Below are 144179 nucleotides of genomic sequence, written 5' to 3' on the forward strand. Positions count from 1 at the left end.
ATTGATTGAGTTATAGTTATTATGCCATAATTCAACACCATAAAATCCAACCCATGCAAGAATATCTTCCAGAAAAAATATTCAGGCTTTGGCTTTGGCAAATATGCAGGGGGGGGGGGAGGTAGGTTGGGCTATGTGAAAGCCTCTCGATGTGCCCTGACAGCACAAACTTAACAGAGAGATGGCGTAATCTAGGGCAGGAAGGGTAGGCCTGTGCCCCTTCAGATGTTGCACTTCAAGTCCCATCATCCCAAGCCAGCAAGGTCCATGAGAAGGGATGGTGGCAATTGTAGTCCAATAACTTCTGTAGGGCCACAGGTGACCCACCCCGATCTAGAGACCTCACTTATCACACTGAATCACAAGAGCTTAAACCCCCAAAGTCCACAAATTCCCGCACTCTCTTCACTCTTGCACTTGTCTCCTCTCTTTTCCACATTGTTCAGGAGGAGGCCCCAAGCCTCTTGAGAGCCTTTCTGGATTCATAGCAGGAGGCAGGAGAAAGTTATGTCTAGGTAACTCTTCTCCTTTGGACTTCCATTAAGTTAGTTCATTTTAGGATCCAAGTCTTTTGTAAATTCAACATCATAAGACACTCCCTTTTCTAAACAAAATTAAAAAATTCCTTCCAACTAAATTCCTTCCAAAAAAATTCCTTGGAGACCAACTAAGTTTGTTATTGGTATGAGCTTTCGTGTGCATGCACACTTCTTCAGATACACTGAAAAAGAAGCCACCAGACCCTTATATATAGTGAGAGAGTGGGGAGGGGTATTACTCAGAAGGGTGGTGGGAATGGGTGATTGGCTGATCGGTGTGGTAAACCTGTTGATGATTGTTAATGACTGCAATTTGTCTTACAGGAAAATGCAAGGGGTGAGATGTCTAAAAATAGTTATACAGTGGTGCCCCGCAAGACGAATGCCTCGCAAGACGAAAAACCCACTAGACGAAAGGGTTTTCCGTTTTTCGATGCGCTTCGCAAGACAAATTTCCCTATGGGCTTGCTTCACAAGACGAAAACGTCTTGCGAGTCTTGCGATTTTTTTCACTTCCCCCTTTTTTCTAAGCCGCTAAGCCGCTAATAGCCTTTTAGCCGCTAAGCCGCTAAGCCTTTAATAGCCGCTAAACCGCTAATAGCGCTAATCCACTAATAGGGTTGCTTCGCAAGACGGAAAAACCGCTAGACGAAGAGACTCGCGGAACGGATTATTTTCGTCTTGCGAGGCACCCACTGTATCATGTATAATGAGATAAGAATCCAATGTCTCTGTTCAGACCAGGTCTCTCCATGGTTTTAAGTTTGGTAATAAGTTGCAATTCAGCAACTTCTCTTTCCAGTCTATTTCTGAAATTCTTTTGTAATAAGACAGCTACTTTGAGATCTTGTATAGAATATCCTGGGAGATTGAAGTGTTCTCCTACTGGTTTCTCTGTCTAGTGATTCCTGATATCAGATTTATGTCCATTTATCCTTTGGCGTAGGGTTTGGCCTGTTTCTGAAAACATGGAATCTTTCCTCAAGTCAGGCCCTTGCTTCAGCATTATTTTGGACATCTGATCTCTGGAGTCCCTCATAGATTTTTAGATAAGGGTTGATAACTCTTGGAAGAAGAAATCTGGCTCCAGGTGATGGGAGAGACAATATCAAGACAAGTCCAGTGACGAAAATAAGGGACAGAGTGAAATAACTCATGGGGAACCCAGTAGAGGGGGTCGAAATCAATTTTTTCCTTTACCTAAAATCTACTGCTTTGGAAATTCATTTGCTACTCACCACATCCGAACAAGCAAACAAACATATGAAGTAAGACAACTCTGAACCCACCCAAGCCTGTCCCCCCCCCCCCGATATGTTGGCAACCACAGCCTGCATTTGTGGCCCCAATTTTCTTTAAATGGAGTAGAAAGAGAAAGAGTCTGCCTACACAGCTCCTAATAGCCTAACCTTCCTTTATCACAGCCACTAGGCTTGCTAATGATATCTATCTAGCTGTCCATTATTTCAGTAAGGCTTTTTAATGCTCTGTTGCATTTCAAGTTCCGTCCCACTGAATAGTTGTATTTCAGTTTATTTTGCCTGAGCTACATTTGCTTGCATTTTTAAAGGATGAGCGATTCTCAATTTGTTACTTCCAGTACATATTTAAATTATGGTCCATTTAGTTCTCGTTGCGCATATATATATATATATATATATATATATATATATATATATATATATTCAGTGCCGCACAAATGGTTCTGTACCTTTTGAGAACATTCTTAATTGTTTCTTTCTCCCCGACTAATTATAATTTTAACAGAGGCACTCTGCATCATTGATCCTCCGCAAATGTCACTGCTCACTTCGCGGGCTCTGAATTAGGACGACAGACTTCTAAGATGCCCTAAATCAGTTCCTTCTTCCAGATCCAGCTCAGGGGTATTACAGGAGTCTGTGCATCTAAGAAGATGACAAGTGCAGAAAGTTTATGTGAGCTCGTGAACTTGATTCCACCATCTCCTTGCACATCACCTTTCGGCTCTCTAAGCAGAGAGCCAGTATGCCCTGCCGCCACTTAGTCACTGTGTTAAAGTGATGAAATATGCAGCTAGCTTGGGAATCACAGGTGAAGCCTCTTTCCTGCATGGAACAACTCCACAGCAGGCTAATAATAATAATAATAATAATAATAATAATAATAATAATTTATTTATACCTCACCCTTCTGGCTGGGTTTCCCCCGCCACTCTGGGCGGCTCCCAACAGAATATTTAAAGCACAACTAAACATCAAACATCAAAAACTTCCCTCAACAGGGCTGCCTTCAGGTGTCTTCTGAAAGTCAGATAATTTATTTCCTTGACATCTGGTGGGAGGGTGTTCCACAGGGCAGCACTGGTGGAGGAAGAGGGGGTGCGGGGAGCGCACCACCCCTGGCACCACAATCCTGGTAGGGTGCCATCGCAGCTGCCCCCCACGCTGGGCACCACACCCCCTAGGACATGTGCCACCCCACCCCCAGGACACGTGTCAGCCATGCCCCCGCCTGCTCTCTGCCCCCGGAGAGGGCTGCCTCCAGATTTCTTCCAAAAGTCAGATAGTTGTTTGTTTCCTTGACATCTGATGGGAGGACGTTCCACAGGGCGGGTGCCACTACCGAGAAGGCCCTCTGCCTGGTTCCCTGTAACCTTACTTCTTGCAGCGAGGGAACCACCCGAAGGCCCTCAGAGCTGGACCTCAATGTCCGGGCTGAATGATGGGGGTGGAGACAATGCAGCTTCATGACCTTGTGGAAGATTAATTTTAGATGATGATGATGATGATTTAAAGGTATTATAAGATTGCTCTGGAAGTCCTTACTCAACTCCCTTACCGCTTTTCACCTGAAGCTTAGAGTAATTGTTCAATCACTATACTTGGGACATTAAAGTTGATGGTTTATATCCAAGACACAGGCACACAGCTTCACCCAAGCCCATAAACATTTATTACCTCCCAAAATAGGACAGTGATGGTGATAACTAAAAAAAGAGGCCTGCTGGATTAGCTCAATAGCCCATCTAATCCAACTTTCTGTTCTCACAATGGCCTATGGGAAACCAGCGAGACGGATCTGAGTTAAAGCCAACAAGGCTGGTAGCCAACATTGCTTCCTGTTGGAGAACATTCCATAGACTAACTGTGGGATTCATGAAAAAGTACTCCCTCCCCCGTCCTCAGTCTTGCAATATTCAGCTTCACTGGATGTTCATGAATTCTAGTGTTATGAGAGGAGAAGAACTTTTCTCTACCCACTTCCACCAGTCAGACCCTAGATCCAAATACGAAAACTGGGGCACAAGACTGTGAGAACAGTCTTGGCCTACTGTGGGAACAGTGAACGCTTTCTGTTCTTATGCCTTAATACTGGTTTTTAATTTTAATTTTAAGAGTTTGAGGACCCCCGCTGACAGTTGCAGCTTGGCACCAGCATACAGGTAGCTTCTCTCTCTTATTTATTGTTCAAATTCACTCAGACCCCCATTGAAGTTCCTGAACGAAAAAGAATATCGTAGTCTCTAACTGACGACTTCATTTTCTGCTTTAGAATATTTCATCTGTCTGGAGCCAAAGGCACCTCATAAGTGCGTGCAATTTCAACTGTTTTTAACCTCAGCGCTCAAAAATCTTCCTTTTTGTCAGGCCCATAACCAAATCTCAAAGACAGCCTCTTTTTGATTTAATATTGTATCAGAAGTCCTTCCACTTATGCGGCGCAAGTATTCCTAAATGGGCCTATCTGAAAAGCACATTTTGACAATAGATTGATCCCAATTGCATTTTAAATTGTCGGGGTAGGTGATGTAGGCTTAAAAATTATAAAGACTCTCATTGCACGCTCACCAAATAGAGTCAGTGCTTCAGGCATTTTAGCTTGCGTGAAAATGGTATCTGTTTGCTGAATGCTTTTCATAATAGAATGCTGAGTCGTGGTAACACAAAAGAAAAGGAAACATATGGAGAACAATAAAAAAGAAGCTCATAATAAGATCAAAGCATTTTTTGCAAAAAAACTTCCACCTCACAGAAGGGAAATATTATGTAAAGCCTGACCTCTTTTTCATTCCGTGCATATTTTGTTTTGTTTCGTGTGGCAGTTTATTAGCAGCTTTTTAATTTTTAGACAATTTGCTGGGAAACTTTTGAAACAATTACCATGCCATCAAATCGAAGTGTGCTGTTATCTCTTTTCTCTCTTTCCTTGTGTTTAATTTCTTTTCTTGGCTGGACAAATTATCCGCTGGTCCCCTGAAGCCAACTATAATAATTTTCACTGACTGTCGTAATGGGGCCAAAACTGATTAAATGGAGGCTACCCTCTTTCTCAACTCAGCCAAAAAGCTGCCTTTCAGAGGCCTCCCCCCCCCCACCCCCACCTTTCAGTAAATGAGAATTTTGTGATCTGAGCTTTGTCTTCCTGTCAAAAGCTATACGGGCAGAATAATTATCTTCAGAGCTGCTAATGGATGCTTGGGTCAAGACACCGACTTGAAACAAGCTACAGCGGAAAGTGTGTCTGAGGAGAAAGAATCTTTGTATCTATTTAATCTTGTTTGGAAGGTTAGCTGCTTAGTACGATAAAGGATTGCAGTGTGTACAAAGCAGATATGTTAAGGACCAAGACCTTCTGCATAAATGGGGCTTCTGAGAAAGGGAAAAAAAATGGGAAAAGATGCAGTGCAACCCTACACAGGTCTATCAAGAAATAAATCCCATTGAGTTAAGGACTGCAGCCTTCAGCTCATTGTGTGTTAGGAAGACATTTTGGTGCCTAGTTCTTTATTTATTTTAGGTTGAATCAATATAGTTGAGTTCAGCGGGTCTACTCTAAATGCGATGAAGTCTGGATCCAACCTTTTATGTATTTATTTACATATTATTTCCCATCACATATCTGGAGCTCAGAGCTATAATGAGAGCTGTTGCTTCAGCAAGGAGAGACTGAGCAGTTCCATCCCTTCCTGTCTCTCAATCAGGCCCTGATCCACATCAGTGTTGACATTTCCATTCCACCTTAAGGAGCAGACGTGTGGAATTGTTGCGTGTCACTTGTCTGTTTACATTCCAGCACAGCTTGCTGGGAACTTCTGTTGTGTATAGCTTTTGTTTTTCCTGTTCTCTCTGAGATGATGAGAGAGAGAGAGACGACATGTCCTTTGTCCTGATTTATGATTAATAAATCTGTAGTTGTAGTATGCTTTCACAAGCCTCACGCCTATTCTGTGTGCACAGTTCGATCTGCTGATAGTGTGCCCTGGCTTTGAAGCCCAGGTCGCTGATTTACATTGGAGCAGAGATGATGGTCTTCACAGTGGGACGGCTAGAAGGGAACAGGCCAGCATGGGCTAGCCAGCTGGCCTCCCGGTCCTCTGCTTGTCAACAGTAAGTGTTTCCAGGAACTCCCCACCCCCACCCCATCCATGAGTAGCCTCACTAACAGCTAGGCAGGCACTTCAATGGTGGCTCTGAAGTTCCTACCTGGGTCACCATCTCCTCTAGTCCTGTGGTTTTGGAGGAGATGAATGGTGGTGATCTCAGAGCTGTGTGGGAAGCCAGGTCACTGGTATGGGGACCTCTAGTCCTGGGGAAGAAATGTCCAGATTTGATCCTCATGATCATTGGCCGATGGAGAACTGCCAATTTCCCACACAGGCATCTGGTTGGCCACTGTGAAAAGAGGATGCTCACTAAATGGGCCATTGGCCTCATCCGGCAGTCTCTTATGTTTTGTTTTTGTTGTTGTGAATCCAGCTCCCCTTGTCCCCATGTACAAAAACTTGACAAATGTTTTTGGTATAGTTCTGAAAATTCCTCGGGGTGAAATCACTTTTTTGCTGAACTTCTCACTCCTCTCAATATTATAATAATAGAATAATAATTTATTATTTGTAACCCGCCCATCTGGCTGGGTTTCCCCAGCCACTCTGGGCGTCTTCCAACAAAGATTAAAAATACATTAAAATGTCACACATTAAAAACTTCCCTGAACAGGGCTGCCTTCAGATGTCTTCTAAATGTCAGGTAGTTGTTTATCTCTTTGACATCCACAAGGCGGGCACCACTACCGAGAAGGCCCTCTGCCTGGTTCCCTGTAGCTTTGCTTCTCGCAATGAGGGAACTGCCAGAAGGCCCTCAGCGCTGGATCTCAGTGTCCGGGCAGAACGATGGGGGTGGAGACGCTCCTTCAGGTATACTGAAGATATATTCTGGGATGGATATGCATCCCCTTGTCTCCAAAAACAAAAACTTGACGTGTTTTTGGTATAGTTCTGAAAACTCCTCAGGGTGAAATCTCCTTATTGCTGAACTTCCCACTCCTCTCAATATTCTGGGATGGATCTGCATTGTTTTTAGCGATGCAGAGTATTTTGAATCATGTCTCTGGCAGCATCCCTTGAAATTCCTAATTTCACCGGAAGAGAAATCTCCCCACCCCACAATTCACTTTGGTTGCGGGTGGTGGGTCTTTCATATAAACAGGGACTGAAGACACCTCTGCTGTTAAGTCACAGGGTCCTGGCAGAGAAGCAATTTTTTTGAAAGCAGTATGCGTGCTTCTGAAGCTTAGCTGGTGTGGGATCAAACTTTGCAGGATGTGTGTGGGCATTCTGCTGGGAACATGTCTTGCTTCAGGGTGTATAGTATATACTCCCTCTATTCACTGTCAAACCACTGCTGGCCATATCTCAAGAATGCTGACGGATGAATACAAGTCAGCATCCATAACGATCAGTGTTATTTTACTTCTTTTTAAAGTAGTATGTGCGATTTCTGCTCCTGCTGGGCTCAGGGTGTCACTTGAGTTTAGACACATATTAAATATGGGTGTTTGTTTTTTAAAAAACAACTCCGTGATGCAGAAATACATTTTGTACTACCAGCTTGCAAAAAGCTTTCCTGGCTCCCTATGTAGCAGAAGTAGGCAACATAATCCATTATTTTATTTCCACCACCAGGGTGAGAGTGGAGGAGTCACACATGAGCTAAGGAAAGGTGAATACGCCTAAATAAATATAGCAGGTGAAGCCTCTCAAAAACAAAGAGGGAAAGAGAGAGAGGCTTAGAATTTGGTGTTGTTGATTTTTTTAAAAAAGGACAGACCATATGGCCTGTTTGTAGAGACGTACAAGGTCTCGCTGTGTTTTGCTTACAGCAAATAGTAACTGTTGTGTTTTGTGCAATGCCAGATGTCTAGTTAATCAGATAGCCTAATTTTTCTTAATAGGGCCAGACTAAAAATGGACAAATCCATGAAATATGACATCCTTTACAGAATAAGCGACCTAGGCCTTCCTATTGTGCCAGCTAAATATATTGTATTTCATTTGTATTTCATGCAAACACACATACAGTGGTGCCTCGCAAGACGAAATTAATTCGTTCCGCGAGTCTTTTCGTCTAGCGAATTTTTTGTCTTGCGAAGCACGGTGTCGGAAAAGTTTTGGAAAAGCTTCAAAAATCACCAAAAACCTCAAAAAAGGCTACCACACCGTGTTCTATGAGTTGCTCAGCGAAGTCAAGTCGCAACTGTATTAATGGTGTTAAGAAAAAGGAAACAAACTTGCAAGACGTTTTCGTCTTGCGAAGCAAGCCCATAGGGAAATTCGTCTTGGGAAGCAGCTCAAAAACCGCAAAACCCTTTCGTCTAGCGAGGCATTTGTCTTGCGGGGCACCACTGTAATTGACTACCTCATATTCTTTACCTGTGCAAAAAAGTCAAGGTGGCATAGCAGTTAGTGTGTTAGACTAGGACTTTGGAGAACAGGGCTCAAATCTCCAGCTGGCCATGAAGCTCACTGGGTGACCGTTGGCAGGGCATTAAATCTCAGCCTAATCTACCTCACATAAATTTGAAAGTGTTACTTGAAGCTTACCTTCAGTCCTGCTTCTGGATTTTCAGCAAAGGAACAACCATGTATGTTCCCAGTTTAGCTCTCCAATGTTCCTCTAAAGCCGCTACTTACCTGCTGCACACCTGATGTCATGTACGCCCAGTTTGGTCCGTGGTCCACAGGTTCCTCACCCCTTGTGTATCCAGACTGTACACTCATTGACCTTTGCATGCCAAGAATTGTATGAGGGAGTAATATTTATTTATTTATTTATTTATTTATTTATTTATGTCCCGCCCATCTGGCTGGGTTTCCCCAGCCATTCTGGGCGGCTTCCAAGCAAAATATAAAAATACAATAATTCATCAAATATTAAAAGCTTCCCTAAACAGGGCTGCCTTCAGATGTCTTCTAAAAGTCAGAGAGTTGTTTATTTCTTTGACATCTGGTGGGAGGGTGTTCCACAGGGCGGGTGCCAGTACCGAGAAGGCCCTCTGCCTGATTCCCTGTAACTTGGTTTCTCACAGCGAGAGAACCCCCAGAAGGCCCTCGGCGCTGGACCTCAGTGTCTGGGCTGAATGATGGGGGCAGATAAGCTCCTTCAGGTAATACGGATACACAAATGTACTGAGTGTACACTTGTTGAATGTAATGTATGAACATCCCTAAGCAAAAATCTACACATGCGGAAACTGGGTCCAATATTTGGGGCTGTAAACTTGAAGAAAACATAATGTACCTTACTAAAAACTAGGGTTGTCATACGTCTGGAATTTCCCAGACATACATGGAATACTGCAGTCGAAAGCAGCATCCGGATGGAAATCGGTTAAATGTCCTGGAAAATCTGGACATATGGCAACCCATGTCGGCAGTGTCATTTTTGCCAATTTCCCTCAGAAATAGCAACAAAAGAGGGTCCAAATTCATTGTTATTTTGCAAAAAATAAAATAAAAAAGCTCAAGAACTTTGGCGAAAAGAAAAAAGAAACATTTCAAGATAAACTTACTGTGATTTACAATAGCCTAGCCCATAAATCAAAAATCTCCAGCAGCATTGGGACATTACACACACACACACACACGAATGACATGACAAAGATTAAGTTCTGTTTCTAAAAAAAAAAATAACAATCCTGTATTTTTCTTTATAATATAAATTAAATGTACTTGTGATGTGTGGCCTCCTGCAGCTTTTTTAAAGAGATAGAATAATATGTAGATGCATACATGCATATAGTGGTGCTGTCATTTGTACAGAGTATGATGCTTGAATGAAAAATGCAAGTTATACAGCTGTGGATGCTCAATTTGTAGCCTGCCTCCAAGTAAATAAATCTCTTAAGCAACACCTTTCCATACCCCAGGCTGGAATCAGATAGAAATAAAGAATCTATTGGTGCTATCTGAGGCACACTCTTTTTACTAGTCATTTTAAATATTCCTTTTTTAAAAAATATAATTTTTATTAATTTTCCAATAAAAAATTATACAAAAAAAAACCCCCAAAACAAAAAAAACATCACCAACATCCTCTTTTTGGACTTCCATCAGCATGTCTGATAATTCTCCGCTTTGCTCACTTCTTCCACATTTCTCAATTTAATATTGCACTACATATTGCAGTACTCCAAATGTCATAGACCAAATGGAGCAAACAGCATGCAGACCTAGTGGTGGGAGGAAAAAATCCTTAAATAAGAGTCACAGGGGAATGATTAATGGACTTCAATGTCTGTACACTAATGCGCAAAGCATGGGAAATAAACAAGATGAGCTTGAGCTCTTGGTACAGCAAACTAAATATGACATAATAGGCATCACTGAAACCTGGTGGGGTAAGTCCCACGATTGGAATGTAATAATGGAGGGATACAATCTATTTCAGAGAAACAGACCAGACAAGAAAGGAGGAGGAGTGGCGTTATATGTCAGGGATGTGTATACCTGTGAAGAGAGCCAAGATTTAGAACCTCAAAGCCAAAGTGAGAGCATTTGGGTCAAAATTAAGGGAGAGAAGAATAACAGTGACCTCATTGTGGGAGTTTACTATAGATCCCCAAGCCAAACGGAGGACATAGATGATGCCTTCCTGGAACAGATGGCCAAGCATGCAAAAGGAAGGGAGATAGTAGTAATGGGGGACTTCAATTACCCGGATATTTGTTGGATGTCAAACTCAGCCAAGAGCATAAGGTCAAACAGATTCCTCACTGGCCTTGCAGACAACTTCATTGTCCAGAAAGTGGGAGAAGCAACAAGAGGAACAGCCATTTTAGATCTGGTCCTAACCAATGTTGATGAGCTGGTTAGTGGGGTAGAAGTGGAAGGATCATTAGGCGCGAGTGATCATGCTCTTCTGAAGTTTACTATACAGCGGAAAGGAGCAGCCAAGCATACTAGGACTCAATTTCTTGACTTTAAGAAAGCCGACTTCATAAAACTTAGGGAAGTGCTGGGTGAGATCCCATGGACAGTAATACTAAAAGGAAAGGGAGTTCATGATGGCTGGGAGTTTGTTAAGAGGGAGATAGTAAAAGCACAATGTCAGGCAATACCAATGAGACGGAAACATGGAAGGTGCCTAAAGAAGCCAGGGTGGCTATCTAAAGAACTTTTAACTGAGCTAAGCTTAAAAAAGGATGTGTACAAAAAATGGGAAAGGGGGGAAACCACCAAAGAGGAATTCAAAAAAATAGCCAGCACGTGTAGACACAAAGTCAGAAAAGCTAAAGCACAGAATGAACTCAGGCTTGCTAGAGAGGTTAAAAGCAACAAAAAAGGCTTTTATGGGTATGTTCATAGCAAAAGGAAGAACAAAGAAACATTGGGGTCACTCAGAGGAGAAGATGGTGAAATGCAAACAGGGGACACAGAAAGGGCTGAACTCCTCAATGCCTTCTTTGCCTCAGTCTTCTCCGATAAAGAAAACAATGCCCGACCTGAAGAATTTGGAGCAAATGATTCAGCAAAGGAAACACAGCCCAGAATAACTAAGGACATAGTACAAGAATACTTGGCTAGTTTAGATGTATTCAAGTCTCCAGCGCCAGATGAACTGCATCCAAGAGTATTAAAAGAACTGGCAGATGTGATCTCAGAACCACTGGCAGTCATCTTTGAGAATTCCTGGAGAACAGGCGAAGTCCCGGCAGACTGGAGGAGGAGGAGGAGGAGGAGGAGTTTGGATTTGATATCCCGCCTTTCACTCCCCTTCAGGAGTCTCAAAGCGGCTAACATTCTCCTTTCCCTTCCTCCCCCACAACAAACACTCTGTGAGGTGAGTGGGGCTGAGAGACTTCAAAGAAGTGTGACTAGCCCAAGATCACCCAACAGCTGCATGTGGAGGAGCGGAGACGCGAACCCGGTTTTCCCAGATTACGAGACTACCGCTCTTGAGGGCAAATGTTGTCCCTATTTTCAAAAAGGGGAAAAGAGAGGACCCAAATAATTACCGCCCAGTCAGTCTGACATCAATACCAGGGAAGATTCTGGAGCAGATCATTAAGCAAACAGTCTGTGAGCACCTAGAAAGGAATGCTGTGATCACCAATAGTCAGCATGGATTTCTGAAAAATAAGTCATGTCAGACTAACCTGATCTCGTTTTTTGACAGAATTACAAGCCTGGTAGATGAAGGGAACGCAGTGGATCTTGCCTACCTTGATTTCAGCAAGGCATTTGACAAGGTGCCCCATGATATTCTTGTAAAGAAGCTGGTAAAATGCGGTCTTGACTATGCTACCACTCAGTGGATTTGTAACTGGCTGACTGACCAAACCCAAAGGGTGCTCATCAATGGTTCCTCTTCATCCTGGAGAAGAGTGACTAGTGGGGTGCCACAGGGTTCTGTCTTAGGCCCGGTCTTATTCAACATCTTTATCAACGGCTTGGATGATGGACTCAAGGGCATCCTGATCAAATTTGCAGATGACACCAAATTGGGAGGGGTGGCTAACACCCCAGAGGACAGGATCACACTTCAAAACGACCTTGACAGATTAGAGAACTGGGCAAAATAAACAAGATGAATTTTAACAGGGAGAAATGTAAAGTATTGCACTTGGGCAAAATAAAAAAAATTAAAAAAAATGAGAGGCACAAATACAAGATGGGTGACACCTGGCTTGAGAGCAGTACATGTGAAAAGGATCTAGGAGTCTTGGTTGACCACAAACTTGACATGAGCCAACAGTGTGACGTGGCAGCTAAAAAAGCCAATGCAATTCTGGGCTGCATCAATAGGAGTATAGCATCTAGATCAAGGGAAGTAATAGTGCCACTGTATTCTGCTCTGGTCAGACCTCACCTGGAGTACTGTGTCCAGTTCTGGGCACCACAGTTCACGAAGGACACTGACAAACTGGAACGTGTCCAGGGAGGGCAACCAAAATGGTCAAAGGCCTGGAAACGATGCCTTATGAGGAACGGCTAAGGGACCTGGGCATGTTTAGCCTGGAGAAGAGGAGGTTAAGGGGTGATATGATAGCCATGTTCAAATATATAAAAGGATGTCACATAGAGGAGGGAGAAAGGTTGTTTTCTGCTGCTCCAGAGAAGCGGACACAGAGCAATGGATCCAAACTACAAGAAAGAAGATTGCGTGTTGAGTTCCGCAGTGCCACCCCCCCAAAAAATTCACACAGCACACGTTAATTTTTTGTTTAAGGTTTTTGGCATAATTTTGGCCACAACTTTATTTAAATACAGAAAATGTGAGTGGTTGCTTAGGCATTGGTTATGACTATGTCCTTGCCCCCCCAAGGACAGCGCTGGCACTTCCGGACACCACCGGAAGCCAGCGTGGGAAACAAGTATTGGGGAGAAATGAGGCTGGGTAAATGCAGTCCAACACCTCTCACCCTCATGTTCCGGTGGGGTCTTGCCCGGCCCAAGTCCGGCTCCACGGACAAGGACGAAAGGATGGCAAGCCCCTGGATTCCTTTAACGGAATTCCCATTCGCATCATTTGGAGGGATAGGCACCTTACCCCTCCAAGCACCAATTTAACCAATGCCTAACCGCCAACCTTACAAGTTGTGACGATTTGCTACGCAGTAGGCAAAAACCAAGTGGCAAGAGCCAATCAGCCAAATGGCAAAATTCCTACCAGGCCCCCGCTCAAAGGCGAACGACCCCATGACAGGCATAGCAAGGTCAAATGAACCCAAGAACCACCCTATAAAAGGGAGGGGGGCGGGTGATCCGATGCAAAACGGCCAAGAGGAAGTCCCCTAGTCTAGCTCCTCAATTTATAGACTCTAAACCCCTCCTCCAATTTTGCAACACCCAAATTTCCCCAGCGACCCAATTAACCCTTTCATCTTGGGTTCCCAAAATTGCCTAGTCATGATGGTGGCCTGCTCCCCAACCGCAACACGTGCTCTCTGCTAGTGAGAACACGCTTTGCGTGTTGAGTTCCGCAGTGCCACCCCCCAAAAAAATTCACACAGCAATCGTTAATTTTTTGTTTAAGGTTTTTGGCATAATTTTGGCCACAACTTTATTTAAATACAGAAAATGTGAGTGGTTGCTTAGGCATTGGTTATGACTATGTCCTTGCCCCCCCAAGGACAGCGCTGGCACTTCCGGACACCACCGGAAGCCAGCGTGGGAAACAAGTATTGGGGAGAAATGAGGCTGGGTAAATGCAGTCCAACACCTCTCACCCTCATGTTCCGGTGGGGTCTTGCCCGGCCCAAGTCCGGCTCCACGGACAAGGACGAAAGGATGGCAAGCCCCTGGATTCCTTTAACGGAATTCCCATTCGCATCATTTGGAGGGATAGGCACCTTACCCCTCCAAGCACCAATTTAACCAATGCCTAACCGCCATGGAGCCCACGGCTCCCCGCCAAACCACTCACAGCCCCAGCCAAGACCTCAGCTTGGCCACCACCGCACCTAGCCAAGCTTCATTACCCGAAGCAGAAAGGTGCACGCCATCATCTCGGAATAAATCTGGCCTCTGAGAAGAAATCTCAGGATGAAAAATCACATCGCCGCCGAACTCCAAGACCTTTCTCGTCACTGCGGAGTTGATGCGGCCCCTGGCTCTCTCAATGGCGGCTGGGCAACGACTGCCCCTCCAAGCGCGCCGTTGTAGCAGCCTTGACCCAAAAATTTTCGCTACTGGCATCAGAGCCCGCAGCGTCTCCAAGTCCGCTAAAATTGCAGCACGCAGGGAAAAACAGTCCGTAGAAACCAGGTCGTTCTCACCCAGCTGCACCACAATGGCCGATGGGGGTCCTTCCCTTAGCAACTGTCTCCGGATCCGAGGCAGGAGCTCCGGCCAGCGCATTCCCCGTCTGGACAGCCAAGACAACTGAATATGTGGAGGAAGGCCAAGACCTGTACCCTTTTCCGACTGTCGTGCTGCTACACCAGCCCAGTGGATGATGCTGAGCGCCACCATCCAGATGCGGACAGCTGCTAAACCTGAGATAAATAATAATAATAATAATAAAAAAACAATGTAAGAAACCATGATAGCGAACATAACCTCTGAACGCACCCGATTTCCAGCGGCCCAAATCCTTTATTTTGGCGGCTGACAAGCCCCAGTGAGCTGCCGTCGAGGCAGCCCCAATCCTAAATGAATGGGGAGCAAAATCACCAGCTGTGCCGCCACAAGCCAGAATCGCCTTCCGCATCACCTTCGAAATTGGTGCCTGCTAGGCATTGGTTCCTGACTAGCTGCACCCGACCTCAGCAGGGCAGCACTGACGACTGGGCCCCACCATATCGTCAGTACCAGCAAACATTGTGGGGGAGCAATGAATCCCAAGGCAATCGCATCCCGCCAGGTGTTGTTCCCCATAGGGGAAAGATGCACCCCATCTGCCCTAAAGGGGGCAACTGCCTTGAAGAAAAATAGCAGGGTGCAATATTACAGAACCCACCTAAAGCAAGGACCTATTTTATTTTATTTGTTATTTTATTTACTTTATTTATTTTATTCTATTGTCCACCGCCTTATTAACATGCTTTCTGGCCTGCTCGGTGGTAGTTTGTCTAGGCATTGGTTCCTGACTAGCTGCACCTGACCTCGGCAGGGCAGCACTGACAACTGGGCCCCACCATATTGTCAGTACAAATAAACAGCGTGGGGGAGCAATGAACCAGGATCAGACTCAAGCTCACCCCCAAATGCTCCCAGGAACTCTTGCGTGGCCCTAGCCCTCGAAAGGGGGTGACAAAAGCATGGCGAATCCTTGGATTCCCTTGAATGGAATATCTTTGCACATTGGAGGGGACAGGTGCTCCAACCCCCCCTCCAGACCACCTTGAACCAATGCATTAAATTATTTTGAGTCCAGGGAGAGCTGCCATCAACTCAATCCAAGCCCTCTTGCATGCAGGAATGCAAACTTATGCTGGAGGAAGACAGCAAACATTCTCGCCCAGCTGTACCACCAGCACTGCGGGAGGACCTGCACAGGTCACACCCGACCACACCAAAGGAAGGATCTCCTCCCAAGCATTCCCCATCTGGACATCCGGTATATGTTCACTTGGGCAGGAAGACTGAGATGGCGCCCCAGTCCAAACTCGTCAACATGCTTGCCAGCCTAGTGTACAATGCTGTGGCCCAAATGTGCACAGCTGCTCCTATGAAAAGAGGAAATAACAGACAAGCATCAGCACAGACATCATTGTGACACTTCCTGATATAACCCTTGTCAGCGTCAGACTTCCAATGACCCGTATTCACAATCCTGTCTACTGCCAGGCCCCCAGTGTGCAGCCTTTGCAGCAGCACCTAATCGTAAGGAATGAGGCGTGTTCAGCGGTAAGCAAGCCGCAGGCCGTAATAACTGGTGCACAACGTGAGCACATTGATGCCTGGCTAACAGGAACCCATTTTCATGCACTAGGAGCGGGCCAGCCCCCCAGGGAATAAAAAGCCAAATATTCTGTTATCCATAACCGGGCAAGGGCCCTCCTCACCTGTGGCGGGAAGCCTGATTGTGGCACTCCTGCCCACTAAGTCTGTTTTTGGAGTTCCCAACTCTAATGACAAGCTCCAAAGGATGAGGAAAAGTCCTGAAGCAATAAGCCTCCAGACTCTCAGCCCCGTACTGGCTCCAACAACCATTTCCCAAACCCTCAGTGCGAAAATGCAATGGACTACTGAAAGGAGTCTTGCATTGATCTTAACCAGCAGACAAGTTTTAACTTGTTGCAGATACTGCATAGGTAAAATTGACCGACTTCCTGCCCACTGTCCTATGAGGTTGGAGCCTATTCCAACCTTCCAAGGCCCTGCGCACTACAAACTTTATGCAAGGGTCTCTGAAAATTAAAGCTTCAGTGTAACAGACATTGCAGCGGACTGAATTCTTATAGTTATAACAGCACGCCCAATCTGCAGCAGGTGGACCAAATACTGCAGGATCTGCTCAGAGGATGGGGGCCAATTCATCTGAATGGCCGAGGACTGCCAGCTTAAGGCTAAGAAATCCATCCTTCCCATAAGAGGTAAAAGCAGAAGGGGAAATGGAAGCTGCCGCTCTCTGTAATTACTAATTGTTGTCAAAATGCCACAGGTGGTCTGGAAAAGTCTGGCAATAGCTGAGTCTGGAGCCCAGGATCTGAAGCGCTTCATCTGAAAGTGGGATAGAGTCTCAGCGACATTGTTAGAGGATCCCGTAATTTGGAGAGTAGAAAGCACAATATTAAACCTTAAGCGGCGCAGCTCGAAAGTATGAGCAGGGCGGCAGAGACTGTGCTAGAGCGTGAGGACTGTTTTGCCAAGATGCTCACCACTACCTGGTTATCAAACCAAAAGCCGATCCGATGGTCACTGAACTCCTCGGGCCACATGTGAACTGCTACTACAATGGGGAAAACTCAAGAAAAGTTATGTCACATGATTGCCTCACCACACCGGGCTTGAGGCCCTAGCTTTGCACACCAGCAACCCTTGAATTAAAACCAAAGGGCAAAGATCCAGCAGCACCAGCATGAAAATCCCTGTGCGGGTTCAAGGTATCCTGCCATGGCGAACTACTATTGCATACATGCAGGAATTGCTACCATCGCCTGAATATCTGCCTTCACCACACTTGGTAGGCGTACACAAAGGTAAGGGGACCTCAGGCAGCCTGGCCTAGTGGGAAGATTAATTAAGTGACCCAGCAAGATCGGATCTGATGAAGCATCACTTGCTACAGAGGAAGGATTACAAAATAACTTCCTTCAAGGCAGACAGCTTCTCCATAGGCAAGTGGTATGTTGTAGCAACGATATCCAACTGGATCCCTAAATAAAATGGGAATATTGGGCAAAAAGTATTGAGCTATTGCTTGCCAGCTTCCAGCCCCCGCTTGGGCAGGGGGCATCTTGTGCTGCCATCATGATATGTAAATTTACAGGGCCGACGCTGGCCAGAACCCCTAAAGAAGTCCCGACAAAGCTGCCACCGAGCCAGCTTCCTTTTCAGACACACACTCTGTGCAATGCAAAACAAAACAAAAAGAAAACAAAAACAAAACACACACTCCGTGCAGTGCACACACTCTCCATGCAATGCAACTACACACTCCGTGCAATGCAACTACACACTCCGTGCAATGCAAAAAACATGCTCTGTGCAATGCAACTACACACTCCGTGCAATGCACGCACAAACCCTCCGTGCAATGCAACTACACACTCCGTTCAATGCAACTACACACTCCGTGCAATACAAAACACACTCCCTGCAATGCACATACTCCATGCAATGCAACTACATTCCATGCAATGCAACTACACACTCCGTGCACTGCACACACCCTCCGTTCAATGCAACTATGTACCCCGTGCAATGCACACACACTCTGTGCAATGCAAAAAACACTCTCTGCAATGCAACTACACCCTCCATGCAATGCACACACCCTCCGTGCAATGCACACACCTTCCGTGCAATGCAACAACCCACTTCGTGCAATGCAGCAACCCACTTCGTACAATGCAACAACACACTTCGTGCAATACAACACACTTTGTGCAATGCAACTACACACTCCGTGCAATGCACACACACCCTCCGTGCAATGCACACACCCTCCGTGCAATGCAACTGCAAATCTCTCACGCAATGCAATGCAATTGCAGCCCATGCAGCGCCGTGCTCTGCAACGCACAGAGCAAACTGCAATGCAGGCACACAAAGGTGCTTTCTCCCAGTTGCATGTTGCAAACGTGGCGCCCGTTACATCCCTCGCAGTGAGGTAACCACCAAAAGGACCTAAGTGTCCAGGTAGAGCAATGGGGGAGCATGCAGCTGTCCCATACAGGGACCAATCCTGAAACCTAGGCATTACCGGCACTATGCGCTGACCCAGTGAAACCAAAGCTTCATGGACCACATGGGGACACTATTCAGGCTGGAAACGCTTCCAGGCCATCGAATTCTAGGGCAAACCCCTAGGATCACCTGCTAGGCCAGGCATAAATGTTTCCAGTGAAATAGCAGAGTTGAGGTAGCCCACAGCTTGTCCAGGTACCCCTGCTTGCCCTTTTAGAGGGAAGCGCCCCTTCAAGAAACCCAAAGTTCTTCTATCACAAATGGGCCAAACTACCCAGCAACAGAATAGCCCAAAAGGAGCAGTTTGTTTGTTTTGTTATGACAATGGCTAAGAGGGGGATATGAACCCTGTCTCCCGGGTCCTAGTCCTACACTTTAGCCACTAAGCCACAATGGCTCATCTCTAAAATGGCAGTCGCCACTATCAGGGCAAAACAAACTTAAAGAAAATAAACTCATTCAGAAACAGCATAGTTCAAGAGCATATACAGAGTGCTCATAGTCCTTGGAGGCACAGGGAGCCTCTGGGGCCCTCTGTCTGCCTCAGATATAGATTAGCAGCAACTGGGCCTGCAAGCAGATACATTCCTATAGCGAGCAATGTCATAACAATATTAAAGGAACTCAAATTAGTGCTCCCACCCAAGGCTAGCTTAAAATTTGGCCAACAGCGCTGCACACACTCAAAATAAAGCCAATCTCCGGGGATACTATAAACGAAAGTGATACCAGCTAATCTGGGAACAGCCCTGACTAGCCCCACAATTTCAACAAGAGAAATGGGGGAAACCTTTTTGCGAAAGAAAGCCCCTAACGGGGGCTCTCTCTCCCTATTGGGAAAGGCAAGCCACAGATACAGGGAGAATCTTCCCACAGGGCAGGGTAAGGGGTGGGGTGGGGTGGGAAATCAAACAGGAAAAGGGGGGAATTAAATTATTTAAGGGACTAGAGAGGATTAAAAAGAAAGGGGAAATAAAGAAATAAAGAAATGTAACCAGACAATGAGAAGATTGTCCAAGTGCTCCATGTGATCCGATGCAAAACGGCCAAGAGGAAGTCCCCTAGTCTAGCTCCTCAATTTATAGACTCTAAACCCCTCCTCCAATTTTGCAACACCCAAATTTCCCCAGCGACCCAATTAACCCTTTCATCTTGGGTTCCCAAAATTGCCTAGTCATGATGGTGGCCTGCTCCCCAACCGCAACACGTGCTCTCTGCTAGTGAGAACACGCTTTCCACCTAAACATTAGGAAGAACTTCCTGACAGTAAGAGCTGTTTGACAGTGGAATTTGCTGCCAAGGAGTGTGGTGGAGTCTCCTACTTTGGAGGTCTTTAAGCAGAGGCTTGACAACCATATGTCAGGAGTGCTCTGATGGTGTTTCCTGCTTGGCAGGGGGTTGGACTTGATGGCCCTTGTGGTCTCTTCCAACTCTATGATTCTATGATTCTATGATTCTACATTAATATCTTATTTTGCCTTATTTTTTAAACAATATTTCTACTATACATTCTCACAGAACTTCCTGAAAACTTACAAACGTTATCTGATCATCACATATACTTTTCATATAATCTGTAAATTTGTTCCAGTCTTCAGTGAATTTCTAGTCTCGTCGGTTCCGGATCCTCCCTGTTAATTTATCAAGCTCTGCATAGTCCATTAATTTCACTCTCCATTCTTCAATCATAGGCAATTCTTCTTGTTTCCATTTTTGGGCCAACAAGATTCTTGCTGCTGTTAAAGATTCCAGTTACTATTGGGAAAACATGTAGTTTAGCAGCACAGCCTGCACCTTGCGAGCAGAAAGTTCAATCTCAAGTGTCTCTAGGCAGGAAAGGCTGAAAATGGGAGCTGAACAGGAAGAGCAAACAGAAGAAGAAGAAGAGTTTGGATTTGATATGCATTGTGGATTTTGGAGGGGTTTTTACTGATAACTTTTGCAGATGCCATAGGAGGTTCTGGTGTGCATATTGGATGCCTGAAAGTTTTACATTCCCAACGCCTACCTTAGAATCACGAAAACCTTAAGTAGGAATACGCCAGGCGGAAACAGTGTCCGGGCAACACCTTTTTGAAACATGGCGACCCTACCTTAAAGGAACAAAGATTCGAAATGGGACTCTCAAGGTGGCATCCATCTTCTGAAAATTACATTGCAAGAAAATAAATTCCAGGTTCAATTCTAAGCAATGATTAGTTCCTCTTTTCTGAGACCTTAAAAGGTAAAGGACCCTTGACAGTTAAGTCCAGTCACAGACAACTCTGGGGTTGTGGCGCGCATCTCGCTTTACAGGCCGAGGGAGCCGGCGTTTGTCTGCTTCCGCCGACAGTATTTCCGGGTCATGTGGCCAGCAAACCAGAGCAGTGCATGGAAGCGCCATTTACCTTCCTGCCGGAGTGGTACCTATTTATCTACTTGCACTTTTTTTGTGTGCTTTTGGCAGGAGCTGGGACCGAACAACGGGAGTTCACCCCATCGCAGGGATTCAAACCACCGACCTTCTGATCAGGAAGCCCAAGAGGCTCAGTGGTTTATACCACAGCATCCCCTCTGAGACCTTACTACTGCTAAAAAAAGATGATTAAAATATATTTACAGGAGTGGGGAAGTGGCTACTGTTCCTTTGCTGATGGTGTGCATTTCTCAAGGAGATGATGCAAAAATATTTGACATGTTGACAAACCTACCCCCTTTCATGAATACCACCCATACTGTGTCCCAGCTAGGCTGGGCATTACAATGTTTTTTTTTTTTTTTTAATTGTCAAATAATTCTGTGTACATTGCGGCAGCCTTTGGCTATGCACAATAAAGCTGACTGAGACTGAGACAATGTAAGGCAATATGGCCGAGCAATTTGAAATTACATATTTCAAATGCAGAACAGAAATGTCACCTTGATTTTGTAAAACTCCCCTCTCCACTTAACAAAGCAGGGAATGTTTGAGTGGTTAGATTTGCACCTGCAGTAATGCTATATCTTACAATTTCTTGAAAGTTTTTGAAAGCCTATGAGAGACGCTTTCATTTGGGGCTTGTCTTGTCATTGCATGTTGGCACAAAGATCTGGAAAAGCCACACAAGAGGAGGGTACCTTAGGACATCTTCCCCGGGTTTTAATTGAAGCTTGGGCACCCAGGAAGACTGATAACCTTTGGGCTGGATCTACACAGAAGGGGAAAAAAAACGCTATAAACTAGTCCTAAATTAAATCGTTATAACAGGAAAAAACACACTATGTAAAATCTCATGGGAAGGTTTTGTGCTCTACAGTGCCATCTGGTGTAGCTTGTTTATAATGCATTCAAAACACTGTTTCTTTAATAATGTTGTTGAGTCCTAGAATGCATTTTTTAAACTCGTTGATTGATAGAGAATGGATGAGGGAAATGCAAAAGAAACTTTCAACACAGTCCTAATCTGCATACTTATATAAACATTGTGTGTGTATGTGTGTGTGTTATTATATATATATGGGTCCAAATGCAGAGAACATTTAATATTTTCTTAGAAGGAGTAGGAAATAAATATCATAATTTAAACTGTCACTTTTCCTGTGCAGGAATGATCCAGAAAATTCTTTATTTCCTACACCCTTCTAATATTTTTACAGCAGAGCATGCAAAACATGCATAACAAATGCATTGCATGGTGCAATCCTTCCTGTTTCCTACCCTTATATTTTCTCACAACAGCTTTCTTTCGACACCTGCAACCCCAACGGCACTTAAATAATGTGTGTGAAACTAGAAGAAATCCCAAGTTCTGACAACGTTAAATGGAGAATTGATTAATCTTTATGATTCCCACATAATATGCATAAAGTTATACAAGCGGAACGCAGTACATGACTTTGCATAAAGTTAGCAGTAAATTTAACTTCCTCTTTTTCTTTCCTTTTTTAAACTTTTGAAGTAATATCTCGCCCTTTTTTTCACCCTCCTGAAACATTGCCAAAGAAATCCAAGCAACTAACTGCTTTTGGGGCATTTACCATACAGCGATGCAGCTCTCATATGGGAACGCAGAGCTGACAGGAATGGGGCAGTAAATTTAACTTCCTCTTTTTCTTTCCTTTTTTAAACTTTTGAAGTAATATCTCGCCCTTTTTTTTCACCCTCCTGAAACGTTGCCAAAGAAATCCAAGCAACTAACTGCTTTTGGGGCATTTACCATACAGCGATGCAGCTCTCATATGGGAATGCAGAGCTGACAGGAATGGGGCAGCGGAGAGATTTGGTCTTTGAGATATACTGAGAGGGAAGAATTGGATTTGCAATCAGTCACACAACCAGTTAAATCAATTACAGCAGCACCAATAATACGTAGCCTGTGCTATCTTTTTGAACTCTCATTAGGAAATTTTAATTGTACTTCCAAATGCCCTGTTTTGATTCATCACGGTGGAAGACTCCTAACAGCCATCTTCTCCAATCCTTGCAAGAAAACAAATTCTGCCATGGATGCATCTTACATCTGTTGTTGTTGTTGTTGTTGTTGTTGTTGTTGTTGTTGTTGTTGTTGTTGTTGTTGTTGTTGTTGTTATGTAACATTCCATGGAGGAACTCAGGTTATTATATGTGAGAAATGCCATGTTGCATTCGATTCCTGATTGCAGTGACTCAATGGGGCACTTTGAAACAAGGCATTATGAAAGCTTATACTACAATAACATCTTGCTTCTCTCCCAGTTTTTTTATACCAATATAATCTTTCTTAGGGAAGTCAATAAGGATCTCACACACACACACAAATAACACACACACACACACACACACACACAGAGAGAGAGAGAGAGAGAGAGAGAGAGAGAGAGAGAGAGAGAGAGAGTACAGTGGTACCTTGGTTCTCAAACGCCTTGGTTCTCAAATGCAGAAAACCTGAAAGTAAGTGTTCCAGTTTTTGAACATATTTTTGGAACCCAAATGTACGATGTGGCTGTTAGCTATTGTTTCCGGGGTGCCTGCACCGATCAGAAGCTGCTCCTTGGTTTCTGAACATTTCAGAAGTAAAATGGACTTCTGGAACGGATTAAGTTTGGCGCTTTTGTTTTTGCTATTTATTTTGCGTTTTTGTTTTTGAGACTTTTTTGGTTAATTTGTTTTTGTGACTGTGTGGAACCCAGTTCAGAATGATTGCATGACTGTGGACATGGATAAATCGATGACTATCATCAGTGAGGGCAAGAAAAAATAATAATTTTAATTTTTATATTCTACAATACTGTCTTATTTATTTTATAGTACAGTACATTGATTATTGCTTTCATTTTATGGATCAGTAGTCTCAATAGATAGTAAAATTCATGTTAAACTGCTGTTTTTAAAAGTCTGAACAGATTAATCCATTTTGCATTACTTTCTATGGGAAAGCGAGCCTTGGTATTGGAACACTTTGATTTTGGAACAGACTTCCGGAAGGGATTAAGTTTGAGAACCATGCTACCACTGTACTCAAAGTGCAAGTTTTGGCTGCTCACAGTTCTCAGTTTATTGTGGGACAAGCCTGTTCTACTCCGAAATACTCACTAATTATGAGGTGTTTTGAGTTAACATCCCATTTTGGAGCCCACGTAGCACTTGTTGGTGTGTATGCTCAGAACAGATTTCTTCCTTTGACCACTTACTCAACTTCACAGAAACCACATTTCGTTCTTTTTTTTAAATGATCTGGCTCCTCCCCTTGCCACAGACCCCCCCAAAGTCACGTAGGCCTGAATGGTAGGACAGCTCTTACTGTCAGAAAGTTATTCCTGATGTTTAGTCAGAATCTCCTTTCTTTGCACCTTGTACCTTGAACCCATTGGTTCCTCCAGAGCAGCAGCAGAAGAAGAGTTTGGATTTGATATCCCGCTTTATCACTACCCGAAGGAGTCTCAAAGCGGCTAACATTCTCCTTTCCCTTCCTCCCCCACAACAAACACTCTGTGAGGTGAGTGAGGATGAGAGACTTCAGAGAAGTGTGACTAGCCCAAGGTCACCCAGCAGCTGCATGTGGAGGAGCGGGGAATCCAACCCAGTTCACCAGATTAGGAGTCCACCACTCTTAACCACTACACCACACTGGCAGGAGAAAACAAGCTTGCTCCATCTTCCATGTGACATCCCTTCGAATATTTGAATATGGCTATCGTATTTCCTCTCATTCTACTCTTTTCCAGGCTATACATCCCCAGCTCCTTCAACCATTCCTCATAAAGCTTGGTTTCTAGATCATCTTTGTTGCCTTCCTCTGCACACATTCCAGCTTGTCAGCATCCTTCTTAAACTGTGCTTCCCACAGTTACCATAGATCTTACTACAGATCTCCATATGATGCTATAAAGATGATCACCCATACCTGTATGAAAGAAGAACCACACTGCAAAGTCATACCTTCCATTTCATTGCCCCAGGCCAAAATTCCAAAAATTTATTTCTTTCTCTGAATTAAAATTGTGACGCCCAGAACTGGCATGTGTCTGCGTTGGGGAAAATGGAAGGCCTTTATAAAAGGAAATGAAGCAAACAAAGATAGTTGGGAAGTGAATAAAGGGCTTATGTAGGAGTTCGATACACTTACAGTATTGTGTGGACACAGGGGTATGTTAGCTAAATCGAGCCATTCTGTAAGTGCAAGTCCCATTCAACCTGATATGCTTTGTATGGCATAAACATGCAAAATGGGCATATATGTAAACTTCTGGGATTTGGCACACCCAGTTCCAAAAGAATCTCAGAGAAGAGTAGAAGTGATTGCTCTTGTGTTTGGATGGATGTGCTTGGGGCTACCTTTGAAGGTGACTAATCCAGAATGCAGCAGCTGGGAGCGGTCACCAATACCGTATAACACAAGTCCAGAAAGACCTACATTGGTTCCCAGTACATTTCCGAACACAATTCAAAGTGTTGGTGCTGACCTTTAAAGCCCTAAACTGCCTCAGCCCAGCATACGTGAAGGAGTGTCTCCACCCCCATTGTTCAGCCCAGACACTGAGGTCCAGCTCTGAGGGCCTTCTGGTGGTTCTCTCCCTGCAAGAAGTGAGGTTATAGGGAACCAGGCAGAGGGCCTTCTCGGTAGTGGCACCCGCCCTGTGGAACACCCTCCCATCAGATGTCAAGGAAATAAACAACTATTTGACTTTTAGAAGACATCTGAAAGCAGCCCTGTTTAGGGAAGTTTTTAATGTTTGCTCTTTTATTGCATTTTTAGTATTCAGTTGGGAGCTGCCCAGAGTGGCTGGGGAAACCCAGCCAGATGGGTGGGGTATAAATAATATATTATTATTATTATAATTCTTGTTGTTGTTGTTGTTGTTGTTGTTGTTGTTGTTGTTGTTAAACACAGCATACCTACATTTGATTAATATTCAAATCAGTCTTAAATTATGCGTGTAGTTCATATACAGTGGTACCTTGGGTTAAGAACTTAATTTGTTCTGAAGGTCTGTTCTTACCCTGAAACTGTTCTTAACCTGAGGTACCACTTTCGCTAATGGGGCCTCCCGCTACCGCCGCACCACGGGAGCACAATTTCTGTTCTCATCCTGAAGCAAAGTTCTTAACCCGAGGTACTATTTCTGGGTTGGCGGAGTCTGTAACCTGAAGCGTCTGTAACCCGAGGTACCACTATATTATGGAGTACAGGAGTCAGGAAGGCAAGGGAGCCATCACCTTTCCTGTGTTTCAGATCTCAAGTCATTATTCTCTGGAAGCATCTATTTCCCTTGTCGGGTTGGAGATCTCTGGGTTTTAAAATGCATTCCCCAGTGGTGCACTTCACTGAAGATTATTTTCAGTCTGCATATATGCTATTGCTTACATTGTCACAAAGTAGTAGAGTTGCAATATTAAGACTAAAGAGCGAGTCAAGTAAAATAATGCCAAGAGATAGAAAATAAAATGCATGGAAAAAGAGGGCTTGTCAAAGATGATATAGGGTCTAAGTCAACAGCCCAGAGAAAAGAATGGGAGGCACTTTTATGCTGAAGAACCTTAGGGAGGAATCAATCAAGGTCGCTTGGATGCTAGAGGACAGTGCAGCAGATCTGATAATAGGGATGACTGAGGAATGTGCCAAATGGTGAGAATGCTCTTTCTAATCGACCAGCACTTAAGAGTGTAGGAGCAGCTCTTATTGCTGATACTAGTATTACTAAACCTGGTTTTGAATTGTACAAGCATCAGGTTACTAAAATTTTTTTGCAAAGCCTTCTGGAATGGGCGATGTCACTCTACTTCAGAACAGGAGAATAGTCTTATAGATATGAATCAGTGTCCAAAACCAACAGAGCAAAACAAGTGCTGGGTGCCTGGAATGCAATCATAACTTGTTCAGTATTCAAAAAGGTGAGAAGTTAGAAAGAAAGTAGCTATAGATGCATCTTGAGGCCATGTAGCAACAGTGGCGTAGCGTGGGTTGTCAGCACCCGGGGCAAGGCAAGTAATTTGCGCCCCCTAACCTGTGGATTTGCGCCCCCTAACCCTAACCCCCAGATGTTGCGCCCGGTGCGGCCGGCCCCCCCTGCACCCCCCACGCTACACCACTGTATAGCAAAGTTTAAATCTGGCTTCATTCCTCATTCTGTTCCTATAGGGCTGCCATGTTTCAATAAGTAAAAATCAGGAAATAACAGTTGTTGAAAAAGTTGTTTAGCTTTTTTCGGGGAAAAGAACCTCAAAGTTCACACTTCCTGGTTCTGTTGTTGGCAAAAACCCAGACATTTGGCCATTTTTTCAAAATTTCCCCTGACGCTAATTTTGCCGTTTGAACCCCGGAAATGTCCAGGAAAATCCAGATGTATGGGACAGTTTTCCTTATCTTTAAAGATTGGAATACATCTCAGCAGATTTCATTTATTGTTGGCCATTGAGACTGTGTTATTTTTTCCTTAATAGAGTACATTTATTGTTGAAAACTAAAACACAATAATTCTCTTAAGAATTAAGGTTGCAACTCACTTACCTGGGCATAAGCCCTGTTGAATTTAATTTGACTTAGTTGTGAGTATTCATGGTTAGGATTGTGTTTGATGGCAGGAGAAGGACAAATCATTACATGGAATGAGAGAGGGGGATGTGGGAGGGCATGCGAATCCTGCACACCCAGCTTTCTTAACCATTTCCTACCCATTTTATAGGGTCACTGTGAACATCTTCACTTGTCAAGTGAGGAGCAGAAATAAATGTGCGGCAAGAAGAATACTGGTCTGGCTACACAGTAAATATCAAGATTACCCACAAATAATATAATACAATGCAAACTTTTCCAGCTTAATAATACTTGGAGAAATTACTCAGAGATTGAACTACCTGTGGTAGCTATTCTAATATACATTTGGATGATTATATGAGTACATATTTGCCATGTGGGGAGATGAAGCAATATATCCAGTCTTTTGGTTATGGCTCAGCTTTTTCATCAGCTGAAATAGAGAATCAAAGAAAGGGAGAAAATGAAACATAAAAGCGAGTCCACTTCTCTTTGAATCATTAAGTGCAGATGCAGAGCTCGTATACAGCAACAGATGGCCAACCTCTACAAACAAATTAGCCTGTAGACAACCATTTTCAAATTCAATTAAATGTGAATCAAAATATTAATTAGGGTTTAAAAGCAGAAGCTTAAACACAATAAATAACATAGCATTGGAGCGCTGTGAAATCCAATTGCCGAGCTCCAGTCGCTTTGCAATGGGTGAGTTTTCCAAAGTCTTCTTGGCTTCAGCTCAGAAATGATCTGAGTTCTTCTCATTAAACATGCTAAGAATCAGGATCATTTCCATCAGCCAATTGGGGGTTTCAGAAAAATGCTCCTGCCCAACCCTACCAGCTGCCAAAGCCTTCTCTGCAAACCCTAGCTCCCCAAAGGTCATTTCCCCATTCCTTTTGTTGTTTACCTGTCAAGTGACAGCAGAAACAACATTTCAAAAGGAATAGAGAGATTGCAGGGGCAGTGGTGTAGCGTGGGTTGTCAGCACCCGGGGCAAGGCAAGTAATTTGCGCCCCCTAACCCGTGGATTTGCGCCCCCTAACCTGTGGATTTGCGCCCCCTAACCCTAACCCCCAGATGTTGCGCCCGGTGCGGCCGGCCCCCCCTGCACCCCCCACGCTACGCCACTGTGCAGGGGTAGATACAAAGGTAACATTAGAGCTTGCTCCAGTTGAACTCCCCTCCACAAGGCCAATTGACACCATTTGCCCTGTGAGAAGGAAGAAGAGCGCAAGGAGATGGGCAAAGACAACATCTGGGCCTACCCCAGTCAGACTGACCCCATCCCATCGCAGGGCCAAAGGACACCATCTGCTGTGCAGGAAGGAACATCTGACACCAGCTCATGCTTCATTGGGACTGGTTGTTTTGTGAGCGTGTGGCTCTTAGTGTACCTGTTGTGTCTCATAAATGTTGTTAATTAGCACTTTTGGGGACTCTTGCTGACAAGCAGGATCTAAATCTACTAAATAAATTTCCAAGGAATTAGGAGACTAGGGGTGGGGGGCAGCCCCAAAAGTACAGGGATGTTGCGCTGTTCTCTTCCTCATGTTTGTCAACGTAACAGGGCAAATAGCAGCACACTGGACACAAATCCCGGAAGGCCATAGGACAGGTAGCCAGTGGAATAGTGGGGGGGGGGCACAGGGGCGGTTGCCCCAGCTGCAAAATTGTTAGGGGCACAAAATTTCAACACACAATGCTGCATGCTTCCATTGCTGGGCTCTGTTGAAAACGGGCTCTCCATACAAACCAGGAAGTGACCTCTCCAGACAATGGAATGACTCTTCTTTTCTTATCTCTGTGGCTGGGTGATGTAGACGCCATTAGGCAGTTGAATGTGCATGAGTACTCCATTCATTTCCCTCCCACCCACCCACGCCTCCATGTGGCCCCGGGCACTGGCAACCCATGCTATGTCACTGGATTTAGCTGTTTCAGTGGCTGCTGCAATGGTTTAACAAAACTGAATTTTAATCTCGTCAGGAGAACTTTGCTGGCATCGCTACAATCACATGCTTATTGACAGAATTGCATTAAAGGTGAACTGCCCTGTGTGAACTGATTTGTATGAAGAATGAAGTGAACTTCAGCCATTGGCTGGAGGTCAGCTTCTCAACTGGACCAAAAGCAGCCAAAGGCAAGAGGCAGGGAACATTGTCATAGCAGACCAAGTCTGCCTTACTACTCAAGCGAAGCCTTGCTCAAATCAAAGAGCTAGCTTGGAAGGAAAGTTTTCGAATGGCCTCCTGTGTTTCCAGTGGCTTGTGAGATAAGCACACCATCTTCAAGCTGTGGGGGGGGGGGTCACCTGATAGCACTCAGATGAGAGCACTGGTGTCTCAGGAAGTATGGAGCTAGCTTCTGGAAGTCCTGCTTTGAACAACTCCAGAGGCTATGCACAAATATGTTCTTCTCTACATGGTAAGAATTCCATCTCAAACAAATAAGTAGCAGGGGCTTTATAGGGCCCATAACTGCTGAGAGCCACATTGTAACTGTTAATCTTGGTGCTTATCTCTGCTTGTCCAGATCAGGAGATTAGCCAAGCTGCATTAGAGGTACAGCACATACTAGGGATTATTCTGGGATTGTTACATGTGGTTTTACCTTCCCCTGTCCTTTTCCAGGCACTTCTTCAGGTTAGCCACTTTAGTGCTACACCACATAACTAGTTGGCACCTACATAGAGCCACATTATACAAAAGTTTTAATGTATTCCCAACTAAATGAAGGCAGTGATTTCTCTTTGTTCAGGGTGCTCCAGCAGAATCTAATAAATGCTTCCTGAATACTATATTTTAGTCAAGAACAAATCAGACGTGTTTCCCAAGACTAATGGTTCATTAAGCACTACATTAATTTGCAGAAGGGTAAATGGCAGTTTCCTCTGGAGTAGAGGCACAAACTATGATGTCTTGGCCACATTCCCAAGTGGTAATTACAGCCTTCCTAACTTCATTCTCTGTACTGATTACATGGCTGTGCGAGAGTGCGTGTGTATTATGGTTTTGCACCGACCATGCAATTTGGCTTGGGCTTCAATTTGACGATTTTTATGAAAGCTCACTGGCTCAGAGCCCTTCAGCATCTGCCCAATTCGTCTCGGAGAGGTCTGAGTTTTGCTTGGTCACCTCAACCCTTGATCATATGGAAGGGGGAAAACTGCTCAATATCTTTCACCCCTTCTGACAGAAGTAACCCCACCAGAATAAATAATACCTGTATAAATCACAGAGATTTCATAGATTTCATAGAATGGTAGAGTTGGAAGGGACCACGAAGGTCCATCTACCCACCCAATAAATGGCCAAGAAAGGAAGTTTAGTTTTAACACCGATGCGGGGACTTCCTTTATAATTTCATTTTATTGGTTATTTTTCAAATCAACCTAAATGTAAATTTGAGGTCTGGATATATGTTGTAATGAATGCTGGCCTGGACGTATCTTTTATCAGGCAAATTGCTTGTAAAAAGGAAAGGGGGGGGGCTGTAGCTTGAAAGATAGATTCAGAGGCAGAGAGAAAGAGCTTATGGCTGGAAGGCATCCCGGGGTGATGGAATTTCTCTTTGAAGATTTGTAATGGGGCAGTAGATTTGCTATGCTGTGTTTACTGTGCTGTGTTTACTTCTATACGTATTTGCAAATCAAATCAAATATTACAGAAACAGCATACATCTCCAGCAATCTGGAAGAAGGGCTATAGCTCAAGAGCGAAGCATCTGCTATGCCTGCAGAAGATTCTCCCCAGCATCTCTACATAGGCCTACATAGCACTCAGTATAGATCAGAGGTAACAAATGTGTGGCTCTCCAAGTATTTGGCAGCATGGCCAAAAGTCAGAGATGATGGCAGATGATAGGATATGGAATCCAATGACTTCTGGAGGACCACAAGTTCAGACCTTCAAAGTGTCCCCATTTTCCAAGAACAGTCCCAGATTTTCAGAAGCCATCTTGGTTTCTGATTTTATTCCAGGATGTTCCGTTTTTCCTTAAAGGTAAAGGGACCCCTGACCATTAGGTCCAGTCGTGAATGACTCTGGAGTTGCGGCACTTATCTCGCTTTATTGGCCAAGGGAGCCGGCGTACAGCTTCAGGGTCATGCGGCCAGCATGACTAAGCCACTTCTGGCAAACCAGAGCAGCGCACGGAAACGCCGTTTACCTTCCCGCCAGAGTAGTACCTATTTATCTACTTGCACTTTGATGTGCTTTCGAACTGCTAGGTTGGCAGGAGCAGGGACCGAGCAACGGGAACTCACCCCGTAGTGGGGATTCGAACCGCCGACCTTCTGATCAGCAAACCCTAGGCTCTGTGGTTCCGCTTTTCCTTAGGGCATCCCTATTTTCATCGGAGAAATGTTGGAGGTTATGCAAGTTAGCTAATTGTCTGGCTCATGTAGCTTTCTCTATTCCTACAATCTCTCCTTCTAGAGAAATCACACCTGAGTAAGCACTTCCCCTGGAAGCTCTCATCATTTGGGGAAATGGAGAGCATGTAACAAGATTATATAGTGCAATAAATGCCACATTATAGTGTAATGAGGTTGGGGAAGAGCTTTAACTTAGTGCCAAGGTGTCTGCTTTGCATACACTCAGGTTCAATCCCTGGTATCTCCGTGTAAGGGCAAGAAATATCTCCTGTCTGAAGCCCTGTAGAACTGCTGCCTATCATTGTGTAGGCCAATGATCTGACTCAATAGAAGACATCTTTCCATGTTCCAATGGAGTACATATGAGGCATAGAGTAGATCTTGCAAATAGAAATGTTAATTCCAGGCAGAGGGCCTTCTCAGTTGTGGCGCCCGCCCTGTGGAACACCCTCCCACCAGATGTCAAGGAAATAAACAGCTATCTGACTTTTGGAAGACATCTGAAGGCAGCCCTGTTTAGGGAAGTTTTGAATGTTTTTATGGATTTTTAATATTTTGTTGGAAGCCACCCAGAGTGGCTGGGGAAACCCAGCCAGATGGTGGGAAGTAAATAATAAATTGTTGTTGTTGTTGTTGATTCTACCATATTTTCATGCTGAAATATACTGGTTCACCTCAGCTCTAAATTGTGCCATGATCTGAAATGTTAAGCACAGGTTTTGCACTGCACCTTGACTGAAAGTGATATTTTTAGAACAATGTTTTACATATCTCTAGATGAAGGAGTTGTTGTTGTTTAAAACATCATTCCACTGATGCTTTGCTTCTCTCTTCAGTTAAATTGAACCACATTTTCTTGAGTGCAACGGTTAAACTGTACAATTATTCAAACTGGGTTTTGTGATAATCAGGTAGAAAATCTGTAATTGATTTGTATTTGGTTTACAGACTCCAAATAAACCCACTGCATTCTCTCGGTGTCTTTCTGCCTCACATTTTGTGTGTGCATTTTCTCCAGCCATTAAATAGCCTATTGCACTTAAGTGGAAAATCAATAGGAAGCCAGAGGAAGAAACACAAACCAGGTGGAAGACAGAGCTGTGGAATCAATTTATGCAGCAATCTTTTCCCCTTCTTGTAGAGATGCAGGGATAGGAATGTCAGAGCGCGTTGGAAAGATCTTCAGAGATGCCTATACTTCCTTTTAATCCAACTAGCAAATGAAGGCACAGCATAGTCCTCTGTGTGTTTTACTCAGAATTAAGCTCCCACAATTAAATAGGGCTTGCTTCTAGGCAGAGGTGTGTGTTTGTGTGTGTATTTCAAGGACTGTAGCTGGGACTTAGCTAGATTGGTGAAGAGAAAGCATTTTGTATGCGTTGTATATGCGATATAACACTGTGATGCCAGATGGCGCTGTGGAGTCCCCACTTTCCCTACTGGATTTCCCTGTATGAGTTTGCAACGTGCTTAATCCACTCCACTTCCCAGTGGGGAGGGGTTGTGGTGGACCACGTGGCCACCCATTCCCCCCGGTTCCCAGCCATGTCATTCGCCTGCCAGCCAATCCGCTGGCCTGGGGGGCGTGGCCGGGCCCCATTTAAACTGAGGCGCAAGCCAGGGAGCTTCCTCTTGGCTCACTTCCTCGTTCTCCCGTCCTCCCTCCCTATTTTCAGGTTTCGAATTTGGCATTGCTATGGACCTCGGTTGGTCGCCGTTGAGGGGCCTGGTAGGAATTTTTCCACTTGGCAAATTGACATGGGCCATTTGGTTTTCGCCTACCTCATAGCAATCATCACAGCCTTGTAAGGTTTGGCAGCTTGGCATTGGTTGATCTTATGGTGGGGGAGGTGAGGTGTGGCTATCACCTGCCCTCCAAGCCTAAGGGTGTTCCGTTAAAGGAATCCGGAGGTATGGATCTTGTCCGGGGCTGGGCTAGGGCCATGCCATGACCCCATTGGGAAACCTGGGAGAGCTCAAGTTGGTTTGCATCGATGGGGCTCACCCTACCAGTGGTTGACCCTTACTGGACTCCCTGAATGACAGGCAGGAGTCAGATATGTCACCTCCCTTGTAATGTGTAGGTTTGTCCTTGGTACAATCCTTACTAAAGAAGTTTGCCAGGAGTCAGCAAAAGTTTTCAGCAGGGGGCCGGTCCAGTGTCCCTCACACCTTGTGGGGGGCCAGACTATATTTTGAAGGGGAAAAAATGAATGAATTCCTATGCCCCACAAATAACCCAGAGATGCATTTTAAATAAAATGACACATTCTACTCATGTAAAAACACCAGGCAGGCCCCACATATAACCCAGAGATGCATTTTAAATAAAATGACACATTCTACTCATGTAAAAACACCAGGCAGGCCCCACATATAACCCAGAGATGCATTTTAAATAAAATGACACATTCTACTCATGTAAAAACATGCTGATTCCCGGACTGTCCGCGGGCCAGATTTAGAAGGCGATTGGGCCAGATCCAGCCCCCGGGCCTTAGTTTGCCTACCCATGGTTTGAACTCACAATTCTTTAATTTGGGGTGATGAAATTCAGTGCTGCCATTCCATTCAGGGAACAGCTTTTGATTCAATGGAGGCATCACATAATGTAGAAAGAGAGGAGGTGATTTTCCCCAGTCCTCCTTTACTACAACTCCACTGTTCATCCTGAAAATCAGTTACAGAGGATTGAGGGACCCTCCAAAACAGTATAAAAGGGGTTCTGGGGTCTGCAGAGGGAAGGGAAGATAGGTAGTCTCATCTCCTCTTATGTTAGCTAGAGATGGGGGAGAAATTCAATTTTCTTTTTTATTTTAATAACGAATGATTGTATTTGTGCTTCTCGAACCAATATGGTAGCCAAAACACAATTATTTTTATATATGTACACTTCTCCAATTTTTGCAAGGTAGTTCTCCAAACAACCGAAGTCTGCAAAAATGCATACATGAAAGTAAAGTGGGGATGAAAATGCATACATTAGTAAAAATAACATATAAATATGCATTACATTAAGTAAAATTGCTTGTGATTACTGTCAAAAGTGCATACAAAAATTTGTGTAAGGAGAAATGTAAACACTAAAACCCCCAATTTTCATGAGGGTTTAGAAAAACAAACACGGTTTTCAAATCACTGTAGAAATGTGGAGAAATGGATTTAAGATGGGGAAATAAGAAACTGAGATCAGCAGACTTGTCTACCCCTAATGTCAGCATAAATACCTTTACTGGATCAGAAACCATTCCACAAATGGGATGGCAGCATTTGATTTCACAGGTTGAGCCAATTTCATTCAGCTAGGTTGAAAAATGTGTCAGACATTATGGATGAAGTTGTGGGATCTGCATGACGCAAAATATATGTGCAGGAAGCTTTCAGAATTGTATTTGATTTGGAATTCTACCTGACTATTTCTGGGGAAAGAGTCCTCCGTGTGGAATTTCTTCCATGTAATCACAGGTTTGTAGGTTATGACTGAGGAAAGTTTGCTATAAGAAAGGCTATTTCCCCGGTCCCTTTCAAGCTAAGCGAAATTGTCTAGAGAAAAGTTTTGCCTGCTTCTTTGAAAATTGTTCTAATTTTCATTTCTATCTCTCGAATGTAAGAAATTGCATAAGCGGTCAGGAGCAAATGACACACAGAAGTGGCCTGAGTGAAAAAGCTTTATTATTTTAATGGCAGCTATACTGATGTGGGCATCCACACCAAAAAAGCGTTATTCAGTGATCGCTTACATGGCAGTAATCTCTCGAAAGTCAACTGAAGTAAAAGTAATCTAGCTAGACAAGCATAAATACTGATTTGAAGTGGCCCTTAAGAATGTTGTGTATGCAATAGGGTTATTAGACATACTTCAATCCTCCATGATTTTTCTTCTAGAGATTATGCCCTCCACAGAAATAAATGGGCACAGGGGCAAGATCCAATATTTTGTTGAAAGGTAGGTCACCCAGGGCTGTACCAGTGCATTCGTCAACAAGCAATAATGAAAGATCGTATTCCTGTCTGCATCACCATGAGGAATGTGGGAAGTGTTTCTTTTATTGCAGTTACTGGAAAATTTAGGTTTCAGGTCATAGCACAGCTGATCTTAAGACTTAGGGGTAATTCACATTTTGCTTCCTGTGAGACCTAACTGCAAAATAATGCACAGTGTATCATTTGTGAACGACGCGTGCACATTGAAATTGTAGCTTTCCTCTGCAATAAATATGCAGAGAGGAGGCCGAGTCTTTTTGTATTCATTATACTGCAGGGGAAAGTGGTCATTTAAAAGTTACATTTGATGCTCAGCATGTGGACTTTTTATTCAGACATCCATATGTGAATACATGAACTGAAGTCTGAATCAGCTCAAAGATTCAAGGTGGTGACTCTCAATATTTTGGATTCCACCTTTCTTCTGTACGTTTCTCCTGCTTCCCCCCATAAATGCTGGACAACGTGCACAAATGTGTTATGTATTTATCAGCACACAATTTGCTTTGTTTTTCTTACTAGTTCCCAGAATTGCTCTTCTTAATATCTTACAGCCCATTGTATAATTGTGAGCGGTTTTTGCATACTCTGAATTTTTTTATACATAACTTGGGAAGACAGGCGAATTAATGCCAGTGTACTGGAAGAAGCAAAGATCACCAATGTCAAAGCAATGATTCTTCAACACCAACTTTGTTGGACTGGTCATGTTGTGTGGATGCCTGTTTATCATCTTCCAAAGCAACTACTCTATTCCGAACTTAAAAATGGAAAGCGTAATGCTGGTGGTCAACAAAAGAGGTCCAAAGACTCTCTCAAGGCAAATCTTTAAAAATATAATATAAACACTGACAACTGGGAAACACTGGCCTGCGAACGCTCCAACTGGAGAACAGCCTTTACCAAAGGTGTCATGGGTTTTGAAGACACTCAAACTCAGGACAAAAGGGAGAAATGTGCTAAGAGGAAGGCAAGTTTAGCAAACCCTCATCGTGATCACCTCCCTCCCAGAAGCCTATGTCCCCACTGTGGAAGTACGTGTGGATCCAGAATTGGCCTCCACAGTCACTTACGGACTCACTGTTTATGGAAGAGAATCTTACTCGGCTACAAGTGATCACCAAAGAATAATAATAATTGTGAGTGGTCTTTACATACTGCACAATGAGCATTATTGAATGTGCAGTGGTATCTTGGGTTACAGATGCTTCAGGTTACAGACGCTTCAGGTTACAGACTCCGCTAACCCAGAAATAGTATCTCGGGTTAAGAACTTTGCTTCAGGATGAGAACAGAAATCCCGCGGTGGCAGCGGGAGGCCCCATTAGCTAAAGTGGTGCTTCAGGTTAAGAACAGTTTCAGGTTAAGAACGGATCTCCGGAACGAATTAAGTTCTTAACCAGAGGTACCACTGTATATTCATAATTTGTGCATTGCTTCCCCACTCCTCTCTCTGCTCTGGCATTTGGTTGTTAGCAGTATCGAGTCTGAATCATTCTATTCTACAACAAACACTCCCCTGGCTTTGATCTTAGGCCAGAGATGGGGAATTAGTGACCCTCGACATGCTGGTCAACAAGTCTCTTTATCACTGACCATTAGCCATGTCACTTGGGTCTGATGTGATTTACAGTCCAACAGCATCTCTGGAGGGCTATAAGTCTCCTGCTGCTGTCTTTGGCACTTTAGTTTGGGCCCTAGAATTTCTTCCTCCCTTAACAAGGTAGCCATCATCTATCATGGAATCCTTGTTGTTTATCCCCAAGAGTTGCCTGCAGATGCCAGTGATATTCACCTTCCTAGGTTCTCCTCTCAATTATTACAGCAGATATTTCAGGCTGTGCTTCTTCATGTGTCATGATGATGCTTAATGTACTGTCTGTGCAATGCTTATGTGCGTGTCAACTTGTGTGTTTGTGTGTGTCATGCTTGTGTCCTATTCAACAACACCACCCCACAGCAGAAACAGAACCAAAAAAATTTACGTGTGCACATTTCACATATACATGATTCTGGCCATCATGAAATACTTTTTTATGCCATTCTGATTTTAAAATAAATACTGATTTTTAAAAATATTGCCTGTACATCACATTTGGGAAAGGTCTCTGCGTTCAAAAAGAATATTCTTATTGTAACAGAGGTAAATGGTAAAATGTACAGTCTTGATATACTGTTATGGTGATGGGGTCAATGTTGAAGTTGATTGTGTGTTTCTATTTAATAACCTCAGCTAAATCCCAAGAAAAGTCCAATATATGTAGAACCAGAGAGATTTGGATACTTTGCTGCTTTTCTAAATTGCGACAGCTTTCCCTATATCAGCCAAAAGCAAGCTGCAGTGAACTTTGGCTCCAGGATAATTGCTTTTGTTAAGCTTTAAGATGTCTACAAACTTGAAAATATTTTTTTAAAAAATGTTTTCTTTCACATGGAAAAACATAAAGTGATATCAGTCAGTTTAGTCCAATTTATTTTGATAAGTATGATGTGTTTCAGACTACAGTACATAAAATACTACAGAATTTGGAACAGACCTGTCTGAAGCTCAAAGGAATTCTGTTTTGAAATCTGCTTTGCCCCAAATAGTTTTCTATAAAAAATTACCCAGCTGCCCCTTTATATTCCAGCCAGTTGGGTGGGTGTAGTCATTTATTCAGTGTTATAAATTGTTTGCCTTAAGTAATGCGCTCAAGATGTATGGAAGTGAGAGCTGAACCATAAAGAAGGCTGCCCGCTGAAGAATTGATGCTTTTGAATTATGGTGCTGGAGGAAACTCTTGAGAGTCCCATGGACTGCAAGAAGATCAAATCTATCCATTCTGAAGGAAATCAGCCCTGAGTGCTCACTGGAAGGACAGATCCTGAAGCTGAGGCTCCAATATTTTGGCCATGAGAAGAGAAGACTCTCTGGAAAAGACCCTGATGTTGGGAAAGATGGAGGGCACAAGGAGAAGGGGACGACAGAGGATGAGATGGTTGGACAGTGTTCTCGAAGCTACCAGCATGAGTTTGACCAAACTGTGGGAGGCAGTGGAAGACAGGAGTGCCTGGCGTGCTCTGGTCCATGGGGTCATGAAGAGTCGGACATGACTAAACAACTAAACAACAACAATGGGCTCAAAGCCTTTGGGCATCAGCCTCACTGCAAAAAGTGTTCTGTAGTTGTCTCAGACTGTACCAATATGACTGTATCTGTGCATGCCTTTGGATGACCAAAAGTAGCTTGTTGACTCCCAAATATGACATTTATAATGTCTTTAAAAGGATCAGTAACAGCACTGATGCTGAATGAGGTAGGGACCTCATACATGCATTTTTGGAGGATGCAAACCATAAGCACACATTTCTGAGTCGTATTGTCCCAGAGGACACCCAGCTCAAAAATCTCAACCCAAACTTCAATTTTCAAAGTGAACTACTGTTTGTCAGAGCTGTCCTGGGACATTTCCATGCAAGCTGTTTACTGAGCATTCATTCAAGTTTGCACAAAAATTTGCATGATGCTTATGCAACAGCGGCTGTTGGTTGAGCATTCATCTTGAATGTGCACTCCATTGACTCCCGACACAGACAAATGCAACATATTGATTGCTTTGTGTGGAGGTTATGCAGCTTCCCATTAACTGATTGGAAGCAACCATGCTTATGAACACCAGTTGCTGGAAACCACAGTGGATTTCCCACTGGCATCTGGTTGGCCAATGTGAGGACAGGATGTTGAACTAGATGGACCATTGAAGTGATTCATCAGGCTCCTCTGATGTTCTGATGATTGCTATCCCTCCTTTGAGTGCATTTTCTTACTGCAAAAGACTACCAGGAGGGATGGGGAAGGGCAAGGCAGCAGTGAGGTTGGTGTGGTGCAAACACACTGGCGGAGCTAATCTGGCACTCCAGCTGGTGTGCTTGCACTGCACCAACCTAATCATGTCCTCTGCTCTCGGTAGACTATAGCAATGCTGGTGACCTGCCCTGCCCTGGCAACTGCTACTGCTTTGTTGGACGTCCATGTTTTCCGGCTAATGTAGCCTATGTGAAGGGATGTAGAGAAACCAAAGGAGAGAAGACATCAAGAAGAGGAAAAAAGAAGGGATGAAATCTGGAAAATGCACAACAGTCATAATAATAATAATAATAATAATAATAATAATAATAATAATAATAATAATTATTTTGTTATTTATACTCCACCCATCTGGCTGGGTTTCCCCAGCCACTCTGGGCAGCTCTCAACAGAATAATAAAAACACAAGAAAACATCAAACATTAAAAACTTCTCTAAACAGGGCTGCCTTCAGAAGTCTTCTAAAAGTCAGATAGTTGTTTATTTCCTTGACATCTGATGAGAAGGTGTTCCACAGGGTGGGTGCCACTACCGAGAAGGCCTTCTGCCTGGTTCCCTTTAACCTCACTTCTTGCAGTGAGGGAACCACCAGAAGGCCCTCGGAGATGGACGTCAGCTGGGCGATGGGGGTGGAGACGCTCCATCAGGTATACTGGGCTGAGGCTGTGTAGGGCTTTAAAGGTCAGCACCAACACTTTGAATTGTGTTTGGAAATGTACTGGGAGTTAATGAAGGTCTTTCAGGACCAGTGTTATATGGTTTCAGCGGCCACTCCCAGTCACCAGTCTAGCTGCCAACTGGCCAACAATCTAGATGTTGTGGTTCCCCAATAAAAGGTTCTGGTAGATGGTGTACATGATTCTAAAATGTAGTATATCATTTTATTCCACACTTGTTAAGATGACAGACTTTCCTCCTGAACTGAAGAGCAGTTTGTGCTCTCCCTTACTTTTTTTTGTTTAAAAAATCTTCCTGGCAGCTCAGAGAAAAAGCTTCCCTTGACATGTGGCTAATGAACGAACATAAATGTTATTCCTGCTGAAAAGAAAAGGGATTGGAGGGAATCTAAAATATTAGAGCAATAAGAGCCAAATCAAATATTTAAAGTAATATGACAGTTTCCCAAGGAGTTGTAAAGTTGCCCACGTTTTAAACAATTCTTGGGGTGCGTGATTCATGTTAAATAGACAAGCAGGAAAGGAATCACAGCACCGTTAAAACAAACCCCAACTTTTAAGAAATAAATTCATCTTGAACTTTTGCTCAAACTCTATTCCTGTCAAGGATGGGCCATAGATATATTCAAACTGTCTTACCTTATTAAAGCAAAGCCTAATTTGTCCTGTATTATATTTCCATCAGAAGCCTGTTAGATGCCACACATTGCTTGAAACATTTTTTTTTATTAAGTTTTGGAAAAATCTGTGTCAACCTTGAGAAAATGTTTGGGGAGGGGGGCAGTTCACACACACATGTACATAGGAACACAGGAAGCTGTCTTACACCAAGTTAGGCCATTGATCCATCTAGTTCAGTATTGCCAGCACTGACTGGCAGAGGTCTCCAGGGTTTCAGACAAAGGTCTCTCTCAGCCTCACCTAGAGATTGATCCTGGAACTTTTTCACATGCAAAGCATAGAATCATAGAGTTGGAAGGAACCATAAGGTTTATCCAGTGCAGGAATCTTTCACCCAACATGGGTCTTGAACCCACAGCCCTGAGATTAAGAGTCTCTACCAATTTAGCTATCCCTCTATGCTACGGAGCTACAGCCGTTCCTCATAGCCACTTCCTTGCTCAACACTTCATGACTTGCAGGTGAAATGAAAACATTCATTACATTCCCACAGGAGCCCATGACAGGGGCAGTGAGTGGCAGGAAGCCCCTGGATGACTGTAACAGCCATCAATCCCACGAGCTAGACTGAGAGTTGCAGGAAGAAATGGAGAAGTTTGAAGAGTGCAGGGACTTCCTTGTTCCTCTCTTTCAGGGGACTGCCATCGGAACAGGGGAAGGAGGCAGGGGGCCCGATAGGATACAGAGAGCCTCCGAAGCTCCTGAGGAGCAGCTCCTCATCCAGCGGTGGGAAAAGCCACACCTCCAGTGGAGAAGAGAGAGAAGGGGCCAGCCAAGCGAGGAAAGGGCTTGAGGATGCTGCTGAGAGCCCCAGTGCCTCACCTCGTTAGGCTGGCCAGGAGGGACCCACGCCCCTTCTGTCACCCAGCTTGCACAGAGGGGTGAAATTCAAGGAGGGGAGGAGGAGGCTTGGGGTGCCGAAGTTCATATGTTGGGGGAGAAGCCGGAAGGGGTCACTCTCGGATTCTGCAAGTGACTAAGACGTACATGAACTTTGTAGGTCTGCACTGTAAATAGTTTGCACAATAAAACCTGTAAAAGACAGTCCTGCCTGGTTACTCATGAGCAACCACCAGCAGCATTTGACACTCTCTGTTGGTCCGTGTCCAAGAAGAATCAAGCCCAATTTAGCCCAGCATCCTGTTCTCACAGTGGCCAATGAAATGCCTGTGGGACCAGTTACAGATAGGTAGCCGTGTTGGTCTGCCATAGTCAAAATAAAAAAATTCCTTCCAGTAGCACCTTAAAGACCAACTAAGTTAGTTCTTGGTATGAGCTTTCGTGTGCATGCACACTTCTTCAGATATAGAAGGATCTGGCAACTTCTGTTTCAGTGTATCTGAAGAAGTGTGCATGCACACGAAAGCTCATACCAAGAACTAACTTAGTTGGTCTTTAAGGTGCTACTGGAAGAATTTTTTTTATTATGCCTGTGGGAAGTCGACATGGTGTATATTTAATGTTGTGAACTGTTCCGAGATCTGTGGGATGCCCTCCCTTCAGATGTCAAGGAAATAAAGAATTACACAGTTTTAAAAAGACATCTGAAGGCAGCCCTGTATTGGGAGGTTTTTAATGCTTGATGTTTTTATTATGTTTTTAGATATGCTGTTGTGTAAGCCATCCGGGGTGGCTAGGGAAACCCAGCCAGATGGGTGGGGAATAAATAATTAAATTGTTGTTGTTGTTTAGTAAAGGTAAAGGGACCCGTGACTGTTAGGTCCATTCACGGACGACTCTGGGGTTGCGGTGCTCGCTTTATTGGCCGAGGGAGCCGGTGTACAGCTTCCGGGTCATGTGGCCAGCATGACTATGCCGCTTCTGGCGAACCAGGGCAGCGCACGGAAACGCCGTTTACCTTCCCGCCGGAGCGGTACCCATTTATCTACTTGCACTTTGACATGCTTTCGAATTGCTAGGTTGGCAGGAGTAGGGACCGAGCAACGGGAGCTCACCCCGTCGTGGGGATTCGAACCGCCAACCTTCTGATCAGCAAGTCCTAGGCTCTGTGGTTTAACCCACAGCGCCACCCACATCCCTGTTGTTTAGGGTGGTATACAAATTTAATAAATAAATAAAAATGGCTTGGAGAACATAGAAAGGCTATAACTCCCTAAACTAGCCTACTGCCCTCTGATGCAGTGGAATGTTTTACCTTATAGCATTGTTTACAGATAAGTCGGCAATTAATCTCCCCCACCCCCAGGTATACAATATTTGGAATCATTATTTCACCACTTTGGGGGATTCTGCTGTGAAACTGAAGCATTTGCACAGCATTTCAAAGTGTAAGCCCATATTCGAAAGTTCTTTTAAATTGAAACAGCAGTAGCAATGAAGAACAGCTTTCATATATGAAACAGGCAAGTAAACAGCACATCAGTAATCTCAATTTCAAGAGTGGAATGCTGACCTGACAACACAAACCTATGCATGTCTACTCAGCTTATGCTCCATTGGGAACTCATAAGGCTTTACTTCTCTAAGTAAACATGCTTAGGCTTCCACTGCACATTAGAATTTTCCCCTGGGCTAGTCTCACAAAAGCAACATCCATCAGTGTTTACCTTTCAGGAATGTGTGTGAGGACATGGCTAAGGCTGCTTGAGAAATTTGTTAAGTCTGTATCCGAAAGTGCATGTTCCAAAGTGGAATGCACCTCCCAGGCTAATGCACAACTCTAAATGTTCTCGTTTGGAATCTGCTCTGCACCTAGTTTTATAAAATGCTCCAAGGGCTGCTGTGCAAGTGGCTGAACTGGAAGGGGGAGGTGCTGCAATGGACTTGTCCTCTCGGTAACAGCACTGCTGCCGCATACCAGGATGGTGTGGTGGTGGGACAGGGTGCCAGCCTGGTCAGGATGTTGCAGATGCACTGGTGGATCAAGTTCAGGGTTCAGACTGGTGTGTCTACCCCCATCTCCGTATGCAAGAGCAGCAATGGTGTCAGAAGGTGTTCATTTGCTGAGATTCCTGCATTGCAAGGAGTTGGGCTAGATAACCCTTGGGTCCCTTCCAACTCTAAGATTCTATGAAAGCTGATCCCTTCCCTATTGGACACTTCTTTGGTGCAGAATGATGCCACTCCTTCTATTAGGAGCACAATTCAAAGTGTTGGGGTTGACCTTTAAAGCCCTAAATGGCCTCAGCCTGGTATACCTGAAGGAGCATCTCCAACCCCATCATTCAACACTGAGGTCCAGATCCGAGGGCCTACTGGCGGTTCCATCACTGTGAGATGTGAGGTTACAGGGAACTAGGCAGAGGGCCTTCTCGGTGGTGGCGCCCACCCTGTGGAATGCCCTCCCATCAGATGTCAAAGGGATAAATAACTATCTGACATTTAGAAGACATCTGAAGGCAGCCCTGTTTAGGGAAGTTTTTAATGACTGGTGTTTTAATGCATTTTTAATCTTTGTTGGAAGCCACCCAGAGTGGTTGGGAATAATAAATAATAATAATAGTAGTAGCAGTAGCAGCAGCAGCAGCAGCAGTAATAATAATAATAATAATAATAATAATAATAATAATAATAATGATAATGATAATGATGATGATGATGTGTGGGTGGTGGTGGTTGGGAAGAGGCTGCAATGGACCATAAAACAAATGAATCTGAAAGTGGCACAAACTGGAATAGGACTGATTCCTCCATCCCTAGACATTCCACTGTTCCACCTGTCAGTTGTTCAATTGCACAAAATCCAAAATAAAATTGTTAACACTTTGCCGTTGGGGACATTTCTCCCCCACCACCCCAGAAGTGTATGGCATGCTTTCGCCAAAAATAAACTGCTTTTGATTCCCCTGAATTAACTAGGTGCTTCACTTTCCTGTTGAAATAATGGGACTAAAAGTGCTTAAGGAACCTATTTCTGTTCCTTTGTCCTTGCACAGAGTGTGTTCTATGCAGTTAACTGCGTCAGCTGATTACAGTGGTACCTCGAGTTAAGAACTTGGAGGTCCGTTCTTAACCTGAAACTGCTCTTAACCTGAGGTACCACTTTAGCTAATGGGACTTCCCGCTGCCTCCGCGCAATTTCTGCTCTCATCCTGAAGCAAAGTTCTTAACCCGAGGTACTATTTTTGGGTTAGCGGAGTCTGTAACCTGAAGCGTCTGTAACCTGAAGCATCTGTAACCTGAGGTACCACTGTATAGTTAATAATCTGAAGATAGTAATGTAACATAAGAGGTCAAATGCATATTTCTTTAGACTACTGGCTGATTAAACTAGCTCTTGTTGGCGACGTTATAACAGTGTGTCTGCTTTCCACACATTTTTGCTCTCAAAGAGAAATGTTAAAGTTCATTTTTATTCCTTCCCATTGTAGTGGGTGGGGACAAAATATTATGGTTCGGATCCAGAGTGTTCCTTTCATGAACAAAAGGACTCCTTGGTGGTAGGGACTGAGATTCAGAGGGTTGCTCAGCTCTCTGTAGTAGCTTTTCAGGGGACACAGGTGGGTTGCAAGGAAAAAGAGAAATGGGGGGGGGAATGACTTGCCCCCATCCTTCATGTGAGCATCCTGTGAGCAGACTACAGCTTATGGGAAGTCTGGATTGCAACCCAATGAGAAAAAGCCCACGGTTAAGAAATACTGTACCTTTCAAGAGAACCATAGTCAATAAAACAATGTCTGAATGACGGATCCGAGGTCTCAAAAAGAGACAAAGAGGAGATCTCAAGTGTCTGACCATTTTTTGGCCCTCCCGTTCCCATGTATGAATTCCCCTTTTGTTCATTTGCTCGGCTTTCAGAAATAACTCTGAATACAGGCTTTGGCCTAAAGCTGCTCCCTTGTCTGGTTCTTACACTTTATTTCTGTAAAAGAAAAAAGGGAGAGGAAAAACTTATCAGACAGCTGCAGCAGTTCAGCTTGCAGAAATGAATAATGTCATTTTCAAGGTAGGTATGCAGCTGTCTTGCTGTCACTTAAAGTTTTTAAAGACAAGTCTAATTAAATGTCTACCTAAAAGGCTGACAGAATAATTCGGAGCATGCTAATGAAATTTGTCACAAGGCAGAAAAAAATGTACAAAGTGTGCTGGTGAACATTGCTCCTGGGTAACCTAACAATCAGAAGGCATTGCTGTACTCCAATCTCTCTCTCTCTCTCTCTCTCTCTCTCCAGATACAGACACAGATACACAAATGCTTTTTTGACCTAGGTACTAGTATAGCTCTTATTATTATTATTATTTATTAAAGTTTCAAAGAAAAGATTACATAAATAAAAAGAGAAAAAAGAAAAAGAAATAAAAAGAAAAAAATACAAAATACAGAAAAAGATAAAAAACACTTAAAAAAACAAACATCAATCTTTCCATGCCTTACATTTCATTTCTTTACTTCCCTGACCTCCTGACACCTCCCTTTTTTGTATTCCAGTTCTGTTGGTTAATTCAGCAATTCCTTTCCCTCTTTGTTTTTGTCTTAATCCTTTAACTTAATATATTATAACTTTGAATTTTCACCTGTTAACAATCCATTTTTACATACACCTTTATAACATTACTGCTAAAACCACTTAACTTCATTCTGACATCATTCTAACATTCATTAATTTTGCAATATTTCTGTAAATAGTCTTTAAATTTCTTCCAATCTTCTTCCACCGACTCTTCTCCCCAGTCTCGGATTCTGCCAGTCATTTCCGCCAGTTCCATATAGTCCATCACCTTCATCTTCCATTCTTCCAGAGTGGGTAAATCTTGTGTCGTACAATACTTTGCAATAAGTATTCTTGCTGCTGTTGTGGCATACATAAAGAAAGTTCTGTCCCTCTTTGGCACCAATTGGCCAACCATGCCCAGGAGAAAGGCCTCTGGTTTCTTCAGGAAGGTATATTTATATATCTTTTTCATTTCGTTATAGATCATCTCCCAGAAAGCCTTAATCCTTGGGCATGTCCACCAAAGATGAAAGAATGTACCTTCAGTTTCTTTACATTTCCAACATTTATTATCGGGCAAATGATAGATTTTTGCAAGCTTGACTGGTGTCATGTACCACATGTATATCATTTTCATAATATTCTCTCTTAAGGCATTACATGCCGTAAACTTCATACCTGTGGTCCATAACTTTTCCCAGTCAGCCATCATTATGTTATGTCCAACATCTTGTGCCCATTTAATCATAGCAGATTTGGCCGTTTCATCCTGAGTATTCCATTTCAACAGCAAGTTATACATCTTTGACAAAATCTTAGTTTTGGGTTCTAACAGTTCTGTTTCTAATTTTGATTTTTCCACCTGGAAGCCAATTTTCTTGTCCAAATTGTATGCCTCCATTATCTGATAATAATGAAGCCAATCTCACACTTTGTTTTTTAGTTTCTCAAAACTCTGCAGTTTCAATCTATCTCCCTCTTGTTCCAGAATTTCCCAATATTTCGGCCATTTGGCCTCCATGTTGAGCTTTTTCTGAGCTTTCGCTTCCATCGGTGACAGCCACCTTGGGGTTTTATTTTCCAATAGGTCCTTATATCTTATCCAGACATTAAACAATGCTTTCCTGACAATATGATTTTTAAATGCTTTATGTGCTTTGACCTTATCATACCACAAATATGCATGCCATCCAAATACATTATTAAAACCTTCTAAATCCAAAATGTCTGTGTTTTCAAGAAGCAGCCATTCTTTCAGCCAGCAAAAAGCTGCTGATTCATAATAAAGTTTAAGGTCTGGCAGGGCAAATCCACCTCTTTCCTTTACATCCGTTAGTATTTTAAATTTTATTCTAGGCTTCTTACCCTGCCAGACAAATCTAGAAATATCTCTCTGCCACTTCTTGAAGCAATCCATTTTGTCCAAAATTTGCAATGTTTGAAACAGAAACAACATTCTAGGCAATACATTCATTTTTATCGCAGCAATACGGCCTAGCAGTGAAAGCTTCAAATTTGACCAAATTTCTAAATCTTTTTTCACTTCATAATTTTTCATAATTGTCTTTAAATAGATTCCCATTTTTAGCTGTCATGTTAATCCCCAGGTATTTCACTTTCTTAACCACTGTTAAACCTGTCTCATTCTGAAACCTCTCTCTCTCAGTCACTGTTAAGTTTTTCTCTAAGACCTTTGTTTTTAACTTATTCAGTTTAAATCCTGCAACCTGACCAGATTCTTGAATCAGTTCCAAAACCATTTTAGTACTAGATTCTGGCTCCTGTAATGTCAATACTAAATCATCTGCAAATGCTCTCAATTTGTACTGTTTAGCTCCGATTTGTATACCTTTAATCAATTGCTCCCTATTAATCATATTCAGCAGGACCTCCAGGACCGATAAAAAAAGCAATGGGGAGATTGGGCAACCTTGTCGTGTCCCTTTTTCTATCTTAAATTCCTCCGTCACCACGTTATTTACAATTAATTTAGCCTTTTGTTCTGAATAAATTGCACTTATACCATTTTCAAAACCTTGGCCTACCCCCACCCCCTGTAGGTTCTTCTTCATGAAACTCCAAGAGATGTTGTCAAAAGCTTTCTCCGCGTCCACAAATATCAAAACTGCCTTAGTATTTACTTGTAATTTTTCTAAGATATTGATTATGTTTCTCACATTATCACATTATTAGTATAGCTCTAATTAAACTATATTTTAGTTTTACTTCTCCACCATTCCCACAGCCTAACTGAGCATCCCTCAAGAATGTAAACTATCTAGGGCACATCTGAAAGAACTGGTTCTAAGGAGCAATGCACATGAAACATGGCGCCTTTAGAGGCTGTTTTACATTTGCTTTAAAGAAAAATGTATTTGAAAGCTCAATTGCATGATGCTTATTTGACAAGATAAAATGCCTAAACATGTTTCATCAAAAGTGAAATGTGAAATATATATTAAACGATTAAAATTATTGAAATATTAATTGTTGGCATACTTTGCGGGATCCATAGTTATTATTAACATTAACATTATTTCTTGCTTGTTGTGTTTCAGGAACAAATTTCAAGGACCGGGGGTCAGATAACAATCTGGCTCTAGCTATGGGGCCACCCATATCTATGTAAAGGATACAGGTGGTGCTGTGGTCTAAATCACTGAGCCTATTGGGCTTGCCGATCAGAAGGTCAGCAGTTTGAATCCCTGTGACGGGGTGAGCTCCCGTTGCTCTGCCCCAGCTCCTCCTAACCTAGCAGTTTGAAAGCACACCAGTGCAAGTAGATAAATAGGTACTGCAGTGGTGGGAAGGTAAATAGCATTTCCATGCGCTCTGGTTTCCGCCATGGTGTTCCATTGCACCGGAAGTGATTTAATCATGCTGGCCACATGACTCGAAAAGCTGTCTGTGGACAAACACTGGCTCTCTCCACCTGAAAGCAAGATGAGAGCCACAACCCCATAGTCACCTTTGACTGGACTTAACCGTCCAGGAGTCCTTTACCTTTTTTACCTATCTATGTAAACAACATGGCACCATTGCATTATGAATCATAGTTGCAGCTGGACATCAGATGTGGATAGAGATTTTGGAGTATCAGAGTGTGTACAATACTTGCCTTCAGTGGCGTAGCGTGGGGGGTGCAGGGGGGGCCGGCCGCACTGGGCGCAACATCTGGGGGGGGGGGGCGCTCGCACTCGCAGTGCTAAAATCAGTGCTAAAATCCACGGGTTAGGGGGCGCAAATTACTTGCCTTGCCCCGGGTGCTGACAACCCACGCTACGCCACTGCTTGCCTTGGAGACTATATACAGACCAGGCAAAAGTTGTCTGACTTGACAAACTTGTTGTCAATCTCTATTCTATACAAGAAGGTTAAATTAGAAGGAAGTCGTGGGGTCGATGGTGGGAGAAGTGTTTTTTGTGACTCTGCAGTCTAGCGATAACACAACGGCTACAGGATATAAGCTACTTAGCGATGAAAAACTAAGAGCAGGTAAATGGAGTCTTACCCTAGCTAGTGCTTGGAGAGTTATTTAAAAGAAACCAGTGGCAAATTTAACAGCTCAGATTACTAGGAGGATTACTAAGGGAACAGCTCTACATTGTCAGCATTTTGACAAAGTTCACCTCAAATTCCCCTGAAACCCTCATGGGCCAAGAGATTCTTTTGCATAGAAAATAATTTTTTTCCCAAAGAAAAGAAGATGCTGATAACTTGGGAAGGCTTTAAATCCAGCCCTGAAGTATGGAGTTTGCATTGACTGTAAAAGCTCTGTTGCTTATCTAAAGGAATACCACCGGATTTGTGAAAGCTTTTGCACAAAATGCCTTTGGGAATTTTACACCGCACTTCGTTTAACTGGGTTATAATTGCTAATACCCTGAAACAAAAGGCTTAATGTAAAACTTGAACTGTTGCTACCAGACAAATGAAAGTGTCATTGAGGGCATGCAAATTGCAATTATATAGGCTTTAAATTTTAAAGAAGACAAATAATGGCTACATTGCAGAAAAATCACATTATTAACACCTTGGCATTCGCCGATTTGATTACCTCCTGAAATTACACATGTACATTTAACTCAAACACTTAAATGCTCACATGTCCGTAACTCACGTTGTAACTGTTACCATTCTGAAAAGCGCAATTCGGAAAAGTACCAGTATGGGTCATAAATAATTTCATTGCTGAACAAGATAATGGAAGCACAAAACCCAAATGCAAGTTGATAGGTGTCATTTAACAAAGCAGCGCAAATGATACATTCACAAAGTCTGAGTAAAACACTCATTTCTCTGCAGAATCCACAAGGAAGCATTGATAATTTCAAGTTAGGAGCACCAGAAAACTTATTTCCTTGAGTCAGAGATAGTAACTGCATTCTCTCAATCCTCCTGCAATAAATAAACAGAGTGAAAATGATAATACTCCAGCTTGGGTTTCCCCAGCCACTCTGGGCAGCTTCCAACAAAGATTAAAAATACATTAAAATGTCACACATTAAAAACTTCCCTAAACAGTGTTGCCTTCAGGTGTCTTCTAAAAGTCAGATAGTTGCTTATTTCTTTGACATCTGATGGGAGGGCGTTCCACAGGGTGGGTGCCACTACTGAGAAGGCCCTCTTCCTGGCTCCCTGTAGCTTCACTTCTTGCAGTGAGGGAGCCGCCAAAAGGCCCTCGGAGCTGGACCTCAGTGTCCGGACAGAACGATGGGGGTGCAGATGTTCCTTCAGGTATACTGGGCCAAGGCCGTTTAGGGCTTTAAAGGTCAGCACCAACACTTTGAATTGTGCTTGGAAATATACTGGGAGCCAATGCAGATCTTTCAGGACTGATGTTATATGGTCTCCCTCACTTATTCCTTATGACAGGTTAGTTGGTGGCATTACATGGCATTGCACTGGGTGGGTGAGGGACTCCATCTGAGGTGGTATTTGCCTGTGCGTGTCCCCCCCCCTTGGAATCCTTCGCACAGGACAATTGATGGTAAATGGCACTGTAACATTAGGTTGGGGCAGGGGGGGAATGAATATCTGAGGATGTTTTCATCTGCCCCTGTCTTTAAGAACTGTTAGATTGTTTCTAAAAAAATCTCCAGCTTGGCTTCTGAAAGTCCAGAGGGGTGGGAAGGGGCCTAGTGCCATAGGACGTTGTCTTATACCAAGTCTGCCTGCCTCAGGAGTGTCTACTCTGATGTCATTAACTGTCAGGACAATGGGGAGGATGAAGAGGAGGAAAAGGTGAGGGGTGCAGCTGGGATTGGGACACAGTGGGGCAAACAGGGGATGGAGAAGTAAGTACTCACAGGGTGACAAGGGATGGGGTCAGTGCATAGGAGCAAGACCAGCAAGACATATCACCAGAACCCGAAGGACCTCTGTCTCCACAAACATGGCGGGCTCTGAGGCATAGGGGGCAGGGTGCTCCAGGAGGCTGAGGCAGGCAAGGGCCCACAGCCCAGCTCCCTAGCTGGCCAGGTGGGGTTCACTAGCTCTGGGAGAACCCTGATTCCTCAGCTGGAGTAGCCTTGGAACAGTTGAGGGTCACCTGCTCATCAAGCGCATATGCTGCAATCAGCATGGAAAGTACAAAAGGGAAGCAGACTGAGATGCTCTGTCTGCTCAGCTGCCCATGTTGATGGACCTCAGCTTGGATGCTACAGGAGCTCTGTGGGACTGGGCTTTGGTATGGACTTTGGACATGTGGATTGAGCCTCGGACTGCGGACTCGACATACTGATTTGCTGGTCTAAACAAAGGCTACAGGAGGGGCCGTTTCCCTTGAGGAATAAAGGACATTCTGGATTATCATATGCGTAAGAGTTGTGCTGTGGGAATTCATGAAAGAAAGCAAAAAAGAGAACATTTGGAGGGCCCCACTGAGATAATATGCTTGTATCAGAGACACGAGGTTGACTGAATCTGAAAGTGAGTTCTGACCGACCCCTTATTTTGTTCATGGTATGAATACCTAGCAACAGGATAACCCTGGAGTAGTTGGTGTCTGAAATAATTGGGGCTGTTCTTGACATCGGAGCCATTCTGTGCTGCTGTCCTTCAACCTCTTTGTTCTTATACATTTACGAACATTTGTAATTCTCTCTTTCTTTTTTTAAAAAAGCCATTTTCTCTGTTCTGAAAAAAGCCATTCTGTTTGCTTCCACAGGAAGCAGCCTCTTAGACGCAATCTTGTACCTCGTATCTGAAATGGCACCATTTTAGTAGGCTGCAACTTCCCTAACTGAACAAATAGATGTACAGATTAAGATGCTTTATACAAAAGAACAACAACAACAACAACATGAGCCCACAGTTACATCAGTACCTGGTCTCCTTAGACAGCTGACAGGGCCCTAGTGCTCTGACAGGGCAGATTGCTGAAAACTGCCTCAAGCCACCGTTAAGCCCACAAAGTTGACTAGATCTGATGACCATTTAAGTTCCCCATAATGCCCTGGAACAGAGGTTCCCAAACTTCTTTGGCCCACCACTCCCTTTTCAAAAAAGAAACCTCAGTGCCCCCTGGAAATCTACCTTCTTTCAGGGAACAAACAGAAAGATGCACTGACAAATTTGCATTCTTTTACGTATCTCTAGTTCTACCCACATCCTACAACATAGTAAAGAACGATGTTGTAAATAAGACACCTTGAAGCTGGGAATTATAAAATTGGGGCAGACTCAGTCCAATCCGCCCCGGTGGTGGAGCTGGTGCCACAGCCCTCCTGTCATTGGCCAAAAGGGCAGGCAAATTGTGATCTACTTCCTGGGCCTGGGTGAAGCCGAAAAGGGTTCACCCAAGCCCAGAAAAACTCCTAACTTCCAGCACAACTGCCGGATCCAGGGGAGGCATTGTCACCATCCCGCAACAGTGCCTGACCTGGTGGTAAGCATCCTTACACAACAGGTGAAATAGCTATGAATGGCTTTTCAAAATTCAATGCCCTCCAATTGCACCTGCGGCTCATAGCTGTCAACCTTCCACTTTTTGTGGGAAATTCCCTTATTCCAGCGCCGTTTCCTGCTGCTTCCCACTGCTATCCTGGATTGTTAGATATCCCTTAGACTGTCCCCGGGACAGGTGAGGCTGCTGATCTCTTATTTTCAAATCTGAAAGTTGACTGCTATGCTGAGGCTACTGTGGATCATTCCAGCACTCCCCAGTATCACCCACTTTGGGAAACACTGTGCTAGAGCAATGCTACATTGGGGAAATTGTTTTTTTTTAAAAAAATCAGTAGATTGGTTGTAAGTAGGAAAGCAGGCAGGTGGAGACTGGCTGAGGGCAGAATGAGGTTGCTGGCGCTGTACTTGCCCTAATGAAAAATTCTCCACGGATAGTTTCCAAGTCCATGAATTGGATTGTTGGCCTGTTCTAGACAGAGTTGTGCATGGTCTGAAGGAGTAGGTAGTCTGGGTTTCAGATATTTCTTTGAGATCCTCTTTCTATACCACCCAACCCAGAATAGAGTCCTTCTCATTGTCCCACCAGGTGGTTGTATGAGTGGTGGCAACATGGGATTGAGTCATCTGTGTGATGACACAATGACTGTGAAGTTATTTCTTCCTTTAGGTGCAGACTTTAGGTGCAAATGTCTCAACTTTGATGGGATTCAAACACCAGGATAAAACACATCTAGAGCAGCCTTATTAATTTACACTGTATCTTTTTGCAACAGACATACTGAGTGGTTTCCACCATGTTCATTTCAGTATTCGTAATGTTCCATCTTACTTCATCATCTCTCACACCCCTCCCTTAGCTCAGGCGACTGCCAGAGCCCCAAGATTCCCTGACTTTAACTGAGACATCCTGTTGAATCCTTTCTTCCTGAAACAGGAAATTCAGGAGCCCTCTCATCAGGCTCATGCTCACATAACAGATTTCTCCTCTAGACCCCATTCCTGAATCAAAAGAGCTGGCTTCATTCCTGGAGTTGAATGGCGCAAGTTCAAGGTTTTCATGTCCCCATTTCTTTCTCATCTTCCCAGCAGTCATTGTGTTCTGAGTCCTCCTTGAAGCTGTCCTTTCCGGTAAATGTAAGTACGGCACCAGTTTGCTGTGAGCACCTAACTCTGACCCTGAGCTACTTGTGTTAACCTCCGCTTGGCTCAAAGACACAGCAGCATAAACACCAGCAACTTCTGCCCTGTTATAATCACAGAAATCATATTTTCAGTGTTTTAGATATTAAGACTAGAATGAAGACTGAGAGACAATATCACTAATCAGAATAGGCAGGATTGATCTACAGGGGCCAATGGCTTTATTCGCCTTGTGTTAATATCTTCATAGATTCATTTTTAAAACAGACAATATTTTATGGAAGAGGTAGAACTCCAACATGTTAGGTGGGTGTAATATCTCACATTGAAATTATAGAAATACTCATTTATCGTCTTGGATGTTCTGAAAGAAAGTGAGTCTCTAAGAGGTGCTGTGCTTTCCTGCTTTAAAAATATTCTTTGCAAAATGCCCCCTTTTAGAAGAAAAAAGAACACGGTGTGCAATTTAATGCTTTTTAATCATTTCTGCTGAGTTTCAGGTCACTATTATGCTTTGGCAGTGTGTTAATCATACTGGAACTATAATGAGCTCCTGTATATGCTTCAGCTTTGACTGTGGACATGTAAATTACAAAGACAAATAGACATGAGCAGAATTTTTTTTATCATCCAACTTACTCCATCTCCCTGAGTTGTTTCAAAATGGAATAGGGCAGGTGCTATGTAAAGGCTGACCCACAGCCATTGTGTTTCTACAGCACTGCGAAATCAGCAATGGCTTTTTGCCTCTTACAAAGTCATGCAAGAGTACCAAGGCCAGAACTACAGCTGAGTTGTGTTTCCCGCGTTTGAACTCATTCAAGGACAGACTGCAGTGTAAGAGAGGCTGATAAAGGGAAGAGACCAAATGAAGAGGTATGAATACGGCACATCAAACAATGCAATGTGAAAAATTGGACGGCTCAAAAGCATGAAGTTGGCTAGTAAAGTATGCCAAGGCTCTCGGTGGTTAGCAAGAAAGAGAACAAAGGAAGGTGTTCAGCAATCTGTCAAAATAAAAGGAAAACTTCAACCATGTTGCTAGAGAAGTTACAGTTACAGTTAAGATAAAATCTAAGCTGAGTGTAACTATAAGCAGGTCTCACTCAATTTAAGGTGATAAGGTAGGAAGGAAGGACTACTAAATCCTGTCCTTGTTAAAACGAATGGTGCATTTTATACACTGTTTAAAAAGTTGGGTGTCTCCCCCTCTCTCTGCTAAGTGGTGGCAAGAGCCCATGGGATTCCAGGCACTCGCCCAGATTCTGTGTTCCTTTGGAGAATCAAGACAAGGTGGAGATTGTCGTAGCTTTAAGAAATATGGTTTATCCACCTATTAACACCTTCCGTCTGTGTGAAATGAGTCCAGATCTTACAGCATGGTCATTTAAAGAGGGGCTTGTCCCCTACAGCAGTGTGGCCATGATTTCCAAGGCACCTCTCCCAGCCTGCCTTCAGCCAGCCAGCCCAAGATGGATCCCAGTCTTTCTTCTTCCTCCTTCCCAGAACACCTTGATTAAAAACTCTTTACCTGTCACCTCAAACACATACCCCACCACCTTGGCAACATCCGTCTCCCCGGGCCAAAGGATTCCTCTCAGATGACCCGTCAAGCCCTTTTGTCAAGTGAAAAGATTTGCTCCTCACTAGGTCAGCCAGTCTGGATTGCATAAGCCAGTTCAGGGATTCCCTGTCTGGCAGAACTTGTAAGGTAAAGGTAAAGAGACCCCTGACCATTAGGTCCAGTCGTGACCAACTCTGGGGTTGCGGCGCTCATCTCGCTTTATTGGCTGAGGGAGCCAGCGTATAGCTTTCGGGTCATGTGGCCAGCATGACTAAGCCGCTTCTGGTGAACCAGAGCAGTGGACAGAAACACTGTTTACCTTCCCGCCACAGCGGTACCTATTTATCTACTTGCACTTTGATGTGCTTTCGAACTGCTAGGTGGGCAGGAGCAGGGACCAAGCAATGGGAGCTCACTCCGTCACGGGGATTCGAACCACCGACCATCTGATCGGCAAGTCCTAGGCTCTGTGGTTTAACCCACAGCGCCACCCGCGTCCCGGCAGAACAAAATCTTGCCATTTTTTTAATTTCTAGGGTTTAGGGGAGACATTATAATGGAATGAAGATCACCCTCTTCAGTCACCTGGCCAGAGGTGGGAAGGCAGTTGATTAGGAGCTTAGATCTGCTTAGCAGTGGGCATAGGCTCCTGGTAGGGTAGGTAGGTTTTACTGAATATGTGACAGACAAAGGAGCGCATATCAGAAACATAGCGGAGTTATATTGTGTGACCAGAAGGCGACAGCCCCAGGGAGCATTAGGAAGGAATAAAGACTCTGACAACGTGTTATGGTATTAAAATTAGGCCACAACTTTATTAAACTTCTGAATGTAGGAAGACCTTGGCTTAGGCCTTGGGTGTGTATCCCTCCCAGCTCCCCAGCCATGGGAACTGGGGCACATCAGGATGAATGGGATATGTGGGTGCACTTCAAGACGTATGTGTAGCAGACAACTGACCCCAAATAACCACACGCAGGGTAGTTCACTGACAGCCTTTCGGTGTATGGCCAGTGACACCCATTATATAATCCCTTTTAAGAGGAGACCCTGGAATCAACGCCGCAGGGTGGTGAGTCACCACTTCACACACACACCCCATTATAGGGAAGAAAAAAGGATTCCACCCAAGGCCATAACCGCCAAAGTTGTGATGAATTGCTACGGGGAAGACAAAACCTGCCAATGCAGGAAAATTCCTTACCGGTCCTTCAATGGTAACCAGTCAAAGACTGCAGCAGCGCCCCCTGAACAGGAAGAAAAAGTTAACCTGCAAACAAGAAAACATCAAACTAAGGGAGGGGAGGGTGGTGAATCTCCTGAGCCGACTGCCTGGCTACTGTCGGCTCCACCCCCTATATATAAATGGGACTGGCCCCACCTCGCAGCAATGAAACTTGACTTCTGAGGCTGGGTGTGAACCTCCAAATAATAACACTGAGAAGCAGGCCAGTCCGTGTTTGCCAGTAAGTTCCCTGGGAACTGTAGCACCACGCTTGATCCCGCAAAGGGCACCCACAATGTAAAGTGTGGGTGCTCATTATTGACATCCCTAAGCTTTGCCCCTTTTCAAACAGACACACCTTACAAACCCTGAAGGAGGTCCTCCTCACAAAGAAAGGGGCAGTAAGACCATGCTGCTTCCACTCCCTCCAGAGACCTAAAACTGCCTTCTCTATGCCTGCACATTGAGTGTGAATGTCAAAGAATCAGAAGCTTTTGCCACAGGCCTCTTCCTAGACGGATAGTCTAGGATGCTGAGTAGTCGGCGTTCTAGATCCCACAGGCACCAAGGCCCTTGCCCTTTCGCAGACATCTATGGATGTCAGCAGTGGGGCGAGGAAGCTTTACAGTGGTACCTCAGGTTACATACGCTTCAGGTTACATACACTTCAGGTTACAGACTCTGCTAACCCAGAAATAATACCTCGGATTAAGAACTTTGCTTCAGGATGAGAACAGAAATCGTGCGGCGGTGGCGCGGCAGCAGCAGCAGCAGGAGGCCCCATTAGCTAAAGTGGTGCTTCAGGTTAAGAACAGTTTCAGGTTAAGAACGGACCTCCGGAATGAATTAAGTACATAACCAGAGGTACCACTGTATATGCATGAAACCCATCAAGCAATTAACATGTGAAGCGGGCTTCCAACTTGCATTCAAGATATACAACAAATATTTCTCTTCTGTGCGCAAATTCAGACACACAGCTGGATCTAGGTACTCAGAAATTTTCATTTCATCTCTATTGTGCGTATTTTATAATGCCCTGAATATGAATTATGTAATAATATGTTCCACATTTCATAAGCCTTCTCAGTGTCGTCATTGCCCGTTTTCCAACAGTGTGGCTTACAGGAAGCTGAAATCTCTGCGGATGTACTCAACAGTTAGCTGGTTATTATTATTTTTTTAGCTGACATTATACAGCCAATGTTCCATATGTGCTTCCTCCCCAGCATCTTCCCCTTATCTCAATAAGCACTAGATTGCACTGCTACTGTCTTCTTTTTAGCCTAGAGAGTGGAATTCGCTTAATAATCTTATTTGTTTGTTTTCTCAGGCTATAATGGTTCATTATCTAAAGGACTTTCTACTATTTTTGCGTGAGACAAAGTAGCTCATATTGGGTACACCATCATTAATTTCTACTGAGATCCATGAATTTAACATTAAATCTACTATGGGGAAAATATATTTTGAATGCACAGTGCTATGGAAAGGTCCCTCTTACCTCTTCGTTTTTATTAGTTAATTTGTTTGTTTTTACGCTGGTGTATGGAGTTTGGTTTGTCACAAATTAAAGCCAAGCACATTTTTTCACCAGGTACAGTGGTACCTCTGGTTAAGAACTTAATTCGTTCCGGAGGTCCGTTCTTAACCTGAAACTGTTCTTAACCTGAGGTACCACTTTAGCTAATGGGGCCTCCTGCTGCTGCCATGGTGCCGCCGCGTGATTTCTGTTCTCATCCTGAAGCAAAGTTCTTAACCCAAGGTACTATTTCTGGGTTAGCGGAGTCTGTAACCTGAAGCGTCTGTAACCTGAAGCGTCTGTAACCCGAGGTACCACGGTATAGCAGAACCTATACAGCCTGCACCACGTTCCATCCTATCTGGGCCAGCCAGATAGGTGACTACTTCAGGCATCAGAGGAAGGGAATTTTAAGCAGTCCCCCTCCAGTCATTCCCCCTGAGCCCCCAATTTTCATTGAATCATAGAACTGTAGAGTTGGAAGGGACCCCAAGGGTCATTTACCTCAACCCCCTGCAATGCAGGAATCTCATCTAATGCATCCATGACAGATGGCCATCCAACCTCTGCTTAAAGACCTCCAAGGAAGGAGAATCCACAGCCTCCCATAGGGGATTGTTCCACTTCTGTCAGAAAGTTATTCCTGATGTTTAGTCAGAATCTCCTTTCTTTGTACCTTGAAGCCATTGGTTTGAGTCCTATCCTCCAGAGCAGAAGAAAACTAGCTTGCTCCATCTTCCCTGTGACAGTCCTTGAGATATTTGAAGATGGCTATCGTATTTCCAACAAAGGTTCGTATAGTTAAAGCTATGGTTTTCCCAGTAGTGATGCATGGAAGTGAGAGCTGGACCATAAAGAAGGCTGATCGCCAAAGAATTGATGCTTTTGAATTATGGTGTTGGAGGAGACTCTTGAGAGTCCCATGGACTGAAAGAAGATCAAACCTCTCTATTCTTATGGAAATCAGCCCTGAGTGTTCACTGGAAGGACAGATCATGAAGCTGAGGCTCCAATACTTTGGCCACCTCATGAGAAGAGAAGACTCCCTGGAAAAGACCCTGATGTTGGGAAAGATGGAGGGCACAAGGAGAAGGGGATGACAGTGGACGAGATGGTTGGACAGTCTTCTCGAAGCTACTGGCATGTGTTTGACCAAACTGCAGGAGGCAGTGGAAGACAGGAGTGCCTGGCGTGCTCTGGTCCATGGATTCACGAAGTTGGACACGACTAAACAACAACAACAATCGTATTTCCTCTCAGTCTCTTTTCCAGGCTAAACACCCCCAGCTCCTTCAACCATTCCTCAAAAAGCTTGGTTTCTAGACCCTTGGTCATCTTGGCTGCCTCCCTCTGCACACGTTCCAGCTTGTCAACATCCTTCGTAAATTGTGGTGCCCAGAATTGGACTCAGTATTCTAGTTGTGGCCTGACCAAGGCAGAATAGAGTGGTGCTATGACTTCCCTTGATCTGGACACTATACTTCTGTTAATGCAGCCTAGAATTTTATTTCCATTCTTCTAGGCTGACAGCAGTGCTTTCTTTTTTTGTAGCAAGATGTTGGAGTGTAAAACTGTCTGCACATCATGCCTTTTCCTGCAGCCCCTAAGCCAGCCTGTTGCCCTGAAGAATTCTTTTCTTTGCCAGAGTTGATGCAAGCTTCAACTGCCACTCCAGCTGGCTTCGGTAAATGGTAAGAGTGGGGCTGACATCTTGATATTTCCTTTGGGCAGCAAAGTTTCTTGGGCAGATGTGCAAACAATAGACACCAGGCTCAACAATATCTGTTTCTCCCCCTACCCTTATTGTTAGAATCATAGAATCATAGAATCATAGAGTTGGAAGAGACCACAAGGGCCATCGAGTCTAACCCCCTGCCAAGCAAAAAACACCATCAGAGCACTCCTGACATATGGTTGTCAAGCCTCTGCTTAAAGACCTCCAAAGAAGGAGACTCCAGCACACTCCTTGGCAGCAAATTCCACTGTCGAACAGCTCTTACTGTCAGGAAGTTCTTCCTAATGTTTAGGTGGAATCTTCTTTTCTTTGTTTTGATTATGAAGACTCCTGATTAAACACAAAAGCTTGCTCAGTTTTTGGTGAGCCTTATTGGGACCTAACAAAGGAATTCTGGTAATGTTGCTTTAAATTCAGAACTGGAAAAACTGCATTAATGCAATCCATAGACTTGCTGTTTGCTCTTCAATGACAGTAGATTAGAAAAGTTGTAGGGTGTTTTCTTTTTATTGGGGGTGGGTATCCAGAGATTAAGAAGCATAATATTTGCTTATATAATATGTGTGTTTTAATATTCTTGAGTAAAAAAGAGAAAAAAGGAAAACAGGGAAGGGGTGGAACATCAATAAAATGAGGAACATACATATGAGGCAACTAAAGAGCTTTTCTTTAAAACTTTTCTGGCTATATTCATCACTCACTGTCATTCTAACTGTGTTTGCAAAGATCCCTCTGGGTTGTATTGAGATATTTAGTTATTTACTCTGCGGCATTTCAAAACCGCTTAGCAGTCTTGTATAAGAATGGAAAAGTTTTGCGTCTGTCACTTCTGAGTTCCACATTGCAAAGGTGTGTGAAAATGCACTTGTCTGGCAGGGAAGAGACAGGCAGCGGCCAAGAAGAAACAGGAATCTTTCCAAGGAGGTAAATCACAGAGTTGGCTTTCTGAATAAAGACCATTTAGGCAGGGAGAGCCAAATTTGATTTAGAATAATGTGAGTTATATTTACAACTCAAATGGGCTATGAATTCTAGCAAAGAATTGGATAAACCAGCAGAAACCAACATGGCGACCTCCATATTTTGTGGACTACAGTTCCCATGAACTGCAGCCAGCAATGGATCATGAAATTTGTAGTTCATCATTTGGAGGTCACCATATTGACTACCCCAGGGATTTTGGAAAGGGACTCACTGTTGTTCTAAAAGAACATCTGCTCACTAAGAATCTAGGGATGTGTAGATATCAATGAAAATCTTTTGACTTTGCTTGAAATTTTCCCATTGCTCCGCTAGCATAAATACAAGACAGGTTGTGGGGGGGGAACTGGGCGGCTTAGAAATACTTTACCTGATGCAGAAATGACTTCAAAGCAATCCATTAAAATGGCACACAGGTGTTATTCTCCACCAGACGGAAGGGAACTGGAACAACCTCTCTCTGACTGTACAAAAACTCTCTCCTGAGTCTCCACTGGACTAGGCCCATGAACCCCCCCTCTGACTCTGAATCTCCATCTCCGGCCCACCTAAAATCCCCTCAAGAAATGGAATTGTGGATTTGTCCCACTTCTGAAGCCCACTTCTACACTATACTTCCGTACATATCTTCTCTTCCCTTGCCTGCAAAAGAAAAGGCATCAGCCATGAGCTAGACAGAATATTATCGTGCGACATGCATTTTACATCTGGTTATTAAATGAAATGTGTTCTACTAGCATTGTTCTTTGCGGATCCTCCTAAGACAGCTTTTGCAAGGAAGAGCTGTATGGACACAGCTGCAGACGAAATGTTTGCAATTTGCAACACCCTATCTTGTACCAGATGTTTTCGTGTTAGGCAGCAATACACAGATAATACACTATCCCCAACTATACCAGATACAGCCTGCATTTTAATAGACAGTTTTCTACAGGATGATAAAAAAATATATATGTCAAGGATGAATCTGGAGTGCTTTGTACTTCAAGCTTTTCAATATCCCCAAGTCAGAGTTATAGTACTAGCTCAAATTGCATGTTGCTGAGCACACTTTATAATACTTTTCATTGATAGATTTGAAAAGAAGAAAGGTTGTTCTTGTGGTTCTTTTGGTTTCCACCTGCTTCACTCCCAGTTGCATTATTAGTTATGACAGGATATATGATATAATAGATCCTACATCATAAGTTGAAGGTAGGAGATGGTGTATAAAACAGCAGTGCTACATTCTGAAAATGCCTCAACGTTTATTTGGTGAAATGATTAAGTGCTTTGATGCTTATCTATGGCACTAAACAATCCGAAGGCCATCATTTCCAGCACTGGAAGTGGAAGCGTCTCTCGTAAGTAATAGATAATGGTAACCTCATTAGTACTATCGTTAAAAGGGATTTCATGGAATCAAAGTTTCCTCACCATTCTAGGTCAGCTGTACTAGAGGGAACAGAAACGAAGCCACTTGATATGTCATTGTGTGGGATCTGCTGCACATGGCAAACCATAAGATGCACATTTGACACATGGGAAAAAACAAGAAATACCAAAGGGTTCTCTCTCTTTTGTCTTTTCCATTAGATGATTCCCATTTTATATGTGTATTTACACCTATGGCACATAATAATAAGAAGAAGAAGAAGAAATTTTTATTTATACCCCGCCCTTCCTGGTTCAAAAACTGGGTTCAGGGCAGCTAACAACAAATTTAAAACAGTTAATTGTAAAAGCAGCGTAAAATACAGTATTAAAACATGAATAACAATAAAATTCAAAGTTCAGAGATCAATTTAGGGGAAATCCATCTAATAAGCATTACATTAGATAATCCCAGGGCTAGCTGGCTGAATTTGTCCTACTTTGGCCAGCGAGGAGGCCAGGGGAGAATTAGCTGTGGGGTCTCAGAGCGGGTAATCTTCATAAAAGGGGAGGGGTAGGGAAGAGAGGGGAAATAAAAGATCAGGCTGAATTCAAATTAAAGGCCAGGCGGAATAGCTCTGTCTTACAGGCCCGATGGAAGGAGGTTAAATCCTGAAGGGCCCTAGTCTCATGGGACAGAGCATTCCACCAGGTCGGAGCCATCACTGAAAAGGCCCTGGCCCTGGTGGATAGCCTGACTTCCTTAGGGCCCGGGACCTCTAAACTATGGTTATTCATGGACCTTAAGGTCCTCTGCGGGGCATACCAGGAGAGGCGGTCCCATAAATACGAGGGCCCTAAGCCACATGCCATACATGTGATCACAGTTAAAAATCTAGATTGATGGTCCTCAAACTACCACAGTAACAGTGTCGTATTGGCATCCATCTGTCTTGAGAGACAATGGAATTTGCCTCCAGGGGTGAAGTCAAACCACCGCTTTAGCGGCACTGAAGTGACCTCCTTGGGAGTGCAAGCCTGGGAAGTGTGCATGGAGGTCTTGGGTTGCCCAGACAACAAAACCTTCCTCTCTGCCTCACTGATGTGGTCCAGAAGACAGCAGAGCAATACATTTGGCACTAGCTTGGCTGCAAGAGTTGCTGGAAGCAGATGTCCAACCATCTTAGGGACTCCACTCCAGATTTGCGTAGGGTTTCCTCCTTAGCCTTTTCTTCTCCTGAAGATATCCTACAAGGCAGTGGAGGTTTAGGATCAGAGTTTTCCTCCTCTAGAAGGGCTACCTTTCTGGGTTGATGACCCCCATCTGCCCCTCACTTCCCTCTATAGCACTTGTAGAAACCGCCTTCTTGACCATTGGACCCAAAATTGGTCTCTTCCGCTCAGTCCACCAGAGCCTCTCTTCACATGCAAAGGAAGTCCCTAACTCACTAGGGTTTGAGACCCATCGGCTACCCTAACCTGGTTTAGACGCCCAATCGAAGTCATTTCTGAGGTGTGGCTGATGTTGCATGCTGAAAGCTTCTAGGAGCCACTGGTGATAGCTGAGTGCATGGTGGGGACCAAAGGGGACCAAACTATTCTAGAAGGAGCACAACATATTCCTCACCAGTGGTACTCCCCCTCTCTTGACACCCCATACACTCCACTCCATTAATAGCTAACTGAACAATTGCCATGGCACAGCTCAGAAGCGGCAGTGCTTAATCTTACACAGGCTTCAGCTATTACCAAGTGTGGAGAAACACCTGATATACTCTACTCCTTAATATGTGATTTTCCTCCTGTATCCTTTTTGCAATATGAATATGAAAAGTTCCTGTAATTGACCATATTTGGTTGAGAGAACTCCAATAACACTTTTAATCTAAAAGTGTGCTTCACAGAATTTCTGGGCATTGCTACTTATTCAGCCTTAGGATTGCTTTTCTTTCCTTATATTTAAGCACATAAAAATATTAAAAGACCTTTGGAGCATAGTCTTTGTTTGCCAAGCTCTGATGAAAGAAATAAACCTGCCAAACAATTAAAATTGTTATTCAAGAAGATTAGGCTCTTTTCTTCTTTTCATAAGTTCCATTGCCTGCTTTAGATTGGCTTACCCTTTAGTTTTTATAGATAGTTCTTTCGCCTGTTATAATTAAATGTATCATTTATTGCCATATCTGTTCCTGTTCCTGTTTGGGGAACATTAAAATTTACATTTTGCACTTCTTTGATGAGAACCCTGCCTAATAACAGTGGCACAAGCTCATTAAGGTGTCTATGCCTCTGATATGAAATGAGTCACACTTTGAGGTACAGCTATGGGGGAAATGATACTGGTTTTCAATTCCAAAACAAGGACTGCAGAAATGAAAGTCTGCCATTTAATTTTTAAGTTTGGGTACAATGATTGTGGTTCTTCCCAGTAGGAGTTTTGATGATGATGATGATGATGATGATGATGATGATGATAAACCAACTCTGGGTGACTCCCAACAGAATGTTAAAAATGCAACAAAGCATCAAACATTAAAAACTCCCCTAAACAGGGCTGCCTTCAGATGTCTTCTAAAAGTCAGATAGTTGTTTATTTCCTTGACATGTGATGGGAGGGTGTTCCACAGGGTGGGCGTCACTACCAAGAAGGCCCTCTGCCTGGTCCCCTGTAACTTCTTGCAGTGAGGGAACAACCAGAAGACCTTCGGTGCTGGACCTGAGTGTCCGGGCTGAACGATGGGGGTGGAGATGCTCCTTCAGGTATACTGAGCCGAGGCCGTTTAGGGCTTTAAAGGTCAGCACCAACACTTTGAATTGTGCTCGGAAACGTGCTGGGAGCCAATGTAGGTCTTTCAGGACTGGTGTTATATGGTCTCGGCGGCCGCTCCCAGTCATAATGAGATGGTAGGTCACAAAGATAAGAAAACACATAGCAAGCTACCTTGGCCCTATTCAGTTGTTTTTGTGCTTCAAGGGAGAGCAGAGATGTACTTGTACACTCCATGCATTCCACAAGAAGGTTGCATACCTTCCATGCACCATACCTGTGCACTTCCAGGCTCCTGAATCACTCCAGCAGGCTCACCACTGAAGACTTTTTCCATCCTATGTGTGAATCCCTGTATGCAATTCTAATTATGCATTGAACACACAAGCATGGTGCTCTTGTTTTTCTGTATCCATCAAATCAGATTATGCCTTGGTATTCATCCAATTAAATTGTTGTTTATTGTTATTGATCTATTGTCCTCCCTTCCTCCCAAAGGAGCCCAAGGTGGTGTAAATTTATGTATCATCCCTGAGACTGATGGGTCTTCTAAACCTTACTCTCCATTGTATCCACAAAAATTAATTGGGGAGGACAAAAGCACCCACACATTCCAGTTAACAGTGCTGGGAGAGAGGCATTTTCTCCACCCCATGCTTTCCTGGGTATCTATGGTCTCTGCCCTGCCCTGCCCTGCCACACACCTTGTTTGTCCCATGATTCCCATTGTATCTGCCCCAAAACAGTAATGTCTGCCCTTGTGGAAGAACCACTGCAGCTGTCATTCTGAAATCTGGCCTGCTTCATCTCCTCAGAAGCAGTTACCATGCCTGCAAATTGCATCAAATTTTAAAGGTGCCAGTACAACCCTTCCCCACCCAGGATGTTAAAAAAGAGGTAAAGTAAAGGACCCTTGGACAGTTAAGTCCAGTCAAAGGTGACAATGGGGTTGCGGCACTCATCTCGCTTTCAGGCCAAGGGAGCTGGCGTTTGTCCACAGACAGCTGTCTGGGTCATGTGACCAGCATGACTAAACTGCTTCCGGCACAATGGAAACGCTGTGATGGAAACTAGAGTGCACAGAAATGCCGTTTACCTTCCTGCCACAGTGGTACCTATTTATCTACTTGCACTGGTATGCTTTTGAACTGCTTAGGTTGGCAGGAGCTAGGACACAGCAATGGGAGCTCACCCCATTGCAGGATTCGAACCGCCAACCTTCTGATCGGCAAGCCCAAGAGGCTCAGTGGTTTAGACCACAGCGCCACCTGCGTCCAGAATGTATGCACTTCCTGTTTGGTAGGCATACTCCAATGAGAAAGTGCTGTCATACTTGTAAATTTCATCTACTTCTGTGAAAAAAGTGGGCAGTGGTGGTGGTTACAGCTATTTTAACTTGTACATTAGAGTGAATTATGGGGTAGATGGGACAAAGGTAGCATTTTCAAAGATCAAATTTGACCCCAAATAGCAAATCAAATTGGAACGGTGCAGAGTTGCTCTGAAACAGCTCAGACTGCTTCTCAAAGCAACAGATACAGATGCAAGTCAAATCTTGTGGCCAGTGTACAGCCCGTTGTAGCCATGGGTCCTGTGGTGAATTCTCCTTTAAAGCCAATCTATGTCCTGATCCAAGCCAGATTGCTGCTTGTTTATATTTTAAAACAAGAAGCATCAGAAGGATATTGTCGGGGACGTTGCTGAAGAGGGCTGGTGGGAGACACACCCTCCCCCTGCTCTGGATCCAGATCCTGAATCTTCCCAGGAGCAGTGGGACAGTATAGATTTGGAACAGTGGTTCGCAGAGGGACATAGTTCAGAAGACAAAAGTTGGGATGAACTCGGTGGTGAACAGCTAGGAGAAGAAGAACCGGGAGAGAGAGAGTTCTGGTTCACTGGAAAGTGTCCAGCTGATCAATCCAAGATCACAGAGAGTAGATAAGGCAGCTGCAAAGAAGGCACAGTGGTTGCAAGATCAGGTTGGAAGACGAGGAAGTGACTTGGGGGGAAGTGGGGGGGGGAAACCTTAATTGGGAGCACCTTTACTCCGAGAATGGACTCTTTGTTCTTTCGCTGTGTGTGACGTTAACATATGAGAGAGTGCTGGAAGTGAAATAGTTAAACAGGTTGCCCAGTCAGGACCCAGGGGGGTGGAGTCAGAGGGACTACAAAACCAGCTCTGGGAGGGGCAAAAGAGAAATTTCATTGAGGAGTTCGTTGGGAGTTGGGTGGTTGGTTGAAGTGGGAGTGAACTGGGCTAGAGTTGTGGGTAGGTTGAGTTAATGTAATGAAATAGGCTGAGTCAGGAACTGTTAGGGGTTAGGTAGACAAGTAAATATCTGAGAGGTGGTTTAGTGAGTGAGAGCAGGTAGTGGAAGTTATAGATAGGGATAGGTACCCCGTGAATGTAATTGACTGATACTGTTTATGAAACCACATGCTTGTTAAACTGCAATAAATAAACAAAAGTTTATGTTCCAATTTAACCCTGACTGGACTCAGTATTGTCCCAGGTAGGGCCTGGTTGGTGGCAGCAAGAAATAAAGTGGTGGCACAGGGATCAATAGATGGTGAAACATCCAGGGACCCTGTGTAATCACCACACTGTGATCATAAAATCTCTTTAAAAGGGAGGGAGGAAGCCACTTCCCTGAAGCCTGTCAGATATGCATGCATTCATGACAGACAATGTGAGTGTTTTGTAAAGATGTATCTGTAGACAAGTCCTGAGAAGTAGCCCATTTCCCAAGAAACACACAAGGATGATTCAAAGTAAACTGGAACAATGATTTCTGGTTTGCTTTCGGGGCAGAACAGGGTACCCAAATTATGTTTTCAAAAGCTGCTGTATGCATTAATTTCCAGACCTGCCATGTCTTGGTATCAAGTGCTCTGGAATAATTCAAATGCCCAAATTAAAGTGCCTATTTTCAAAATTCTGAAGATTATTAGGATTGGCAGTTGGATCTTACGTCCATGCTGGCAAATGGACAGTCTCCTTTACGTCAGCTGAGGACACAGGCTAGCATAGGGGGCACAGACCCTGGCTGCCTGGTGCGTACATCTGACTCCCACTATCGGGGGGAAATGGTGGGCAAGCACAGGAGGAAAGGTTGGGGGCTGCTGCCACTGTCCCACTGCATCTACCACCTGAGGCAGATCTGCACCTACTGTACATCCACCTTTCTCATCCTGACTTGTAGCAGGACTGGCCTCCCTATTTGCCTGTCAGAATTTCTCCCTGTTCAGTTTTGTGCCATCTCTTTTAGGGTTACGTTGGCTGGTCTCTGAAAAGTTGGCCAATGCATAGGCATGGCAATGGCAGCTACGGCAGTATTTACATTGTACTTTGCTGGGAGATAATGTGTCCCGAATGGTTTAGATAATAACTTTTATGGGTCCAGCTGTCACGTTATGGTGGCAAGCTTGCAAGCTGCACCGGGGGAGGGGAATATTCTGTGCAGCTGAAAAACTTGAAATGGCACCAACCTAGCTGGCTTTTATAAGAGTTACAATCTAAAGCAGTGGTTCCCAACGGTTTTTCCCCCACTTGAAAATTGCTGAGGGTCTTCGCACACCACTTTTCTGCCTTTCGTAGCAATTATGATGCACTGTGCTACATTCTGTATGATTTCCAATTGCATTTTCATTGCTTCTTTTATTTGTTGTTACTTCTTCCGTTCCTCTCCGCCTGTCTTTCTGGTTCCTAATCCTTCCCACTCCTTTCAAGTCACTTCCTCTTGCTCTGTATTTTTTTGCTCCTAATCCTCTTCCTTTCAAGTGCTTCCTCCTCTCTCTCTCTCTCTCTCTCTCTCTCTCTCTCTCTCTCACACACACACACACACACACACACACACACACATCACTTCTGCTCCATCCTGCCACAACTCCTTTCATTCTTTAGACTTGCTGGAGACTATCCAAATGAAGTTCATGGACCACTCGTGGTCCGTGGACCACAGTTTGGGAACCTCTGATCTAAGAAATACAATATTGGAAGAAGAATGTAAGGAAAGTCTGCTGGGTCAGTTTTCACAGGAGTCAACGAGATGATGACCATGGGACACCAGTAAGCAGAACCTGAATACAGCAGTGCTTTTCCCACCTGCAATTTCCAGAGCAACTGGCAATTTTATTTATTGTTATTTACTGAATTTATATTCCGCCCTATACCCGGGAGTCTCAGGGCAGTCCACAGAATAAAATCAAGTTTTAAAACCACAAAATACATAATAATAATAATAATAATAATAATAATAATAATAATAATAATAATAATAAAACAACCTAATAGCCCCCCAACACATTTTAAAAGGGCATAGGATGTCAATCAGATCAACCAAAGGCCTGGTTAAAAAGGAACGTTTTTGCCTGGCGCCTAAAGGTGTATAATGAAGGCACCAGGCAAACTTCCCTGGGGAGAGTATTCCACAGACGGGGAGCCACTGCAGAGAAGGCCTGTTCTCATGTTGCCACTCTCCGTATCTCGTGAGGAGGAGGCACACAAAGAAGGGCCTCAGAAGATGATCTTAGGGTCCGGATAATCAGAACAACTGTCAACAGTGGCTGTAGAGAATTTAATGTCCCCTTTTTCCAGGACATGCCCTCCTTTTCAGGGGTAACATTTCTGTCCTGGTGGATTTTTAAAAATCTGCCAAAATATCTCTGGCTATACTTTCTGGATGAGACATAGACATAACTGGTGGCTGAAGACATGCTTTTTCCTTTCTCTTCTCCTGCCCTACTCAGCAATATATCACAGCTTCTATAGCCTACATATAATAGGGGTATTTAAAATTAGAGTCATCATAGCGTCTTCTTTTTTGCTGTTCAAAATATGGCAGCCCTAACAGCCCTTACACTATCCAACGGACAGCCCATTCCCTACCACACACATAGACCTACCATCCAATTACCTTCCTTTTCTGCCCTAAAATTGGGGAAAGGATAAATTTCGTGTGTGATTTGATCTGTTTTCCTTATATTGAACAATATGTCAGTGTTGTCAACCTTAATCTATTCCATCCCTTACCATTATAGGAGATTTATCTCAATTTATTACCAAGATTTTCTGTGTGACCCAGCAATATCGCCATCAGATTCAATAGAGCGTGTCCTCCCTAAAAGAGGGCACATGTTGCGGTGAGACCTGGAGACTGATCACCTGTGTTGTGGGTGGGTAAGACTGGTCAGCCACAACACCCGAATGGTTGGTCCCTTGATGTTGGGTTCAATCTGGACAATGGAGGGCAGCCCAAAAGGATTGAGGGACCTATTTATGCCCATGCACGTGACCCAGAGCTTCCTCTTTTGGCGCGTGTATTCAGAACAACCGCCCACCTCTCCCTACTTTTAGGGCTTTGCGCTTGACCTTGCTATGCCATCGTGTGTCGTCTGTCGTTGGGACAGGGGCACGGCAGGAATTTTCCCCACTTGGCTGATTGGCTGCTGCCATTTGGGTTTCGCCTGCCGCGTAGCAAATCGTCACAACTTGTAAGGTTGCGGATAGGCTCTGGTTCAGGTGACAGGGATGGGAGAACGCTCTTGCCATCTCTAAGTGAAGGGTATTCCGTTAAAGGAATCAAGGGAATCAACTGGTTTGGTCAACCCCTGTGAGGGGGTTGTGTCCACGCCTGAGTCCAGGGGGGCATCTGGGTGGTGAACATTGTCTGTTCCCGGCTTTTCGCCTACCCAGGTGTTCACCCTTGGCTAACCTATGCTGGTGCCCTGGGTCAGCACTGCCTGCAAGGGTGCAGGGAGCTAGTCGAACCAGAGCCTATGCAACCACTCACCTTCTGTAATCAATAAAGTTGTGGCCTAAATTCTGCCAAAAACCAAAACCAAAATTTGAGTCAAGTGTGAATTTATTTAGCGGGGAGGTCTCTGGGTCTGAAGGGACACGGGTGGCGCTGTGGGTTAAACCACAGAGCCTAGGACTTGCCGATCAGACGGTCGGCGGTTCGAATCCCCGCAACGTGGTGAGCTCCCGTTGCTCGGTCCCTGCTCCTGCCAACCTAGCAGTTCGAAAGCACATCAAAGTGCGAGTAGATAAATAGGTACTGCTCCGGCGGGAAGGTAAACGGCATTTCCGTGCGCTGCTCTGGTTCGCCAGAAGCAGCTTAGTCATGCTGGTCACATGACCCAGAAGCTGTACACCGGCTCCCTCGGCCAATAAAGCGAGATGAGTGCCGCAACCCCAGAGTCGGTCACGACTGGACCTAATGTTCAGGGGTCCCTTTACCTTACTCTGGGTCTGATCACGCAATACTCCTTTCCCATTTATAGTCTTAATGATTGTCATGCCTTGTATCTGATAGTTCTTAATTCCTGGGCAAAACTAACAAATATGGAGGAACCCTGCTTAAATACTAACAGATCTCCAGCTATCAGTTCACCCCACATCTGTTAGCATCCCTGGAGTATGAAAAAAGTGTCCTGTGCAATTTAAAACTTGACATCATACCAGCACAGATGGTTTTAGGAAACCCACTGGCTTTTATCACCTACCAACTTTAGGTGCAGACTTTCCTGGGCTCACCATGGCAACTGCTTCCAGAATCCCTTCTGGTGTTCAGCGGCAGGCAGTACCTTTCCTGTCAGTCAGAACCAGACACACTACACTAAGCAGCCATCTAGCCATCATTTGACTACAAGAATGTATTTGATACTCTTTTAAAATTAGGGGTTGCTGATTGCCAGGGATTTCATTCTTCGAGTGGGAGAAGAGGTTATCGAACTGAGTGTAATGTGGAGAGACATGATTTGGGAGAGATCAATGAACTCATTCAGCCGAGCTCACTTTGTCCTTGTGAAGATTTTATGCTAACCTCCTCCATCACAGTCTGGGAAACTGTAGCTGGAGGTCTGCAGAACATCACCCCAGGAGTGGCTGCATTTATATCTATTTTTAAATGGAAGGATGGAGGGAGGGGAGAGCGTTCTCAATTATACAAGTCTCAAGAGTGCTGGTATTCATTAGAAGGGCTAACTTCTTCTGTCTTTGCCGTGAGTATCTAAAAATACTCGTGTGGCTGGTTCACAAATAAGCCAAATGACATAAGAGATGTAGTCTGTGCAGAACCCAATTAGCAAACAGTTTGATGTGTAGCAGAGCGTCAGGAAGCCGAGCCAGAAAATGAGTTGCAGGAACAGATGGAGCGGCGATTCGCGTATGTTGTAAAGACGATCATCGCAAGGAAAACATGAATGGAAATAACAGCAGTGAATGTCAAGCTAAACAAACTCAACCAAACAGCAGTGAGTTTCAGACAGAGCATTTCTGAATACAGGAAAGTGTGCAGAAAGAACAATGGAAGAGTGTGCAATATCATGAATATGAATGATTCTGTAGCATCAGGCACTCATACCAGTATCCAGGGGAAATTGGATTAGTTGCTTGACTCAAAAGTGAAGATGTTGTGCCATTTGCTGATGTTTATGCATGCCATTGGTGGGACATGGGTGGCGTTGTGGGTTAAACCACAGAGCCTAGGACTTGCCGATTGGAAGGTCGGCGGTTCGAATCCCCGTAATGGGGTGAGCTCCTGTTGCTCGGTCCCTGCTCCTGCCCACCTAGCAGTTCGAAAGCAAGTCAAAGTGCAAGTAGATAAATAGGTACCGCTCCGGCGGGAAGGTAAACAGTGTTTCCGTGCGCTGCTCTGGTTCGCCAGAAGCGGCTTAGTCATGCTGGCCACATGACCCGGAAGCTGTACGCTGACTCCCTCGGCCAATAATGCCAGATGAGCGCCGCAACCCCAGAGTCGTCCACGACTGGAACTAATGGTCAGGGGCCCCTTTCCCTTTATGGGAAATGAGGGGGGTTTTTTTGGGGGGGGGTTCAAATTAAATAGACTCAATAAGTAGGACATGTTTGTTAAGCCACCACACAATTCTAGATAAAAAGCTATTGATTGAATAATAACATACCATATATACTCAAGTATAAGTTGACTTTTTCAACACATTTTTTTAATGCTGAAAAAGCCCCCCTCGGCTTATACTTGAGTGCCGGACTCGGAAGCTTGAGTGCGGGACTCCCTCGGCCAATAAAGCGAGATGAGTGCCACAACCGCAGAGTTGGTCACGGCTGGACCTAATGGTCAGGGGTCCCTTTACCTTTACCTTTATGCATGTCATTATTTTTGGTGTGCTTAGACCAGAGGTTCCCAAAGTATTGTCCATAGATCACCAATGGTCCCTGAGCTTCATTCAGGTGGTCCTCAGCAAGTCTGTAAAGAGCAGCAGCAGGATGTGATATGTGGGGAGGTGAGAGAGAAAAGGCACTTAAGAGGAGCAGGGAGGATTAGGAGCACAAAAATACAGAGCAGGAGAAAGTGACTTGAAAGGAGTCATAACATTCACAATACAGGTACATACACTTCCCCAAGCATTTCAGCAAAACAAAATGTACTCTCTCTGACCCTGTGGAGTCAGAGTTAGCTCTCTGGTTCTATTTTCATGTGAATACTTTGATTTTATATGATTTTAACACTTTAGTGTGGCTTTCCCCTCTGCAAACTGCTTTTGGATCCTAGTCCATAAAGTGGTTCATGAATTATTTTAATCTTTATAAACAAATAGCTCATGATAAGCAGACCTTTAAAAAGCAGGCACTTTTAAAATTCCATGCTTTTAGTTCTTAGAACTATTTTGCCTTCTCCTTGCTCGTGTTTAAGTGCTGCCTACTGATTTAATGCTGCAGTAGGATCTTACACTGTGTTTTATTAATTTTGTGCTGGTGTCACTTTTATATATGGGATATTTTTAGGACTGTTGATGATATTTGCATTTTATTGATTTTTAAATTATAAGCTGCCCAGAGGACAGAGTTGATTGGGTGGTAAAGAAAAGCCTAGATGATTAAATGAACCTTGCCATGTGAGCAACATTGTCAAGTCTACCTATATTTCTTTTCTTTTAAATCCTTTGGGCATGTGTGCAAAATATGGCTCTGGATAAGTATTGGCTCATCAGAACTCTGTAATTCAAATAAAATATTGATTTGATATGCTTGACATTGGCCCTAGGCATGTCAGGAGGTATCTTCTCGCCCTTCAGGACTTTACAGGTTCCTACATCAACTTAAATTGTCCCCCTGGGCCAATAGGAAGCTGCTGGGAAACCTGGTATGACTCAAGTTGATTCAAATCTCTTCACTTCGTGTCATGAGTGTCAAAATCTGCTTCCAGTTTTCAGCTTTATTTATGCTGTGAACATATTCTCATTGCTTCAACCATTGCTGTTCCTCTTTGCCTTCACTGTCACCTGCCTCATTTGCTCACCTTGCTTGATTTCATCATGGCAATTTTAAGGATGATGTCCATGTGAAGACATCATGGCTGCTTGTAATCATGTGGGCAGAAGGAGCAGCCTATTCATTCAAAAAACACATGAATGGGATTCATTAGCATCCTGGTTCACCTCGTTTCCCTGTCCAGCCTGATCCGAATTTCTTGTAATTCTGCTGCTTCACCCCACTGCCAGGTTTTGTTCTATAGCTGGGAGCTCTGGCCTTGTTTACAGGGTTGCACATTCTGTCTGAAGTTAACATATCCTGGTATCATGCATCCTCATGTGGATCTCTCTGATACTTGGAAGTGCTTGCCAGTGATTTCTAGAGACTATTGCTAAAAACAATCGTTTCTATTTCCTTTGCCAGCCACCTCTAAAATAGAGAATGAGAGGTATTTCAGCTAACCATTCTCCTCCAATTTATAAGAAATGTAAGACCATTCAAAAATTATTCACAAAACCAGCGTAGAACAATTTTTGAATTGTTCTTCTGCAGTGTCTCTCCTGATTTGAACCTACCTGGACTCTTAGATCTTCACCTGTGGGAGGCTTAGAGTGTGAGAACAACATATAGGGCCTTTCCAGTTGTCTCCCTCTCTGTAGAATGCTCTGCCCAGTGAGGTCCACCTGTCCCTTTCATTAACATATTTTTGGTGTCAGGTAAAGGTTGACCTTTCCCCCCAGGACTTTGATGGCCTGAGCTGATGAGAAGAAATGCCATGGTGCATCTGCACTAGTGAATCTGTACGCTTTCACCTGCTCCAGCCACAATAAACCACATCTCTCCTGTATTGGTCTCTACAGCCACAGGAGGCACTGTAAGTCGCCAATGGTTTGACTTTACCCCCAATGTTTCACTTTCCATTGTCTCTTCGGACAGACAGACGCCAACATGATAGCAGAGTCATCTTGTTCTTTGACAGAATATATAATTTACAATTAAATTATGACATAATATACCGTATGGATATTGTTACAGGAATCTTCTTAGACATACAGTGGTACCTTGGGATGCGAACGGGATCTGTTCAAGAGCCCCGTTCGCATCCTGAATAGAACGTAAGATGTGACAGCGCGTCTGTGCGTGCGTGGGTCGCGTTTCGTCACTTCTGCGCATGCACATGACGTCATTTTGACCGTCTGTGCATGCGTGAGCAGCAAAACCCAGATGTAACGCGCTCCGTTACTTCCAGGTTGCCGCTGAGCGCAACCCAAAAATACTTATCCTGAAGCATATTTATCCCGAGGTATGACTGTATTCAAATGGAACACATTAAATGTTATTAGGAGGTTTCTGATGGATTTCATGCTCCACTGTAAAGGTAAAGGATCCCTGGATGGTTAAGTCCAGTCAAAGATGACTATGGGGTTGTGGCGCTCATCTCGCTTTCAGGTCGAGGGAGCTGGTGTTTGTCCAGAGACAGCTTTCTGGGTCATGTGGCCAGCATGACTAAACCGCTTCTGGCGCAACGGGACACCATGATGAGTGCCAGAGCACACAGAAACACTGTTTACCTTCCCACCACAGCGGTACTTATTTACTTGCACTGGTATGCTTTTGAACTGCTAGGTTGACAGAAGCTGGGACAGAGCAACAGGAGTTGACCCCGTCACGTGGACTTGAACTGCTCACCTTCTGATCGGCAAGCCCAAGAGGCTCAGAGGTTTAGACCACAGCACCACCTGTGTCCCTTGCTCCACTTTATAGTTAGCTTGTGGTGTAAAATCCGTTCCGGTTATTTCTACTGACCTCCTGCTTTCTAGAGGTCTACATTCCCCTTCTTGCAATACTCCACTCCAACAGAGGACTGAATAATATTAAATTTCATCATGTTGAAAGCAACTAATTATGATTCCGATCTCTCTGGGTCACCCACGGTTTGCATAAGTCCTCCAGTGTCCATGTCTGCTGCCCCTCCAATTTAGCTGTCACTGGCAAATTTAATCAGAGGTGATTTTCTACCTTCCATTAATGGGAGAAAAAAACCTTCAAATAACGTTCTGTGTGCTGGCCCCCAAAGCGCACCACAGAGAACTTACCATAAATGATTATTCTGTACCTGTCACTTTTTAATCCACACCATGATATTTTTATCTGCTTTGGACTTAGTCAAGTGTTAAAAATGAGAGGTACAGTATCAAATGCCTCGCCACGTTCTAAATATATCCACCGAAAAGAAAGTATCAGCCACAAAGAGTCTTGAACTCTCAATCTCCTGCTCCAAAGTCAGAGGCCCTATCGATTAGTCATCAGACAGTGCACACTAGGGGCATAATCCTGCAACCCTTCTGAAAGGGCTGCTATTGAAGTCATTTGTTAGAAGGCGATGTTACTTCCCAGAAGACCCAGGCTATTTTCTTTTTATAATACAGTGCAGTCAAATTTCTTCCAAGCTTCACATGCATCTTTTTTGGGGGGAGGCTTAAAAAAGTGAATCCTCCACCAAACATTAGGGAATAGTAAGAAGGCAGAGGATCAGACCATGGCTCAACATAACTCCAAATCTTCCAGCAGCTGTCAGAGCACTCGGGACACAACAGAGTGGCGTACCAAAGTACAAGTTCTAATGAAGTATGCCATTATGCATGCCATCTGCTTAACCTTTCACAGATAAAGGCTCCTACGACTAATAATAGTGGCATGGTTCAAAATCAGAAGAGACTACTGTATATAGAAATGGAAGTTTATGGGCCAAATTCTGCAGGGTTTATGGTGAGCTTCACCTGAGTTGTAATTTCAAAGCCAGTCTCAAATGGCAGGGCAGTTACCAAAGTAGCCCTGCCTTCCAAAATGGAAAGACAAAGAACTAAAGAAGAATGGCTAGTAAAATTAAAGGATTGTGCTGAAATGGCCAAATTTGCTGTAAAACTAAGAGATCAAATGATGGGCTGTTTATGGAAAATCAGAGGCCTTTTTGGATTACCTGTCAAAGTATTTTAGCGATATGAAATTGTGAGCAGTATTTGATATATGAGCAATGGGGGGGGATGATGACAAGATGGAGTTTAGTAACAAGTACAGTGGTACCTCTGATTATGAACTTAATTCATTCCAGAGGTCTGTTCTTAAGCTGAAACCGTTCTTATCCTGAGGTGCGCTTTCGCTAATGGGGCCTCCTACTGCATGTGCGCCTCTAGCGCACAATTTCCACTCACATCCTGGGGCAAAGTTCACAACCAGGAGCAGCTACTTCCAGGTTAGCAGAGTTCATAACCAGAAGAGTGCATAACCAGAAGCATTCGTAACCAGAGGTACCACTGTACAGTCGTACCTTGGCTCCCGAACCCCTTGGGAGTCAAACCTTCCAGCTCCTGAATGATTGAAAACTGGAAATGAGTGTTCCGGGTTTTGAACTTTTTTTTTGGAAGCCGAGAGTCCTGCGTGGCTTCCGCTATTGTTTCCAGCATGCCTGTGAAATTGGAAACCAGTAGTGTAGCTTTGCCCTTCTTCTATCTCTGAGCTGCAACCTTCTGCAAACCGCCATTGTAAATCTATACTGTCCTCTTCTTCTCGGGAAGGTTCAGGAGAAGGGGGAGGCAGTCTCCACCATTCCTCCTGCGATGTCCAGTCCCTGACACCATCACATGGAATATATTAACTTGGCTGAAGATAAATAAAATAACTATGAGATAAATGCAGGTATTCAGAGGCTATGAAAGGCAATACAGTGGTACCTCTGGTTATGTATTTAATTTGTTCTGGAGGTCTGTTCTTAAGCTGAAACTGTTCTTAACCTGAAGCACCACTTTAGCTAATGGGGCCTCCTGCTGCCGCCGTGCCGCTGGAACACAATTTCTGTTCTCATCCTGAAGCAAAGTTCTTAACCCGAGGTACTATTTCTGGGGTAGCGGAGTCTGTAACCTGAAGTGTATGTAACCTGAAGCGTATGTAACCTGAGGTACCACTGTATAGCCATTATAACTAGTCACAATTTATAGCCTTCTTGTCCACAAAATTTTCTAACTCCATTTCTAAACTGATTCAACCTTTGCTCCAAGTATATAAGAACCCCTACTGCTCAGCTGTCTAATAGATGGTGTTTGCAGACTACCAATTCACAATGGATTTTAGCATGGATTTACTCTAAGAATAAAGATGAATCAGCCAGATCCTCCTTTAATGCTATGTCTAGCCTGCAAAGGACTGGAGAAGGTTCATAGCTCTTTCTCCAAAGGGACATTGGGCATGCCAAGTGTCCTTTTTGCTATTCTGGATCACATAATTTTTCAGAAGACCAAACTGGGACAGGGGACTGTTGGTACAGAGAGAAAAAAGTGAAACAGCGGAACAGTGAAAAATTGAAAACAACAACAACTATTATGTGAAGGCAATAGAGGTTACTTGCTTCCATAGTGTAACATAGATTTATTGTGATGTTGAGAAGGAAGTGAACAGATCACACTGTTGACCAACTTTTTCTTCAAAGTATCTGGTGGCAGCTTTCAGTGTGGTGTAAGCGATACCATACACTGCCAGGCATTGTAGAATACACTTCAGTCATGCAATAATCTTCCAGCCATTGTAGAATTGACATTTATCAAAGGAGAACAGAAAAATTGAGCTGAAACTCGTCTTTATTGTATTAAATTGAAAGCATTAAAATATCAATTTTGGTGACATTTTTATGATGAACAAAATATAGCTAAGTACACACAAGTTGTTCTCATTTATTACTTGCCGAAAAACACAGCATTTACTTGGTTTCCTGATAGTAAACGGGGAGAGGTGCAATATTTATGCCATATAGCTAGACTAGTACATTCAACAAATAATCTAGCAAAATTTGCACTAGATTATTGCAAGATGCTGTGAATTTGGCTGCCTTTGGAAATGTCTCTTGGTGCAAAATGCAATGGATGGACTCTTAAATCACATGGGCCATAGCTTACAACCGTCAAGGATGTCCCTATTTTCATAAGAGAAATGTTGGAGGTTATGCAGTGTATCTTCACTGACTTCCTTAGAAGTGCTGGTTGCAATCTTTCCAAGCCCTTTACTGCTCCAAGTGGACCTACGCTAGGCATAGGCAAACTCGGCCCTCCAGATGTTTTGGGACTACAACTCCCATCATCCCTACCTCATATGACCAGTGGTCAGGGATGATGGGAGTTGTAGTCCCAAAACATCTGGAGGGCCGAGTTTGCCTATGCCTGTCCTACATCCATATGGGTCAACCTAATAGTTAAAATATTTGAGGGCTTCTCTCCAGAGATTAGATAGGTGGAGACTGGGGACAGGGCCTTTGGCATATTGTTGTCTCAGTTCCCCAGGGATATTTGACTGGAGTCAGTTTTGCTGAGAACGGTTGGCACTGTGGGTTAAACCACAGAGCCTAGGACTTGCTGATCAGAAGGTTGGCGGTTCGAATCCCTGTGACAGGGTGAGCTCCCATTGCTCTGTCCCAGCTCCTGCCAACCTAGCAGTTCGAAAGCATGTCAAAGTGCAAGTAGATAAATAGGTACTGCTCTGGCGGGAAGGTAAACGGCATTTACGTGTGCTGCTCTGGTTCACTAGAAGTGGCTTAGTCATGCTGGCCACATGACCCAGAAGCTGCACGCCGGCTCCCTCGGCCAATAATGCGAGATGAGCACCGCAATCCCAGAGTCGGTCACGACTGGACCTAATGGTCAGGGGTCCCTTTACCTTTTTAGATGCCACATGGACATGCCTTTATTTGCCTGGGATTTTAATGAATAACCCCCCCCCCAATAATGGTGATTTTACTGCTGCTTATGATCTTTATCTGCTTTATTTTTCTTTTCTTTTCACTGATGTTTTTCTTAACATTTTCATGATGTTTCATACTGACCTTTTAATTGGTGGCTGCCTTGAGAATTTCATAAACTAAAAGACAGGTCATCAATATCTTAAATGTATATATTATAAATAAACATTATTGTGGGTGGGTGGGAAGTGGGGGCATCAGAAATCTCCAGCAGTCTCTACTCAGGAAGAAATAGGCCCTATAGCAACTGCCTCTGAAGGTTCCTACCACTTTGGGAAGTTGAAAAGTCTTTCCCCCCAAAATTATATTCTGTCACAGATGACACCATGTTGCTAATCTATATAACCTGGATCACAGGCTGCCGTACTTGAGAGAGGGGCAGGGATGTTTGCATATGTATACAATCATTTCCTAACCTGTCAAGCCTTTTTTATTTTATTTTATTTTATATATTTATATTCCACATAATATTAAGATAGTCTCTATAAATAGTTTGCAAAACAAGAAATACCATATGTATGTATAACGACCAACAAAACGGAAAAACTACGGTAAAATAGAAAACTACAAGGCAATATAAAACAATCAAATCCCCAAAGAGTGAAAACATACAGCACACATTGAAAAGATCATTTTAATTAATTAAAAAGGGGTCCAACAGAGCTGGTTTTTCCACACTTATGAGGAATTAGACCTCTTTTAGCATGCCCCCAATTGCTGCTCTCTAAATGTATGAGCTGGCATGAATTCTATTAAACCAGTAACAGGAGCAAATATTTGACGGCTTCAGACACCTTCCTGTGTATTCACCTTTCAGAATGTTTAAAAGATGCTTTGCTTAGATGCCTCCAAGATAGGCCGGTTCAGGTGTAGATTTATCTACAGCTGTCTTCGTTTGGGTACATATCTCAAACCGCATTCACATTTAAATGCATGCTATCTAGATGCCATTATCATTTTTCGACAGCTTAAGAGGACAGAGCTGACACTTCCTTTATCCCAAGGAATGTATTCAGCTTAGGATATTTCCTTCAGTTTGAGGCAGTGCATTCTCTCTGGCTGTAGAATAGCCGTTTAAAAGAATTTCTGAAGAGCACGATGGAATTCTACACCAACTAAAGAACCATTTCTTTCCATGAAAATGAAAATGTAATCGGGCTAAGAGCTTTTGCCCCCTTCCACTGGAATGGCTTTCTGCCATGGCATCATTCTTTCCTTTTAAAACAACGTTTTGCATACCTCAGGCTCTCTCTCTGCTCAATGGGAAAACATTAAATAAAGAATGAAAAGACTGGTCTTTTTTAAAATTCATCAGGGTTGCTGTGAGTCACAATACAAAGAGAACCATTTCCACTATTCTCAAGGAAATATATAGTCCATACAAATAAATAAATAAATAAATAAATAAATAAATAAATAATAACCTAAATTTTAAAGTCTCTGGTGTCTGGATTAGCTGATGAAGCCAAGGAACTGCTGTTCTTGTTGTCGTTCCACCCATCAGGAATGGCTTAACAGTTGTGACAGAGCCACTGTGGTAGCTTTTTGGCAGACTGGTCACTGTTGCTTACCAGGAGGGAGATGTGCTGGGACAAGATTGTGGCATGGTGCATATGCACTGGTAGAAGCACCAGATTGTCAGGATGCTGTCAGTGGCTCCCAGCTGGTTCCCCAGGAGAGTATAAAGACAATGAAAAGTTTCTCACAGTCCTTTTTTATTTCAATCTTTACAGAGATAGGCTATAGAACCCAGCCTCTAGGATAATGGCATTCTTCTGAGTGAATCTCCACCCCCCTTCTCTCCCACTTTCTCATTCGTCATTCTCATCGTCTTCTCTATGGGTGCGGCTATGTGTCCTCTGTCTTTGAGCTCTTTGCTCTCCTACTTTTAAGGCTCACCAGATTCTGGGAGATGGAGGGTCTGGAATGCTTTCTAGTGACAACTTGTCAGTTAGGTGATGCTCTGGCTCTCCCATGATTTCCCAACATTCCCCCTTGTGGTGATCACACAGCGTCCCTGGACGTTTAACGGTCTATTGATCCCAGTGCCACCACTGTGCTCGCTTCCCCGCTGCCACCAACCCGTTACTCTCGGGTACACACTGAGTCCAGACAGTTTTTAAAATTGAGCCAAATAAACAAGTTTATTTTAACAAGTTTATGGTTTCTCAGATAATATTCTTGTCAGTTTCTTAACTTTAGTTTCTTTACCGGCCTATACCTTCCTAATACCTTCTGACTGATTATATCAACTTTTTGACTGACTCCTCTTAACAGATTCTCTCACTCTCCTACATCAGACTAGCCCAACCCACAGACTTATCCTCTCCGTCTCCTCTCTAACTCCAGACTGACTTCTTAACAACTCTAACTCTAAAACTCCTCCCCTTGGGTTCCTATTGGTTAGTCATTTTACAATTAGTTAACCCTTTCCTTATGAATCCAGTATGATGCCACACACCTAGGAGGGCAAATGCCACACCCCTCATCTGCCTCTGGCCTGCAACCTCCCTCAAACCACTGTAGTAAATCTATACTGTCTTCCCTCTTCCTCCTCCCTGGAAGGGTTAGGATGGGGAGGCGGTCTCCACCATTTCTCTGCCCAGTCCCTGACACAGATTGACTCCACCGTGCATTTGCACTGCACAAACATGCCCATTAACCAGCAATCTAGTGTAGCAGCTCCCTCCACTTCTGTTGACCATCATTTTGTCATCCTCTCACTTGCTGATGATGACTTAGTGATGTTTAATGGGTACCTCATAGACCATGTTTCTGCTGATATTTCTGAGCTCTTGGTATCTCCAACTGGTCTTCTTATTGCACACGCCATTTGTTCCTTTGTGGGAGCAACCTAGGAATAAACCTATTCCACCTGGATTTCACAATCCTCTCATAGGGTTTTGCCTTTTCCAGGACACGTCCTCTTTTTCAGGGGTATAATTTACGTCTGGGTGGATTTTTTTAATATACAATTTGCCAACATGTTTCTAGCTATACTTTCTGGATGAGACATAGACATAACTGGTGGCTGAAGACTTGCTTTCCTCTTCTCTTCTCCTGCCCCCCTCAGCAACATATCACAGCTTCCACAGCCTACATACAGTAGGGAATATTTAAAATGAGAGTCGTCATAGTGTCCTCTTTTTAGTTCTTCAAAATATGGCAACCCAGCCCAGTAAGGATTTGGGTAAGAGAGAGAGATGGCTGGGAGAGAGGGTTTGGTCATTTTGATAACTGTGAATCATCCTCAAAAGTGAATTGAACCACAAGTGGAAATTTTATTTTCTTAATTACAGAGATGGACTTACAGGGGAACAAATGTGAAAGTGACAATGCCAGAATTGTGAATAAACAAATGTAATAATGATGTAGACTGGAAATGGACCAATTTGGCTGTCCCTTACTGGTGGCACTAGTATCAATCCCCACCCAGATTCTTTAGCAGAGCATTCAAGTAATTGCAGCTCTTTACTTCTAAGTTCAGGAAAGACTTTCATCTTTCTCTCTTACTCGGTTGTTATCAAATAGCCATTTTTCGTTTTACAAGCGTAAATATGGAAGAAAATTATGAAGGATTCTGTAATTCATGCAATGCAAGAAAATCACGGGGTTCTGATTTTTATTCAAGCCATCTTCTAACTCTCTTGTTCCCAGCATTCACCGTGCCCCTGCATCTTATTCATACTTTTTTTAAAAAAAGGAAGAAAAATCATTAGGAAGCTGCCAGCTGAAAAGCACCACGTGAAGCTCTATTGTCAAGATATTCTTATGAACTATGTGCACACAGTTGATCCTCCACTTACACTGCGGGAGGTAGGAGAGATGAATGAAGTTATTAAGGATTTTGGACCAGCTACATCAACATATTGTCAGCACTTAATGCTCAGCAAATTAGTCACACTTTCTATTTAATTGCTGATGTTTCATAAAAGTTTACCATGTAAATCCATGTGTATTATCATTACAGAATTGTAGGCAATTTCGTATTAGTACTGTATTCTCATTAATCACCATTCTTAATTGAGGATTATGATTTGCTGGAATTTAAATACTACTTGGAGGTGGGGGAGGGCATTAAACAGGCACATTAGAACAAAGTCTGAAATATTACTTTCTGATGTCAAAGCTTAGATTAGCATTCAGGTAAAGAGGTATTAAATGTCCCACTATGGAACAGGACAGAGATCTAGTGTCAACTCTTTTCCTACCCAATGTACAAAATCCTTTCTTGAGTGGAGCCTTTTAAAGTGCTGAATTTGCACTACTCATAGTCACCACAGACCTTTTGCTCACTTTCTTCTGCATTTTACCTTGTAGATGAACCTGGTTACTTCGCGATTTCATTTCTCAAGGTCTGTCCACGCTTTCTGGCAAAGTGAAGGCGGATTTATTTATTACTAGCAGCTTCGTACTTAGGACCACTCAGGAATTCTAAAATACAAAATACAAAGAAAGAAAGAGAAGAAAACCAGTGCAGTTTTGAAATCAGTGGTTCTAACCAGTGCAGTTTTGAAAAGTTTCGTCCGCCATCTTGATTCAAAATGGCACCCGGTTATTATCTGAACATAGATTGAAACCCGATTCTCGATCTCAGGACCTAAAAAATCATCTCATCCCTTATATACCCTGCCACTCACTGGACTCTGTAGGAGAGGCCTCCTGCAGATACCATCCTATTGACATACCCATTATGCACACTACAGTGGTACCTCGGGTTACAAACACCTCAGGTTACAAACACTTCAGGTTACAGACTCCTCTAACCCAGAAGTAGTACCTCAGGTTAAGAACTTTACCTCAGTATGAGAACAGAAATTGTGCGGCGGCAGCGCAGCGGCAGCGAGAGGCCCTATTAGCTAAAGTGGTTCCTCAGGTTAAGAACAGTTTCAGGTTATGAACGGACCTCCAGAACGTATTAAGGACTTTCAGGACAAGGGAGCTGGCGTTTGTCCACAGAGAGCTTTCTGGGTCATGTGCCCAGCATGACTAAACTGCTTCTGGTGCAACGGGACACTGTGATGGAAACCAGAATGCACGGAAATGTTGTTTACCTTCCCGCCACAGAGTTACCTATTTATTTACTTGTGCTGGTGTGATTTTGAACTGCTAGGAGCTGGGACAGAGCAACGGGAGCTCACGCCATTGTAGGGATGCGAACCGCCGACCTTCTGATTGGCAAGCCCAAGAAGCTCAGTGGGTTTAGACTACAGCGCAGCCCGCATCCCTATAGGTATAGGTATGGGTGGAATTCACAAAGGTTCATACTGAGGCAGAGAAAGAAAAAAGCCCATGTGTAAAATAAGTAAGAGTGCAGGTCTGGATTCAGCCTCTCTTATATCAAAATTCAAGACGTCTCCTAATAGGCAGTCTAATGACATAGTTTTCTTTCATGACAGGCACTCCTCTGTCCATTTGTGATAGAATACAAACCACTTTATTACAGGTACTTTGAAAGCTAGCCGAGCATGCAGGTATCCATGGATGCCAATATTTTGTTGCAGAAATGTGAGCCTTAGCATTTGTGAAGAGCTAGCATGAACACAGTAAATTGGACTCTCTCTGCCTAGCACATGAACAGGAATGCATACAGATACTGTTAATTCTTCCCCCCACCCCTTTTTCCTTTTCCCCTCTTTTTTGGTTTCTTACTATGAGGTAAAGATTATGCATTCACTCACACCCCACCCAGTGCAAACGGAATCTGAAAGGATAAAACTCCTGATTGGCATTAGAAATTCTTCATTCCTGAGACTATTTAGAATGCAGCTAACATTTTAGTTACATTTTAACTTCTTTGTGGTAATTTCTTCAGTGGTTTATTAAACTTATTTGCATGAGAAGGAAAGGCAATAAACTAAATAATCAGGTTCTTTCTGCAAGATAGCGGAGAAACTTAGACTTTATAGATGCATTATCATCGATGTTTTCCACAGTCATTTCATCTCAGCTTTTTACAGCCTATACGAAACGGTTCCTACCTGTCTGAGCTGCTGAAGAATTGAAAATTATATACACATTTTAGCTATAAGTTGTGGCCTTAATTTCATCCAGTTGCTATGCCTTGGCCACCCCATCTTAAAATTCAAAGCTCAGCACAGATATAAAATATGATATTGTCTATTTTATCTTTATTAAGAATGTATTAGTCTTCATGACACACACTATATTTATCCCTATTACCAAAAGTATTAATTGAACAACAGAATTGGTAAATTTAAATTAGAGTGGCAAGGAGAGAGGCTGATGCCCCACCTACATTCTACAGTGGAAACAGTATCATACCACTTTAAACAGGCATGGCTTCCGCCCGAAGAATCTCAGGGACAGTAGCTTGTTAAGGGCGATGAGTGTTGTTCAGAACTCTGATTTTCCCCTCACAGAATTGCAGTTCTCAGAGTTGTTTCACAGTTAATCCCACTTCCCGGGGAACTCTGGGAATTGTAGCTCCATGAGGGGAACAGAGGTCTCCTAGCAGCTCTAAGCTCCAATTCCCAGGATTCCTTGGGACCTGCTCAACAGAATGAAGATGGCGGGCCGGGGAGCAAATGCAGCCGGGCTGATTGCATTTTGATGCAAGTGTAGCTATATGTAAAAGGTAAATGGACCCCTGACCATTAGGTCCAGTCGTGACCAACTCTGGGGTTGCGGCACTCATCTCGCTTTATTAGCCAAGGGAGTCGGCGTACAGCTTCCGGGTCATGTGGCCAGCATGACTAAGCCGCTTCTGGTGAACCAGAGCAGCGCATGGAAACACCATTTACCTTCCCACTGGAGCGGTACCCAGTGGCGTAGCGTGGGGGGTGCAAGGGGAGCCGGCCGCACCGGGCGCAACATCTGGGGGGGGCACGCTCACCGCCTCCGGAGTTGCTGAAGAGCCTCGGGCGCAGGCTGTAGCAGAGCCCCATGTCTCGGGGAACCGACGAGCTGGCAGCGGCTCGCAGCGCTCGCAGCGGTCCCTGCGCGTCAGGCAGCCCCTCCTCACAGCCCCGCCGCCGCTGCTGCAGGGCCATGTTGCATTTTCCTCGCCTCTCTGCCCTCCTCCTCCTCCGGGCAAGCAGCGTCGTTTGGGCGGCAGCGCCAGTGGCAACTCGCCTCAGATCACCTTGCCCCAGGTTAGGGGGCGCAAATTACTTGCCTTGCCCCGGGTGCTGACAACCCACGCTACGCCGCTGGTGGTACCTATTTATCTACTTGCACTTTGTGCTTTCAAACTGCTAGCTTGGCAGGAGCAGGGACCGAGCAACGGGAGTTCACCCCGTGGCGGGGATTAGAACCGCCGACCTTCTGATCGGCAAGTCCTAGGCTCTGTGGTTTAACCCACAGCGCCATCCGCGTCCCTTCCAATGATCATAGGGATGTCCTATTCCAGAATTATTATTATTAAATTGTTATTATTACTATTATTATTATTATTATTATTATTATTATTATTATTATTATTAACTATTTATGCCCCTGTCCATCTGACTAGGTTGCTGCAGCCACTCTGGGAAGCTCCCATCATATATAAAGCATAGTAAAACATTAAACATTAAAAAACAAACAAACCACCCTTTCCTATACAGGGCTGACTTCAGGTGACTCAGGGGTCAGATAACTGCATACCCTCCAGCATTTCTCTGTTGAAAATAGGGATGTCCTACCATAGCCTCCAACATTTCTCTGATGAAAATAGGGACATTCTAAGTAAAAAAAAAACACACAGAACATTCTGGGATCAAATAAGAAAGCAGTACAGCTTCTGTAAATCCAGGACTGTCCCTGGAAAATAGGGATACTTGAAGGGCAGGAATTAGAGTGAGAATGCTGAAAACTAGGGCCTGGTTAGAAGTACAGTGGAGTTTAAAAATCTTTATTGGTTTCCACAAAGAGGCAAGCGTGCATTTTTGTTTTATGAATAGATATCCAGCTGTAGGTGTTGTGGAATGGGTGCTGACTAAGAGATGGAGAGGATCTGTTGCTGTTTTAAGGTCAGAGGCCAAATCAAGCTATAAATTGTTTTCTTCCAGAAGCTAAGACTTTGTGGGCTTATTCTGCTTTCAGCGTGATCATTGCTTCAGCACTGAGCAATAAAACATCATCTTTGGGACCAGAGCACTGACATGGCACTCGTATTTTGCACGGGAGTTTGCTCTTTGGAGTATCAATTTCTTCTTTATTAAAGGGCAGAAGGGGGGAAATGGTGGCGCCTTTCATCTTCCGAAACATTATATTTCCCATGCAATTTCTTGCTGCCTGCAGGAAGAAAAAATCCCCCTCATTGTTCAGTCACTTGAAAAACTGTGTAGGTAGCCTTAGGTTAGGAGGGATTGAAATTAGGAAGAGGATAACACATTAAAAGTGCCCACTGATCTGCTGCTGCTCTCGACTAATTTGTAAAGTTTGAAATGGGTATTTTTTCATAATGGCAAGAGGATTTCAAGGTCACGGGTAGAAGCTCCTTGCTTGAACACGAGCCAGGTGGCATTTGAGAACAGTTATAAATAAATGCTTAGGAAAATGGGATGAATCCGTTATCCATTTTGGAGAATAGAAAGCTGAGAAGTATATTTGGAAAGCTGAACGGGTTGGCAGGCAGATTACCCACAGAACTACATAAATAATACAGGATGTAAACTTGAAAAGAGGTTTAATTTGATCAATGTAAGGCTAGGTCCTCTTATAAATCATGGTGCTGTGGTCTAAACCACTGGGCCTCTTGAGCTTGCAGATCAGAAGGTTGGCAGTTCGAATCCCCGCAACGGAGTGAGCTCCCATTGTTCTGTCCCAGCTCCTGCCAACCTAGCAGTTCAAAAGCACACCAAAGCTGGTAGATAAATAGGTACCACTGTGACGGGAAGTTAAATGACATTTCCGTGTGCTCTGGTTTCTGTCACGGTGTTCCGTTGCGCCAGAAGCGGTTTAGTCCTGCTCGCCACATGACCTGGAAAGCTGTCTGTGGACAAACGCTGGCTCCCTCGTCCTGAAAGCGAGATGAGTGCCACGACCCTATAGTCATCTTTGACTGGACTTTACTGCCCATGGGTCCTTTACCTTTTTTAAAAAAAATAAATAAATGATCATGTACTTTAAATAGTGGATTTCTTTCCTTGAGTTGAGATCTGTGGCCAGCATATGGGTCTGCCCCACTCCTCCATCATGTGTTCAGTGATTGCACAAGGGAATCTTGTCTAAGAAGGACTTGATTCTCCCCACCTCACCCAGGGCTGTCTTTAGCATATGTGCCACTGGGGTGCAAAGATCCGCCCATGGCCACCCTCCATTCAAAAATTGATAAATTATATTTAATCTGGTCCGCAGAGCACCCCCAAATTTAGTTTAGCCCCCAAATTAACCTCTGCGCCATTGGACGAGGCCAACAATGCCCCACCACCACCCCTTGCCTGCCCTGATGCCTCCTGCCCCACAGACTCACGCGACACTGGCAGTGGCAGCCACCTAGCCTTACCCTGTTGCCAGTGGCCCCAAGGTCAGTGCACTCCACCGCCAGACACCGGGCCTGAGGGAAGCATCTTCCTGCTCCAGCCCTGCCAGTAAAAGGCAACAATCTCCCGAGTTTCTCTTTTGAGGGGGAGGCCAAACTTCTAAGGGGGTTGGGAACCCAGCGGGGTTTGTCTTGTCAAGACCTCGTGGCAGCAACATTGCATTCTCTTGTGTTGCCGCCCGAGGGTTGCCTTTGCAGTTTTCTTATTTGCTCCTCTCAGCGGCGGGCGCCCAGCACCCCCCAGAATTCGGCACCTGGGTGCCCCGCCCGCCTTGCACCCCCGGGTAAAGATGGCCCTGACCCCACCCCACATTCAGTTGTGTACAGTGGTACCTCAGGTTACAGATGCTTCAGGTTACATACGCTTCAGGTTACAGACTCCGCTAACCCAGAAATATTACCTCAGGTTAAGAGCTTTGCTTCAGGATGAGAACAGAAATCATGCGGCGGCAGTGGGAGGCCCCATTAGCTAAAGTGGTACCTCAGGTTAAGAACAGTTTCAGGTTAAAAACGGACCTCCAGAACGAATTAAGTTCTTAACCCCAGGTACCACCGGATATAGAATAGCTGTGCATGCTGGAATGGACCAGCCAAAATGTTGGCTGTGGGCCTCTGGTTTCAACATTATTACTAGTAGTGGGACTCCTAATTGTGTGTAGGACCTCCTGACAATATCATTCCCTTCAACTGATGTCGCACAGCGGCCAAACCAGAATTTATCCCTAATAAGTCTTTTAGTTTTGCCTGTTCAGCAGAACAACAATCGGAGTCTCTTGTGAAGATATTAATGACATATGGATGAATATCTAGCGAGGAGGTAGATATTTCCACCCTCCCCACTTCCCCAGGCTTAGGATAATGCGGCAACTTCTAAAGTCAGAGATTACAGATTTTCTGAATTATTAAGGAACTTCATCAGTACAAGTGTAGCGTTGTTCAAACACACTGACAATAAGCATTCCCTGTTTTTTATTATTTCCATTTCAATTAGCTTTGCAGCTTGCTTGCTTGCTTTTTAGTGAGATGTGCATTTCTGCTGTATTTCTAAGACACAAAATGAATGAATTAAGGAGATGCTTGGGTTTCATATTGGGTCGGGGATTTGCATACCAAAAAGCCTCCTCAAATAAACTCCCTTTCATACCAGTGCGTAGCAATTATTTTTTATCCACACAATTGTCCTTTAAAGGGGGGAGGGGGGACTGTCCGGCTCCATATCTCATTGTTTTGAATCAGATGAGACACACATTGTGACTCTGCTATATCATGGCACTATAGACTGTTTCTCCTGCCAACCTAGCAGTTCGAAAGCACATCAAAGTGCAAGTAGATAAATAGGTACTGCTCTGGCGGGAAGGTAAACGGTGTTTCCGTGTGCTGCTCTGGTTTGCCAGAAGCAGCTTGGTCATGCTGGCCACATGACCTGGAAGCTGTCTGCGGACAAATGCCGGCTCCCTCGGCCAATAAAGTGAGATGAGCGCCGCAACCCCAGAGTCGGTCACGACTGGACCTAATGGTCAGGGTTCCCTTCACCTTTTATAGACTGTTTATCTGTGCATGTCTTTCTTGTTCTATGGTACATACTGGAGGTCCATTAATATGGCTTAGTTACTCTGTAATACCATGGGTAGGCAAACTAAGGCCCTGGGTCCAGATCCGGCCCAATTGCCTTCTAAATCCAGCCCGTGGATGGTCCGGGAATCAGCATGTTTTTACATGAGTAGAATGTGTCCTTTTATTTAAAATTTATCTCTGGGTTATTTGCGGGGCATAGGAATTTGTTCTTTCCCCCCCTTTCTTTCCAAAATATAGTCCGCCCCCCCACAAGGTCTGAGGGACAGTGGAACTGCCACCTGCTGAAAAAGTTTGCTGACCCCTGCTGTAAAGCTATTGGATGTCAATGATTTATTTTTATTTTTATTCATTTTTGTAAATAAACCCTATATGGTTAAAGTGAGACAAAAGCTTGCATTATTCTTCATCTTACAGTGCAACTAAAGTGTGAAGCACTTTACATCTGGAAAGCCTGATCCACAAACAAACAAACAAACAAACAAACAAACAAACAAACAGAAACCTCTGGTTCTAGGAAGTGGAAGGGGCAAGCAGAATAGAAAATGGAAGAATGGTATAAAGAGGTGTGGGATATAGCCATTCATGATAAATTAACATGTGTCATTAAGGTAAAATGGGGAATAGGCAGGAGAAATGATTTCAAGGAGATATTGAAGGTGTTTGTAGAATTTGACCTGTTAAAACGGAAAGGGGTCAAACCATCGCAAGAGGTGTTGAAATTTTGGGAGGTTGGATAGTTACAATGGAATGGTCTTGGAGGTGGGGTGCACATTTTTATTCTTATTTATTTATTTATGATTATTACTTTGTCAAAAAAAGAGAAACCTCTGGCTAAAGAATTTCATATATGCTGCAGGGTGCTGTAGGGATATTTTATGCCTTTGCTCCCATTCCTGTGGGTAACATGGTGACTGCATTGTTCTGTCATCAAATCCCTGACTTCAACAATATTTGTTGGCATCCTGACATAACACCAGTCCATATGATTGGAACAGTGACAACTCTCTCTCTCTCTCTCTCTCTCTCTCTCTCTCTCTCTCTCTCTCTCTCTCTCTCTGTGTGTGTGTGTGTGTGTAATACATTATATAATTTTTATTAGATTTTATAAAGAGAGATACAAAGATTATTATCAATTATCCTTTTTGTCCAGACTAAAATGTTAATCTTGATGAAATAAAAACATAGAACGAGAGGAAAAGAAAGAAAAAAGACGGGAAAAGAGAAAGCAGGAGAGAAAAAGAGAGAGATAGAAGAAGGATTAAATGAGAGAGAAGATAAGAAACTAAGTAACTTCTGATTCTTTGTCAGTTATATAAAAACCTTATTCAATGCATCCACTCCAATATAACACTGAGCACAACTACTTTCTATAAACCAACATTATCTTCAACCTTCAAACCCAAATGTCATTATTTCATTTTCTTTTCCACGCAAAACGTCTATGAGAGACTTCTAATCTTCAGTAAATGTTGACAATGATTTTTCTCCGATTAAACATGTCAATTTTGCCATCTCAGCTAAGTCTAATCATTTTAACAACCATTCCTCCATCGTTGGCAATGATGAGTCTTTCCACCTTTGTGTGTAGAAAAGTTTGAGACCAGTCGGCTACCCTCACCTGCTTTAACCAGCCAGTCATTATTTTTACTCTTCACCTCTTAAAGCAGGCATGGAGAACTCGGGGAACCTCAGGACAAACACCCCCCTGAGGCACACTCTTCATGAAGCCCTACTTTGCACCTTCCATGAGTATTTTGCCAGGCTCGAATCATCCTTGCTGATTGATTAATAATAATAATAATAATAATAATAATAATAATAATAATAATAAATTGTATTTATATCCCACCCTCCCCCGCCGAAGCCAGGCTCAGGACGGTTAACAACAATAAAATATTGTTTCAGTCGTTAAGAGTCGTCAACAGGCTCATCTCAGCTATCTGCCAATCTCCCATTCCCACCACCCTTCTGAGTAATACCCCTCCCCACCTTCTCACTATATAGAAGGATCTGGCAACTTCTGTTTCAGTGTATCTGAAGAAGTGTGCATGCACACGAAAGCTCATACCAAGAACTAACTTAGTTGGTCTTTGAGGTGCTACTGGAAGGATTTTTTTTATTTTAACAATAAAATAATACAACATTCTAAAATCATTTCATTATAAAATTAATTCAAATCAAATTGATGGCAACCATTGGGCTAGAGTTCTGTGAAGATTGCCCAAGGAGGGAGTCCGTCTGTGCCCTGGCCAAAGGCCTGGTGGAACAGCTCTGTCTTGCAGGCCCTGCGGAAAGCTGTCAAGCCCCGCAGGGCCCTAGTCTCTTGTGACAGAGCGTTCCACCAGATCAGAGCCACAGCTGAAAAAGCCCTGGCTCTAGTTGAGGCCAGCCTAACCTCTCTGTGGCCTGGGACCTTCAAGATGTTTTTGTTTGAAGATCGTAAGGTCCTCTGTGGGACATACCAGGAGAGGCGGTCCCATAGGTACGAGGGTCCTAGGCGGTATAGGGCTTTAAAGGTTAAAACCAGCATCTTGAACCTGATCCTGTACTCCACTGGGAGCCAGTGCAGCTGGTATAGCACTGGGTGAATGTGATCTCGCAGCGAGGACCCCGTAAGGAGTCTCGCTGCAGCATTCTGCACCCACTGGAGTTTCTGGGTCAGCTTCAAGGGCAGCCCCACGTAGAGCGAGTTACAATAATCCAGTCTGGAGGTGACCGTCGCGTGGATCACAGTGGCTAGGTCAGGGCGAGAGAGGTAAGGAGCCGACTGCTTAGCTTGGCAGAGATGAAAAAATGCCGCCTTTGTTATAGCTGCAATCTGAGCCTCCATGGAAAGATAGATAAACTTTATTCGCATTAGCCAACGGCCATAGCAACATAAAACAAGCAATATATACAATTAAAAAGACAACAATGGGTAAAAAGGGCATTCAAACGACCAAGATTATAGTTCAGATAGTGGCCCTTAATCCCATTGCACCCTCGATAAACCTAGCAGCCTTGCTGTTGTCTGATCATTTTGGTCTGATAAAAGAAAGAACAATGTGGCCACAGATGGGCAGCCTGCGATGGTATGTAAGAGTGGGGTGATGATCTCATTCCTCAGATCTTTATAAAGGGGACAGGACAGGAGAACATGAGCCTTGTTGATGCTTCATACTTGGTTGGATGAACAGCAGGGAGGAGTGTGTGACTGAAGAAACTATTTTTGTGCACAGAGATAAAAAACCAAACCTCCATTTTTCTCTCTAGTCCCACTCACCTCTGAAATTTGGCCCTTGGAAACTATCACCCACCCCCCAACCCCGTCTTGAAACTGCTTTCATGTCAGGATCTAAAGCTCGTTACCATTTAGTCTGCATCAGGCACAGAGTCCTTTCTCCATATCTTTTATTATAAAATTGTACAGACTAGAGTGGTTCTTCGGGTTACATATGCTTCAGGTTACATATGCTTCAGGTTACAGACTCCGCTAACCCAGAAATATTACCTCGGGTTAAGAACTTTGCTTCAGGATGAGAACAGAAATCGTACTCCAGTGGCGCGGCAGCAGCAGGAGGCTCCATTAGCCAAAGTGGTGCTTCAGGTTAAGAACAGTTTCAGGTTAAGAACGGACCTCCGGAATGAATTAAGTACTTAACCTGAGGTAGCACTGTATAGGTTCCCATGGATTGCAAGAAGATCAAACCTATCCATTCTTAAATCAGCCCTGAGTGCTCACTGGAGGGACAGATCCTGAAGCTGAGGCTCCAGTACTTTGGCCACCTCATGAGAAGAGAAGACTCCCTGGAAAAGACCCTGATGTTGGGAAACATTGAGGGCACAAGGAGAAGGGGACAACAGAGGACGAGATGGTTGGACAGTGTTCTCAAAGCTACCAGCATGAGTTTGACCAAACTGCGGGAGGCAGTGGGAGACAGAAGTGCCTGGCGTGCTCTGGTCCATGGGGTCACAAAGAGTCGGACACGACTAAACGACTAAACAACAACATAGGTTCAGATGTCTTCTGAAAACAACATGTCTTCAGATGTTCTTGATCTTTCAGATAGCTGATTCCTGTGATTAGCCACACCACCAATCTCTCTGCCCTTATCAAATGATCCCTTGATGGTTTCTAGATATCATATAATGGTAAAGATCTCTACTTCCTATTCTAACTCTCATGTTCATCATGCACTTCCAGGGATGTGTGGCTGTGAAGAGAGGCTCAAGAAAATGTTTTGAAATTGTTGAACCAAAATCTAGCATGGTTGTCTGTGTTCAGGTAAAATATAAATTTTCAATGCTGTAATAAAACTTTCAAAGCATCACAGCGTTATTTGGTGGAATATCACATTTGCTGTACAACGGAATGCATAGCTTTGCCACTGAGCTATTGAGAACGTGAATGAGTGGATTAAGTATGTCACATCCAATAGATTTATATTTAGCCTTCCTGTCTAAAGTTCCAAAATGAATGTTCTGGAATTGATTTGAATGAAGAGTTGGAATAAGCATTGGTACTATTATCCTTTTTTGTAACATTCTTTCAAATCAAGGACAAGACAGATACCAGTGCTTAGCCACAAGAATCTTTAATGGAAATCAATTGGTTCTTTTCTGTTAAAGATCACCCACATAGAACTTTTCAACAAACGTAGTTAGCACATAATTATGAGTTTGGCATCCATGTCCTAAAGATGGCAGAACAAAATTCACCTTTGGTCTCTTAGTGATTTATTCCATTTTTAGCCATTTCTTGATACCTATGGTAAGAAGAGCTTTAGTCCAAAACACCATCTCCACTGTAGCTACAATTACTGGGATGGACCATAGCCTATTGCCAGAGCATCTGTTTTGCATGCAAAACAGTTCTAATCAGGTGTACTCTAAATGGCCTCGGCCCAGCATACCTGAAGGAGTGTCTCCACCCCCATCGTTCGGCCCGGACCCTGAGGTCCAGCTCCAAGGGCCTTCTGGTGGTTCCCTCACTGCGAGAAGCGAAGTTACAGGGAGCCAGGCAGAGGGCCTTCTCAGTAGTGGAACGCCCTCTCATCAGATGTCAAATAAATAAACAACGATTGGACTTTTAGAAGACAACTGAAGGTAGGAAATATTCTCTATATCAGAAAAATAGAACTAAAAGCATTTGGATTTCATTTTGATTGGAGAACTTATCTCCATGTAGGAAAAAGCAAAGGTATGAAGCATACCCCTCAACTGTCCCAGTTTTGGGTGCTGTCTTCTTGCACAAGACTGTGGCCCCGAAAGACAAACATTTTTTGGCACCATGCTCTAGAATGGGTCATGTGTCTTGTGTGGGAGTGCAGCCCACGCATCCCAGTTTTCCTCTGGAACATGTTGGAAGAGATGATGAATTGGTGCTGCTACTGAGGAATGTTTCAGGTTTTATATACAGTGGACGTTCAGGTTGCGAACACGATCCGTGCAGGAGGCACATTCGCAACCTGCAGTCCCGTGTCTGCACACGCGCCAGTTGCAATTTGGCGCTTCTGTGCATGCGCGAGTGCCGAAACCTGGAAGCAACCTGTTCCGGTACTTCCGGGTTTTGGCATGTCTGTAACCCAAAAATATGCAACCTGAAGCATCTGTAACCCGAGGTATGACTGTAGTTGCAAACATGTGCTGTACTTCTGACAGTCAGTTCTGGGGAATAAACAACACAGAACAGATATTCTACCATAAGTTATACTTTGGTTTTTGAATGCCTTGTGACTCGAACTTTTTGGCTCCCAAATGCCACAAACCCGGAAGCAGGGGTGTATGAAGGGGGCGGAGGGTGTGGACTGCCCTGGGCACTGCCCTGGGGGGTGACAAGATGGCCTCCCCCCAGCTGTAGAGTGGTGGAGGGCGCGCATGCTTTCAGTGTGGGCACCGCTCGCGGCGCATCCACACGGCGTCTGTACAGGCTGCCGCTCGCATGGCGACTGTATGGGCTGCAGCATGTGCGCAGTCCATACGGACATCACACATGCGTCACCAGGCAGTTCACCCCGTCCCTTGGTGTCCCACCCCGGGTAATGGAGAGGCTTCCTTCATCACTGCCCGGAAGTGAGTGTTCTTTTGCGAACGTTCTATGGAACCTGAACATCCAACGCAGTTCCACGGCTTCTGATTGGCTGCAGGAGCTTCCTGCAGCCAATCAGAAGCCGCACCTTGGTTTCCAAACGTTCTGGAAGTTGAATGGACTTCCAGAACTGATTCTGTTCCACCTCCGAGGTACGACTGTACATTGCTTGTTTCCTTCCTAGAAGCATCTGGATACATTGTTTGATACAGCACTCTCAATCTTCATGTGTTGTGTGTTAGGGAGGTTTACCTTTAAATATGAACTCCATCAAATATATCCTCTGTCATCTCTTTCTTGTTTTAGGAAGTACAAATTAAATTTGCCTTTAAATGGGAACTGATCCAAAATTGTCCAATCATCTCACATTATCCTTATTTTTCTATCTGTACCATCTTCTGCCTTTGTTGCCCTCTCCTTTGTTGAAATTTATATTGTTAGCTCCTTTAGGCAGGCCTGGTCTTTCTGGCTGATGGTTTTGATGCCATTGCTACTCGTTCATACTGCAATGTGTTGAAGGGAGCTGACATCTGAAGATCCTATAGTAGTTACTCCAACCTTCTGTCTTTCTCAGGGGTAAGAAAATGAGTAAAGCGGATCACTTCCAGAGTCAGAATGTGGAACAGCAGAGAATTGTAGCAACCTGGTGTTGCTCCTATAATCTAAAGCCTTGATAAAATGATTCCTCCTAGGCCAGGTAGCAACTGGAATTCAGTCACATCTCTATTCAAGAAGTATTTTTTAGACCCACTCCACAAACATTAATCCACCTGGGGTTTTTACAAAGATGACACAGTAGATTTTCATTTGCTCTCTTCCTAATCTCCTTTGATGGAAAGTGTATGGCCTTTGGCATTGAGTTCATTCTGTATCAGGGAAAGAAAACATGCTTGCATGATTGTACTCATCTGATGACTAGATGCCGAACTAGGATAACACCGGACCAGATTGCTTTTTGTTTGTTTGTGAAGACCATTCTTACAGAAAACTGCATATTTAAGAACCGATCAGGCCATGATAGAATTCTCTCTCACCTGATTTTGTGCATAGCCATTTCCTATACCAATAGCCACTAAATGTGAAAACTGCAAATATAAGTATCATCAGAATACATCTGTTCCCTCATTGTGAGAAGCAAAGCTACACAGAACCAGGCAGAGGGCCTTCTCGGTAGTGGCGCCCGCCCTGTGGAACGCCCTCCCATCAGATGTCAAAGCGATAAACAACTACCTGACATTCAGAAGACATCTTAAGGCAGCCCTGCTCAGGGAAGTTTTTAATGTGTGATATTTTAGTGTATTTTTGGTTTCTATGGAAGCCGCCCAGAGTGGCTGGGGAAACGCAGCCAGATGGGCGGGGTACAAATAAAAATATTATTATTATTATTATTATTATTATTATTATTATTATTATTATTATTATTATTATTAGATACAACAGAACTAGTCCAATCAGTTATTGAATTGCTGGAAATACTTTGAGTGATAGCTGAGCAGTCTTCATTCTCGATAAGAATGGAACACCACTTAATATGGCAATTGGAAGCACATAACTCGTCTGCTACAGGAATGTTTTTGGAGTGTGTATGTGTTTTACCAGCTCCAGACTCCTATGAACAGCATGCCTCATGAGTAACAGATAACACTGAGAACCTGGCTTAACTGACAAGCTACATAAATATATTCTGGGAATGTCAAGAAAGGAGGTTCAGAACCACCTGAGATATTTTGTGACCCTCATCAAAGCTCATATGGGCTCTCTCCAAATTCATTAGATCTTTCAGCTGAGCAGCAGTAATCATTTCACTTTAGGTGAAAATTCAATGATAACTCTATATTTAAATGTGGCGCACAAATGTCCATGCGGAATCAGTTTTGAGCAACACTGCTGTGATATAATTGCTTCTTGCACAATGGCAAATGGAGGGAGCAGATCATGGTTTGCACAATTATATAAATCAGCCCACAGCACTCCCCCATTTTTTGTATTACAGTAGTCTAAGAGCTAGTAGATACATTTAAAGAAGTAGAGAAATAAAATTTATGATTCACATTTATTTCTCCATATGAACAGGCCCCATCACAACAATTATTCCAGAACGTTACACATAATAATGATGATGATGATGATAATAATAATAATAATAATAATAATAATAATAATAATAATAATAATAGCATCTTCTTGACACATTTTCATCTTTCCTTCCTTGCAATAGAATGCTTATCTGAGATTCATGTGAACGGATCCCAAAATGTATGCATGAGAATGATCCTCCTTTACCTTGCTAACTTAGAGTGTCCTGCTTTGCAGTGAAGTCAGAGACAGATGTGTTCCCCTGATTTATGGCAGTAATTTAGCTTTGTTCTGCAACATGACTTAGAGAGTTCTGTCAGAATTATTGGTTTTATTTTCAGTTGGCTAACTTAGTTTTCATTAGGGCTCAGTGCTTAAAGGTGACCCAAAGGGTTGTTATTTTTTAGCTGCATTAATTCCAGACCCATGTCTTCAAATTGTCCGTGATGTGTTTTAAGCATCTTCTGTAAAAATGTCTGTTTGTAATACAGGGAACAGACAGTAAGGGAGCCTCCCCTCTTTTCCCTATGGAAAATAGCCATGGTGGAATAATTTCTCCTCTACTAGGTTAAGAAACTAAAGAGGCAACAACCTCCACTTCCAAAATACTGAAAAAATGTGTCTAATTTGAGGGTGCAGAGCAGGTACATTGACATTTACTGGTAGATAACTTTCAGTAGATCAGTCAGATTTTCTGACTCCTAACTGCTTAACAACAGCTGAATTCAAATGACCCCCCACTGCACAGAGACTTCTGCCCCAAATGACTAACTGTTGAAGCAAAAAAAGCTGGGAAAGCTAGAGGTATATTTTATGCATAGAAGGATGGTGAGCTCCATTCATTTCTGTGCTGAGAACAAATTTCTGGGCTCAGAATTCTTTGATTCTAACTAAATGTTTTTTGTTCCCGGCTCTGGTTGGTAGATCTGGGGTTTCTGGGAGAAAACAAATCAGAACTCCACAGCCAGATCTTTGCCCACCCCTGGTCTAAATCACAATTTAGCCAAGAAAATACACGGCTTACAAAGACCCTCTACTACATGTTTTTAAGATGTTGCTGTTGTTTTATCACTTGTTTGCCGCCCTGGCATGGCAGGCCCAAGACACTGAAAGTACTGCAGATTGCTATATGGGGATCTTTAAGTAAAATCACCTCAGCTAAAGAGAATGAACATGGATAGGTGCCTGCAATAACAATACTCTTCGGCTCCATTCTGCAGGCAGCAAAGTCACACCTCTTCTCCTTTGACTGCTGTGAAAGGAAGATAATAATAATAATAATAATTTATTATTTATACCCCGCCCATCTGGCTGGGCCTCCCCAGCCACTCTGGGCGGCTTCCATAAAAACCAAAAATACAATAAAATATCACACGTTAAAAACTTCCCTGAACAGGGCTGCCTTAAGATGTCTCCTGAATGTCAGGTAGTTGTTTATCGCTTTGACATCTGCTGGAAGGGCGTTCCACAGGGCGGGCGCCACTACTGAGAAGGCCCTCTGCCTGGTTCCCTGTAGCTTTGCTTCTCGCAATGAGGGAACCGCCAGAAGGCCCTCGGCGCTGGACCTCAGCGTCCGGGCAGAATGATGGGGGTGGAGACGCTCCTTCAGGTATACTGGACCGAGGCCGTTTAGGGCTTTAAAGGTCAGCACCAACACTTTGAATTGTGCTCGGAAACGTACTGGGAGCCAATGCAGGTCTTTCAAGACCGGTGTTATATGGTCTCGGCGGCCGCTCCCAGTCACCAGTCTAGCTGCCGCATTCTGGATTAGTTGTAGTTTCCGAGTCACCTTCAAAGGTAGCCCCACGTAGAGTGCATTGCAGTAGTCCAAGCGGGAGATAACCAGAGCATGCACCACTCTGGCGAGACAGTCCACAGGCAGATAGGGTCTCAGCCTACGTACCAGATGGAGCTGGTAAACAGCTGCCCTGGACACAGATTTGACCTGTGCCTCCATGGACAGCTGTGAGTCCAAAATGACTCCCAGGCTGCACACCTGGTCCTTCAGGGGCACAGTTACACAACAAATTCCCCTCACTAGGCTGAATATCCAGACTCAGAAAGCCAGTTAAAACACAGAAGTTATCCTTAACTGCAATGCCAAAAAAATAAAAAAAATCTTCTTTCCGATATCAGTGGGAGGATATAATAGCCATGCTGTTTTTCAGACCTAAACTTCAGAGCTGGATCAAGAAGCTTTCATTTTCTCTTGAACTGTTAACAGTTGGTAACAAAAGACCTGAAAACTCCTGCAAGATTAAATTTGTGTTAAGATGAACTGAACTATTCTGTATATCTACCCACCTGCACTGTATTATACCTTCTCTTATATTTGCTATGCCCAGATATTAGACAATCTAAATAAGTTATATATAAAGATAAATAATAATTTATTATCAATTATCTGCGGAAGGAAATCATTGTATATTATTAGTAAGCTGTTCATAATATTTGAACTTCTAGGTACTAAACACAAAACTGTTTGGTTTTTCCCTCTGAATATTTTAGCATACTACTTTCATTCCCACATCCTCACTAATCAGTCACATGTGGATGAAACTCTTTCAGGAATTACCTTGGTGTAATAGGATGAAGCAATAGATTGCCATTACTGGATATTGCATATAAAATGGGATATAAGATTTCGGCAACTATGGATGAAGACCTTGTAATGGCTAAACATAGAATTTTATTGCTACCTCATCTACTTCTTGAATTCTTCTTAGTCCCTATTGCTGCTGCTGCTGCTGTTGTTGTTAAAATTTATATACCATCTTTCATCTGAAGATCACAGGGCAGTTTACAATATAAAAACACAAAAATACATAACATAATAAAAACAAAAACAATACCCCCCCAACAGAGTTTAAAAGGTCATAGTTTGGGAAGACACAAGATTTACCCACTCTGGAAGAATGGCAGATGAAGGTGATTGACTACATGGAATTGGCAGAAATGACTGGCAGAATCTGAGACCAGGGAGAAGAGAAGGTGAAAGAAGACTGGAAGAAATTTAAAGACTATTTACAGAAATATTGTAAAATTAATGAATGCTAGAAGGATGTTGGATAGAAACTAAGGGGTTTCCAGCTGTAATGCTTTAGGAGATACGGGGGAAAAAAAGGTTTACAAATGGGTAAAAGCTTAATGCTAAGGATTTGCTGAACTAACAAATTGAAGTGGAATACAAAGAAGGGAGGTATGAGGAGGTCTGGGGAAATAAGTGTAAGGAAGATATGTTATGGAAAACTATTTGTTTTTTAACTGTTTTTATGTTGTATTTTGTATTTTGTTTCTTTTTATTTTTCATTTTCATTGTTATATTTTAAAAAAAAACTTTAATAAATATCTTTAAAAAAATAAATAAAAGGTCATAGTTTGTTCAATTACTCAAAGGCCTGGGAGAATAGGAATGTCTTTGCCTGGAGACAAAATATACCGTATTTTTCGCTCTATTGGACGCACCGGACCATAGGAGGGGAAGAACAGCAAAAAAAATTAATGAAGGCGCCAGGTGAGCCTTCATTGGAAGGGCATTCCACAAGCAGGGAACCACTGCAGAAAAGGACTGTTCTCGTGTTGCCACCCTTTGGACCTCTCACAGAGGAAGCACACAAAGAAGGGCTTCAGATGATGATCACAGTCTATTTTGTACCTTAAAACAATTAGGATATAGTCTAGTGGTGTGTGTCCTGCTTTGCATAGTTTTAAAAAACTTTGCAGCTTCACAGGAAATGGTCTAGATGAACTTTAAGTAGGGATGGATGAATCTGTCATATGGAAGATGTCAGGTGGGGGAAGGCTGACATAAAGAATAGCTTTTGTTCCAGCTTTTGATGTGGGTCACCTCAATCCTGTCAGTTTCCCCATAACTATTTGCCGCATTTCAAACCTCAACAATGCACACTTATTTGTAGAGTGTAGCTGCACTTGTAAATTTCAATAGCACACTGATTGAGGTCCCTGCAGCCTGTGTCCCCCCCCCCCACAAAGTATTTTGTTATACATCCCCTGGGGAGTTCTTGGCGGATATATTGTATTGCTTCTCTGTCACTATTTTGTAGTGAACACCACAAAATGCTCTCCAGTACTTTCCCCAATGCTACTAAGAGTCTGAATCTAATCAGAATCAGAAATATTGAAAATGAACCGCCATGGAGAAAGGAGCATATTGTTATTTCCAGAGGGTGGGAGGGAAGTCTGAGGCACAGAGGTAAATTTAAAGTTGGAAAAAATGTCTCTAACATATTTCCGATATCTAAATCTCATGTATTATGAATCTGCCATTTCATTTTCTTCCAGCAATTGTTTATGGTAGCATCAAGAAGGGCTTGCCTTAATGTCTTGGGGGGAGGGGAAGGCACAAAATGGAAGGTTCAAATAATAGTCTTGCAACCCTAATATCTGAACTGTGCAAGATTCCAGATGTTCCAGGCACTTACCCAGGGTTTGGTTTCCTCGGAATGAGAGACAGTGGAGACTGTGGTGTCTTTAGGATTTATGGTTTATTTAAACATATATACAACCTGAGCAAGGGGACACAGGTGGCACTGTGGTCTAAACCATTGAGCATCTTGGGCTTGCCAGTCAGCGGCAAAGGAGGAGGAGGAGGAAGGAGCAGCCCGAAAGGACCCTCACTCAAGTATAAGCCGAGGGGGACTTTTTCGGCATAAAAAATGTACTCGAGTATATACGGTATGTTATTATTAAAATCAATAGTTTTTTATCTAGAATTGCATGGTGGCTTAACAAACACGTCCTACTTGTTGAGTCTAACTATTTAATCTGAATCCCCCCAAACCGCCCCCCATTTCCCATAAGAAAGTATAGTGGTACCTCGGGTTACATACACTTCAGGTTACATACGCTTCAGGTTACAGACTCTGCTAACCCAGAAATAGTGCTTCAGGTTAAGAACTTTGCTTCAGGATGAGAACAGAAATCGTGCTCTGGCGGCGCGGCGGCAGCAGGAGGCCCCATTAGCTAAAGTGGTGCTTCAGGTTAAGAACAGTTTCAGGTTAAGAACGGACCTCCGAAACGAATTAAGTACTTAACCTGAGGTACCACTGTACAAAGAGCTGGTGATTTCTTCATGTCTTAAATGATCACAAATGATAAAATAGTGTGTCAAAATGAAAGCAGGCTGAAATTCTACAATTCCTTCTCTTCAAGGTTCTTGAAGCCTATTACATATTCTGCTTCTTCTATAGTGGTTCTCTGGAGTCAATGAATATTATTTCCTCTTCAGAATGGCCATGGGATGTAGTCTGCAAATTAAAACATTGCCAGAAGATCCTTTTTTTAAAAAAAAAAATCTGTTGATAAAAAGAAACACATTTTATCAGCAACATGCATCACGGTGTGTCCTGTCTAGCTTTGCAGAAGGGTATAACATCTGACAGTGACTCACAGGGTAACATAGATTAATGGATCTGGTTTTTGCACCAAGGCTGTCACAAAGGGTGCTATTACTGAAAAACACAGCTGACTCCTTTTACTCCTCTTTGTCATCATCATAGTGAGAAAGTGAGGAGGAAAAGGAAACATCTGTGACCAGATCACTAATGGACCACCAGAGCCCCTATTTATATGCTGCAGTTGTTCACTGTGGAAATGTGTTTCTGTAATGAAAGTTTATTATTTAATTTAGGAATCCTCTTTTTATTTTGTTTTGCACATATCAAAACAATCCCCAAAATTCTTCTCCCACATTTTTTCAATGAACATGGACGGAACATATGTAGAAGACTCTCCTCTCACAGTATAATTCCCTTAATGGCATCCAGTGTTTCTGGATCCAGTGTTGTGTCCAGAATAGATTCACCAGTGCTCTTTTTCTAGAACTCACCATGAATACCTCCCTTCTTCTCTTATAATGGCAATGGTGCCCACCTGAGAGGTGCCAGAACTGAGTTTTGGTGAGTTCTGACTGAAAAAAAAAAGCCCTGGGATTCACACCAAAACGAAAAAAGATGTCACTATTCCACCAGGAGTCGTCTTGGGTTGCAGTCAGTACTTACATGATAGCTAAACTATGCTGGTTTTGTGCCAAACATTCCTGTTTGGTTATATTTGCAGTAAGCAGTTAAAAAACTAGCAAGCAGAAGAAGAGGAGGAGGAGGAGGAAGAGGAAGAGGAGGAGGAGTTTGGATTTGATATCCCGCTTTATCACTAACCGAAGGAGTCTCAAAGCAGCTAACATTCTCCTTTCCCTTCCTCCCCCACAGCAAACAGTGAGGTGAGTGGGGCTAAGAGACTTCAGAGAAGTGTGACTGGCCCAAGGTCACCCAGCAGCTGCATGTGGAGGAGCGGGGAAGTGAACCTGGTTCACCAGATTACGAGTCCACCGCTCTTAACCACTACACCACGCTGGTACGAACAGGATACATGCAATATTCAGAGGCATTATGACAGTAACATGTATTGATGGCATGAGTCGATCCCAGAGAATATATAACCATTGTACCTTCTTCAGAGCATAGGGTGACATTGTTTCCCATTTTACAGAGGACAATCCTCCATTTGCAAGCATCCTCTATTTGAAAGGCTGTCCAATCCAAGTTTCACTTTAAAGATAAATAACCTTAAGAAGGGAGAACAGGGTCCCAGAATATTTCCTTCTGCTGTTACCATGCAGGCAGCTGGTACAGGTCACTGGGCCCCAGACTTTCCCAATCTGATGAGACGTACTGTCTTTCCACTTAAATTATGTGATGTGTTTCTAGAAGCTCATATTTACATATAACATAGCATGCATACATTTTACGCAGATTGGCACCCTCTTTCATCTTTGTTTGAAGTTATTCATTTCCTTTTCTTTGGCAAAGCATAAATGCCCATCCTAGAATGGCACCAGTTGCCTCTTTGCTGCTAAGTTCAGTCTGAGGTGTGGATAGCAATCTCAACACAAAATGAGACTGGCAGACAAAGTGAGCCAATGGCAGTAGCTGACAGTGTGGTGAGAGATTGCCACTCCTCTGATCTCTTGTTGATCATGTCACTGCTGCTTACTGGGAGGTAGCAGAGGAAGCATGAGGTAGGCGCAGTGTAAACACACCAGCAGAGCTAATCCAGCACTCTCGCGCTTGTACTGCACCAACCTCCTTGTTGCCTTGCCCCTCTACCTCCTGGTAAGCAGCAATGACACAACCAACTGGTGGTCAGGCAAATAGCAGTGTCCCAACATGTCTTCTGCTACTTACTAGTAGTTGATATAATCAGAGAAAGCGGCCACATACAATAGGATGGTCCATGAGAGCCCTACTTTGTATTTCTTTTCATAGAAATATTAAATCTTTATTCAAATTGACAGTTACAGACGCCATGTGATATAATTTTCCTTCTATGTATAATCTTATGAGCAAGATTTATAATTGTATATTCTTTAAATGCATTTTTTATTGTTAGCTGCTTTGGGCTTCTGTCAAGAAGAAGGAAGGGGATATAATTATATACAAATTAGCATGAATAATAAACTCTATTCATCCAGGAATGTTTCAACCTGGGCTAACACTTCTGGGCGCGATACTTGCATGCAAATGGCAAAGAGCCATCAAATTTTGATGAAACATTTAGAAACAACTCGATTAAGCTGTATGCCAATTTGAAGGGGTAGACAAGGAAAGGATCACAGCCACCTCTGAAACAAAATACCCTAAAGTAATTAGTAGCAGCTTATCTAGTGAATTGATTCGCTTCATTTTGACTCCATCCCTATTTATTTCCATCATATAGACCTTGCAGACCCGCTTAACACAAGGGTAGAGGTTATTCTTATCGCCCATATTGAGGATGAGTGACTGTGATGACCTGGGACTTGGACTCAGAACCAGAGGAGTCTCAGTCCGCACCGGATCCTCTGCCTCAGGCGGCAGCTGAACCTAGTCTGGGGGCTGATTCTGAAGAGACCCAGTCTGCACAGGTTCCCCTGCAACAAGCACCAGCTGGGCCTAGTCAGGGGCCTGAGCCTGCCCTGGCTCCAGATGCGGGGATTACCTCGTTGCCCTCAGCTGGGCAATCACTTACAGCTGCTCCACTACCAGTTGGGTCAGGAGAGGCTGAGGCAGCCTCTGGGTCTAGTAACCCATTGACATCTCCCGAGCTGCAGAGACTTAGGTCGGAGAGAAGGAGAGACCTAAGTACACGCAGGAGGAGTGCTCGCCTTCGGGTGAGACAGGGAGGTGAGTCACCGGGGTATCAGGACCGGCCGTTACCCCGACAGAGATAAAAGGCTGTCGGACCCTGCCCCAGGTTATGGAAGCAACACTGCTATTTGCGATAACCTGCCTGAGACCCTATGCCTGACCTAGCCTGGTTTCCTGCCTTGGCCCTGTGGGACTGACTCTCTGCAGAATCTTTGGATTCGGGACCAGACCTGGACCACGTTGCTTGGGTTAACCCCTGGGCCCAGCACAGTGACCACCACTCCCAAAACAAATCAAAGTAAAATTCCATCAGTCAGCCTGCACTGTATTCCACCTGAGCAGAATCATGTGACTGCCACTGAACTTAGCTGAACTTTGCTTGGAGAGTCTTTTAGCATACTACAACTGCCAAAATACATACATTTACTAGAATTGAGGTTGTCTTGAGCTTGGTTTTCACCAGCAGCAGTCAGGCCCTAAGTGGGTCACGTATAATCGACACATCCTAAAGGACCAAATATTTGGATGCTATTGTTCTTTGCCATACAAGATATTACAAAACTCCTAGTCCTACTTCTGAGTGCTTCTCTGCTTGGAAGACAAGCACTGTTAAATAACATGTCACCCTGAACACTGGAATATACCCCAGGGCATATTTATCACCTGATTCAGATCACATCATTAAGAATCTGGCCATCTGTCAGGTTTGGGAGTCAGGCTAAGATCTTCAAACTTTATGTATGATGAAATGTGAAAACCAGTGCTATTTTTTCTAGAAAAAGAAGTGCCGGAACTCAACATGAACACTTCCCTCAATCTCTTAGAATGGGAATGGCGCCCACCTATGAGGGACCAGAACTGAGTTGAAAAAAAAGCCCTGGTGATAACCATGAAAGCACACACATATAACTAGACAAAAATAATGGAAGCCATACTAAAAGGGTTGCTGAGTTGCATGCTGTTTCCTTGAACAGAGTTAATTCTACTTATAAGAGAGCCCTGTGTCTTCTGTGCTGACCTGCATCTGAGATCATGGTATCATGTGCATATACTACCACCTCATGTCCCATTCTTCTGCCATTCTTCCCCACCATTGTCCTGAATGTACCACAATTGGGAGCAGGGTCAAAGGTTTGGATCAACCCTAATTTTATTACATTGTTACTTTGTTGCAATGTGTCAAGTATTGCCCTCCTTCAATGAAATTTGTACTGCGGGTAATTTCCCCCCATGTAACACCAAATCACACATCTTATCATTAACTCGTCAGCAATAACTGAAATGATACAATATGCAAGAGTTATTTCAATTAACCTTTTTTTCTCTGTGGCTTGACAGGGCCCATTGTATCTTCTCCGAGGGCATTGTAAGCTGCTCTTTCTATGTCATGGTTTGCCGGGAATGACCCATCAGATACTAATTGGAGATCTGGAGATAATGCTACTCACTCTACGTGGGGCTGTCCTTGACACTGACCCAGAAACTTCAGCGGGTGCAGAATGCCGTGGTAAGACTCCTTACGGGGTCCTCACCATGGGATCACATTCACCCAATGCTATACCATCTGCACTGGCTCCTGGTGGAGTACAGGATCAGGTTTAAGGTGCTGGTTTTAACCTTTAAAGCCCTATACGGCCTAAGACCCTTGTACCTATGGGACTGCCTCTCCTGGTATGTCCCACAGAGGACCTTACGATCTTCAAATAAAAACATATTGGAGATCCTGGGCCACAGGGAGGTTAGACTGGCCTTGACCAGAGCCAGGGCTTTTTCAGCTGTGGCCCCAATCAGGTGGAACACTCTGTCACAAGAGACTAGGGCCCTGCGGGACTTGACATCTTTCCGCAGGACCTGCAAGACAGAGCTGTTCCGCCAGGCCTTTGGCCAAGGCACAGTCTGACCCCCTCTCTCCTTCTATAATCCTCATAAAACTCTTGCCCAATGGTTGCCATTAATTTGATTCTGAATTGATTTTATAATGTATTTTAATTAATTAACTGAGTGATTTTATGTACACTGTGCTATTTTTATTTGTTGTTAGCCGCCGGGGAGGGCAGGATATAAATAAAATTATTATTATTATCATTATTATTACTACTACTACTACTACTACTACTATTACATGTGAACTGGGTGCATCCCAGCACCAGTGAGCTGTGCCTATACATTTATAGATGAAACAGCTGCACTAATACCATTTTGAAAACTCTTTTCGGTTGACACGCTGGTCCAAATAAAATGAACGAAGCAGACTTCACTTTGAAAATAGTGCCACATCCTTTCATGTGATGCAATATTTCAGTAACACGAAAATAACTTCCTGATCCTAGATTGCTCCATATTGACCTTGTCTAATCTCCTCTCCATGTTATCCTTCAAACTCCTTTCCTCTTTATCTCTTTTTTTCTCTCTCATTTTTTATCTCCCTTTGCCAACTTTAAACATTTTCCCCATCTTCCTGTCTTATATTGAGTTAGATCATTGGTTCACCTAGCAGCAGAGTGTATGTCTGTGCTGCCCAGGGTGGGCGTGCTCCCAAGGGGGGGACTTCGGAGGGCGCTCTCCCAGGCACGGGATAGTCGCTCGGGTGCCCTGAGCCGTGTGCACACCCTCCAGCCGGGGGCAGAGCAAGCCACCTATGGCGGACATTCGGCACACCGCCCACCTACGGCTCCCAAGCCTCCCCCGAACTGTCAAAACGAAGGGGGAAGGGGGGAATGCCACAGGCAAAGCGGCACAGCTCCCCCCTTCCCCCGACAGTTTGGGGTAGGCTTGGGAGTCGTGGGCAGGTGGTGCACCGAATGTCACTCCCCTCAGTGAGGACACCTGGGGCGGTCCTCCCCCACCGCCCCCTTCCTCAGCCCCTTGGTTCATCTAGCTTGGTGGTGGCTCCTCTGACTGCCAGTGGCTCCCCAGAGAGTCAGGAAAGGGTTTCCGAGCCTCACTATATAACATGCATGGATCAGTCACCTCCCCAATGCTCTCAAAAATAATGACGCATCATCACATACTGTCACACCCACGGACAATTTCACCTCATTTTCAACACACATGGTTGTGGTGTAAGACATGATTTCCAGCTCTACATTTAAAAATGTTTAGTTTTTAAAGCAGCCTTCGGATCTCCTCTTAACTGTAAGCTTTTTACAGGAACTTGCCCACAAACATCCCCCCTCAAATGTTCCCAGTCTTTACATCATTCGCCCCCTCCCCGCAAAAACCCACATTCTTGAGTTCAAGCAGAATTGTTCAGTTGCATCCATTGGGAGAAGGCGTATTAATTTTGATGATGATGATGATGATGATTTATTTGTACCCTGCCCATCTGGCTGGGTTTCCCCAGCCACTCTGGGCGGCTCCCAACAAAGATTAAAAATACATTAAGATGTCACACATTAAAAACTTCCCTAAAGAGGGCTGCCTTCAGATGTTTTCTAAATGTCAGGTAGTTGTTTATCTCTTTGACATCTGATGGGAGGACATTCCACAGGGCGGGTGCCACCACCAAAAAGGCCTTTTGCCTGGTTCCCTGTAACTTCACTTCTCGTAGTGAGGGAACTGCCAGAAGGCCCTCGGCGCTGGACCTCAGTGTCCGGGCTGAACGATGGGGGCGGAGATGCTCCTTCAGGTATATTATTTTTGAAGAGAAATCAACCTTCCTCCAGCCAGTTCATCACACCTGAGTAGTACATGAGGGGTAGCAGTGCAGAGCAAAGTGGTCCAAGGGCTTCTTAATTTCTTATTTTCTCTGTGAAAAAGGGAACTGGGTGCTGATATCAAGAAGGTCCGCTTTCAAGTCTCCGCCAAGCAATTGATGGGGATGAGAGAAACAAGAGTTTTTAAGCTACAGCTTGGCAGCTTTTGCTTGCAAGATGTAGTTTGTTTCTCCTGTCCCCATCAAGTGAAGAATCAGCCATGGGTTTTGCAGGCAAAAGCAGCAAAGCCTCTCTTGCTGCTGTTGCATGTGAACAGCCAGAACAAGCAAGATATCTATTCCTTTGCATCAGTCAAGGTGTGTGTGTGGGATCCTGCCTTAGTGCTGGGACTGGGTGAATGAAAGAGCTCACAGCAACCACATGCACCCAAGCCCAGCACTTAGCAGGATCAATCTTCCTTCTCATTGGCTGATGAGAAGGGAGAGCAATCCTGCTTAGTGCAAGGTTCCCAAAGGGCTGTTTGAAGCAGAAGGAGGAGTGGGGGGCTTCAGTTGCTTCAAACAGCACTTTGCAAAAGCGCTGTTTGAAGCAGGTTGCATGCTTCTTCTGTGAGCAGGCAGGCAGCTGTAGGGGGGAGAGTCTTCTTCCCCACCCCTCTGCTGCCACTGCCACCAGCTGGCTTGCAGGAAAAGTGCACAAGCTGCTTCAAACAGTACTTTTGAGGAGGAGTTAATCTACATTCATCAGTAGATGAGCAGAAATTGAACCCTGCTGCCTTGGATGCACAAACCTGTTCTCTGCTAGGAACAGGGCATTCAGCCATGCTGACATGTGAGGTCTGATGATGGACAGGTGGATGTGGGTTGAGTAAAATGGTCTCATGTGCCAAATTGAACCTACTGGCAGGTCAAGACTGGCCCATGGGCAAGAGCTTCCCCACCCTTGAATTAAGGGTTGAAACCTGTATTAAATAAGTGATCAGAAGGGTGGGGAAAGGAGCCACCACATGCACCTATTTCCCCCACCCATTGCTGCTAGACTACCTCCTTTATGATAGTTTCAGATTACTCTAGGTCAGTGTTTCCCAACCTTTTTTGGGCAAAGGCACACTTGTTTCATGAAAAAAATCTCAAGGCACACCACCATTACAGCCCCGTGACGTCATCGCGCAGCGTCACGCCGGGAGGGACGCACGAAAGTGTAAGTTTAAATTTTCCCCCCTCCCCCTTGCCTTCCTTCTGTGCCAACCGCCAAAAAGCCAAGAAAAAAGCCAAGACTTTAGGGCAGCAGGTCGACACGGAAGAAGCTCCTACCTAAGGACAGGTGCGACGGCCGTGTCCTCTTCTGCCACACTTGGCAGCCCTGCCTCACGGTCGTGACTCCCACCCTGATTTCTCCCCGCAGGTCGAGCGGCACAGGCAGCCCAATGTGTCCAGCCCAGACACAAGCCCCGCTTCCCCACTCTAGATCCTGAATGCGACCAAGTGCTCTGGACTCCCGAGCAGGGTGGGAAAGAGGACTCGCATCTGGTAGCCTCCGGGCTCCTCACCTGCTCGAGGGATGGCATTGCAGGCAAGCTGCCAGCCGTCGCCATCGCCGCCCCCTCATGCGAGTGGACCTGCCCGGAGTGGTGGGCCGGGGGAGGCTCGCTCTCTGTGGGGATGTGGCCCGCATGCGCGGCCCCGCTTCCTCCTGCCCAGGGCTGAGCTCCTTACCCGCGATCTCGGTCTCGTGCACGCGGATCCCACTTATTCCGAAGCTCGCGCCACTAGCCGGGGCTCTCACACCGTGCCAGGGCGAGGCGGCGCGGCCCACTGACGTCATCGCGGCTCGCCGCCGCCCTCGACTTCCCTGTTCCCTCCCCTCCCTCGGGTCGCCGTGGTTACCGAGGACTGCAAGCTGCTCGGGCGAGCGTGGGGCATTAAGTGGGAGAAGGAAAATTAAAATTACAACTCGCCTGAAGGCCGCCTCTCCGGATATGAAGCGATCTTTCGAATTTTTTAATTTTTCCCACGGCACACCAGGCAACGTCTCGCGGCACACTAGTGTTCCGCGGAACACCGGTTGGGAAACACTGCTCTAGGTGGACATGATGTGACTGATGGTGATCCTAGGCTGCCTCAACATCCTGAATGTCCAGTTGACCCAAATTGGCCTGATTCCATTAGTTATCTGGGATTCATCCAGAGCTGGTGCACAGGCCTAGTTCAGCTAGCGCTTTGCATCGCAGCCAGAAACAAATTGGAAGCCAGCGAAAATGAGGAAGAGCTACTGCAATATGTTCTGAGAAGCAAACACCCCAAGCCACTCTGATAAGTGCATTTTGCATCAACTGCAGATTCTGAAATTTTTCCAGGGCAGCCCTTTGTGGAACACATTGCAGCAGTCCATTCTGTATGAGATCATGTATGAATGAAACTGGCCAAAGTTGCATGATCTAGTTAAATGTGCAGCTAGGTCCATGAACATGGGACGTGGGTGGCGCTGTGGTCTAAACCACTGAGCCTTGGGCTTGTCAATCAAAAGGCCACGGTTCGAATCCCTGCGACGGGGTGAGCTCCTGTTGCTCGGTCCCAGCTCCTGCCAACCTAGCAGTTCGAAAGCATACCAGTGCAAGTAGATAAATTGGTACTGCTCCAACAGGAAGGTAAACAGCGTTTCCGTGCGCTGCTTTGGTGTCGGTGTTCCGTTGCACCAGAAGTGGCTTAGTCATGCTGGCCACATGACCCGGAAAAACTGTCTGCGGAGCAGACAAATGCCGGCTCCCTTGGCCTGTAAAGTGAGATGAGTGCCGCAACCCCAGAGTCGTCCACGGCTAGACTTAATTGTCAGGGATCCCTTTACCCTTTACCTTTAGGTCCATGAGCATTCCCCAAATGCAGACCTGATCCTTCAAGCAGAGTGCAGTCCAAGCCCTGATCACCCATCCTACTGCTGACCAACAACACTTTTGTCTGGCCTGGATTAAATCACAGTTTATTAGCCCACATCCAATATTAAAGTTTCTTGGTTCATTAAATGAAATCTCTGCCTATAAAAAGTCCATGTCTTCTTTATGCATCAACATATATCCAAGGCCTTCATCTTTTAATGGTTATGTCTTCCCTCTGTTAATGTGTTTATTATGTTGTCAACATTTTGTATTTATAAAAGATCTGTACATTGGAAACAACTGCGTTTTACTATATGTATTAAACTTTACATAAACGGCTTGTTTTATGGGATGTAGTTATAGATTTGCTACTCAGTGTTGCAGAGAATCTTTGCATGGGGAGCTTGTATCCAGGCAGATTTCTCGAACGTGTTCCTTTCTTAGAAATTCTAAATGCCATGTGGTGTCAAGAGTTAAGCGCTCCAGGGCTAAAGGGAGGATTAAGATGTTGGTGTGAAATCAGCGCTGTTATAAATCACCTGCTCGCTCTGGAATTCAATATAAAAGGTTTAGGAGGGACTTACAAAACCAAAATGATGGCATTGCTGTGTCTGAGCCACATCATATTGGTCTCCCTTTGGGCCACGTAGTGTTATCCCAGGCACGCTAATAAAACATCAGTCTTTGGAATAATTGGGAATAATTCTGCCACTGCAAGTCCATGCAGACAAGTAAGGCGCAAAGGTTTCACATGCAATCATACATGTGAAGATTGAGATCTGAAGATCAAGCCCAGACTCCTACTGGCATTAGACACCCATTCTCCCCATGTGGATTTTCTGCAGCCTAAAGGTAATTTTCAGGCATTTACTAGAACATCAAAACTTTGTACCAGGGAGGAAGAGTGGATACACAAGTCCCAACATCCTTGTGCATGTCATGTACTTCCTCAGTCCCTGATTATTTCTGTGTTGAGTAGGAAGGTCTGCAGGGGACTTCTAGACATAATTACTTGAACATGAGTACAATGCAATTATTTATTATGATTATTATTTATTAAATTTGTATATGGCCCTCTACTCGCAGCTCGCAGGGCAGTTCAATGATGCCATGCATAATTGGAGACACTTTATCAGGGCTTCCAATCCCGCAAAGGATTGTGAGTAGAAGCCCTCTGCAAATCTCCCCCATTCAACACAGAGATAGTTGCAGACTGAGGCTGCACAAGCCTAGGAACATTGGGACTTTGGCCACCATCCATAAATAAAAAATAGGTCACATGGTCAAGCAAACTACTGAAAATGATTATGCCCTCTATATAATCTGTAAGTCTGTGTCTTCTCCCTGGAACTCCCCCCTTCCTTCTCCTTGTTTTCGGAACTCAGGCTTCTACTTGGCTGCTCCTCCCTCATTCTGCATTCCTGCCTAATTACCTGCTCCTATCTCTCCACGCTTGGATGTAGGTGGCACTGTGGGTTATACAACAGAGCCTAGGACTTGCCGATCAGAAGGTCGGTGGTTTGAATCCCTGCGACGGGGTGAGCTCCCGTTGCTCGGTCCCTGCTCCTGCCAACCTAGCAGTTTGAAAGCACGTCAAAGTGCAAGTAGATAAATAGGTACCGCTCCGGCGGGAAGGTAAACGGCATTTCCATGCGCTGCTCTGGTTTGCCAGAAGTGGCTTAGTCATGCTGGCTACATGACCCGGAAGCCGGCTCCCTCGGCCAATAAAGTGAGATGAGCACTGCAACCCCAGAGTCGGCCACAACTGGACCTAATGGTCAGGGGTCCCTTTACCTTTACCTTTATCTCTCCACGCTCTCCTCCTCTGTCAGCAATGGGACACAGCTGACATAGGGGTTGTTTTTAAAAGTCTGGAACGGATTAATCCATTATGCATTACTTTCTATGGGAAAGTTTGCCTTGGTTTTGGAACACTTTAGTTTTGGAACAGATTTCCAGAACGGATTAAGTTTGAGAACCAAGTTACCGCACTATCTCCAATAGTTCCATTTTTCTCTTCCTTCCCCTCTGCCTCTCTTTCTTCTACTACTGCAGGGATGGAGGGCCTGTATCAAGGCCAGATGTGGTTGGAAAACAACTCCCATCAATCCCTGCTGGCTGAAACTGATGGAAGTCAAAGTCCAGCAACATCTGCAAAGCCACGAGTTCTCCATCCCTGTCCTAAACTTAGGATGTCCTGGTGGCCTCAGAGGTAACAGCAGTAAAGCTCATTTCACTTGCAGACCTGTGAGCACATCAGTGGCTTGTTCCATCTTCCACCCAACGGCAGTGACTTTTCAGGAGAGTAGCTGCAGCAGAAGCCGGTTGATCAGAAGATCAGACTGTGCACCTTCAAGGTTCTGTGTTATGCACCCCTTGGTTCTCTTGTTTCAAATGTCTAGCAAGATTTTCATAGCTGTGGGGCAGTCCTCTCTGTTGGGTCTGTATAGTTTCAGATCACAAAACTCACTCACACTTCTCAGCCTTGCCACACAACTTCAGTCGTCATAATCTATTAATGTGTAGCCTTAGCATCCATATACTATTCCTCTATTCTTCTGTTGTGCTTTGATGACACTTTACAGCTTAACTTTCTTTTTCTGCAGACAACTATCTCATTGCTGGTCTTAAATCAAACATCAGGGCAAAGGAAAAACACTTTCCAAATTAGGAATATTTGATTGTAAAGCGCAGGTGCATGTTAGTTCAGAGAACAATCCCAAATGAATTGAGAGTGCTCCTTGATTGTAAATGGTCTGCGGTAGGCATTCTCTTCTGCGAGGTTTTTCCTTGACTAAAGTAATGCATCGATTAAAAGTCATTAAACCTGACAAAATTTGATTAAACAGACGACGGAAAAGGAGTGTGGCAGACACCATGCATAATTAAAATATTCCTCCATCTTGCACCAGAGAATCTGGCAAGAGGAAATATGAAAAATTAATTGTCTTCCCAAGCATTTAAGTGGTAGATCCTGCCGCCAAGTTCAGGGTCAACCTGAATAGAATGTGATTGAATTCAAATCCTACAATCGAGCTGGAGTTCTGCAAAAGTCATAGGAAGCAAACCATTAAAATAACAACAAACTCATCCACTGGTGATTGGGGCCCCCCAAAAAAGTATAGCGGTTTCTATCTTTGATGAACTGGCAATAGGCTTGTGTCAGGAAATATTAAGAATTCATGACCATCAGTAATTAGATCCACTTTCTTCAAGTTGTCTGCTGTAATCTCTCAATGTCTCCCGTATAAGTGAAAATGGCATACGCTGTACTATTCAGACTGCTAATGGCCTTCCTCTAGGGAAACTCTGTAACATCTTTCTAAATGTATAAGGCATCTATAGACTTTCCATATGTATAGGAGCTGTCAGGATCCATTTGAAGCAGGCCCACAATTCTGTTTTTCAAAAAAATAAAAATAAAAAATTGACAAAGGAGCTCAGAGGGCTTTAATGATTTTGCTGCATATGTTAAAGACTATGGCCAAAGCTTAAGCACTTCCAACCCTATCCTGAGTTTTGCAGCCACGTGATGACAACATTGCACTGCAATGGCAGAAAGACATGAAAATCACATTCTTCTGCATATTTCTGGTTTGTACCTAATACAATCACTTTCATCTGTTACATTCTGCCTCCCAAAATAAAAAAAAATCCTTCCTGTAGCACCTTAAAGACCAAAAAGCTTATACGAAAGCTTATACCAAGAACTAACTTAGTTGGTCTTTAAGGTGCTACAGGAAGGATTTTTTTTTTATTTTGACTATGGCAGACCAACACGGCTACCTATCTATTCTGCCTCCCATTGAGGCTGGTGGGGCAGAATACAGGGTGTTTAGACAGCAGGTGGAGCTAGAGGCAATGAGAGCCAATGCCAAGTCCTGTACAGTCGTACCTTGGTTTTTGAACAGCTTAGTTCTTGAACGTTTTGGCTTCCAAACGCGCAAGCTCAGAAGTGACTGTTCCGGTTTGCGAACTATTTTTGGAAGCTGAAGGTCCAACGGGTCCTCTGCGGCTTCCTGCAGCCAATCAGAAGCAGCATCTTGGTTTTCGAACATTTTGGAAGTCGAGCGGACTTCCAAAATGGATTCCTTTCAACCTTCCATGTACAACTGTAATTCTATAATAACCACAATAATTTTATTATTCATACCCCACCCATCTGACTGGGTTTCCCCAGCCACTCTAGTTTATTTCTAGAAATACAAATTTTATAGTTTCTAGTTTCCCAATCTCCTCTCTTTTGAGTTCTACAAGGGCAACACTGAGATTGAGGAAGAAGTGGCTGTCAGACTGGGCAACCTCCTGAACTGGATGGAATTAAGAAGGGTGGTGGTGACTGGCTGGGGCAGACTGAGGTTGATAGTGTGCCTCCCCACTTGCCCTAAGGGGCCAGCCCCCACTGACGTACATGTGTCACTCCTCTCTCTTTTGCCTCTCACCCTACTCACAACTGTCATGCATTAAGAAGATTTCCCAGAAGGAAATGCAACCTTTAGGCTGAAGAAGGTCCCCCATCCTTGGGTTACAAGGACAGCTATGATGTTGGAATATTAACATTTGCAATAAACGTCAGACAATACTTACATGCTAGATCAGTGATGGCCAAACTTGGCCCTCCAGCTGTTTTGGGACTACAGTTGCCATCATCCCTGACCACTGGTCCTGTTAGCTAGGGAAGTGATTGTTCCAGTCTATAAACGATTTTCAGAAGCCAAACATCTGGCATGGCTTCCAGGGCCTCTGATTGGCTGCAGGACGCTTCTGCAGCCAATTGGAAGCCTCACCTTGGTTTTCGAACTGTTCCGGGAGTCAAACGGACTCCCGGAACGGATTAAATTTGAAAACCAAAGTACAACTGTATGGAAAGCTACAAAACTTTGTCCAAAGTTAATGCTGCAAAAGATGGCATATTTTTAGCTCTTCTAAACTAGACACTCATCTTACTCAAGTGAGTAAGGGTAATTAATCAATAATATATCCTATCCTACCTTCAAAATCCAACCCAACAAGATAGAATGCTCCATATTGGAGTGTTCATTTTTATAGGATCAGAGTTATGGCTTCAGCTCCTTCTGTTTTACCAGCACCCATAATATGAACATAGGTAAAGGTAAAGGGACCCCTGACCATTAGGTCCAGTCGTGACCGACTCTGGGGTTGCGGCGCTCATCTCGCTTTACTGGACAAGGGAGCCGGTGTACAGCTTCCGGGTCATGTGGCCAGCATGAGTAAGCCGCTCCTGGCGAATCAGAGCAGTGCACGGAAACGCCGTTTACCTTCCCGCCGGAGCAGTACCTATTTATCTACTTGCACTTTGACGTGCTTTCAAACTGCTAGGTTGGCAGGAGCAGGGACCGAGCAATGGGAGCTCACCCCGTCGCAGGGATTCGAACCACCGACCTTCTGATCAGCAAGTCCTAGGCTCTGTGGTTTAACCCACAGCGCCACCCGCGTCCTAATATGAACATAGTCATGTTATAATTTACAATTTAGTATAAGAGGAGCCAGATGGAAACACAGATAAATAACTAGTCGAGGCTAAGGCACAGTTGGCTTGGTCAGGTTTTTCTTCCCTGTCTGTGAGGTGGACATTTTGCCAGCATAGTACTTGTTACTTCAAGGGAAAGTAGATACATATGTAAATGTGCTTAGGCCTTCCTGCTTGCGTTAAAGCCCTAGTTCCTTTACTATTTGACTCCAAAATCTGTTACAATAACAACTTGGTTGTTTGCAGGGAGCGATTCAACAGGCCCCTGACAGAACAATGAAAAATTAAACTGTTTGGCCTGTAATTTGTTGTTACCTTGGAAAGTTTGTGTGTTAGTCATCTTGCTACAGGGCAGAAGCATATTTCTGGGGAGATTAGCAAATTAATTCCAGGTTGGCAATTGAACTGAGCTGACAGAAAATGTGAAATGTTAAGGGCATTTCATGCATTTAAGAGGACAGGTAATGGCTGCCCTTGACTCTTCAAATTTTATAGGCATTATGAGTTATTCTTTTTCCCGAGAAGACAGTGGCAGAGGTTATCATCCTGTCCCTAAGCACATAAATACCCATTGTCCCAAAATGCACCAAAATAATACTCAAAATTAATTAAATGTGCTAGCATGCTAACTTTCTGTGTCACTTGTGGTTCTGTGGTTACAAAAATAAAAAATAAATACGTTGCTGGATAGTAGAGAAGCCATTTTGTGAGTCTGGCTTCTTGAGAACATATGAAACAAAAACGGCACCATGCACACTCGTGGGGGGAGGGGTATCAGTGGAATTGTCTGCAGAAATATAAATATTTTTTGACAGGGTGGATGACCCTGGGGTGGGAGAAACTCCCAAAACAGCCTCATGAGGACTAACCATGATCAGTGGCCACATAATGCTGACAGGCTCTTGGGGGTAGGGCTGAAATACCTGGTGAGGCAGGAATCAAATAGAGCATTGTGGAGGAGCAAATACTGTAGCTGACTGACTAGAATACAGAACAAGAAGACTTAACATGGCAGCATTTTCTTGGTGGGCTCACCATGGTTATGAACCTAAAATGCCATTGCAGTGGTACCTTGGGTTAAAGACACTTCAGTTTACAGACACTTCAGGTTACAGACTCCGCTAACCCAGAAATAGTACCTCAGGTTAAGAACTTTGCTTCAGGATGAGAACATAAATCGCGCAGCGGCAGCGGGGTGGCGGCAGGAGGCCCCATTAGCTAAAGTGGTGCTTCAGGTTAAGAACATTTTCAGGTTAAGAATGGACCTCCAGAATGAATTAAGTTCTTAACCTGAGGTACCACTGTACACAAATCTATGGTGTGATCACATTTTGAATACTGTGTAGGAGTACTGTCTCATAGCAGCCAACTGCTAAGGGCCAAGGTCCCGTCACCCCCTCCCCAATAAAATATTTTAGGGGGTCAGGGGTCATTAAAATTGATGGTCATTGCTATTCAAATGGGTGTGTGTGTGGTCAGTTATGTGAGTTGGGGCTTACCTGCCCTCCCCCCATATTTTGTTCAAGTTGGCCCCTTTGTCTGGTTGCCTCAACTTAGAAAAACTATTGAAGAGGTAGGAAAGGTTGAGGAAAGGGTAACCAAAATGATCAAGGGGAAGGAACAACTCCGCTATGAAGAAAGGTTGCTGTGTTTAAGTCCCAAATGGCATTGGTCCTGTATACCTGAAGGAGCATCTTCACCCTCATCATTCAACCCCAACACTGAGATCTAGTTCCAATGGCCTTCTGGCAGTTCCCTCACTGTGAGAAATGAAGTTACAGGGAACCAAGCAGAGGGCCTTCTCAGTAGTCGCACCCACCCTGTGGAACACCCTCCCATCAGAAGTCAAGGAAATATACTCTGGTTTCTCTTCAGATCGTATAAATCTTTCGCCTTTTACTAGAAGTCAAGGAAATAAACAACTATCTGATTTCTAAAAGAGATCTGAAGGCAGCCCTGTATAGAGAAGTTTTTTATGTTTGATGTCTTATTATGTTTCTGCAAATGCTGGAAGCTGCATGGAATGGCTTGGGCAACCAAGTCAGATGGGTGGGGTACTCTTCTTCTTCTTCTTCTTCTTCTTCTTCTTCTTCTTCTTCTTCTTCTTATTATTATTATTATTATTATTATTATTATTATTATTATTATTGACAAGATAGAAGTATAAAATTATGCTTGGCATGGAGAAATCGGATAGAGAAAAGTTTTTCTACCTCTCGCTCCCACAGAAGGCAGTGATGACCACCCATGTGGATGGATTTAAAAGAGGATTAGACATATTTAGGGAGGAGAGTGTCGTTGATGCCTACTAGCCATAATAGGCCACAACTCTTTGGAAAACCAGTTTCTGAAAACAACAAGAGTGTTCTTGTATTCAAATCCTTCTTGTGAGTTTCCCACAGGCATCTGATTGGCCACTGTGAGAACAAGATACTGGACTAGATCAGCCATTAGCCTGAACAGCCATTGGCCTGATTGTCTTATGTTCTTATATTATGCAAAAAGAAGACCATTGACACAGAGCCAGCCAAAGACGCAACTACCATACTCGGCATCACATCTGAGAGCTCCCAGCATGTTATGGCTATTTGTGCACAAGGAAGCTGTGCAATTTTGATCAGCGAAATGGATCAGTGTACTAGAAGTGCACGCCAGATCATAAATATTCTTGTTTGTTTGTTTTTAAAGGGATGCCCCCGGCAGAATTCTAAGTAATCCCTATTGGTGAAATGTTCGTGAGATGGCAGCCTGTGTTAATTATATGATTAGTTACTAAAGAACAAGCACATCCAACAGGTAGATCATGATCTACTGGTAGATCACTGAACATCTGTGGTAGATCACTGGCTCCCCCCAAAGAAGCTCAACAACTTTGGCTCCCTAAAAAAAGCTCAACCTGCCTGAATCCCCCAAAACAGGGCTCTCCTTCCTAAAAAAAAGCTCAACAATTTGACATGAACCCCCCCAAAGGGGGTAGATCACTGCCAGTTTATAATCTATGAGTAGATCACAGTCTCTTGGGAGTTGGCCACCCCTACTATAGAACACCCATAGAAAATAATAACAACACAAGGTCTTAAAATTCTTTTCCCCACAAGTTGACTTTGAACACGTGCAAGACCAGCCTGTCGGGCCTTGCTGAATGGTGTGTTCCTGAATTGCACATGCCTCCAACTATTGTATTCTCTTGTTTCTCACTCCACCCTGAACAAAACAACAATGGTGCTCTTCCTTTGGTTTAGGAACTCAGCTCCGGGCTTAATAAGAAACTCGGCTCTTTTATGTCAAATCTGCAAGCATATAGATCCGGTATTCTCTAGCTAGCTGTGTGCATAACTGCCGATTTTCAACTTTCTTGCAAACCAAAACCTGACATTATTATAAACACTAAACTTTAGGGCCTAAAGAGACTGATGAAGCCTACACTTGGGTTTTCCAACTGTATCGCTTCTTTAGTATGTTTTAAGTATGGACAGCCTCAAGCCAATTGATGCAATAAACTTGAGCTTTATAAGGTCCCAAGAAGACATAACCAATTTGATTTACCACTGAGGCCCTCCTTCATATCGCATGCCCTTGTTACCAGCTCAGGTGATGTAGCTTTCTAATGCACAACAAAGGAGTCAGCTGTTCATAATAGCTCTTACAAAAATTCCAAGGTCTGCAATGAAACCAATAATTGTGTTTCAAAATATTATAAAATTGGATGAAGTCAAGGGGCGTTTTATATCTCGGAGCACTTTGCTGGGGTGGCATTGACACTTTTATAATCACCCAATGCTCTCCTTTATGCATCCTCCTGCATTTTTAACAGAAGAGGTTAGCCGAACCAGAGGAGCCAGCGCTTGATTTGTGGCTTTGCCCGCGCTACATCCCATAAAAGATAATGCACTCTCAATTACCCCAGGCTCGTGTTTCATTATTTAAATGAACCAAATCATTGCTCTACCATGAGATGCTAATGCCATGCCACATGCTCCTCCTGCCATCAGGTCCCATCAGCTGGCCTGCTGCCCATTTGCAAAGCACCATAAAAGGTTCTGATGGGCACCTGGGAGCTCTCTTTGTAGCTTCTGAAGTATGGTTTTCATTTCAGCACTTCAATGTGGGCTTTAATGTTCTCTGAGCAACACTGCTGTCATGTAAATGGGCAAAAGCAATCAATGTGGATGACCAAACGTGCCTGAGGATCTGTTATTACATGGGGACTGTCACGAAATGTGTGTCTGTAGAGTGATGGCGGGGGGACAATCTAAGAAATACAGATTAAATACATATCATTATCCCGCCCCCCGTCTCTCCTTTCTCTTTTCCCCCAACCGTATAATGCATATGACAACAGTGTCTCATACCAAATGTAAACGAACTATGAAAAAGACTCTTACAAATTGAAAGCGGAGACACTATATGTACTTTCCTTTGTTTATTTGTTCGTCTGTTACACAAGGAAATATTTAATAAAAACTTTTAGAAAGTTAATTGTTCAGATATGCAAATTTTCAGAACTTAAAATTGTAATCCCTCCTTGTTTAAATAAAATTCCCAGATTATAATATTGTGGTTATGATTTAACAGATAGAAGAGTTACCCAGCTTCTAGTCTAAGATATTCCAATTAATCTGAAACCATTTAGAACTGTCAGGTGTCCATATGAAAGATGGGCATATAAATACACGTTAAGTATTGGGTTTTAAACCTGAGGATTGGAAGAGTCTCTGAATAAAACCAAGAAAAATGTCACCTTTATGCACTTCCATATTTCACTCGTCGGTGTTTTCTGGGCTGCTGTTACGTATGCCTGAGAAAACGATTGCACTGATTCATTCCCCAACCTTAATTTGTTGCAAGAGGAGCACAGTGATGGACATGAAAATGAACCCGTCAATGTTTCTTTCATATGTTGTACAGCTGATTTAAGTGAGTTTCATCAATAGAGCCCTGATGAAACTACCTTATTCACTCCTGTACAGAAAACTCATGGGAAGGTGACAAGGAGGACAAAAATTGTACCTTCATGAAAAATAGAATTTCTAACATTTTATACTGAATTAGAAATCCTATATCTTATGAAGCTATCAAACTCCCCGCCTCTCTTAGTGCGACTTAGGACAAAGAACCACACTGTGGATGTCAAACACGTTTAAAGTCGTTGACTGGCTTGAAGTGAAAGGGATGCTCATCAGCTGAAAGTGAACTACATAAGGAACACTGAGCTGACTTAAAAATAGTGAAAGGGTTCGTGGATATCTGGGGCTGACAAGCAGAGAGAGCAGGGACAGCAGCCCCATATATTTTAATATAATAATTATAATTATGCAATATCATATAAACTGTTATACAACCCATGTGCGGTTTGCACCCAAGAGGAAGGCTAGAAAGGCCTTATTTTATGGCCTTATTTTAACCAGGAGTTCCTCAGAATATTAGAGTGTACACAAGTACACACGTACTTGAATTGCGTTCACGAGCAAGGCAGAGGGCACTGATATTCAGGGAGAACTCATAGCTCAGCTATGGAAAACAGGAAGATGCGAGTCCATGCTTATTTTTAAAGAATAAAAGCCCCACTGCCCTAGTTTCCTAGGTGACTCTTCCAATGATTGTGAATTTCAGTCCCCTTCCCCACAAAAATAATAAGCAGAAAAGGCACCCAATCTCATAACCTGTTAAAGGAGACAGCCCTAGTCTGGGGCAATGTAATGAGTCTCTCTGCAGTTACTCTCTAAGGATCTTTCAGATGTACAAGTCATATTTTATATGGTGATGATTTATCATACAATGGGCCACAATATTTTTCAGTGAAATCAGTTCATGCTAGGGATGGGGGCAAAATCTGATTTTCTTTGCATCTTAATGAGAAACCACTAACCTGCTCTTCTTGAACCAATTCATGAACCCAAAGCACAGCTGTTCTTTGAAATTTGCACTTCCCTGAATTTTGCAATGCAGTTCTTCAGCGTAGCTGCAATCTATCTATCTATCTATCTATCTATCTATCTATCTATCTATCTATCTATCTATGTATATCACTTATTGAGGGAAAGTAGGCATATATATAGATGGAGACAACATACAAAAATACATTATATTAGGGGAAATTGCTTGCAGAAATGTGCACATTAGTCAAAACTGCACATGAAAATTTATCTATAAGGAGAAATTCACACACACACAATAATTTTCATAAGGGATAAAAAAAATGCAAATTGCTGTTGAAATGTGGAGACCTAAGTTTAATATTGAAAACAATGAGAAACAGAACAGAAATAGACCGCCCCTAGTTAACAAACTCATGAAGTATTGCATGTACATATGTGAACAGACTATAAATTTCAGTGAATGTGAATGTGAATGGAAGACTTAGTTTCTATAATCTAGGAAATGATCACAAAAAGGCTGGCCAGCACTGATAAGATTTTCATTTGTGCCGCTATGTTCAGTTTTGGATGGTACATTTCACAAAAAAGGATGGAAGCCTGCTGAGGGTAATATAAAAGAAATCATAGAAGGCCAAAGGAATCAGACACGCTTAGCCTACAGAAATGAACAAGGTTGAACATGTTGACAGCTTCCCAATACATAGAAGGATGTCAGAAAGACAAAGAGGAACAATGGCTCACCTTATCAACTCAGGACCAGGCCAGACCAATGCTTTCTAGTTATAGGATAGTAGATTTGGGATGGGCAGTTCTAATAATATCTTCCTTACTGTGACAACAAGCTGTTGAGGGAGACTGTGATTTTTTTTTGTTCTGGGACATTTCACACAAAAGCTGCATGGTAGCACTGTGAGAGGTAGCTGCAGTTGTTTCAACCTGTACCTCAGAACTGCCACCACAGTCTCTTTGGCCAGCAATAGAAGCAGTATTTATGGAATCAATGTTGTGGCCTCATTCTCCCACTAGAAGACTAGAAAGAAATTCATATTTCGCCCGGGTTCTGTTCCCCTGCTCACACAGCATGTGTACAGCAGTAGAAATTAGGCTTTTGGGGTCCATAGGAAGTTAATTTATACTGAATCAGACCATTAGTCCACTGAGCTCAGTATTGTCTACTCCAGGGGTAGGGAATCCATTTCAGTCCCAGAGCTGTATTCACTTCTGAAGACCTTATAACAGTGCTGGGTGGGGCCAAAAGCAAAAATGGATGGAACAATGCATGCAACTCTTACCTTCATCCAATAGGTTGCATTTCAGCCATGTACACATCAGCCATGTCTACACATACATGCACAGCCCTCTGTGTCAGTTTGCATTTCTTAGTGCACAAAGTATTGATCTGATGTATAGATATCTTTCCTGTTATGGTTGATTCAGGAGGGTTTTGGAAGCTTCTCTGTGTGAAAGAAACAAGCAGAAGGTTCATGATGTTTGGGTTATTCCTTCAGAGAAGCTTCGTACAGGGGGCCACCAGGTGACGCGTTGGAAGATGGCCGACAATAACATCTCTCTGACCCATACGAGGTACTAAGGGGCTGCTATGGGAAGTATGCAGCCTTCCTAAACTCCCCCAGGATGTGGGGGAGTACTGTCCTGCCAGCGGTGTTCACAATGCACCCCCTGAAACGAGTGATGGGGGTGCTGAACACTTGGCACAGGCCCTCGGTGAAGTCAGATCTTCCTGACGCCGATTCCAATCAGCGCGTGCTGGTTGCTGCAGCTTGGAATTATAATTGGAAACATACGTTTGGAAACGAGGCTGAAAGCACATACATCAAGTAAAGCTCGACTGATAAGGTTGCTGATTAATGGATCTCTGCGACCAGGAATGACGGACGGATAAGTAAATCTTCTGATGAATTACCATAAGGAGACTGTATGTTTGGAACAAAGGGGGGGGGGTGGAGGAAAAAACTCTTTTTTCCCCCTGCATGATGTGACATTAATAACCCTTCACCCCAGATAGAAACAAGATTGTCACGTTTCTATGAATCACAGGCAGGATTTTAAGAACTATGTGGGACGGAGTATAACAGGAAAGAAGACTGGAGAACGGTGAGAAAAGAGGAAAATTTTTATGACGCAGTTAAAAAATGGCGTCTCGCCATGACAGGTCTGCCGGAGGAAGAAGGACTGGGGGAGGAGAATCAGGATTGTTTGATGAGAAGGAATGCTGGAACATAAGTTTGACCTGACAGAACCCCCAGACTCATTTGATTTATTCGATAAGCCTGAGAAAAATAAAGGACAGATCGGAGATTAATTTTGTTTATGGAAGCGTTGTACGGAGGCTGTCCCGGATCGATATGATTTTTGGAAGAGTACAAAACCCACATAGAATGCCAGCTGTTAACCTGCTTGTGAAAATCATCAGAGATCGCAAAGAAAGGAATTTATGATAACAACAAGAAGAGAAAGGAAGTAATAAAGGATTATCCGGATCAAACTGGACAGAACTGTCTAATTAATGCAGTAAGATAAGTGATGCTGTTTTGGACTTGAGCCAAGCTTGATGTATGGGCACCCCCAACAAAATTTAAAATTTGGCTGTATAATTTGGAATCAATGTGATATGGATAATGTGATGTGATTGGCCTGTTAATATTTTTATTTTTTTAAAAAAAGAGAAGCTTCGTACAGCTGGCTTAAACTGGTTGTTATCTTTTTCTGTCACAGTCATGCTGACTATAATAGTGAGGCCAGAAGGACCCTGGGCTTCACTTTCTCTTTCTATCTCTCTTCCGTCTGGTGTGGCGTTCGGTGTATAGTGTTAAGGTTTAGTCTTATTATAAATTACTGTAAGTTTACGTTAAGTCTGCTGCAACTGGATTTCTTATGGCCAGTGCCAATCCTGAATGTATTGGATTTGTGACCATCGTGCTCATTTGCCTTTGGTAGCAGTAAAGCTCTGCTGGATGAAATACAATTGCCTCTGGTCTATTTTGGAGGAAATCCTGAAACGTGTTTAAGTTTTGACTCTGCTAACTATACGTCGGAGTTCTGCTCTGGATCAATAAAAGTAGCATTTCATGACACTCTGTACTCCATCCAGGCATACAAGGACATATTAAGAGGTAGGCAGCACAGGCCTGGTGAGGGGTGTGGCGTGGAAAAGAGTCATGTGGGCCACATAGAGTGGCTTTGAGAGCTGTATTCAGCTCTCAAAAGTTGACTAAGTTTCCCCACTCCTGGTCTACCTTGACTGGCAGTATATCTCCAGAAAGGTGTCCCCACCCCCACCCCTTCATTGAGCACAGGACCTTATGCAGACAAAGTAGGTGGTTTAAGCTGCTGACTGCTGAGCTATGGCCAAGACAAGGATGCAGTAATTAGCCTGTTTTTTTTTGTTGTGTGTGTGTGTGTGTGTGTGTGTGTGTGTGTGTGTGTGTTTGTTTGTGTGTGTAAGAGAGAGAGGAGTATTTGAAAAAAACTGCACCTGTTAAAAATGCTGAAAAATTTCACTGTGCTATACAGGACACTATACACTGGAGTGAAGGGACAGTCAAGCCAATTACATCATAGTTTCCATCAAAGCTCTTTAGTAAATCTCTAGCCTCTTGGAAATAGCAGGCCACTTATTTTAGTAGCTTCATGTAGCAAACCAATGGGGACAGCTCCTTTCAACTTGGACTTCAATGGCTGTTTTGCAGAGACCTTCTGTGGAGTGCCTAAAATAGATCCGAGAGCTCTGGCTTTAAGCAAGTGGAAGGAAAGCTTGCCTCATTCCCTGCATCTAAAAAGAAACGCAGGGGAAGAGTATTGGACTTGCGATCTCTGCTACTGTGCTGCTTCCCCTTTCAACATAGTCTGTAGCGGTAGTCTGCTCCTCAGGGCCACTAACGGCTGAACTTTATGCTTATTGAGTCTCTTGACTTTGAATCATTATCTGATTCTGGGTGGGATATTGATTTGGTCTGAACCAGCTGAGCAATATATCACCGGTCCCTTTTTGTTTACTGCCTGAAAGCACAATGGTTCTATTTATCTCTAAAGGAGGTTTTAGTCTTTGTCATAGACCTTTATCCTTTGGAGCCCACAAACACACATCTTCCTAACATGAATCCAGACTTTCAGTAGCTATCGGGGGCATTGCACTGGTGTGACACAAATGTAGTGATAGTCTTTAAGTAATTCACTTTTCTAAAAGCAGAGAAATGTATGAGATTGCAAAAGAGGCAGTGATGAGGGTGTTAAATAAGAAGTCATGATTAGAGAAGGGCTTTTGTACGAACCCCTCCATGCATTGAAAAACATTGACTAGCCCTGTCCCTTGACATCACCCCATTTCTGTGGGTTCAGCTGATGTCAGATGGAGTTCTACACACGTATGGGTAGAACTCTTCCTTGTAATGAGGAATTGAACCAAACAATCTGTGGAACGCATGGATCTTGCAGGAGTGAACAGAGCTAGTCTGCATTGCAACAGTCATGAGTGGGGCTGGACTGCATTACTCCCTCTGTGCATTCTTTCAAAGCATGGAAGAGAAGAGAAGAGTTTGGATTTGATATCCCGCTTTATCACTACCCGAAGGAGTCTCAAAACGGCTAACGTTCTCCTTTCCCTTCCTCCCCCACAACAAACACTCTGTGAGGTGAGTGGGGCTGAGAGACTTCAAAGAAGTGTGACTAGCCCAAGGTCACCCAGCAGCGGCATGTGGAGGAGCGGAGACGCGAACCCGGTTCACCAGATTACGAGTCTATCGCTCTTAACCACTACACCACACTGGAGGGTTTTATCTGAACTTCCCTACAATAGAACATCTTGAATATACATTAGGAACAAGAAAAAGATTTATAAGTTTTGGAATGCAAGTTCTGATGTTGTACTGTGGCATTACAATTAATAAGCACTGTGCATAATTTTTAAATGCATCTTATATAGTTTCAGTGAAGGGGGCTACCCATATTTTCCCTAGGTAATACAGACTCTTTAATAATCAGTTACCACTGTGTTCATTATCCTAAGTCTAGACAGGTGGAAATGCAGATCTGCAGTTTTTAGGGAGGATAAAAGTTGAGACACACTGTCAGGGGTTCAGGAGCAGAGGCAAGGGCAAGGGAGGAAACAGAGAGCGAGGGGGAGGAGGCAGAAGAAAAGATGAGTGATGACGACGACCCGAGATCTCCGAGTCTTTCCAGTGAATCAGAAGATTCACAGAAAGGAGCACCAGTGGCCAGGGCAAGGGGTCCCCTAGGGGGACACCCCAGGAAGAAGGGTCCAGAGGGGGCTCAGAGGGGAGCAATTGGAAATCGGGACCAGCGTCACCAACAGAGAGCAGGGGAGAGGAAGGGCGCCAGGTATCAAGCGCTGGCAGCTCGCAACAGGAGGGAGGGCACGAGTCAGGAGTGGCCACACCTCCATCGGGGAGCGAAGAAACGGTCAGGCGGAAAGTGGAAGGTTGGGCGCGCGCGCCAAGTTCAAATGCACAGGAAGGTGGACTTCCGGGGGCGGCGCGAAACTGTAATGGCGGTCCTCTTCGAGCTCTGAAGAGGGGCTCCGCGGAAAAGGGTCGTTCGCTGCGGCATAGCGACGACCCATCAAGATAAACCATGGGTAGAGTGAGCCCGTGGCCGTGGGACTCGGCGGGCACCAGAAGCTGCTCCGAAAACACAGAAGGGACCCCGTAAGGAGACCCGGAGTGAAGGAGGGGTAGCGGTGCTGTGAGTTCATCGCTCTTTCCGCGGAAGTGAAGCCGCGCGGCCGTTGCAGATGAGCGCTGATCCTTCTTCCTAAAACCAACATCAAACTGCAAGTAACATACCCGTGAGTAAAGGGTTTAAAATTGGCAAAGAATTTGTTAAATTTGGCTGAAAACGGGAGACGAGAAAAGGGAAGTCCGTCTTCCGACATTGCTGACAAGATCAAAGCAAAGCTTTAAAAAGCGGAAAGCGCTTGAAACGGGACTGTGGGAAGTTTTAACTTTTTCGTGCTATTAAACCTGCTCTTTTTCCTGCTGAATTGAAGGTGGAAAGGGACATTGATTAAAAGAAGGAGTGACGGGGACTTCTCTCCTACCTCCTTTTTTCTTTGGGTCGTATTTTTAAAGAGCCAGATCGTCGGGCTGCCGGAGAGGGAGACTGTGTCAAACTGCGGAAATAGTTGCAAAAACTTTGTAAGCGTAACTGATACATTTGAGCAGAAAAGACTGGACGTGATACTGTTGCAAGCACCTCTTGTGAAACTTTGCTGAACTTTAAAAGGTGCTTTGGGGAATTTTGAGTCTTTGAAGGGACTGTTGGATTATCGAATTTACTGAGTTGAAATAATTTGGAACTTTAATGGCGGATTACTTCCTTCTTTGTCTTTGAAACCTGGTGGCACTCCCCCTACAGGGCTTTCGGATTATAAAATCCTGGGAATTGACTTTTGTTTTGAATTCCACTTCACTGGTTGTTTATAACTGAATTTGTCTCTCCCATGGAACAATAGACAATCTGACCTTGAACACTGACAGATGTGTAATGAGTGGTGCAGGGAGAACAAGAGCATCTAAAGCTAAGGAATCTAAAGAGGCCAAGGAAAAAGAAAAGGAAAGAAAACCAGCACAATTTGTACAAACAACACTGACCCAAGGACGCCGATCGTCGGTCCCAGCTGTACTGGTGACCCAAAGGGAACAAGGGGAAATAACTGAGAAGGCCACTGAGGAAGATATGGCAGCAGGTGGGTCAGATACACTATTAAAACAAATATTGGAGCAATTATCAAGTTTAAACCAGAAGGTGGACGACCAGTCTCTGAAGATAGATAAAGCGACTTCCTCGATTCAAAAATTGACTGATCAAGTTTCCCAGCACACGCAAGCCATAGAGAATTTGTAAGGAGCAACAGCGGAAAATCGGGAATTAGCTGGAGAAGCAATCCAGAAAGTGGGAGCTTTACAAAAAGAAGTTGAAGAAATAAAGGGAGAAGTTAAGCCCCTGCACAAACAGGTGGGTGAACAACAAGTTTATCTGTCAATGGTGGAACTGAAAAATCGCGAGAGTAACATCAAATTGAGAGGCATCCCGGAACTCGAACAAGGAGACTTGATTGGATACTTGACACAGGAATTCTCGAAGTTCTGGGGTTTAAAGGAAGATACAGACTTCAGGATTGTCTCGGCATATAGACTGGGAAGATTGGTAAGGAAAGACAGATCCAGAGACTGTTTGATAATTTTAAGATCAAAGGAAGAGAGAGACAAGATCCTAGGTCTTCACTTCAAAAAAGCAATTGAAATACAAGACAAAAGGGTGGAAATTTATAGAGATATTCCGAGACAGTTGCTGGACCTCAGAGCCACCTATACAGAACTAGCAAAATTGCTGAGACACAACGCAATTCCCTATAGGTGGGAGTTTCCACAAGGATTATCCTTCACCTACAAAGAAAGGAAGGTTAAAATTAGAACACCTGAAGATAACCAAAAGTTCCTTCACGACCACGGAGAAGATCTCCAAAAAGGAGTGGATTGGCTTCCAGTCTTACCAGCACCAATACTGCCTGGAAGCGGGCCAACGCCTGCACCCTCGGGATCTGAGCAAAAGGAAGACACCTCATCCTAAGAACATCTTAATTAGAACAGGATGTCTCTGCAGCTACTTAGTTGGAACATAAATGGCGGGAATTCTCCGGAAAAAAGAAGGAGGATATTTCATATCCTAAAAAAAGAACAATTGGATGTAATATGCCTTCAAGAAACACATGTGACTAGGCTCCATAGGAAAGTATTAATCAATAAAAGACTTGGCCAAGAATTTATCTCATCAGACAAAGTTAAAAAAAGAGGCGTTGTAATTTATGCAAAGGAGAACCTGTCACCAAAATTTCTATTCAAAGATGATCATGGAAGAATTCTCGCAATTGAAATCCAAACACAAGGGGAAAAGATTTTGATATTAGGAGTTTATGCGCCAAATGATGGAAAATCAGAATTCTATAAGAAGCTGCATGAGACAATGATGGACTATTTGGACTATTCTAACATTATTGTGATGGTAGATATGAATGGGGTGGTGTCTACAAATATGGACAAATCCCAAAATCAAAACTTAACAACAGACGGCAGACTCCCTAAAACCTTTTTTGAAATGACAGACAATATGGACTTGATTGACATTTGGAGGACAAGGAACCCCTTGGGTAAAGAAGGAACCTTCTTCTCTGAGGCCCACTTGTCATGGACACGAATTGACCAAATTTGGATATCTAGAGGGCTGGCCCCGAAAACAAGAAAAGTGGAAATCTGCCCAAAAACCTGCTCCGACCATAATGCCTTAAAAATGGAATTGAGACTTTTCCCAACTGGATCCTTCAGATGGAGAATGAATGACACCTTGCTAAGAGATCAAGAGATTGTTAAGAAGGCCCAAAAAACGCTAAAGGACTACTTTGAAATAAATTTGAACACTACGGTGGAGAAAAGAACAATCTGGGATGCAAGTAAAGCTGTAATGAGAGGGTTTCTGATACAACAGAATACAATAAAGAGAAAATTTTGGAATGGAAAAAAGGAAAAAAATTTAGAGAAAATAAGTGAAGGAGAGAAAAAGTTGAGAACCAAACCGAAGTCAAAAGAGGTGCTAAGAGAGATCAAATTCCATCAAGCACAATATTCGAAACTGATCAATCAAGAGATTGAGTGGAAAATTAAACAAATGAAGCAGAGATCGTTTGAATCAGCAAATAAATGTGGAAAGTTGCTAGCTTGGCAGTTGAAAAAAAGACAAAAGTTAAATACGGTTACAAACTTGGAGATTCAAGGAAAAATAGTTCAGAAACCAGAAGAAATAAGAAAGTGCTTCCACAGATACTTCAAAGAGCTTTACGCACAGGGGCCTCAGAAAGAACCGGAAATAGATCAATTTTTGAGGATAAATGGACTACCTAAAATAAGCCAAGATAAAAGATCAATTCTTAACAGCAAAATAACTCAACAGGAAATTGAAGGTGCCATCCAGAACATGCAGCCGGGCAAATCTCCAGGCCCGGATGGACTTACCTCCAAATATTATAAGACTTTGAAGGACTTCTTGATACAACCGTTGTTGGAGGTTTGTAACCAGATCATGGAGGGGAGAAAGGCACCGGAAACGTGGAAAGAAGCATTCATCACATTGATTCCCAAGTCAGAAAGGGAAAAGACTCAGCTTAAGAACTACCGTCCCATCTCACTCCTGAATGTGGATTACAAAATATTTGCAGACATTTTAGCAAATAGACTTAAAAATGTACTAAATGAAGTAATTCACAAGGACCAAGCAGGCTTTCTCCCTGGTAGACATATGTCTGACAACACCAGGAACATTATTGATATATTGGAGTTGTTGCGAATTAGAAACACAAGGGCTGCTTTAATCTTTATTGATGCGGAGAAAGCATTTGACAACATTTCTTGGATGTTTATGAAGAAAAACTTGAAAGGGATGGGAGTGGGACGGGGGTTTGAAAATGGATTAGAAGCAATCTACTCAGAACAAAAAGCTAAACTGATAGTGAACAATGTGGTATCGGAGGAACTCCAAATTGAAAAAGGGACACGACAGGGGTGCCCTTTATCCCCTCTGTTATTTATTTCTGTTCTGGAGGTATTGCTGAATATGATCAGGGAGGACCAGTTGGTGCAGGGTATAGTGGTCGGAGCGAAACAATACAAACTGAAAGCTTTTGCAGATGACCTAGTCATTACAGTACAGGAGCCAGAATCTAGCACAAAAAGAGTTCTTGAACTTATTTTGGAGTTTGGTCGGGTGGCGGGATTCAAGCTAAACAAACAAAAAACTAAGGTTTTGGCCAAAAATTTGACGCCTACAGAGATAGAGGGGTACCAGAAAGAGACAGAGCTAAGTGTGGTTAAAAAAGTGAAATACCTGGGGGTATCTTTGTCCACCAAAAACTTAAATCTATTCAAAGATAATTATGAAAAATGTTGGTCGGAAATTAAAAAAGACTTGGATATTTGGTCAAGATTGAAACTTACCTTGTCAGGCCGAATCGCAGCTATAAAGATGTGTGTTTTGCCAAAAATGTTATTTTTATTTCAAACCCTCCAGGTCGTGGACAGAATGGAATGTTTTGGAAAATGGCAGAAGGATATCTCTAAGTTTGTCTGGCAGGGCAAAAAGCCCCGAATTAAATTCAAAATACTAACTGACTCAAAAGAAAGAGGGGGGTTTGCCCTGCCGGATTTAAGGTTGTACTATGAGGCTGCAGCCTTCTGCTGGCTGAAGGATTGGTTTCTGTTGGAAAACACCGATGTCCTAGATCTGGAAGGGTTTGACAATGTTTATGGTTGGCATGCATACTTGTGGTATGACAAGGCGAAGGTTCATAAACTGTTTAAAAACCATATTGTCAGAAAATCAATTTTTGCCGTCTGGATGAAGTACAAGGACTTATTAGAAAGCAAGACCCCGAGGTGGTTATCACCAGTGGAAGCCAAGATCTCTAAAAAAAGGCCCAATATGGAGGCCTACTGGCCAAAATATTGGGAATTGATTGAAAGAGTTGGAGATAATTGGAAGCTCCAAAGCCAGGACAAACTAAAAAATAAGGTGCGAGATTGGTTACATTATGCTCAAATTCAAGAGGTATTTAAAATGGATAAAAAAGTGGGTTTCCAGTTGGAGAAATCGAAACTGGAGACGGAGTTACTAGAACCAAAGACTAAGGTACTTTCGAGGATGTATGACTTGCTGCTTAAATGGAACACACAGGATGAGACAGTTAAATCTGCTATGATAAAATGGGCACAGGATGTAGGACACAACATTATGTCTGAGGACTGGGAAAGGTTATGGAACACCGGTATGAAATTCACGGCATGTAGTGCCTTGAAAGAGAACATTATGAAAATGGTATACCGGTGGTACATGACCCCAGTCAAGTTGGCTAAAATATATCATCTTTCTGATAATAAGTGTTGGAAATGCAAGGAGGCAGAAGGGACATTCTTTCACCTCTGGTGGACCTGCCTGAAAGTAAAGGCCTTTTGGGAAATGATACATAATGAGCTGAAAAAGGTATTCAGATATACCTTTTCTAAGAAACCAGAGGCCTTTCTTCTGGGCATGGTGGACCGGAAGGTGCCAAAGAAGGACAGAACCTTGTTTATGTATGCAACCACAGCAGCTAGGATTCTTATTGCAAAGTTCTGGAAGACACCAGATTTACCCACACTGGAGGACTGGCAGACGCAGCTGATGGACTACATGGAGTTGGCAGAAATGACTGGCAGAATTCGAGATCTGAGCGAAGAAACAATGGAGGAGGACTGGAAAAAATTTAAGGACTATTTGCAAAAATATTATAAGTTGTTTGAATGTTAAGATTGTGCACGATTAAGAAACGTTATGCTTCTGCAATTTATTTAAGTAAATGATAAAGTAAGTATTGATGGAAAAAAACGAGACAAATTAGAAACAAAATATTATGTTTATTAAGAGTGTTAAAACTAAATTACAAATTTTCGAAATTGGTAACATAATAAATTTAAAGGTATAATAAGATGGGAAACAAGATAACAAATTGCTGAACTGGCTAGAATAATGAATGCAATGCTGAGAGGATGTGAGGAGGTCCAAAAGCGAACTGTCGAAGGACGTTATGAAAGTTTCTTAACTTTTTCTTCTTTTTTTTATTTTTCTTCATATATAAAAAATGTTTCTTGCATGTTGCTATGTAAACAAATCTGTTAACCTATGGAAAGAAACGCAATAAAAAAATTTATAAAAAAAAAAAAAACAAATGCACAGGAAGGTGGCGCAGTAAGCAGCCCGGAAAGGGAGCCAGGTCCTAAAGCCCGGCGCAAGGAGACAGGAGGGTCCGGGGGGTCAGCGTCAGAAGAATCCCGGAAGGAAGAGACCATGGGGGGCAGAGGGACCCAGAGAAGAACGGTCAGGCGGAAAAGGTGGAGTAAGGCTAGGTTAGTAAGCTGGTGCACAGGGGGCGGAGACTCAGACGGAGCTTCGCCGGTCTAACCCTTAAGACGTAGAGCTGCGCGCAGCAGCTTGAGAATGGAAACTGTTACTCAATAAAGACTTTTACAAGTGACCGCTGGCTAGCGTGATCCTCTGTGAGCTAGGATCTGGAAGCAGCTCTGACAGTAAGCTCCGTCTCACCGTGTGGGCATCTACAGCCTCGCGGACAGGAGAGAAGGCGGGTGCCTACGACTCAGCTCACGAACGGCAGACAATATGACGGCCGAACAGCAGATAGGAGAACTCAGAGAAGCAGTGACACGACTGAATGCCGAGATACTTGCATCCAGGAAGAGAGAGGAGGACGCAGCTGCCGCCTACAGGGATCTCCAAGTCAGGTTGGAAGTGCTTACGAAGCAAGGGCAACTGACACCCAAACCGGAGGGGATTGGGTTGGGGAGAAGAACAGGCGGTCTAGTCTCTCACTTCGATGGGAATTTACAACAGTACTCCAACTTTAGAGCAGATGTACAGTGTGCACTGCAACTGCTGGACAAAGACTTTAGAGATGAGCAAGAGAAGGTGGGATTTATCATGTCCCATTTGCATGGAGAGGCTAAAGCATGGCTGCGCAATTTGTGGAGAGATAAGGATCCGGCGCTCCAAACCGCGGATGCCTTTATTAAAGCGATGGATGGCTGCTTTTTATCTAGCATAGACGTGGATCTTGCCCGGAAGGAGGTACATGGGCTGAAGCAAGGGAGGGCCAGCGTAAGACAGTACCATGCCCGCTTTTTTGCATTGGTCAGTGCCTTGGAATGGGACAGAGATTCAGCTCCAGTCAGAGACCTATTTTGGGAAGGATTGAACAGTGCGGTTAAAGACGAAATTGCAAGGGGGGAGAGACCCCGGACCACGCAGGAGGTCGTTCAGAGGGCGCTGGCGGTGGGAGTGCGGCTGGAGGAACGTCCATGGAGCAGGGACGAAGGACGTGGAGGGCGCGAACCAGCGAGAGGGTTCTCCTTCGTTCCCAGGGAAGCTGCGCGTGCGCAATCCACGCCTCCGCCAGGAGGGGGAGCAGCAACCAGAGCCACAGCACCGGGAGCAGTCAAAGCGAAGCCTCCTAGAGGGAACAGGAAGTGTTACATCTGCGAAAGCCCGCAGCACATGGCGAAAGAGTGTCCCCAGAGGATCCACAAGCTCAATGCAGCCTCTGTGACGGTGACTGCAGCTACTCAGCACGGAGACGCACAGCAGGCAAACGACGGAGTCTGGCTGGAGGCAGAGGCACTGGGGCCCAGCCAGACGAGTCAGTGAAGCAGTCCCCAGAGATTTTGCAACCCACAGACCCCCTCCCGCCCAAACCAGTTGTGCAGCTCACTGCATCGCTTCAGCTACCCAATGGCCTCACTCTAGATGTGCCAATCACCGTTGACTCAGGAAGCAATGCGGACTTTATAGGGCAGGACTTTGTCGATAAACACGCTATACAGCTGCTGCCTGCCACGCTGCCCCTGCAGGTCGTCACGGTGGATGGCAGGGAGCTGCTAGGGGGGCAGGTGGTGAAGCAAACGCCACCAATGGTGATGCGACTTGGAAATCACAGGGAAATCATCAGTTTTAATGTCACCAGACTGTCAGACACGCCTATTGTCTTGGGCATGAGTTGGCTGGACAGACACAGTCCGACGTTGGCTTGGTACCAGTGGCAGCTAGTCTTTGGCTCATCATACTGCGCTGAACACTGCATTCTGCCCCGGCAGGAGGGAGAGGAGGAGGAAGCGCAGCTGCAGCTGGGGACGCTGCGAGCAACCCCCCACAAATACGCGGGATTTTTAGAGGTCTTCTGCGAGAAGGAGGCGGACAAGCTACCCCCCCACAGATCCTATGACTGCAAGATTGACCTACTGCCAGGGGCGGCGCTGCCCAAAGGGAAGCTGTATTCCATGTCTGAGGACGAACTACAGGAACTCAAAGAGTTCATAGATCATAATTTGGAGCGCGGTTTCATCTGAGAGTCCAAGGCAGTGGGAGGCAGTCCTGTATTCTTTGTTAAGAAGAAGGACACGCCCCAAAAAAGACATGTAGTGGACTACCGGATCTTGAACAGTGTGACCAAGCCATCGGACTTCCCCATGCCCAGGATCGACGACCTCCTCGCGACGGTACGCAAGGGCCGCTTGTTCACCAAGTTGGACCTGCGTGGGGCGTACAACCTCATTCGCATGCGGGAGGGTGATGAGTGGAAGACAGCCATGTTCACGCCCCTGGGCACCTACGAATACAGAGTTATGCCTTTTGGATTGCAAAATGGCTCCCACTGCTTTCAAGCTTTCATGCATCACGTGCTGGCGGGGCTCCTCTACAAGACGTGTGTCTGCTTCTTGGATGACATCCTGATATTTTCTGAATCGCAGCAGGATCACGACAGACACGTCAAGGAAGTGCTGAGCAGACTACAGCAGCATAGGCTTTACGCCAAGCTGGAAAAGTGCCAGTTCGACGTGACGGAGGTAGATTTCCTGGGCTACAGGTTGTCAGACAAGGGGCTCGCCATGGACAGCGCCGAGGTTCGTGCAGTGTTGGACTGGAAGAGCCCGCGCAACCGGAAGGAGGTCCAGCGGTTTGTTGGCTTTGCGAACTTCTATCGCAAGTTTATCAAGGGGTTCGCTATGCAGACAGCGGCCATCACGGACACGCTCAGTTCCAAGAAAAAGAAGTTCATCTGGACGGAACAGGCGGAGCAGTCCTTTCAGGCACTCAAGCATCTCTTCACGTCGGAAGAGCAGCTGTTGCATGTCAACCCCAGCAGGCCAATGAGGGTGGAGACGGACGCATCAGACAGAGCCGTGGGAGCAGTCCTGTTGCAGCAAGACCCGCAGGGGGCTTGGAGGCCGGGAGCGTTTTACTCCAGGAAGCTCAGCAAGTCTGAACAGAACTACACCATCTGGGACAGGGAGTTGCTTGCCATTCATGCAGCATTCAAGGCGTGGAGGCACTTCCTGATCGGCGCCAAGCACACGGTGCAGGTCTGCACGGACCACAAGAATCTGGAGCACTGGCGCACAGCGCAGTTCCTGAACCAGAGGCAGATACGTTGGGCCGAATTCTTTGCAAACTTCGACTTCCGAATAGAGTATGTCCCGGGGGACACCAACGTCATGGCGGATGCCCTATCCCGTAAACCACAGTATCTGGAGGAGGCGACGCCAGCAGCTGCCATGCACATCTTCGCACCGACGGTGTGGGCGTGCGCTTCGGCTACAGTTGACCTGGATGCGGTGAGTAGAGCGTTGCAGGACGACACCTTCGCGCGAGCCAAGATGGCAGAGGCGCAAAGGGGCACGGCGGCGACCGGCGAGTTCCAAGTTCGCGATGGATTACTCCTCCGTAAAGGGGCCATCTACGTGCCGGGGGACGATCTTCGTGCCAAGGTACTGCAGCAGCTGCATGACGCACCCACTGCCGGGCACTTTGGCACGGAGAAGACGATGGAATTAGTCGCCAGGGACTTCTGGTGGCCCAGAATGAGAGGGGAGGTCGCGGACTACGTGGCGAGGTGCGACACCTGCCAGAGGGCCAAACCAGTACACAGACCGCCGGTGGGACTGCTGGAACCGGGACTGGAAAGAATGGGGGACAGGGAGCCGCAGACAGCGGATGCGTTCGCGTCGGAGTTGCAGGAGGTCCACGATCAGCTTCAACGGCACCTGGAGCTGGCTAAACACGCGTACAAGGTACAAGCGGACAGACACAGGAGGGTTGGCGAAGAGATCCATGTGGGAGACTGGGTCTGGTTAGCAGCCCATGCAGTGCCGGCCAGGTCGTTAGCGAAGAAGAAACTAGGGCATAAACAACTGGGGCCCTACCAAGTCGAAGAGCAGGTCAACCCGGTGGCTTTCAGGCTGGCGCTTCCGGAGGGCTCCAGGATGCATCCGGTGTTCCACAGATCGGTGCTCACTCCCTACAAGGCACCTCACAGATTTCAGGAACCAGGAATGGCACTGAGTCCGCTCCGAGAGGGAACCGAGCAAGGTGGAGTGGCACAGGAGGAGCCCATCAACGAAGTCACAGAGATTTTGGACTCCAGATGGGGGGAAGAGGGAGTAGAATACCTTCTCGCCAAGGAGGGCACCCCGGCCAGTGCCAACAGCTGGGTGCCGGGCTACGCTTTAGAGGAACCTCTGCTCAAAGACGAGTTTCATGCCCTCTTCCCACATAGACCCATGCCAGCAGACTTTTTCGACGACTGGCTTTTCACGCCCACGCTTTCAACCAGCACGTTCCAGGGGTTCGACTCGGACGAGGAACCGACACGAGACGCCCGTTCCCTGGAGGGGTCACCCTCGGGATCTGCCTCAGAACCCTCGTATTGGTGGGACGATAGACCAGAGGAGCAGTGGCGCAGGAAGTGGCTGGAGGGTCCAGGACGAGCAACGTTCCCAGAAGGAAACGAGGGAGAGACGGACATGGACGTATTCGGGGACGACCCGGGTTTCGAGCACGGTGGCACAGAGATGGAAGCGGAGGTGACCGTTGTCGACGAGAGCAGGGAGGAAGAACCGGAAGCCTTCAGGTGGAGGCCCGCCACGGGAAGCGAACTGTATCCGACATTCGTCCCCCTGACACGGCAGCACCCAGCTCCCGCACCGGAAGGAGGGGAGGGGGGAAGGGGGGCTTCGAGGGGGGGATGGATGTCAGGGGTTCAGGAGCAGAGGCAAGGGCAAGGGAGGAAACAGAGAGCGAGGGGGAGGAGGCAGAAGAAAAGATGAGTGATGACGACGACCCGAGATCTCCGAGTCTTTCCAGTGAATCAGAAGATTCACAGAAAGGAGCACCAGTGGCCAGGGCAAGGGGAGAGCCTAGGGGGACACCCCAGGAAGAAGGGTCCAGAGGGGGCTCAGAGGGGAGCAGTTGGAAATCGGGACCAGCGTCACCAACAGAGAGCAGGGGAGAGGAAGGGCGCCAGGTATCAAGCGCTGGCAGCTCGCAACAGGAGGGAGGGCACGAGTCAGGAGTGGCCACACCTCCATCGGGGAGCGAAGAAACGGTCAGGCGGAAAGTGGAAGGTTGGGCGCGTGCGCCAAGTTCAAATGCACAGGAAGGTGGCGCAGTAAGCAGCCCGGAAAGGGAGCCAGGTCCTAAAGCCCGGCGCAAGGAGACAGGAGGGTCCGGGGGGTCAGCGTCAGAAGAATCCCGGAAGGAAGAGACCCCGGGGGGCAGAGGGACCCAGAGGAGAACGGTCAGGCGGAAAAGGTGGAGTAAGGCTAGGTTAGTAAGCTGGTGCACAGGGGGCGGAGACTCAGACGGAGCTTCGCCGGTCTAACCCTTAAGACGTAGAGCTGCGCGCAGCAGCTTGAGAATGGAAACTGTTACTCAATAAAGACTTTTACAAGTGACCGCTGGCTAGCGTGATCCTCTGTGAGCTAGGATCTGGAAGCAGCTCTGACACACACCTTGCTTTTCAAAGCATCCAGTAGTGCTAGACAGAGCAGCCAGCTGTGGGTGGGATTCTCCAATTAAACTTATTAATATTGGGACATTCCACATGGGGGACACACAAGGATGAGCATTCTTTTTCTGCCCCCATGCCTTTCATCGTATGTGAATTGAAAGGCAGCTGGGGAGCCCCTACAAATATAGGAGACTTCAAACAGCCCTTATTCAACAGTCACAAGGCAATAGGGATAGGAGGCATAGCTAGCATGCTCATTGCCCCCTCCCCCCACCGCATGTGTGAAATTTCCTGATGGAAAGGGCGTATGTTGCACCTAGTGTAGCACATTCCGAGTGTACGGAGATCAGCTCACTATAATATCAGTTTGTGCTTCAAAGAAGCAAATCTATTTTCTGCCATTATACCAAACCTGAGAGCTATAGCTCTAGTGGAGGTGATGGTGAATGGGGATTGGAGAGCTAAGAAGAACACACAGCTAAGATAAATGTGGCTGGCCTGTGTTATGACAGTGTTTCCATAGGTGCAGCTTGAAAATATAGCTGCATTTATTTTGAGCTAGAAATATTGGGCAAGAAAGGCCCTTGTAAGCATCTTTCAAAATAATCTTGAGCTTGATAAGATAACCTCACCTGTTGCCTGATTAATGAAAGTGCAGCATAGGTGTGCTTCCCAAATTAGTCTTCCTTGAACCTAGTCAATGTCTATTGAAGTCGACAG

Source organism: Podarcis bocagei (assembly GCF_964188305.1).
Source record: "Podarcis bocagei genome assembly, chromosome: 10".
Taxonomy (NCBI): domain Eukaryota; kingdom Metazoa; phylum Chordata; class Lepidosauria; order Squamata; family Lacertidae; genus Podarcis; species Podarcis bocagei.